The 123846-nt window shown below is 47.3% G+C and overlaps 15 protein-coding genes across 36 annotated transcripts; 4 read left to right on the top strand and 11 right to left on the bottom strand.

Moving 5' to 3' along the window:
- The first annotated feature begins 2206 nt into the window (after nucleotides 1–2206).
- Nucleotides 2207–5712, top strand: LOC129587350 (uncharacterized). Its single transcript, XM_055481060.1, has 3 exons — nucleotides 2207–2951; nucleotides 4800–4961; nucleotides 5032–5712. The coding sequence occupies exons 1-3, from the start codon at nucleotides 2870–2872 to the stop codon at nucleotides 5418–5420; spliced, it is 633 nt and encodes a 210-aa protein (XP_055337035.1). The 5' UTR covers nucleotides 2207–2869; the 3' UTR covers nucleotides 5421–5712.
- Nucleotides 5713–5916: 204 nt separating this feature from the next.
- Nucleotides 5917–9522, bottom strand: LOC129587282 (cyclin-Y-like protein 1). Of its 2 annotated transcripts, none has more exons than XM_055480947.1 (6): nucleotides 8687–9522; nucleotides 7464–8383; nucleotides 7070–7400; nucleotides 6863–7010; nucleotides 6680–6810; nucleotides 5917–6606 (listed from the first exon to the last, which is right to left on the bottom strand). In XM_055480947.1, exons 2-6 carry the CDS (start codon nucleotides 7960–7962, stop codon nucleotides 6378–6380), a joined length of 1338 nt encoding a protein of 445 aa, XP_055336922.1. In that variant the 5' UTR covers nucleotides 7963–8383; nucleotides 8687–9522; the 3' UTR covers nucleotides 5917–6377. The 2 variants fall into 2 exon arrangements, with proteins under 2 accessions (XP_055336922.1, XP_055336921.1); XM_055480946.1 differs by having other exon boundaries at nucleotides 8712–9522.
- A 531-nt stretch (nucleotides 9523–10053) lies between these two features.
- LOC129587281 (protein artichoke-like) lies at nucleotides 10054–15322 on the bottom strand. 2 transcript variants are annotated; one of them, XM_055480944.1, is made up of 4 exons: nucleotides 15189–15322; nucleotides 12448–13928; nucleotides 11942–12369; nucleotides 10054–11504 (listed from the first exon to the last, which is right to left on the bottom strand). In XM_055480944.1, the coding sequence occupies exons 1-4, from the start codon at nucleotides 15242–15244 to the stop codon at nucleotides 10311–10313; spliced, it is 3159 nt and encodes a 1052-aa protein (XP_055336919.1). In that variant the 5' UTR covers nucleotides 15245–15322; the 3' UTR covers nucleotides 10054–10310. The 2 variants fall into 2 exon arrangements, with proteins under 2 accessions (XP_055336919.1, XP_055336920.1); XM_055480945.1 differs by lacking the exon at nucleotides 15189–15322 and adding an exon at nucleotides 14691–14819.
- Nucleotides 15323–15610: 288 nt separating this feature from the next.
- LOC129587283 (serine/arginine-rich splicing factor 1-like) lies at nucleotides 15611–18210 on the bottom strand. Of its 2 annotated transcripts, XR_008690325.1 has the most exons (6): nucleotides 17977–18210; nucleotides 17804–17894; nucleotides 16782–17032; nucleotides 16530–16702; nucleotides 16066–16461; nucleotides 15611–15752 (listed from the first exon to the last, which is right to left on the bottom strand). XR_008690325.1 is itself a non-coding variant. In XM_055480948.1 (5 exons), exons 1-5 carry the CDS (start codon nucleotides 18041–18043, stop codon nucleotides 16162–16164), a joined length of 882 nt encoding a protein of 293 aa, XP_055336923.1. In that variant the 5' UTR covers nucleotides 18044–18210; the 3' UTR covers nucleotides 15764–16161. The 2 variants fall into 2 exon arrangements, 1 of the variants encoding a protein (XP_055336923.1); XM_055480948.1 differs by lacking the exon at nucleotides 15611–15752 and having other exon boundaries at nucleotides 15764–16461.
- Nucleotides 18211–19631: 1421 nt separating this feature from the next.
- On the top strand, nucleotides 19632–27541 carry LOC129587280 (mucin-4-like). The gene is made up of 7 exons (XM_055480943.1): nucleotides 19632–21373; nucleotides 21615–21733; nucleotides 21960–23412; nucleotides 23513–24366; nucleotides 25339–25392; nucleotides 25580–26277; nucleotides 26342–27541. Exons 3-7 carry the CDS (start codon nucleotides 22014–22016, stop codon nucleotides 27228–27230), a joined length of 3894 nt encoding a protein of 1297 aa, XP_055336918.1. The 5' UTR covers nucleotides 19632–21373; nucleotides 21615–21733; nucleotides 21960–22013; the 3' UTR covers nucleotides 27231–27541.
- A 125-nt stretch (nucleotides 27542–27666) lies between these two features.
- Nucleotides 27667–30576, bottom strand: LOC129587363 (uncharacterized). Its single transcript, XM_055481075.1, has 3 exons — nucleotides 29662–30576; nucleotides 28337–28492; nucleotides 27667–28279 (listed from the first exon to the last, which is right to left on the bottom strand). Exons 1-3 carry the CDS (start codon nucleotides 30414–30416, stop codon nucleotides 27826–27828), a joined length of 1365 nt encoding a protein of 454 aa, XP_055337050.1. The 5' UTR covers nucleotides 30417–30576; the 3' UTR covers nucleotides 27667–27825.
- A 780-nt stretch (nucleotides 30577–31356) lies between these two features.
- Nucleotides 31357–35064, bottom strand: LOC129587297 (S-crystallin SL11-like). Its single transcript, XM_055480975.1, has 11 exons — nucleotides 34769–35064; nucleotides 33862–33902; nucleotides 33475–33526; nucleotides 33302–33357; nucleotides 33115–33157; nucleotides 32767–32822; nucleotides 32578–32637; nucleotides 32345–32455; nucleotides 32223–32258; nucleotides 32091–32118; nucleotides 31357–31939 (listed from the first exon to the last, which is right to left on the bottom strand). The coding sequence occupies exons 1-11, from the start codon at nucleotides 34806–34808 to the stop codon at nucleotides 31830–31832; spliced, it is 633 nt and encodes a 210-aa protein (XP_055336950.1). The 5' UTR covers nucleotides 34809–35064; the 3' UTR covers nucleotides 31357–31829.
- Nucleotides 35065–36848: 1784 nt separating this feature from the next.
- LOC129587298 (glutathione S-transferase 1-like) lies at nucleotides 36849–40237 on the bottom strand. Its single transcript, XM_055480976.1, has 10 exons — nucleotides 40078–40237; nucleotides 39657–39762; nucleotides 39387–39488; nucleotides 39013–39035; nucleotides 38718–38787; nucleotides 38014–38085; nucleotides 37899–37942; nucleotides 37648–37758; nucleotides 37533–37565; nucleotides 36849–37451 (listed from the first exon to the last, which is right to left on the bottom strand). Exons 2-10 carry the CDS (start codon nucleotides 39688–39690, stop codon nucleotides 37311–37313), a joined length of 630 nt encoding a protein of 209 aa, XP_055336951.1. The 5' UTR covers nucleotides 39691–39762; nucleotides 40078–40237; the 3' UTR covers nucleotides 36849–37310.
- A 1380-nt stretch (nucleotides 40238–41617) lies between these two features.
- On the bottom strand, nucleotides 41618–48438 carry LOC129587321 (B-cell linker protein-like). 4 transcript variants are annotated; one of them, XM_055481012.1, is made up of 8 exons: nucleotides 47731–48438; nucleotides 47207–47422; nucleotides 44692–44742; nucleotides 44476–44620; nucleotides 43582–44327; nucleotides 42647–43439; nucleotides 42404–42584; nucleotides 41618–42105 (listed from the first exon to the last, which is right to left on the bottom strand). In XM_055481012.1, exons 3-8 carry the CDS (start codon nucleotides 44720–44722, stop codon nucleotides 41989–41991), a joined length of 2013 nt encoding a protein of 670 aa, XP_055336987.1. In that variant the 5' UTR covers nucleotides 44723–44742; nucleotides 47207–47422; nucleotides 47731–48438; the 3' UTR covers nucleotides 41618–41988. The 4 variants fall into 4 exon arrangements, with proteins under 4 accessions (XP_055336987.1, XP_055336988.1, XP_055336989.1 ...); XM_055481013.1 differs by lacking the exon at nucleotides 47731–48438 and adding an exon at nucleotides 47619–47712; XM_055481014.1 differs by lacking the exons at nucleotides 47207–47422; nucleotides 47731–48438 and adding an exon at nucleotides 44927–45108.
- A 1395-nt stretch (nucleotides 48439–49833) lies between these two features.
- On the bottom strand, nucleotides 49834–54032 carry LOC129587226 (nascent polypeptide-associated complex subunit alpha, muscle-specific form-like). Its single transcript, XM_055480855.1, has 5 exons — nucleotides 53156–54032; nucleotides 52112–52927; nucleotides 51895–52023; nucleotides 50911–51608; nucleotides 49834–50723 (listed from the first exon to the last, which is right to left on the bottom strand). The coding sequence occupies exons 1-5, from the start codon at nucleotides 53706–53708 to the stop codon at nucleotides 50118–50120; spliced, it is 2802 nt and encodes a 933-aa protein (XP_055336830.1). The 5' UTR covers nucleotides 53709–54032; the 3' UTR covers nucleotides 49834–50117.
- On the top strand, nucleotides 53835–62008 carry LOC129587225 (leucine-rich repeat and calponin homology domain-containing protein-like). 5 transcript variants are annotated; one of them, XM_055480854.1, is made up of 16 exons: nucleotides 53835–54444; nucleotides 54562–54780; nucleotides 55095–55313; nucleotides 55372–55458; nucleotides 55521–55665; nucleotides 56088–56323; nucleotides 56452–56588; nucleotides 56672–56811; nucleotides 56954–57159; nucleotides 57242–57560; nucleotides 57745–58045; nucleotides 58113–58376; nucleotides 58479–58535; nucleotides 58610–58804; nucleotides 61130–61582; nucleotides 61690–62008. In XM_055480854.1, the coding sequence occupies exons 2-15, from the start codon at nucleotides 54660–54662 to the stop codon at nucleotides 61547–61549; spliced, it is 2847 nt and encodes a 948-aa protein (XP_055336829.1). In that variant the 5' UTR covers nucleotides 53835–54444; nucleotides 54562–54659; the 3' UTR covers nucleotides 61550–61582; nucleotides 61690–62008. The 5 variants fall into 5 exon arrangements, with proteins under 5 accessions (XP_055336829.1, XP_055336828.1, XP_055336827.1 ...); XM_055480853.1 differs by having other exon boundaries at nucleotides 61130–62008; XM_055480852.1 differs by lacking the exons at nucleotides 61130–61582; nucleotides 61690–62008 and adding an exon at nucleotides 59504–61092 and having other exon boundaries at nucleotides 53835–54389.
- A 397-nt stretch (nucleotides 62009–62405) lies between these two features.
- LOC129587295 (roquin-1-like) lies at nucleotides 62406–68929 on the bottom strand. Of its 8 annotated transcripts, none has more exons than XM_055480971.1 (15): nucleotides 68576–68929; nucleotides 67511–68451; nucleotides 67348–67413; nucleotides 67224–67251; nucleotides 67068–67149; nucleotides 66876–66924; nucleotides 66657–66757; nucleotides 66510–66569; nucleotides 66242–66277; nucleotides 66035–66158; nucleotides 65918–65958; nucleotides 64666–65017; nucleotides 63968–64470; nucleotides 63348–63830; nucleotides 62406–63273 (listed from the first exon to the last, which is right to left on the bottom strand). In XM_055480971.1, the coding sequence occupies exons 2-15, from the start codon at nucleotides 68307–68309 to the stop codon at nucleotides 62893–62895; spliced, it is 3105 nt and encodes a 1034-aa protein (XP_055336946.1). In that variant the 5' UTR covers nucleotides 68310–68451; nucleotides 68576–68929; the 3' UTR covers nucleotides 62406–62892. The 8 variants fall into 8 exon arrangements, with proteins under 8 accessions (XP_055336946.1, XP_055336947.1, XP_055336949.1 ...); XM_055480972.1 differs by having other exon boundaries at nucleotides 67511–68376; XM_055480974.1 differs by having other exon boundaries at nucleotides 67511–68356.
- Nucleotides 68930–81683: 12754 nt separating this feature from the next.
- On the bottom strand, nucleotides 81684–91442 carry LOC129587263 (uncharacterized). 5 transcript variants are annotated; one of them, XR_008690302.1, is made up of 10 exons: nucleotides 90476–91442; nucleotides 89793–90035; nucleotides 89171–89423; nucleotides 88742–88907; nucleotides 88484–88680; nucleotides 87672–87816; nucleotides 86962–87329; nucleotides 84538–84836; nucleotides 84122–84276; nucleotides 81684–82037 (listed from the first exon to the last, which is right to left on the bottom strand). XR_008690302.1 is itself a non-coding variant. In XM_055480903.1 (7 exons), the coding sequence occupies exons 4-7, from the start codon at nucleotides 88825–88827 to the stop codon at nucleotides 87268–87270; spliced, it is 483 nt and encodes a 160-aa protein (XP_055336878.1). In that variant the 5' UTR covers nucleotides 88828–88907; nucleotides 89171–89423; nucleotides 89793–90035; nucleotides 90476–91435; the 3' UTR covers nucleotides 86806–87267. The 5 variants fall into 5 exon arrangements, 1 of the variants encoding a protein (XP_055336878.1); XR_008690301.1 differs by having other exon boundaries at nucleotides 87679–87816; XR_008690304.1 differs by having other exon boundaries at nucleotides 87679–87801.
- Nucleotides 91443–96926: 5484 nt separating this feature from the next.
- Nucleotides 96927–98507, top strand: LOC129587247 (uncharacterized). Its single transcript, XM_055480887.1, has 5 exons — nucleotides 96927–97419; nucleotides 97545–97698; nucleotides 97755–97958; nucleotides 98017–98096; nucleotides 98164–98507. The coding sequence occupies exons 1-5, from the start codon at nucleotides 96927–96929 to the stop codon at nucleotides 98505–98507; spliced, it is 1275 nt and encodes a 424-aa protein (XP_055336862.1).
- Nucleotides 98508–101273: 2766 nt separating this feature from the next.
- LOC129587246 (uncharacterized protein F54H12.2-like) lies at nucleotides 101274–102407 on the bottom strand. The gene has a single exon (XM_055480886.1). It carries the CDS (start codon nucleotides 102405–102407, stop codon nucleotides 101274–101276), a length of 1134 nt encoding a protein of 377 aa, XP_055336861.1.
- Between the last annotated feature and the right edge of the window lie 21439 nt (nucleotides 102408–123846).

The raw sequence follows: 123846 nt of genomic DNA, 5'->3' as shown, positions 1-123846 counted from the left end.
GAGCAGCGCATTAATCTGTCTAGTGTGTTGCCGGAGGAGCGTTTGTTTTAGGCCAGATGGCATACAAGTTGAAAACAGGCACTTAAATCGATTCCCTCCTCTGTCGGTCACAGTATCCACGGCTGTGTATATGTGCCAGTTTTACTGCGACCTGCAGCTATTCCGATCCATGAAGCCCGCAGCGAGCTGTTGCTGCTGCTGCAGTGCGGCCTCCATACATAAAATGCCGACGACGCCCTGGGTTGCAGGTCAACGCAGGCCTATCCTATCCGGCGATTTGGAATATCGATGAGGTCACAGTACACTGAGTACAGTGAGTGCAGCAGCCATAAATGCCGACCGGCACTGCAGTGACAATACGCTCCATAGTCAGTCATACTGTCACAACTTGCTGGATCAGCAGAAAGCATGTGTGCCCGTACGCATACATATACTGTACTGTATATCTCTACGTCCAGCCTAAGCCGGCGCTGAATTCAACAGTCAGCCCTTTCCGCTTCGCTGGACGTTGGGATGTTCTGCTAGTGTTTAGCGGCACGAGTGATGTGAGCGCGGCGCTGCCGTGCAGTGTCTAAGAATATGTCATAATTACTGCTTGTGAGGATTGTGCGTACATGTGGGTGTTGTCAGTGTGCGGTACGTGGATTGTGTTTGCAAATTGCAGCTAGGACATTCAGTTCACATCTTATTCCTCCACACGCAACCTGCACTCTCACTCTTCGGTCTTCACGGGAACGTATGTTGCTGTTGCGCAGGCATAGCAACATTACGCCGCTGCTGAAGGTGTCCGATCCGCTAAAATGCATGCCACACTCAAGGTCATCTCAGCTAGGACGTCTGCAACTTTTGGCAGAGGAAGGTCAGTACCGTTACCAACTGCACAAGTTCGCGGTCCTGCAGCTGCATTGATACACACTCACTTCCGCTGATTTCCCAGTCATTCCCACACTCAGTGCTGTTCTTGGGAAAACTCTTCGCCGCTGACTTCATCTCACCTCGAAAGGTTAACGTACAGCGCGGCTTCGCGGGCTTGAAGTGCACAAGCATAACAGTAGGCAGACTATGCAATATGTATTTTGGGATTTTGCTGGTTGTTTAAAGAAAACGCACTGACCATTGACCGTTAGGGAAAGTCTAGAATAGCTGTCCGGCAGAATGCGGCTAACTGATTGTACCCAGTAATTCGACGTGTGCCATCCGCACCCTGGCTACGCACTGTAAGCCGGCATCGAATAAGCGATTTATGTGTTGAGGCTAACTGCTTTTTAAAGCGATCAATGACTGCTGGCTGATTAATCGCATTACGGCACGGCCACCGCCGTCAGCTGTCTCCTGGCCAAAGAACAATCTATTCACCACCGAATGCGCCGTGATTGCGTTAAACAATTCAATATAATTCCAAGCGATATTCCCTGGTGTGCTGTCTCGGCGGACGGCCGTTGTGCCGCGTCGTCAGCATTAGGAAGGCCCAGCACGCTTAGTGGACTGTGTCCGGCTTCCTCCGATTTCAAATTATCGTACTTGAAATTAAATTTCATTTTTGCTGGCTCATCGTTTCCGGCGAGGTGGAGCGTGTGGTGAGTGTTGGCAGTTGGTTTGCCTGCCGAAATGAAGAGTATAAACAGCTCCGTCAACGCCGGCTATCCACTGCGGCAGTTGGATAGCCGGCGTCGCTGCCAACTCCTCGTTTGGCAGCGACGATTTCTTGCGGTTTCTTATCAAAACACCCGTCCCTCAAGTGCGATTGTGATTAGCCAGCAACACTGAAGTAAACCGACGGCAGCGCTGTTGAAAACAAACTCGAAGTCGGAGCGCCAAAAAGGGACGTAGCGGCGCAATGTTTATGTGAACTGGAAGGATGGAGTGCGTGTATATGAAACACTTGCACCGTTACACATATTGCGAGGCGAGCCGTGTTTATGCATGCACCGCCCGCTGTTACAGCGCGGCATATATACGGTGCATATGAAATAAGAACCATATATGCGCGGCGTAACGATCGGATTATCGGGCGATAGGTCTGAATGTTTTTCTTCTGCCAACAGCGCTGATGTACGGCGTTTTAATGTGATTGCAGTGCGGTCGTACAAGGCGCAACGTACGTTGTACTGGCCAGTTGGCGCTGTTAATGGGGATCCACTAGCCGGGCCGGTTAACTGCTCGCGTCGCAATCGGAATCGGCCGTCGCGGCTCCGTTAAGCGCCGTCGCGGGCAGCTATAACTAAACTGCACCAGGCCACCAGATAACTGCAGCGCAGAATGCGAAATTAGATCAGTGCGCGCAGCATCGGCACGTCGACGCATGGATATCATGGTGCGCCCAGCTGGCGACGCGCTGCACTATTCCACATGCATCCACCGTTAACAACGCGCGCTGTACATGTGCGTGCGCCATTTCTCTACGGCTCAACTGGCTTTTCCGGCACGCAGCGCATTCACATTGGCTTCGCCAGTTGATCGTATTGTATTGTGCAGCGATGAGATGAGTAGTTCAGTTAGTTGTGTGCCTGTCCCACCGTGGGAAGCAAGGTGACTGCGTTGTACTTGTAGCTGATCAGCGATAAGGGCGCTTACTAATTTGTTATGCGCGATATGATCGTCCGTCGTCGCTGACTGTTTTATATGTATGCGGATTAATTGTTGTGCGAAGCGGCGACGTGTTTTTGGCCACAGTGCTCACCGGAAGTGCGCGCTGGATGCGAAGGGTCTGATGATCGGGTCTGGATAGAGTTATTAGCCGCGTCTCCTATTACTGTGATTAGCCCGCAGCACTGCAGTGCATACTACAGATCCCGCAATTAGCCGCCACTTGTCGGATCCGGATGCCCATCTGCCGCAGCACCGGCAGAATATCTTAATCAGCCTCAACATGGCCAGATTCAACTGGAGTAAATGCCGGTGGTGTATACACAGGATGGCGCTGCTGCTCGTCCTGCTCCTGACAAACGAAGGTGAGAAGTCGCTGTAGCGATGACTATAGGGCTTTATGCCGACTGTTTATCCGGCGCTTGGTCACTTGGCTGGCTGTACCTGCGCGTAACCCAGTTAGGCCCACTCGAGTACACGCCCGCTCCGATCCGCTCCGGCCCGATCGAGGGCTTGTTTATTTATCCGCAGTGACTAATGGACGCCGGTTTATAGCGCTGCGTGGAAAATACACATCCCGTGCGGCTGAAGAGCGCGGCGATATGTTGATGTTACTACGGCGCGGTGGTGCCGGTTTGGGCCGTTACGGCCAGTCAGCTGAGTGCCGATGCATTCATTCATTCATGGGGTGATTATGATTGTCGGTAGCCCGTGTTCACATGTGTGAATTCGTTCTGTTCTGCGGTTGATCTAAATGTCCATTAGGCATGTTTGCGGTGGCGGTGTACACGCGCACTTGTGCCGTTTGCACTCTTCGGCAAACACAGTTCTGCTGTGTGCCACTGTGTGCGCCGTTGGCAGGAGTTTATTTACTCGGATGTGCTCCATTTGTTAATTGTCAAGTGCGCCAGTGAACTACTGCGGGAAAGAAACACTAACCGCCGTCAGCCGGCACATTTATATACGCCGCGGTATCCGATACATACGCTGCCCATTCATATCGTGCACATGCAACACCTTGGTCAGCGTTTTAAATTGCAACGACAAGCGCTAACACGGCCGCAACGCGCAATCAGCGCCGATCAGGTCGATGTTGGACAAGTGACATCCATCAAATTAATACCGCCGCGCTGACTACTTGAGCCGGCCCATCAAGTGCCCTACAAATTGCTCACACACTACGCGTGTACATGTGCTGGCCTACTCGAATTAAGGGTGCGCAATTAGCAGTATTAGATGAGCCAATCCGTCTGCTGCGTAAATGCAGCAACGCCAGTTAAAACAATTAGCGGGAACGGGACGCAATCGATGCCGGTCGGGGTTAACTGGTCCACAGTTAATCCGGGCTGTTTATGCCCGGACATTTGCATGGCGTTGAAAGGGCCGGACTGGCCGTTTATACGTACAAGATATATAGTACGCCGAGGAATTGCCTGAATTGTAAAATGCATCACGCACGATGATGTCGCAGCACATTAGGCGATGCGGGAGGGAGCGCGCGAGCGGGGCCAACTGGCTGTCCTATTTTCTGTCCCTGCATATGCACAGCGTAACACTGGCCGCCTCTTTCGCTGCCCGTCCAGTCCAGTGCAGCTCACTGGCGCTGGCACCGGCACGCAGCCGGAGCGCAGCGGCTTATCGCTCATCCTGCTCCACTTGAATAAATCATCTTTTCATGTGCGTCCAGCACGGCATATTGCGCTGCGCTTCCGCTTAATGCACTTGATTGCGGCCCATCGGGTTGCAACTTGCAGTTATCATTCTGTGAATGAAATACGGGCAAATTAAACGGCAGCAATGCGGTGTTAAAGGGCATCCTACCTGTCGTGTAATTGTCGTGCTGCACCGGATGTCCAGCTATGTTCACAGAGCGCAGTGTCAGTAATATATAGAGCAGTGCGTCCCACAAATTAGTAACTATGCGGGGACAGCATTACGTCGATATGTACACTATGAGCTATATATGTATATAAGTGTACATTGTACACTCGCTCGAATGTGTTCAGCCTAGGTTATACGCTGGGAACGTACACGTTCTGGACCTTTATAGTGTATACCCACTGTATGCGTGTAAATTGTGCTACGCTGACAATTAGCACCCAGATGTAAAATTGCCGATATCGTACAGCACTGTGAGCTGCGTTCAACAAAAACACAGGCAATTTGACCGTATTTTGCTGATATCCATTAACGCTTGTGCCGGTAATTTGCAGGAGTGCCCAGCGTGGACGCCATTCAGTGCTACGTGTGTGCGCCGGTGCCGGAAATCCTGGAAACCTGCGTGAACGTGGAGGACGCGGAACTGGAGGCCTGCTCCGTGGCGCACGAGGTGTGCCACCTCGTCGTGACGAAGCAGGTGCTGCCGCATGGAAAAGGTCAGCCTTTACTGCTAACTGATTTACTAAGGAAACCTCCATTCTAAGTCGTGACCTTTTGCATATGCAGAGGTGGTGACGGAAGTGTCCCGCGGCTGCGGCCGGGCGCCCAACACGCCGCCGGCCAGTGTTCCGGTGGACGGGCGGGGCTGCCAGAACCACGCCAACGGCAGTCTGCAGGTGTGCCACTGCGCCCGCGACAGCTGCAACGCGCAATTAGTGGAGGAGCCCGCCAGTAGCAGCGCCAGTGGCAGCCCCTCCACGGCCACCACCGCGCCCCTCACCCTGGGCACGGCCCGCTCCCCCACCGTGCAGGAAGGCCGGGAGGATCTGCCCAAGGTCACCAGTCCGCTGGTCACCACGCAGCAGTCCAGCAGCGCTTCCGCGACTGCCCGGACGCCCTTCCTAGGAGTTACGGCGGCGACAGTCCTTTTTCTGACCTGTCTCAGGAGGAGATAACCGGACGGGATCCTTTACATGCTGACCATGTTGTTGTTTGCAGCGCCTTGGAAGTTTCAGAGTAACTAACTGTTCAGCAGAGTTTGTCTACGCTCCTTTCACTTGTCGTCCCGGTGCGATGAAACGGAATTCGATAGCAGATTATTCATCTTTGCATATTTGATATAGTTTGGCTGCTGTTTATTTTGTTGCCTACTTTATACTGTTGAGTTGACTGTTGTCTGTTGATCGTCTAATGCCCGTGTAAGTGTGCGTTTAGTTCAATGGTTTTGTTATAAAATGTTGCTCATCAGGACATATGCCTTTTTATCCGTGGTTTGTCAGTTTCGCCACGTTGACGCTTACAGCGCAAACACCGCATTATGCGAACTAAATGGCTTCTGACCATGCAAACGTAGGGCTGCCGAGCACGAAAGGCGTTACTTGTATACTTCTATATAATTATATAGCCGGAAGCGATAGTATAGTAAGGCCGGAAACGAACGACCGCTTGTATGAGCTGGATTGGTTTGATTCATGACTGACATGCGTATCACAAAACGCAAACATCCCCACAAAGCACCGAATCACGATCAGAGCCCGGCAGTTGCGGACATCCGAGTGTGGAGCATCCCCAAAACAGTCCGCCCCGTGTCAACCAGCGCGAAACGTACAGTACACGAACAACATAACAGTAGAAACACAGAATGCTCAAGCTGCAATAGCAGGTCCGATACGGGCAACGGATACATAGAGTTTGTTTAAAAAAGGATAAAACCGAAATAGAAAACAAATTACCTACTGATTCCACTGGATTGGATCAGGTTAAAAGCTAAAAAACCCAACCGAACGCTGAAGCCGGCGGAAAGGGAAATCGAAGAAGAATCACCAGGCCGGGCCGCCCCGGGCATCTCACGGGTTTGGCGCTGTCGGCCCAAAGGATAAAGCGCTCTAATCGGCGCTCTCTGCTGTCACTCTTCAGGACAAGATGGCCACGCTGCGGCGCTGCGCGTTGGCCATGTTGTCGAGGCTGTTGGAGCGGCGCAGGGCGTTGCTGAAGAGGAAGCCGTCCGAGACCTTCTGCGCGCACAGCCGCGACAGCGCCTCCAGCTTCTGCGCCCGCTCAATGTTCAGCTGCTCCGCGGGGAAGCTCAGGTCGTTGGCGTCGGCCAGCGAGCGCAGGTCAAAGTAGTACTTGGCGTACACGCTGCAAGCGAGACAAGTATACCATACAGTCAGCCGACGAGAAGACTGATAAACAGACAGGCAGATGTCTGTACCTGGCCGGGACGTTGATGTTGAACTGCAGCTGCTCGAGGAAGTTGCGCTCCAGCTCGTTCATGTCCTCCACCTGGATGTCGCGCAGGATCTGGCAGTAGTCCACGTTCCACACCGCCTGGTCGTCCCACACCTACACCAGCCTTCAATGCACCAACGAACAGCGAAAGAGAGGCGCCACGCACCTTGCTGGCCAGGAGCACCGCGCCCAGCACCATCCGCTTCCAGTTGGACGGGCCGATGTCCATCTCGCCGTAGGTCAGCAGCCGCTCCAGGTACACCAGGGTGACGATGGCGCACTCGGCCGTCAGCTGCGCCGCGTTGAACAGCGTCCTGCACACGACAGCACCATGCTACGCACTGTATACTGACAAACCCACGAGGCGACGCACCTGAGGAAGCGGTAGACGTGGCGGTGGTCGGGGTCCACCTGGTCGTAGTCCGTGGCCAGCTCGTCCTTGCTGAGGGGGTGCAGGCGCTCCTCGAAGATGTCCAGCGTGCGCACCAGGCGGTTCTCGCGGTTCTTGATGTGGTAGTAGATGGCCAGCGAGACGCACTTGATGGTGCTGCGCAGGTTCGGCTGGCTCACCGTCGAGTCGTCCAGGAAGATGGTCGAGCAGGAGTTGAACTTGCGCTGCAGCGGCGTGCTGCCGGAATGCGACCCGTGCGAGTCGTCGCGCGGCGTCTCCTCGCGCTCTGTCGGGCTGCTGATCACCATCATGCCTAACCACACGTAACACCCTCAAAGACTGAAACAGTTAGTGACAGTTCGACGGGAAGACTGACCGTTTTTATCGAGGAAGACCCCCGCATTCGCCCCGGAGGGCAGGCACTGGCTGCGGCGCTTCCGCTCGCGCGACTCGCGCAGCTCGGACTTGCTGCGGACCATGAAGATGGGTCCGCGGCGCGGATTGATGGAGGGGTCGTTGAGGCCGTCCTCCGGCTCGCGCTCGCTGATGTGCTGGATGTTGGAGGAGCTCTCCGAGTGGAGGCGGGCGGCGGCGCCGGCGGGCAGGAGGTTGTGGCTGGCGCTGTTGGACAGCACCAGGCCCTGACTGGAGCCGCTGTGCTGCTGCTTGTTGCGCAGGACGACGCGTCCGCCGGCCGCCGCGTCGGCGGGGAGGTCGCCGCTGTGGGAGTAGTTGTGGTAGACGACCTTCTGGCTGGCCTTGCTGTGCCCCGCCGCGCCGTCCTGCCGCTTGAAGAGGCCGTTGTGGGCGGGCGCGGGGGCCGCCGTGGTGGGCGCCGAGCCGGCGGGGATGCAGCAGGAGACGCTGTTGCCCATGGCGGCGCTGGCCGGTGACTCCGCTGTCTCTCGGCGCGATCACTGTTTCAGTCCGCGGAAAGAGTGCTTCGTGTCTGCTATAAATAGCCCGCAGTCAACCAGCAGCTCACAGCCTGACGGCGCCCGTGAATCAGTCAGTGGAATGACAACGGCGATGGCTCAGTGGATGACGGCATATCTAACGGCTTCGCGCGGTAGGTAGGTAGGGGATGTGTGGCGCCAGGGAAGAGCAGACTGGGACACAATTCTTTGCCACAGATTTAATCAGCCAGGACGCGGACCAATCGCCTCCAGTCCGACTGCAGCGATGTAGCCAAACGTTGAGCTGCCTGTTGAAACCTCTTCGGCAAGAGCAAAGCGGACCACTGCAGCGGAAGCACGCAGCAACCGCCACGGATCACCGACAGACGCACCGCACCTCCTTAAAACAAGGACATTTGTTAGCGTAGCTAGGCGAAATGTTACTGGTTGCGGCGCTGTGGATCCTTCGAATAACGAAGAATTCACAGTTCACCAGCCGGCAAGTAAGTTGTACTGCTTCGCAACTGATGGTGCAACGGTCAACCCCCAGAAACACCATCCACTGGCATCCAGTAATCCAGCATCCGAGTCTTCAAGTGTGCACTTTGGTTTGTAAACTGCCCCTTGTTACACAGTAGGAGTACGTGCAGCGCCGTACCTGATCCACAGACTCACCACAACATCGCAATAGAGTATTACGTACTTGTTAAACTCTTCCCAGTTCTCACCTGGGAAAGAAGGCCTTCGCTCTTCGGCTGTATGTGCGGGCAGACGCTTAGACGCGCACTAGCAGAAGTAAAAAGCGGTGGGACTGTGCTGTGCAGGGCAGCGTGCGTCCTCCCAGACGCCACTGTGAGTCGCAGGCCCCTGATGCGGATGCAGGCCTTCAGGTTGATCCAGCTGCACAACCCATCCGACGCCAATCCAACTGCCAACTGGGTTGCAGCCTGGACTGAACAATCGCTTCTCACTCCGCAGCGACGTACGCACTCGCCCCAAGCCCAAGGCAAGGAACGAACACAGCACTCTTCTCGCAGCTGAAGGCCCCCCGATCGACCATCAACTGATTAACTCCACGACAAATAACTCGCCACAACCAATCTCAGCCCAGTTGCAACTTGCCACCACCACTGTTCCCCCGGACAACAGTCACAACACAGCCGATTTTCCCGGAATATACTTCCCTTCAAATGTCAAAGGGAATCGCTCTCCACAGCGCAGGATCAAAACAAACTCTCCCAGCTCATCCAGATATAGTACTGTTACAGTGAGTGTTACTATTGTATGATTGCATCCAGAAATTAGAATGATGCGACAACTACAGCATCAACTGTGCCAACTTCTTCAGGCTTAACTTTTAACCTAACACGAAATCACGCGATAATCGTCCCATCAGTTTGCGATGGAGCCTGGCTGGAGAAAGCACACGGTGACGGAACAGCTCAGATACATTAGTATCAAACTGCGAAAAATTATGTCTAATCATATCATCACTCACAAGAGTCAGACCAGTTGAACGCGGAAGGTTCAACAACTTCAACTCTGACTGTGAGAGTGGAGTGAGTGTGCAGTCTGTGCAAGGGCCACGGCAAGCGCGATGCTGGCTGGCATTGTAAAGGAGTCGCCGCCCCACGGTAAAAGCTCCTGTTAGCGTTATTGCTTCTCATTTCCGTTTCCGGTGTCGTCACATTCGGGCCTATCGAAATTACGCTAGTATGCATGTAGCTGCTGCCCCGCGGAGTAACAAACATCCCTGATCAGATACAGTACTTTCTTATGCTTTTATACAGCCAGTGCCGCTCTACATTCTGTAGCCTATAGTAAGTACTGTAGAGCGGCACTGATACAGCGCCAAAATCAATATCTGACAGTACTTTACATAAAGATATCATCAAATACAAACACTCGGATTGTGCATCGTAATCATCTTCGATTGATGAACCGTCGTCGATCATGCGCGCTTATGCACTCTTCCCGTCTTTCGCCAGTTAACCAGTTGACCGGTGAGGAGTATAATGAAAATTCGATAAGCAATTACTTAGTAAATGTATGATTGATGAAATAAATACATTTATATTAATTTTTAAGTTTATTTCCGTTCTCCACTTTGCGAGGATTCGCACATGACACCGAACAGTGTCGAAATAAGTGTCATTCAATTTTGCACCAGCATCGAGATCAGCAATAATCAAAACTGTGCTAATCCATTGGCCACAACAAAATGAAAATACCATGCCGAATCGCTTACCTATAATCAAGGAAAACTAATAAGGAGGTCCATAAAAGGCAAGCGTTCTAACAGCGCAGCCGACAACGCCCACCGGATGTCAACATACACTACGCATAAAGAAAGCAACAGTGAAGAGAGTCATTAACGAGAAAGCAGACAGCCGTGCGGCGTCCACACCAGCCGCCCCGCTGGCGGCGGCGGTGTCGAGGGAGGCCAGCTGCACCAGCTTGCAGGCCGGCGAGCCCACCGCCCGCCCCAGGGAGTCGAAGCTCTGGACGCAGGCCTTGTAGGTGGTGGAGAAGGAGAGGTCGGGCACGGCGTACTGGCTGGTGTGGTAGGGCAGGCGCGTCTTGGGCGCGTGCACCGACCGGTTGGCGTACTCCACGTTCAGGCCGAAGCTGAAGATGTCCCCGGCCACCAGCGTGTCCCACTGCAGCAGCACGGCGCGGCCCGCCCGCACCGCGCGCAGGTCCAGCACCGTCTTGGCGTCCAGCAGCTTGTCGATGGCCTGCCGCGACGCCTCGCAGTCCGCGCCCAGGGCGGCGTCCACGATGGGCGTGGCCGTGCCGGCACACACCGCGTCGACCACCACCGGGTCCCGCCGCCGCCGCAGGTGCTCCTGCAGGCCCACGGCGCGGCAGTCGCAGAAGATGCTGACGTTGCGGAAGGACAGCGAGCTGTTGTCCTGGTCCAGGGACAGCAGCAGCGAGAAGGGCACCGAGTGCAGCAGCGTGTAGTCCAGGTTCAGCTGCTTCAGGTCGCAGTTCAGCCCGGCGTCGGAGAGGATCTCCAGGGGGTTGCGGTCCAGCAGGAGGCGCTGCAGGCGCGGCATCTTGCTGAAGGCGTGCACGCTCAGCTGCTTGAGGGCGTTGCGCGACAGGTCCAGCGCGGTCAGCCAGGGGAGGGCCGGGGCGCCCAGGATCTCCTGCAGGAAGTTGCGCGAGACGTTGAGGACGGCCAGGCGGTTGACCGCCTCCTCGAGGTAGGTGGGGAGGACGCGCAGGCGGTTGCCGCTGAGGTCGACGCTCTCCAGGAAGGCGTTGCGGTCGAAGAGGCGGCGCGGGAGGGTGCCCAGGGCGTTGTCGGCCAGGGACACGCGCCGCACCGAGTACAGGTCGTTGAACACGTCACCGGCCACGTCCGTCAAGGCGTTCCCGCTTAAATCCACCGACGTCAGCGACTGCAGACCGCGGAGCAGCTGTGAGTCCAACGCCGGCAGCCGGTTGCCGTCCAGACGCAGTTCCGACAGCTCGGCCAGACCGTTCAGCGCCGTCTCGTTAAACCGGACAATCTACAACGAGATACGCGTAAAGCAATAAGTACTGTAATTAAAATCAAACAAAAAACTATTTAAAACATTCAAAAAACAGTTCAAAACGTTATTTAAGAAGTAGCGAAAAAGCTACTTATTTATTACTTACTTAATAAATTATAAAGGCTTTATTTATGTTTACCCAGCGACATAACAGTCAATCAATCCACTACGGCCAATACTGCATAATTAAGAATTGAAAAAACACAATTACTTAACAAATACTATATTTATTATATAATAGTGACATACACCTGCGAAATATTTTTAAATTAATGATAAATGTAGATTTCAAAAAATCAGATTTATAAGAAAATAAAAAATTAAAATATAAGAAAATAAAATTACAACAATATGAAAATGCTAAATAAAATGTAATATGAATGAGTAATAATATTCGATATGAGAATGCGTACTTGATTGGTGTCCAAATAGAGCTTGCGCAGTTTGAGCCCCGCAAAGGCGTCGTAATCGACGCCGGCGATGCTGTTCTGGCCCAGATCGAGGTGCTGCAGCGTGACGCGGTTCTGCAGCTCCTTCTTGGGCACCGCCCTCAGGGCGTTGCCGCGCAGCTTCACCGTCTCGATGATGCCGAGGTGGGCGAAGGCGCCCAGCTCCAGCTCGCTGACGTTGTTGAAGGACAAGTCCAGCGTCGTCAGGGGGATGCCCACGGGGAAGCTGGAGCCCTTGATGCTGCTAATGGAATTGTTGCGGGCGGAAATGATCGCCAGACTGCCCGGCGCCTGGAACAGCTCAGTGACGAAGTTGTCGTCCACTTTGATCAGGCGCAGACTGCGCAGTTTGCTCACAGCGAACCGCTGGAAATTGGAGATGTTGTTCTTACCTACAAAACAAAATAAAAATAACAGTAACTTATAATACATAAATGAAATAAAAGTACAAAATAATATTATCCACATACTGAGGTCCGCCTCGAGGAGGCTGTTCATGCTGCCGAAGGTGGAGGCGTCGACCGCCCTTAGGAGGTTGCTGTGCAGGTACAGCCGCTGCAGCGACAGGTAGTCCTTGAAGCTGCCGGGCATGACCTCTTGCAGCCCGTTGAAACTGAGGTCCAGCGTCATCAACATGGGCAGCCGGGGCATCTCGCCCGGCGACACCGTGCGGATGAAGTTGTGCGACAGGTTGAGCGTCATGACGCCCAGCAGTCCCGAGATCTCCATCAGCTTCAGCTTCGAGATGTTGTTGTGGCTGAGCTGCAGCTGCTGCACGGCCGGCAGGAAGCCCAGAGCGGCCGCCTTCATCTGCGATAAATTGTTGTTGTTCAGGTACAGCGCCGTCACGCCCTGCAGGTCGCCCAGGCCGCCGGCCTCGATGCTTGTCAGGTTGCAGAAGGCCAGCGAGATGCTGCTCAAGTTCTTCAGCCCGTCCAGCGCCTGCCCACGGACGACGCTCAACGCCGGGTTGAAGGAGAAGTCGACGGTGGCGATGTGGAAGCTGTTGGTGACGAGACGCGAAGGCACCTCCGTCAGGGCGTTGTGGCTGAGGAAGAGGCCGACGAGGTTGAAGAGGCCGGCGAGGGTGTCGGAGGGGAAGGCGGTCAGGCGGTTGTAGGATAAGGTCAGGTTCTGCACGGCCATGCCCATGGGGAAGAGGCCGGCGGGGAGGCCGGTCAGCTGGTTGTGGTCCAGGAAGAGGTAGACGATTTTTAAATTGGCGCGGAAGGCCCCGCCGTCCACGTCGTCCAGGCGGTTGAAGGCCAGGTCCAGCGTGTAGAGGTTCGTCAGGTTCTGCAGATCGGTGGCGGAGACCGTGGAGATGTTGTTGGCGCTGACGTTGAGGACCTGCAGGCCGTGCTGGTAGCCGAAGCCCAGGGCGGGCATGTGCTGCAGGAGGTTGGCGCCCAGGTTCAGCTGCGTCAGGGCCGACAGCCCGGCGAAGGCGCCGGCCTCGACGCTGCGCAGGAGGTTGCCGGCTAGATTGAGCTCCTGGAGGGACACCAGGCCGCGCAGGAGGTCCCGCGGGACGCTGGCGATGCGGTTGTAGGACAGGTCGAGGACGCGGAGCGCCGGGAAGGTGCCGACGACGGGCGGGACCTCCTCCAGGAGGTTGCCAGGGAGGGCCAGGCGGGTGAGGTGGGCGGCGGAGGCGTCGAGGATGCGCGTGCCGACATTGCGCAGTTGGCTGTTGAAGAGGGTGACCTCGAGGAGGGTGATGTTGCCCACCAGGTTGGCGTCCCACACCGGGATGACGCCGGCGCGCAGCTCGAAGATGGCGATGCGCGTGCCCTGCAGCAGCTGCAGGCGTTTGGCCAGCTGCGGCAGGTTGACGCCGGGGCAGGCGATGCGCAGACCGCGGATGATGGGGGTGCCGCAGAGACAGGGCTTCAGGGCGTCCAGATCCAGGGGGCAGCGCGGCAGGCTGGGGATCTCGCTGAAACACATCCTGACACACAGACACACCACGATCAACCAGGACAAGAACCCTCTTGACGGCGGCATTTTTGCACGCTACCACGTGAAACACTTGGGATATATGCCGCAAAGCGTCTTAATTAAATGGACGGCGCATCGCTATCCGGTTGTGTAATAAAAGACTACCGCCTAAATCCATTATATGACTCATTCCGAAGCCGCTGTACAGCGGACAGTAAGCGAAATCCAGTATGATTGTTACTAAAGATATAATATTATGAGGAAGAGAAAAGAATCCACTATAATCATAAGGAAATACGGAAGCGGACTGGAGACGAAAATCACGTTGTTATCATGGCCATAATTTCTGCCACACATGAGAACTGAGAAGCTCGCGAAATGAATTTGGCCTAGTAAGCGGCGTGAGCGGCTGCACGCGGTCGCCGTTCGGCAAGCACGCCAACAGTCCACCCACGGAGCCCGCGGCTAATATCTGGCGCAACGAGAACAACCACCGGTTGCTTATCATCTTCTGTATTGCGCAGGTACCAACTTACTACTGTATCTAGTATCGCCGTAATATAACCACACTCGCAGTGAATCCAACACAGCCCAGAACGCTTATGACTGTGTTATGAAACGGTTGCCAATTTTTTTGCTCTGCATACCGCCATACCGGCAATAAAGGCAGCGCAGTAGCAGTCTGTAACTGTCTGTTCATGGACGAGCGCATCCGTGCGTCTAATTAGCGTATTACTATAAGTAAGTATTACAGCACTCTCACGAGTCTCACCTGCCAAGTCATCTGGGCCAGTACACATTACACATGACATGCATTCTGCAGCAATTTCTGCCGACGATGCTGCACTCCAGTCCGCGTTCCACCACAAATAATCTCTGCCTTCCTTTACGATGGTCCAGTGGCCGGCACGTAAATAGCTACTGGATGCGGTTGACTACATAATTAATTTCATCAGTAATGAGGAAATCCATTCGCCGAAATTCCATAGTAACCTCTTACTAGCACCGTGGCACAGTGCCACTCTAATCCGAGTGCCGGTAATACTACTGTAATTAAGTAATGCCGGCAGTCAATCTAAATTCTAAACGGCTGCACATAAACTGCCCGATACGTAGCAGTTGCGTGCCTGGCCTGTACGCTGCCAAAATGTCTCAACACGCTGTATCTGGCTGCTACTAGTTACTACCGGACACCGGTTCTCACGTTCCCTTAGGAGAACGTCTTAAGGGTACTGTGCATAACACGCCTATTCCATTCCTCCAGCGCTACCTGCTGAGCATCCCTAATTCCGGCGACGAAAGCACTTCCGCCAGCGGCCAGCCCATCCACTGGACCAACAAACAAATCCCCGCACGGCGCAACGAGCCACACTCGTTGCCAGCTAGCACAACAATTTAATTCCTGACCATCTCTCAGTCCCATTCCCAATTTCCCATCCGGCCACAATTAAGGCCACTGCCAGTGCCGATCAACAGCCCTCCACAACCCAAATAATACAGAATAAGCCGGCAAAATATAAGTGCAGTCCCTTCGGTGACGGTAATTAACACCACAACACCCATCCGGACCGGGGCAGCCAATCTACACAAGGCTTCCTCCCAACACTCCACTATTCAACATCCAGCAACATTTACACCCCCACTCCATCATAATAACCGTGCCTGTCCTAGTCGCTCCTAGCGCAGAGCAGAGCCACACAGCAGCCACGAGATAGGCAGCCAAACAGAGAACGATAGATAGATTGACAGCACGACAAGAGCGCTCCTTAATAAATAACAGGCCAACAACAAGGCGGATCCTTAACAATCCGTCCTCCATCCCGTTAACGTTATTCTGGCAAAAAGCCAAAGGCATATATATTTAACAGCAATTACAGATTACAGTTACAGCGGCTAGAGGAAAACAAATGAATCATGCATGCAGCTCAAGAATTATTCCAATACAGTTATCCCCACATCGGGAACAGGAAGAGTCAAGAGGAGGTATGGTAGGTCGGATCGGCGCGTACGGCTCCACAAAAATTAATGCCAAATAACGACTACACCACTCACGTTGCGCATCTCAGAAACGAGTTAAAAACGAATAGGGTAACCAATCGAAATGAATACACTGTACCACGAAAACACGCTACGTACAAACTACGTACGCTGTCGCTGCGAAATGAAACTAACAAGTGCGGCCTGTGTGCTGGATGCTGCTTCCCTTCCCTTCCGCTCCGCTCCGTTGCGGGTGTGGCCAGCCTCTAGTCGCGTTCCGCCGAGGCACTGCGGCTGCGTGAGGCGGAGCGGCTCTTGGAGCGCGACTTGGAACGCGAGGCCCGCGGCGACGCGGAAGCGCTGCGCTCGCGGCGCCCTTCGCCGCGCTCCTTCCCGTTGCCGTTCCCGTTGGCCTCCGGCGAGGCGCTGCGCTCCCGGCGCTCGCCCGAGCGACTGCGCCGACGCGAGCCCGACCGCGAACGACTGCGCGAGCGCCCGCGGCCCGACCCGCCGCCGCCGCCCCCGTTGCGCTCGTCGGCGCGCACGCGGATGTACGCCGTCTCGCCCTGCAAGGGAGAATAACAGCTGCTGCAACAACATGGCCAGCAGTGTTAAACAAGTGAATCACAGTTACCTCGTGCGAGCGGAACTTGGTGTCGTCCAGCTTGCGGATGGCGTAGTCCATGTCCTCCTTGCGCAGGTACTCCACGTGCCCCGTCCCGTCCTTGTTCACGTCGGCGTAGCACACGTCGCCCGCCTCGCGCATGTGGTCCTTCAGGTCCTGCCAGCTGCCGGACGACGGCAATCCTGCAAATGCACCGCAGAAAATGCGCCTTCGTTAGAATGACCCATGACGCTAATGCGACGACGCTGTGCAAGCACGTACCGGACACCAGGACGCGGTACTGCGAGCGGCGCATGGTGCTGTCGTAGCGGTTGCGCGTCGTCCCGTAGCCGCCGCCGCCGCCGCCACCGCCTCCACCACTGCGGTAACCACCGCCGCCTCCCCCGCCGCCCCCGTCCCGCCCCCGACTGAAGCCGCCGCGTTCGTCGCGGAAGGAGCGCGGGTACTCCACGCGCATGCGGTAGCCGTCGAAGTCGTAGCCGTCGCGACCGCGGATGGCGTCCTCCGCGTCCCTACAGTCAAGGCAACATGCAAACGATGCACTGCAGTTTACAAGTACGGCTACTTAAGAACTCTACGACCACATCGACGCTCAACTGGCGAAAGATTAAATCATCCAAATACTTCATCGACAAGTTGACTAGTAGAAACTAAACTTGTTCTATAAGGTTCTGCACAAACAGGTAAATTCTATCGCACAATTTTGAGTACATCATACATTCAGCACGTTGAAAAAATAATGTCCCATTAAAAACAACAACCGCGGTACCTGGGCGAGAGAGTAAATACTCGTATTGAGCAGCTCAATACAAAACAAAATAATATCTGTATTTATACTTTATAGGAACACGTCGCTGCTGAGTGCTGTACGACAGTACGAGTATTTGTGCTGTAAAGTGTCAACATAAAATTCATCATAACATTACTGATAATGATATTTATAATTTATTCAAGGTTAAATTACTGCTATTTTTTCCTCCAACTGCATTGAAATAAACTAGAATAATTCTCATTATCGCAGTGAAAAGCAACACGATCGCCATGCAAAAGGTAAAGACGCCAGTGTAAGAAACGAAGTCAGCGAAAGTCGCCGTATCGTGATCCAAAACTAAAATACTGAAACCCCTTCCTAATGATTCTAATTTCTATGAGCAGATTTGCAAAGACTCTGTCCTTCGGTCATCAGTCTGTGTAAATGTTTGAAGAAAACGAGCAGCAAAAAGCCAGCAACAGCAGTCTGCAGCGCAGGCAAAGCGAAGAACCAGCAGGAGTTCGCTGCTTACCGTGTGTCGCCGAAGTCGAGGAAAGCGAAGGGCGGTCCCTTATTTGTGCGCAGGTCCAGGTGCTCGATGCGGCCGTACTTGCGGAAGATGTCTGTGGCAGCCAACAAGCACACAGTGTCAGCAAAGGCTGCCATCTTGACTAAGCTGCGTCAGCGTGGCATGTCAATGCTTACCTTCCAGGTCCTTCTCTCTGACATCGGGAGGCAGATTGCCCACGTACAAACGAGTCCGGCTGCCCATTCTGGTCACTTCTTTTCACCTTCAACGACAGTCTCCACAATCGACCCAGTTAAGTACTGTATTCAAGTAGTCAGCAGCGTACCGTACACAACTTGCTGCAAAATACTGCGGGAAACGAAATTAATAGTTCTGATAAGCAGGATATCCACATTCCACGCCACTCTCGTATCTGAGACTGAGAGCGGTGCACGACGCTGCTGAACTGAATCGATCTGATGGCGATGCACGCTCAAGTGGCAGCCACCTCGGAGTAACGGACATCCGACACAATGCAGGATAGCGTGGCGCCGTGGTTACGCCTACTTCCGGTGGACTGGCATTGGCAGGTAAACCTGGCAAATTCCCGTTATTTACCTCGCATCTTACTATCCTCAGTGCCTCACTCCTCAGTATCACTATGCTGTATGAATACTTACTATTAAAATAATTTATCATTATCAGCAGGCTATAATTCTGTGCGGTTTGCAAGATTTGTGAATTGTCAAATATGCCGACTATGTAACATGTATCAATACTGTAATAATTATTATAATATAATATAGAACTATCAATAATTATTATTATCCATACGCGAAACTGTACAGCGGCATTTTTGACCGCTTTTTGCTGTGACTGTAGCAACTCACAGCAATACTTAATCAATAAAAGTTAATCGGTGCTGATTTAATTTTATTATTACAGATGCAGGTGAGTAGTGGGTTAGTGGCAGCTACTGGCACAATGTGTCAGTACGACTGTACGACCACGCACCCGTACTTGTAGTTGTTTATGTTATATTATTATTATCACAGAAACAACCAAAATTATGTAAAACGCGATGATTCCATTAAAGTGCGTCAGTGCACAAACATGCGATTCCGTTCTCAATTATTGTTAAGAGGCGTTAATTCACACGTCCACGCTACCGGCTGCACTACATTGTACACGGTACTGCAAAGTGCAAAGTGTGTACAGTAGGCATTAGACCACACTGTACTGCGCAATGCCCTGCACTTCCGGTTCCTTACACACTAAGTCACACTGGCCTGTGTAATCTTTCCCGAGGACTTGTTATTTTACGGGATTTACTTGACGCGTGCATCGTTAGTGACGTGTGAGACAAAACAGCAGCTCGTCTCTAGCGCCGCTCATCAGCTCATCTAGCGCTGCTAGTGTGCACCTGTCTTCTGCAGGCCTTTGATTACATGGCTGCAGATCGACTCAGTACGGTGGAGATTCTCTGGCTGACAATCATGATATAATGGTGATTTGTAATAACTGAAGACTATAAGTGGCTAAGGCTGTGTATCGAGTAGGCAGCGATTTAAAGTGTGGAAGCCGGCATATGCATGTGCAGATATCTGCAAGGACAACAATCACTTTGTCCCGTCATCGCTGCCGTTACGTTGCGTTCATCGCCCTGTCAGCGTCCCTGTAGCTACCATCAGTTCCAATGCCGCGAATCGAATGGCCATCCTCTCCGCATCGCATCGCCCGAGTCGCTGCTGACGTCAAGTGCGCGTGTGCCTTGCCGTCTTCCCTGTACAACACTCTGGCCCCGCATACAAGTTTGCTTCCGGAGCGATGATGGTGCCGTCACTGCCGCGCAGGCTGCGGGGGATGGCAATCATGGCAGGCAACGACAGGCACTTGTTCGCGACCGATCGACAAACTACAATCACGGCCAGCAGAGCGTGCTGCCGCAGCTGCGGGCCAGACTGCAGCGCCAGAGCCAGCGCATGCAAAATGCATGCTGCGGCAGCGTTATTCCGCTTAAGTAAGCGGGCCCAGCCAGAGCTGCGGCAGTGTTTTTTATTGCCATAACTTTAGCTTAGCCCAGCTGCTGGCAATTGCCAGCGCGCTCTCCGCTCCTTGTGCCGTTGTGCCGTTGTGCCAGCCCTGCTCGCTGCACAGTCTTGTGGCAGCGCCGGCCTTTCTCCTCCTGGATCGGATCGGTCGGATCCGAGCCAGCTGAATATCTACATATCTGCACGGCACGCCATCCCTCCCCATCACTCACCACTCTCCAGCCCGATCATTCGAACGCGATCATTCAGAGTCAGCGCCTTGCTTGCACTGCCTTCCTGCGCCGAGACGCGTGTACTGCTGGCACTGCCGAGCCATAGTCACTATACAGTACAAGCAGTGATACTGACATGTGCGTGCGGCCGCAGCCTGATCACCTGCTACAATATCCATTGCCATACGAATACGAGTGGATGTATATTTATTGCGGTTGCTTTTGTCAAGTTATCGAGTGATGGCAATTGCAATTGGATGCAGGATATAGTTTATCGATATTCTCTTGTTGCTCTTGCCATGAATATGAATATGATAGCCAGCCGGGCCCGGCCGCTTCCGCAGGACTGAATTGATGCAGCATCACGCGGCCGTTGACTAAAGTAAAGCCCAGCAAGTAATGCGCTACAACTACTTGCCCGCGACGTGCACATGTGGGCAGAATGAGCCAGCGCAGTGCACTGCGGCGCAGTGCGGTGCATTGAGCCATTGACGCGGCTGCAATCGACCTTCAAGGAACTGAACGGCTGCGATTGACAGGCCTGCTCTGCTCGCGTATGGAGATTCGGGAGCACTAGCAGGCTGGGCACGGTATAATTGGGAAGAGACAGTCGACTCACTCGCGGCTGCGCAATGCAATGCAACGCCTGATGCACGTACAGCAGCAGCGCCGAGCGTTGCCTTTGTGTACCATCTATCGCATTAAGCAGCTTACACTTAATTGAAGGGATCAGCATTACTTAAGCCCGCGCAGCTTCGTGCCTTCTTTACATGTATACAGTGTGTGGCACCGGCGCAGATAATATCTCGCGCAGGCAGCGCCGTCAACGTGAATGAATGCCGATGATGGCAATCTTCCCTGACAATGTCAACTCAACCTTTGATACAAATGTCAGCGCGGCCCTTGACTGGCCGAGCCAGCATCCTCAGTAAGTGCCTCATTAATCCCTCCTAATCATCCCTTTCAAGCCGGGTCGGGCACAACGGACCGGGACGGAACGCAGCGGAACGGGACGCCGGCGCGCTAAGCCTCCAACAATTGGCTTGTTCAGCGGCCATTGTTCAGCGGCCGCGAATTGCGTATTGCTTCGCGCGCTTCCCAGCCGCAAACAATCTTATTATAGGCTGCGCGTGCTGGCAATTGGCTGTCTTTATGGCGCTGTTTGAGCCTCGTCGAGAGCGATTAATGACGCCAATTATTCGGCTATGATCAACATGTATTTCTCCTGTCGGCACATGTACACGCCTGCATTTTCACATCTCTTCCCGAGCAAGGATAACATCCATCGCCAATTTATAAATTAGCATCCAGTGTTAGCCAAATATGCGCAGGTATGTCAATTAGCGCACTGACTGTTGCAACCGGCCGCTAATTATCCTAACTTAACGCGTTCAGCGACAACATTGTACTTCCGGTGTCGCACATAACTTTTACCGAAACGCAGCAGTGCTGCAAACGGCGGATTTAGCCGGCGCTTTGGCTACAACGTACTGTATTTAATACCGAGCACTACTCTGTTGACTTAGCATATCGAGCGATGTAAAGAATCTCACTTTTTGATCCATTATTCAGTCCATTATTGGATGTCGCCACATCTACAAGCCCGGACGCCGTTCATCATTTTCAAAATATCTTTATGCGGCCATACTCGTTGTGCGCTCTGAGAAATCGCCCACCGCGACGTTGAGCGGGTGAGTTGCCGAACTGCAATAAGAAGCTTATTGACAGAATAATTACATGAACATATTGCAGACTTTGTACATCCGCGAAGCTTTTTATAAGAAGCTATAATTATACTATAATGAGCAGTTTGCGGCGGAATGATTTATGGGCCCAGTTGTTTCCTGCGCGATTTTTAGTACCGCGGCTGCCGCATACCGGCATAATTACCAATTTACAGAAAACTCTAATCTGTAGGGAACGCACTGCACTTGCAGTACGTGGACAGCAGCGTCACCTCCCTTGCGGCTGATGACAACTCGCACCTGGCCAGAGCAAGAGCAGCATGCAGCGGCGCCCGCCTCTCTCCTCACCGCGACGCCACTTATATACGGGAAACGCCAACGCACCGCTCCAGCGGAATCGTCCAGCGGGCAGCGTGTTCGCCGGCTCTCAGTGAAAGCCTTCAGTGTCGACAAGCACAGATCTAGAGAAGCGGCGATTACGGGTTCCGCACACCGTAAGCGGCACGAGCCGCAGCTGGCGCTGACCAGCTCCGTCCATGCAGCCGCCAACGACCGCCACGCATTCAGCCTGCCGGAAACCATCCGTCCGCGATGGCAGTGGCGGCGCGGTGCAAAGGTCAATAATAATCCTGTTGCTGCAACCGGATCCCTGCCGGCTGATGATGAAAACCTGCGTGCCAACAGCAACGTAACTAGACATGCCCCGCATTTCCGGCGGGCGCGGCTCTTGCGCGTTCGCATCCGGCGGGGTCAACAGCTGCAGAGCACCGCTGCTACCCGCGCTGCACCGTGGGAATACATGTCGACAGTGCCGGCTAACGCTGCAACTACCGCCTCATCTCTCCACCGTCCGGCGTCCAGCTCTGCCGGCAACAGCGACCGACCCGCTCTTTCCGCTCGAGCCGGTCGCGACAATCATCCACGCCGGCTCCTGCGCAACCGCTCCACCAATCATTCCTCAACCCCCATGCCTGTGCCTCTGGCGCCACCTCCGTTGGCACCTCCCACACCACCGCTGCCCGCGTTCCCGCTGAGCTCCGACACCGCGACGTCCGCGCAGACGGCGCTAATCATCGTGGGCACTGGCATCGTGTTGGCCCTGCTAGTGGTGCTGCTGGTGTGGTTGGCGTGCCACGTGACTAACAAGCGCTATCAGCGCCGAATGCAGGCCAAGGAACAGAAGCGGCTGCTGCCCGTTAGCACCACCGTCGTGCCGGTGGCCGTGGCCCGACAAAATGCCACCGTCGAGTCCGCGCGGCGGGACGATACGCGACATCCGCCAGCCGGATGTTCTCGGGAGGACCGCCAGCAGGCCACCTCTTCCCGGCGGCCATCGGCGCGAGTCCTGGCCGTGGCCAGTTCGTCCGGGTCGTACGATGACGGCGCTTACACGGGACCCAAACCGGCCGTCACAGTGACGTCCCCGTCGCCGACTCCCGTCAAATCCATCCTTCGCAATCAGCAATCGCCGCCCGCCGGTCGGCAGGCGAAACTCGAAGACGAAAGCCCCGATTCAGACGAGGCCGATCTCCTTCGGCAGCCCTTGCTAGCCGATGCCGGTAGTGAACAAGCTGCCCACACGCCCGATATTGTCGCGCGAATGGCAGATATTTCCACTGCTCAAGTGATTCACCATCCCCAACCGGAAGTATCGGATAACGATGCCGAAATGCAGGATGACTCAGGTAAGCGCTTAATTCGGTTGCACATCGAGAATTATTCTAGTTAGAAGAGCAACGGATTTCCGCAGAGGCGTGTGTTAATGATTTCTGATCAATTTTGTAGTTGGTGCCTTTTTCTCCGTTTCCCCGAAAATCGAGGGAGAAGGACGGTACGCGTACAGCCAGTCGGCCGTCTTCTGCAAAGGTCAATCACACCCGCTGCTGCATCCGCATTTCCACTCGCAGTCCAGCGAAGACTTCCCCATCACCATCAACTTCCCGGTATCGGTTTCCACCGACACGCCGATGGCGCCGGATGCCGGCACACGGCTGAGCATGGAGAATGCGGCCGCTCAGATCGAAATGCTGCAGCAGGAAGTCAGCGGTGTGCATTCAGCAACGCACGAGACACCCGGCGGGGCGTCGATGCAGCGAGACATTTCCGGTTTGAGCGACACGATTCTGCCCACTCCCTGGCCCCCTCCCGGCCTGCAATCCAGAAATGCTCCGGCAAGCACGCAGGCACCTGCTTCAACCGATACACCGGCCTCGGCGCCGATTCAGCAGCCGACAGTCGTCTGCCGCGAAACAGTCACCGATCCCTGCATCGCGCTGTGGGAACTGCGCAGCGCCCTGGAGAACAGCCCGTCGCCGGTGTCGGGGGATGACCGTGTGGCGCAGACGCCCATGGCCATCCGCCTCTTCCCCCTGGTTCCCCCCGCGGAAGCGGGTGCTGCGATGGAGTGGGAGGAGGCCGGCAGCAGCGGCCAGCGCCAGCGGCAGCTGCTGGTCAAGCGGCTGTCCTCCTGCACCACCACCGACGAGTGCTACGCCAGCACGACGACGCCGGTCAGCGACGACGCCCTGGCCACCGCCGTCGCTCTGCAGCTGCAGCGGTCAGTGGCCACGGCGCCGCGCCACCACTACGCCGAGATCTGCACGGCCTCTGAGAGCGTTTCCGCCTGCAGCACTGTGCCGGTAAGTAAATCCTGTAGCAGCCTACGCAAATAGCATTATGACTCGAAAAATACTTTTCAAGTACTTCAGCTTAAAAGCACATCCACACTAGCACCAGTCTGGCTGCCTCAAAGCACACAGGCTCGCTTCGAGTCGCATAGCTCCTAAGGCAAATGTGCAGTTTCCTTCAGAAGTCTTTTTGCAGTAAATCTCCTTTGTTATAGTACTCAGTTTGTACATACCTGTGATATTTATTAAAGGTCAGTATATGTTTTCTTCAAAAGCAAAGGTAACCGGTATTTCTTTGTAAAAATCACATTCCTGTGAATCCTGTATATGATTACTGATTTAAAAGCACTGAGCTGACAATTTTAAATCAAGGAAATGCAGGATGCCTGCGACATTTGAAGCAAATGCTGCCGCTCAGTGTGGCAGCGTAATGCCAATGCACCTAGAAAGTTTTTGAGAGTTTCCGTTCCCGATTTCCGCCACAACAACTTACAGTTTGTCGATTGGAAGCGGACCGATGCAAAAGCACTGATCTGCCTCCATGAATCAGAGGAAAATGCCACTTACATCGAGCGTGAGACAGTGCGAGTGTTAAACAGGCAGTAACGAAACAGGAGAATGTGGTTGCTTATTAGCCGTGGTACAGATAATTCGCATCCCTTGTTCGTCTATGGCACATATGGGAATTAAATGCTATGGGGTGAATTGCACTGTTTGGATCAAGTAGTTATATAAATACGCTCCGTTCCCAACGCATGTCGCTTTCAAGGTCAAATTCAAATGGTACTGATTGACTAGCGATTAATTGGAAAGGTCATCAATTCACCCGTATGCATTTAAGGAGCGGCAGATGTCGCATGCTCTTTTCTTAGTGACCTTTGGATCGTGTGATGCGAACTGAAGCGGCATTAACGGGTCCATTCAAAGCGAATTAAATCAATAAATTTAATGATAATAACTGATTGAATGATAATATTTTCTTAGGTCAGCCTGCTGACGTCTCTGACTTCCTTTGAATCCAACACGCCTTCCGAAGAGGTAATGTGCGCATGCAGTCCGCTTTTTATCTGCCTTGAATACGCGTTAGACGCATTAGCGAGTGAACGGCGAAATGCAGTTAATCACCGGTTAGATAGAATGCTTTCCGCGTAAGCGACACATACAGACGCGGCGAAGCGTGCCGGTGTGCGGGAGAGCGTTGTTAATCGGGGCTTTGTTTCGGCAGTCATTCGACGCGTCCAGCTGTGCCCGCGCCATTGAAGCCATCTTCGACGAACCGAGCGATCTGCCGGTGGGCGAGCAGAAGCCGAAGCCGCCCGCGGCGACGCACCTGACTCCGCCGGTGAACACGGGCGGCCGCCAGAAGGTGCGCACCATCACGCGGCTGACCTCGCAGCAGAAGCGCCAGAGCTTCAAGAAGGCCCACCGCTCCGCCGTGCAGCCCTACCGCACGCCGGCGCCGGCTAGCGAGGTCCGCGTGGCAGCCTCCACCTCGGCTGCGGCGGGCGGTCCGATGAACTACCGCGCGGTGGACCCCGTCGACGCGCTGCTGCTGGAGAACACGCGGCTGGCGCTGGCGGCGATGGCCACGAGCGAGGTGACCCAGGCCGTGACGACCATGTCTCTGGAGTTGACCTCGATGCCGGTGGGAGATGCCGCAGCCAGCAGCACCGGCGACAGAGCCGGCGCCACGTCGCCCAGTCGGCTGCAGCTGCAGCACATGAAGAGCGACTCGGGATACAAGTCGCAGTCCTTCGATGCCACCTGCTCGGCCGGGCACGCCGCGCAGCCACCGGCCTTCATGCACTCCTTCAAGAGCGTCCCGGTCTTGCCCCTGGCCGACCCACAAGTCCTGGAATCGGTCAAACTGCAGTCCTCGCTATTGGAGCAAAAGTTCGTCCCGAATCCGGCACCCAGAGACAGGTAAATGTCATCGGCATGATAAAGGTCACACTGCTTTTATTCAAACGAGCGTCTGTTTCTCTAGCCATTTGCAACCGGTGAGCGTGGTGGCAACCGCCACCCAAATGCTGCTGACCTCGTCAGAGTACGACGAGCCCATCACCGACTGCAGCTTCGAGCTGAGCGACGCCCTGCTGTCCCTGACGTCCTCCACCGACCAGGAGCGCAGTATCTCGCCCCGCCTCCCGCCCTTCCCGCCCGCCGCGCACCCCAGCCAGCCCATCCCGCTGCTCCTCCACCCGGCCACGCCCACCTCCCCCTCGGCCCCCAAGAGCCGCGACTGGTCCATCGACGCGCAGTCCGACCGGCTCTTCCGCGAGTTCTCCGGCCCCGCGTTGGCCGCCTCGTCGCGCTATACCCTGACGGTGGCTTCACGCAGCGGCATCAGCAAGCGCCGCGGCCGTGACCCGCTGTCCACCCGCAACCGGGACCTCCGGGCCGCCCTCAAGCACGCTGCGGCCGGGGGCGCCGTCGTCGGTCTCCTGTCGGCGTCCGGCGTCGGCAGCGGTCGGCGCCTGAAGCGCTCGCCCTTCTCGGCGTCGTCTTCGCACAGCGGCACGCCGGCGCAGCAGAGCATCGAGGAGACGGAGGAGGAGGGGCAGGAGCAGGAGCAGGACAGCCAGTCCACTTCCGCCTCGGCCTCCAGCAGCCACACCACCGCCTCGCACAGCACCGTCATCTACGTCCCCGGTGACCTCGCGGGTCCGGCAGCGGCCAGCGCCGAAGCAGGCGCCAGCAGCCGGAAGTCGCGCTCAGCCGGGCAGCCCCGCGCGGCGGAGGACCAAATGCCGGACTTCATCATCTGCTCCACGAAGGAGCAGCTGACCACGCAGATCAGTCTGCGCTCGCGGTCGCCGCAGCTGCGCCACGTGCCCATCATCAAGCTGCCGGACCAGGAGAGCGAGGAAGTCTGATGCCCGCAGTCGCGCTCAGCATCCTCGCTCGGTATTCTCAACAGCGAATAATGTGCCTCAACAGTATTACAATCAAACGTTTCCTTGTTTTCTTCGCCGACCACTAACTAGGACCGCTAATCTTTTGACTAATGCATCTTTTTCAAACCAAATCAAAATTTAGCGATTTTTGCACATAGTGAAGCGTATGCAGAGACGAGAGTGATTCGCTTCCGTTTTGCTGCTGCAAACCGTTGTAGAACCGGGCTGACTCAGTGCCTACCTGCAGATATATTGGTGTGTACTTCTGCATAGCGTTCCTAATTATTAAAGCCGAATGACTGACTACTGTGGCCGAATGCAACGTAATCGTTGACTTTTAGTAATTTGATTATAGATAATTTATTTCAACACATAACTCGCTCGACATAACCAGACTGCACAATTTTTTCCGGAGTCAAACTCTTGACACTTTATTGCCTTTTCCGAGGCGGTGAAAGGTTGCCGGCATATTTAACATGGACGCCGCAGCTAATATATTATGTAAATAGGCGGAATATTTTCTATGCTGCAAGCGAGACGGGACTGTAGCGATGTGCAACGCGGTTGATGACCTTTAGGGAACGGCTACCCTGTCGCTCTCCTTCATCCAGTCAAGGGCAGCACGGGCCGACAGTCGGTGCTGTGGATTGTACACAAGCAGCTGTTCCAGCAGTACCACCACCTTTTCCGGCCCGGTCGACCGGATGTGAGTCCTTCCAGGCGTTTCGCCGGGGGGCGCAGTGGCGGCACGAAATCGGGCGGCGATGGTCTGCGCTGGCTTCCGCTGCGGAAAGGCCACCTTCCCGTAGTCGGGGAGCCGCGTCATCTCCGGCCAACCGCGCCCACTGCTCAGCGGGTCACCTAACACGCTGATGATCAGCGCCAGCTGCGCAATGTCCGAGTCCAGTTGGCAGTCGAATAGCAGCCGGCCGGCGGTGAAGACTTCAAAGGTCACGCAGCCGGCGGCCCACATGTCCACTTGGCAGTCGTAGCTGCAGCTGCCGAAGAGCATTTCCGGTGCGCGGTACCTGTGTGGGTCAGGAACAGTCACAACTCGAAATGGACTGAAACTGGTTAAGCCTTACTGGCGTGTCCCGGCGGAACTGGAGAGCTCCGCCGCCGGCAGTGCCCGCGCCAAACCGAAGTCGGCAATTTGCAGTACTCCGTCCGCGTTGATGAGCAGGTTGTCCGGTTTGATGTCGCGGTGCACGATGTGCAATTGATGCAGATAGGCCAGCCCCCTGCAACAACGGCTTTAGAAAGGTCATGAGCTCATGGGATGTGCAGTTAAGGTTCCGTTAACGCGAAGTGGCTAGCAACTCGGTCCTTCTGCGGAAACGGGCATACCGTCGACGCGTTACACTTTTAGGCAAAACCGTAGCATATGACACATACAGAAATGATTTTTGTACTTTAAAATGGGTTCAGTAATAGTACCGCATTTGTTGTTACTGAGAAATCAGCTCTTAAAGTGAAAAATTTGAAGTCGATTTTTACAGAGTAGAGATGTGAAAAAAAATATTCTGAAACGGCAATTTTGTAGAGTGAAGTATTAGAAGCTTATTATACGGACAGAATTTTGATTGATAAAAAACAGAAAAAGAAAAAAAATCGGGGGTGCCAAAGAAGTGCTTGGGGCACCCTACCCCTGGATATTTCTGACCATATCTGCCGAACAAAACCCTAAACAGAGATTCTGTCCGTATAATAAGCTCAGGCTGCGGTACTTTATTTATTGCGATTTTATTCGTAATTTTTGGCAAACAAATGTATTCACAGCTGATTTTCAAAGTTTTTTTACGTTTTGTTCACTGTTAGCTTGCAAAAGTATACCTCTTTCACGGCTTTGGTGCCGGTACCGAGAGGTGCTGGCTGCCGCACACAAAAGCACATGCACATGTGGAGCAACGCAGAACAGGCAGGCAGCCATATAACATTCATGCAGACTGATGCAGTCATAGACACTAAAACAAAAGACCGCAATCAGACGGCAGATTTGCTTTTATGGCGTCTTTTGTTTCTCTTTCTTGTCAACAAGCTCAACAAAGCTGGATGGGGCAGTTGCAGATTTTGATCGCACCTGATTGCGATTACTTCAGTGCCAACCAGTGATGTCGGTGGCGATTGAAGGAATATGCCATCACTCACAATAAGCGCGGCGCAACCCATTATTTTGCGGTTCACCTTATGTGCCCCCCTCTACCACTCGTACAACTTTAATTTTTTGCTTGTTAACGAAAAAAGGTATACTCACTCCAATTATCGCTTTATGTAGTATAAAAAGCGCTCTGTAAGATGAGCAAAGGTAATTTTTGAGAATTATTTTGAAAATTCGCTAGCCACTTCGCGTTAAATTAATACGGGAAGGTCTTGATCGACACAAAAGTAAAACACATAAGTATATATGTACCCCATGAGCATTTCTACGCAGCGCCACCTTCCCGCCACGGTACGGAGGGCCTCCTGTTGGGCCACGGGGAGGAGTTCAGGCGTGGAAGAGGCGCGCCTAGTGTTGTCAGCATAATATCCGGGGCGTCGTGCCGGCGAAGCGTCGCCCTGCTTCCGGCAGCGGAGAATGTCGGCGAGGGACGCCGGCAGCCAGGGGAAGAGCATGTGCAGGCAGACTGGACCGCTGCTGCCGGGGCTGGCCTGCCACCAGTAGGCCAGCAAGGGGCGGATGTTGGTCGGCAGTGCACGCTTTTCGTCCCCACAGTTGGCGGCCAGCAACTCGTACACCGATAACTCGTTCCGCCAGTCGGGCTTCCGCCGGCAGTCGGACCTCCGCCTGGCCGCTGGTGACACGGCCGCGCGCATATCCCTGTCGGAGTCGTCGATGCCCGTTGGGACATCACTGGCGGCAGAGAATGATGCCATTGCTGCCGCAGCCGCCGCGTCCCGGGATGGCCGCCCTGGAGGATCCAGGTCTGTCGCGGGACGGGGCTCCTCCGCGGTCCCTCTGGGTGCCGGTTTGTCTGGAGGAAGTGGGGCTGTCGCGATCGCGCAGGGAAGGATTTTCAGCGCCATATCCTGTTGTCGGCTGTCGCAGTGTGCCCGGTACACCGTGGAGAAGGGGCCGGTGCAGTGCGGGCAGGATCCCACCTGCAAACTGCGCACTGCTTCCGGCCGCACGTCGCTATCAAGCGCGTGAAAGCTCAGTACGTTCATTACCGCCACTTTAACGTTAGAACTGGCGCCTCGTGTATCTGTATACCGGCTCAAAGATGCAATCCTTCGCAGGGGCCAGTTGTTGCGTAAAGCGGAGCCCTTTTACAAAAAAAGACCAGTCATGTTGTAAAGACAAAATTGAATCTGCCAGCCATCACCGCAATCTCTTATGTGACTGCTACCGCGTGTAAGTAGGGCACGGTGCACTTGCTGTACTGTATATATAGACGTGTATCATATACGGAAAAATGTACAGCGTAAGCAACAGAAACGCGCTGCATGTGGTGGCCTATCGATCCACCCAAATTTAACCGGCACGTTGCTGCTATAATATAATATTTATCGGCTGCTTCCGGTTGCCGTGCCCCGTTGAGCATCCCCTATCTCCTGTCTCCTTCTACATATTATAATATTATCTAGAAGGAGTGCTCAAAAGGTTATAACAAGTACACACGTACGACACAGTCATGATTATAATATCTACTCCGAATTTGCTCATATTGTGGCTACAATCTGTGCATAAGTTTTCCTACATTGGTCACCCATGTATTCTCAGTTTATTTCTAAATACGATAAACTTCTCAGAAAGTGATCGTCAAGGGTAAGATTTGGCTATGAAAAGGTAAGATGGAAAAGACACGGTGCGTTTAAGGTGTGATAAGAAAAATGCCAGCGGCTTTGGCAGTTGCACAGAGAGCTTGCAGAATTCAGCGCACTTCCGGTCGAGCAACTGCAAACTCTGCACTAAAGCGACCCCCAACACAAAACACCGATCTGATACCGATATCGGCATGCAGTTCTACATCGCTGACTGAGAATTCCATTGGCGGCTATTGTGACTGGGGTTTGTTAATCTTTTGTCGCGAGCGGGAAAAACCGCTGCTGTTTCCATGCGCGTAACGTGAATTTGTGCAGAGTCAGCGGAAGCACATGCACATAAGCACACGAGGTAGGTAAAGGATCTTTATTGATGGTACTTATGTATAACATAACGCTAACATGTAGGTACGTCAAGCTTCATCGCTTCATGAGCAAGAATGGAACAAGCTAGCCAGGGAAATGGATTGCCGTCAAACAGTCAGAACGCTACACTACTTAAATGCATTGTCGCGTGAAGTTAAATGCACGTCCAAATAACGATAAACACTGTAGATAAACTGTGCTGAGAATAACAATAACGAGAACACGGCGTCGCCTGCAGCTGCTGGAGCGGACACGGGACACAGACAGTAATGCTTAAAAGACGAATGTGGACAGAAGAGGAAGCGCAGTGACACTAAACGACTCGGTGACCTTGACGCGTCCGGCTCGTCAGTGGAACGCTGTGGTGTGTGGCTGTTTCGTGATTGCGGATGCGGCATCTTTGCGATCCCGGTGTCGCAGCTAATTAATTGTGACCCGTCCGGCTCTTGTTTAGAAGGCGGCCGGCGGGCGGCTCTTCAGGTAGCCGGCGAAGCGCGGCGTCTCCTCGATGCGGCGCACGATGGTGTGGATGTTGGGATAGCGCTCCAGATCTTTCCAGCCTAGAACAGTCGACAGTAACATTAGCACGGCTGCAACGTTAACGCCGACTACGACACGGTGCTGTTAATCGACATATGATAGCCGAGATAAAGGTCATCCACTTATTGTAAAACGCACTGGCGTCTAATCACTTGTATATACTGCACTTACCGCCCACGCCGGCCAGCACCATTTGATCCTAAATTAGAATAAATTTGAATTAACATTACCCAACATACGGATGTTCCAATTCCGCATATATATATTCTGGTTGCGCGAGTCAATCACAAGCTAAGAACTCACCGCGGTGTTATAGATGCACAGATCGGCGTACGTCAGCTGCAAAGATGCCAAAATCAATTGTTAATATTATTAGCCCCTCATGCAGTTATCGTGGTCAGTATCGGCTGTGCAGGTTTACGTACATTCTGACCGACCGCGTATCCGGAGCCCTTCCCGTAGCGACCGACGAAGCGATCGAGGAATTCCATGGTTTCCGGCAGGGCGCGTTCGTGGAAGCGACGAATGCGCTCTTTCTGCAATGACGGAACATATCACCTGGCTGATATTGCGCTCGCCAGTAGAATGATGTACGAGTAGAAAAGCCCTCGCATATTTAAATATGCACAGGCGCTGCGCTGCATTTACTGTACTGTACCTTGCGCCGGGCATCATCCTCAAAGGTCACTTCCACAATGTCCCCCAAAAGGTCATTCATCTACACAGGCAGAAGGCGCAAATCAGTCTCACCGTCATCGCTGTGCAATGTGCATGCCTGCATGGGTATCGCTGAATTCGAAGAAGGACGGATGCGGGCTCGGTTAAATAAACGTCACATAGTTCTCACCGTGTCTGCCACGGAGTCCACCAGCGCCATTTCGTACGCGTCACTTCCCGCCAGCCCTGCACAATGCGCACCAATTACGGCATAATTCTATCACTTGCCGAAGATTAAGACTAGCAACTAGTTATTTTTCCAAACAATAAAACTAATGTCAGAGATTATCAGTCCGTTAGCGCTTTTTTTAAAGCGCACTCTCTTGTCGCTACTTATTAGCGATCCAGAATTGCGATACGCGTCCGGAAATTAACCAGCGCTTGTTCATAGTACGGTGTATAGTGCCAGTTGTGATCTTGTATTATTCAAAATCAACGCTATTTCGGATGTAAAGCAACATTAATTGTATGAGCCCACCTAATTCCCGTGCAATGTAGCGCGCAATGGACATGCTTTGCACCTGCAATGCAGACCAGCATCAGCAACTGATCCATCGGCTGAATACTATTAATTATATTCATTTGATGGAATTTGTTACGAGCGCTTTTGCTGTACAAATTCTCTTCCGCAAACAGGAAACTGTTGCGTACTTCGCGGTACGTACCAGCTGCTCGTTGGTTTCGTTATTGATCAGCATTGGCAGTGATCCAGTTGGACTGGCTGGAAAGAAGACGAAAGCCCAAATATTTTGATGCTGCTCTAATGTTCTCTACTTTATTGTTTAGAATTGTGCAGACAAGATATATTTCCATCATTCTGTATCTATACTATACTGACTTGTTTTGATTTGTTGCCACGACTGGTCGTCCAGCTGGACATCCTCGAATTCCTGTAGAAAATATAATAATGAATTAGAACATAGCAGCACTGTCATTACGTATACATCGCATCTGTACGTTACACTTTTTCATACTGTATTGAATAACCGTTTTACGGTACGCATGTCATGTCTGCTGTAAAAAAATATATACAGATACGAGTATATAATAATTGTACGTTCCCGGGGCAGCGAACATTACTGAAATCGAATAATGCTAATATTACTATCGGGGTTTGGTCAGCAAGCAACTGCATTCAGAAAATTCAAGATAAATGTATAATAAGCTTGTTAATTAGAAAACTGCTAATCTATTAATCAAAGCGGAAGTGGTTCACTGCACTGACCTCGCCTGCCGCATGGAAGATCAGCCTGGTCAGCTCCGCTCCTACAAACCACAAGGTCTCACCGAATCGCTTACGGGCACAAGTATGCTTAGAGAGTGAAAGTGACTACAAAGCACAAACATGTACTGCACATTGCAATACTGCATCCATGTAATGTGCAGTAGCGATCACGCAAAACGGCAAAAGTAGTGATCTTTTCTTTTCGTGTGCTGGCACTCTGCAATACTGCATCCATGTAGAGTGCCAGCACACGAAAAGAAAAGACCACTACTTTTGCCGTTTTGCGTGATCGCTAGCAACGATCCAGCGAGCACGTCTGATATTTCCGGTAGGAGCAAAGGATTACGAGCGACATCGTGGGTTTCGTGGGTTTCCCATGTGTATATACAGTATATTGTAGACCAACACCATGTTCGATCCAAAGGAAGCGAGGCAAGTCAGACAGTAGTCGATGACAGACTTACAGTGCCGCGCTCAAACGGGATTACAATAGATTAACACTGCACAATTTGCCCAGGAGAATGCACTGCACACACATGTACATGATAAGTTACAATGCAAAGACCCCATCTTCAGAGATCTAGAACATCCAACATGACTACAACACAACGTCCCGGGAAAGAGGCAATGCTTACAAAAATTATATTACCACATACGCGTATTATTACTATGTATAAGTACAGCAGTTATAATAATTATATGAAAGTGAAAGACTATAAAATTTAATATACGAAGCATAATTAGACACTGCATATATATGCCGCATGGTGAATACAAGTGCAAGTAAGACACAGTAATGATAGTTTTTCTATGCAGGTATATGTACAAGTATGTCCCACACTGATTACGTTATAACACTGAGAATTAAGGCGCGCAATTAGTGAATACATTGATCAATGCGACTTACGAGCACGTCCCCGGAAGTAGACGAGTCGGTATTTGGCCATGGTGAAAGGATGTCGCAGCCAGCAAGATGGGAACGCGGATCCGCAGGAGACGGGAGCGTTTACGGGCGGAAGAGGGATACGGCAAACGAGCGACTCGGCAGACCCTGGCCAACGTTAACAACGCTGATCCGGAAACAGGATAGATGGATAGTGCGAGTCGCGCGAGACCGACCGGCCCAGCTGCAGATCGACGACGCGGAATGCAGCTGCCTGCAGTTGGCACTGCTCAACACACCGAAGCGCCGGCGCGCTCTTTCGTCCAATCAGGCACCGCAACCGCTTCACAGAAATGCTGTAGAGTGTTATTTTATCATACGGTGTGGTAGTAGCGGTACGTATGCACAATGCACCGCGCGTTCGGTAGACCGACTGGTACGTATTACATGCACCACAATTACGGGCTGCTACCGTACTATCGTACTACGCGCAGTACGATGGAAGTGTGAACGTACTAATAGTCAAGTTAAATGGAATCGTTTTAATCGGTATAGCGGTTAAACCAACCGCAGCGGTGCATGACTCTGAATAACACGAAAGTGATTATTAATTTTTTGGAGTTTAGTGGGTACGAACGTTTTTGTACTGTACCTTGCGAGTACGTTTTGTACTGGTCTGCACGACTCGAGCCAGCCCTCTCTGCGACTTGCAGAGTTAAAAGGAACCAAAAATAATAATTTTTGTTACAGCGCAATAAATTCCGGTGAACATACAATACACATTGTGTATTTGTATTTTGTATACACCGTCACCGTGTATGTCGCAGTGGAGAAGTCACCGGTTCTGTACGAGAAATGCCTACGACTCTTATGGTTACATTAATTCTGTAGTAGGCGTTCGTATGAGTATCGAATGCGTAATGCTTATTAAAGCTAACACCGCTCATAGACAACTGTCGGCGAATCGGCCGCATACTCGTATCAGCAGAATTTCTTTATGTAAACAGGTTTCATTTGCAAATGCCTCACCTGAACAATACTGCATCGTCAACAAGAGTACTTTGAGTCGGAAAACCAGTTTCCCAACAGTCAACACTACATTAAAGCGTCAACTCTACAGTCTCTACTCGCACTTGTGACAGGCTGACACTAGCCGGCATGAAGCATGCATCCAGGCCTGGTCGCTGGTGGAATTGCTACTAAAATGGTTTGATGTGAGAAACAGAACTACCGATGCAATAATACAACGACTATATATACATGTACAATATCTATATAATGGATTATACAACTGTGTAACGACGCACCCACACAGGTTTACACAGATAAATTACAGCATTGCCACATTACTAGTATCAGCGCTCATGTTAACGCGCTGTAACATCAAGTGATTTTTTACTACATCACTCGCAATCATAGGTGCGCCACGAATTGTATGGCCAAACCTCCATGCAACTCCTGCACGACAATAAACCGAACGTTACGTCCGGTAAGCGCGGTTTAATCAAAACTTCGTAATTACTGAAATTCAAATGCCATTATGCCGGTATGCTGTACGCATTACGCTGTACGCATTACGCATGCGCAGCTTGATCTTTCACGAATATCTAAATCTGAATAAACATAAATTCACAGCGTTTTGTGCTATCTATGTATACTCATTACTCGTGAGACGTATATTTTCACCGTACAACGTGGAAGTTATCTTGTCAACGGACGTATTGTATTAATAATTGGTGGTACAGTATTGCTTTTCTACAGTGTGTCCTAGGCTCCTAGCCACAATACAAGGTTGCCGGCCTGTACCCAGTGTACAATACACTACAGCTTGAAGGTACAGATAGGAGCAGCAAAAGCCTTTTTGTCAGGGTGGCACAGGAATGCGGTAGGATTTCCCTGGGGCATCTTCGCTGTTTCGCATTTTCCGCAACTGGCCTTCTTAGAGATTTACTTGTTGGTAAAGACAGTAATTATTACGGCTGCTCTGCAGACTGCACCTTGCAATGTTCGCAGTGGAAAATAGGCTCTGCATATAATTGTGAGATCGATAAAGGAGCCCCTTTACAGCTGGCAGTCGTAAATTGTCGGTGGTGAAGATTGTTAGCCATCAGAAATAATAAGTAATTTTATTTGATCAACTTGGCAACACGAGCAGTGTCTATCGGGAAGAGCGAATATTGCAATTAAATTACTAGCGAAGCAGAAGGAAATTAAAGAACGCAGCTGCCCATATTTCTATCAATATCAATCAATGTCCCGGGAAGACACTATAACTATAGACTTTCTACTAAAACACTAAAACAGCAAAGAACTAACATCAACTGGGAATGATAAATGCCATCGGGTGTACACGTAGCTCGCTACAGTCTACAGACTGGATAGCTGCAACGCCACCGAACTGGAATCAACGATCACGGCGATGGAGGCGAATGGTCAGTTAATAAAGAATCAGTGTTAAACTCGAGGGAATCCACAGAGGAGGAGAAACACGAACGGGTTAAAGCATAGTGCGAATGTCCGCTGAATGGAGCAGCCCTGTGTCCGCTGCAGTCACTGGTTGCACTGGTTAGTAGGGCGTGTGCGGGCGCGTCTTGAGGTAGCCGGCGATGCGCGGCGTCTCCTCCAGGCGGCGCAGCAGGCCGCTGATGTGCTTGTAGCGGTCGAAGAACTGCCACTGCACCAGGCCGGCCTGCACGGCTTGGTCCAGCTGCAGCGCCGCATTCGCGGTATTATTTATTATCACCAATAACAGCAAAATGAGCAAATACAATACTGCTTCTTATCTTACCGCGTTGAAGACAGCCAGATCCGCGTAAGTCAGCTGCAAAGTCACACCGTTCATTTGTATTTTGTGCCACACACGTGGACAGATGCAGCGCTGAGAGCGGCGTGGTCGCACTTACGTCGGGCCCGATGATGTATCCGGATCCCTTGCCGTGCTTGGCGAACATGTTCTCCAGGCTCTGCAGCGTGAAGGGCAGGATGTTCTCCACGAACTTCTTCTGGTTTTCCCGCTAAACAACACCGAGAACGCTGAGAGTCGCTGCGACGTAATATTAATACACGAGGCCCAATGCAAAACTAATTATGCTAATACTCCTCGCTAGTTTATCCCGCACCGGCTAGGCGTGCACAGTGCGCGTGCGTACCGTACCTTCAGTTTGTCGTCCTCGTTGAAAATGATTTTGACGATGTCACCTGCAGCAGTGCCGGCAATCTGTCATATGAAGCGCCGCGTATGCAAAATGAACATTGTGCACTGCTCCTACCGAGGATGTCGTTGGAGGTGTCCACGACGGAATCCACCAACGCTTCGTCGAAGCGCGCCTTCCCCGCCAGACCTACACAAACAATTCTTCTGTATATCCTCACGCGTCAGTGAAATCCATTTTTTAAAGACATCTAAACCTTTGACAAATCTGCGCAGTACAGGGATTATTCATTTCTAAACTTCAGAACACTGTAAAATATAAAATGCCCGTCATCACCACTTCCGCCATCGCTGCCTGCATTTTTCGCCAATGCGAGAAAGCAAGGAGAGCACAATCACTACGCCGCATACTGTATCTTTACCATGAATCATAATGCGACTCACGCTGTTAATACCACAGCAACTGCGAAGATCTGAAGTACCTGATGATGAATGAATTTAAGGTGCTCGAGTGACTTGGCGTACCGTGTGAGGCATGTACACAACGAAGTTTACTGTTCAGCCACAGTATAACTTATTAGCATATCCATAATTAGGTACTTCTATGTATCATGCAATAACTGTCCAGTCAACATAACACAGATAACCAAAATCGATGATATGTAACTATTACGACATTTTACTCGCCTTTTCTAGACGAATGAATTGTGAGTACTATCACTGTTAGCAGATACACTATCTCCCAAGTGATAAGAAGAAAACCCTAGAGTATGAAACGGTACAGTGCGTTGGTGCCTGGAAGATGCACAGTGCAGTACGTACCGAATTCGCGGGCCAGGAAGCGGGCGATCGCCAGTGACTGCGCCAAAACCAGTCCGTCAAACTCCAGAATCTGCACAAATGCCCACAATTAGTACTGCGTGGATATTTACAGATTACACGGTGCATTCCTGGCACAAGTCCTTTTCCTATACGGTAATCAATTCAAAATGCGCGCCGAAAATTTTTTTAAGAAAGAACATAATTATATCATGGTAGTATTAACTATTACTCTGTTATAGAACTAAATATTAAGTGCAGCTGTTCATAACTTCATACATATACTGTACATACATACCGGCAGTGCTCCGAACGGTGTATCTGCAAGAAAAAATCAGGCAGTGAATCGGCAAGGAATTCCGAGTGACTCAATCGCTTCTCAATCTCGCACAAGAGCGGTTATTATAACTGTATTTATAATTTATTCTGTCGAGTTGCGGCGAGAGGCATGACTGCGTATAATATTCCACACGGCGCTCGTTATCTAATCGACTGTTAAAGTTTAAACTATGTCGGCAAACCAGGAAAATACTGCAAAGTAAAGTGCCGACTGCCGAGTTTGAATGGAAATGAATGCCATGTCAACAGGAATACGATGGCATGCGCTGAGTAATAATTAGAACAGTACAGAATGATCAACTGGGCGTCGGGCACTGTACACTTATGACTTACTGGGCTTGAGCTGCTGCCAGGAGCCCGTGTCGATGCGGTTGTCCTCGAACTCCTCGCCAGCCGCGTGGAAGATGAGCCGAATCAGCTCGGCGCGGGCACGGCCTACCACAGCTGAGATTAACTTGATTGAAGCCACCAAGTCAAAATACTAATCCACTGCCCAGTCAACACGACAATATAAAGCAAGCAGCACGAGTACTCGTACAAAAGATGTAACCAAGACGACTTTCCCGTTTGCTCTCGGGGGCGAAATCGTAGTTTACTACTCACCGTTAAAGTACGTCAAGCGGTAACGAGCAGGCATGATGATGGTGCAGGATTAATTCGTTGCACTGACAGTGACGGCGGCCAAGGATGCTCTGTCACACTGGGTTCCCTGTGATATAACGCCAGCGATGGATGAATACAAGTACTGAAGGCCCCAGCAAAACCAGAAAGGAGGCTATTCAGACAATACAGTCACTACGCCCAGTGCGGCCCATGTCCGTAAATACTGCTGCAGACTGCAGCAGTCAAAATGGACTGGTGCCATATCATTCAACACTGCACGATAGTGACGATACAAATTCAAATCACGTCCGAAGTTGACGACTATCTGCAATCGGTCTCCACAACAGCGCCAACCGTCAGGCTGCATTCCGCATCCCGGAAAAAACTACCCAGTAGCCAGTACAAAAGCAGGCGCACCTACCGGTTGAGTTGCAGCAGGAGCGGGGATTCCTCGCCTTTCCTCCAGGAACGAATAAATTACTGCGGATGATGGATCGCACTCGCAGATGAAAACCCGTTTATGCGCTGGCCCAGCTTGCACTTGCAGTGACTGCGCAGAACAGAACAGACAGCACTGGCTTGGCTGGCAGAAAGCCCGCATCTGCTGCAACCAGTGCAGTTCTGATGATACGAGTGATTAGTCATTCCATTGTACAGTACAGTAAGTACTCCCACGGCACTTCACGGCTGCTGTACTGTATTTAAAAACGCGCCCGCCTCTGTACACGCGCCGGTAGACTAGTAGGCTGCACTGAAAGCACGTACGTACCAGGTTGTGCAAAGAAGGTATCGTACGTACAGAAGTACGTACTAGTATTAAACCTGCTTCTACCAACAGCTGTTCATGATACGTACAAAACATCGGAATTTGGACACATTAATTTTACAGAAAGTTTATGGATTACTAATACACTGCGCACTCGCAAAAATTACTCAATATAATGTATATATAATAATATGTGTATATATATGTATATATAATGTATATATAATTACTCAGTATAATAATATAATGCATATATGTACATATTATTAGTATTCAATATAATGTATTTGCGCATCAAAATTAATAAGCCTGACAACAGTTTCGTCGATAATCAATAATTTAAGTGTGCACTGTGCAAGTGCCATGCGTTTACAGTACTTACTTATAAGTAATAATTTATTAATGTATGTAGTCATCAATAATTTTATTGCGCACTTGTTGTCGTACTTTAATCTGCAAGTACAGTACTTTACTTAACCTCGATCTCTTTTCACACAAAATTAATTAATAATAGTTACTTTGAAGTATTATAGAGTACTTATCGATCGTAGTCGTACGTACTGCGGCATAAAATGATTGCTAGACTATGCGAAGTCTGCTGAATGGTGCTGAACGGGGCGCACGAAGTGTTACAGTATTAAAGTAATGCCGCGAAGCTGTGTGTTTGTTTAACGTAACAACAACCGGTTTCGCTCTTCACAACACCGAGTCATAAATGTTGATCCGCCGAACAAAACATGCAAAGCCGGTTTTCGTTTGATGGATGACGGCTGCGCCTGCAGGCAATTCGGCGATGGAATTCTGCGCACCACAGCGATGTGTCGTTTCGCATTTTTCATGAATTGTGCGCCGCGTACCGAGTAAGTACCTTTTTAACACGTATGGGTTGTCCTGCAGCAAAAATTGTCGAAACAGAAATTTTTATGCTAGAAAACTGATGCGATGGAGTAGGCCCATAATATTATAGCATTAAAAATGTGCATAACTTGCTTGTACCTAAGCATAAAAAAGAAAGATTGTGTACAGTATTTATAATAAGTAATACAAGCCGACACTAAAATTCATGTGGCATACAAACGATAAAATGTTTATTCTAAATAAAAACCGAACATATCACAAACATAGATTCTTTGAATTGGTGCTTGAAAATTTATTTGGAAACTGAGATTATTTCGTAGGCAAGTATGAAACGAGAAAAAGATGATAATTTTTGTTAGCAGCGCCAGTGCTACTAGTACTCCCACAATGCCATATATACTTTGTTCAATAGAAAAAATTTAAATTTAAAAGCAGGAATTCAAGTAAACACAATTTATTTTTTAACAAACTCTAAATGTCGTTTTACTGCCGGAATAATAATCATTTCTGCGGACACCGTTGCCGAATAACGCATGAATAACAGCACATGTACAGCATTGTATCGTCGGTGAGCACAGAGGAAATGCTCATGAAACACAGAAAATGTATGCAATAATTTTGCTGCGTATTATGTATCGTAAACACAGTGTGAGTTGCGCGTGATGCAGAATCAAGGGATTTGCAGTAGCTGGGACTGGGATGGAGCGGTCAGCAGACAACGGTTTTTGTCAAAACCATCACCAAAACGACCGCCTTATCGCATTCCGCAAGGCACACGGGATTCCGCAAATGGTGTTCGATCATGGCGTCCACGCCAGCGAAGACCTGGAAAAACGCCAAGAAGCTCTTAATAGCGCACTTGTCCCGAATCCGGAACACTTACAAATTTGCATTTACTTCTATGGATAAATAAGTAATAACGTTGTCAAAAAACAAAGTAGCATCTCGTTATCAAGCCTGTAGGTCATATAAGCTGACCTTTCGCTTACAAAAATCATTTTTGTGCGGGATTCGAAAACTAAGCTTGTGTCACAGTGACTTATATAAGGTCATTACAATCTATAATAGGCCAACTGAGATGTGCGTGTATATCTGTCATTGTCATGCAAGAAAGTCAACGTGCCTGTTCACCGGTCTTCTCGAATCCCAGCGCGAAGCCGCCGTCAGCACGCCGCCTGATGGTCAGGTGGAAGACCCGGCCGGCGCAGTTGAGAGACAAGGAATAGGGGTTGGCGAAGCGCTTGCCGCCCTTACAGCTGCGCCGCACCAAGAAGGCGCCGTCAATGGGGACGCGGAGCAGCCGCCTAAAGAAAACAGCCACCACGTGGTCAACCGTTGTCATCCCTCTGGTCATGGCCTTTTTTACCGGCAAGTCTCGGCGCGGTCAATGCTGCCGTGGTACCAGGGAAAGACGTCGAGCGGGTCCTCCGAGGGCGCCGCCAGCAGCCGGCCCATCGTCGGCTTGGCCGGCACGGCCGGGCGTTGGCGCGTGTCCGTGTAGGTGCTGTCGGGATCGCTGTTCTCTGCCACACCGCCGGCTGATTCGGCCGCCACCGGAAGGGGGCCACCGGCCCCTGTGTTTATACTGCCGGCGCGAAAGGCCACGTTGTAGTGTCCGGAAGGACTCCTGGCGTTGGCTGGCGGAGGGGCGCCGTACAGGCTGGAGGTGGGCAGTGAGGCTTTGCGCAGCGGCAGCGAGTGCGGACTGGCAGTGCTCGGCTCCGGCACGCTCAACCGGGCGGCCAGCAACTGGTTCAGCCGGGCCGCCACTTGCAGTCCCGGAGCCAGCCCGCTGCAGAGCGCGGACATGTCACCGACACTGCGTGTCCTTTGCCCGCTATGGGCAATACCGGCACTCGCCCCATTCGGCCTACACGCCTCATCAGGGGTGGGGAATGCGGGCTTGGGCGGGCAGAATTCTGACCTTTCGACGTCCACGTTAGGACCCGCCGGGATGTTTTCGCCGGTCTGCACCGGCCATGCCCGAGCGTTTCCTGCAGCCGCGCGGACCGTGTTAAGCTGTCCCGGCTGAATGGCCGCGAGAGGCAGGGAGGGATGGCACGGTGGGACAAAGTCCAGCTCGGAGTCTCCAAGGGGAAACGCTGCGTCGCTGGTGCGCCATCCATGGACGATGGAGGCCACCAGTGCCGCTTTCTGCTCTGCAATTTCCATACAACTAATGAAATTCTTTAAACTTATGAAAAACGATCTGCATTGCGCTCTGTTGGTGACCTTTCGCTGTATTAACTTTGCCACTGCGAATCCAAAATGAGAGTAAGTCATGTATTGTTAATCACTCACCGTCCGGTAATTCGTAGATATTTTCTTCAAGTTGTTGGGGATCGGCGTCCTGCGCATCCATGGCCTCGGGACAGGCGTAGGTCGCTAGCTCATCCTGCAGCCATTCCGCGTGCTCTTCAGTGCGCATCGGCGTGCGCTCTGGCGGCTTCGCATTTGACATATCGCGGTCGGTGGGAATGTGGCGCTGCAGAGCGTTGCCGTCTGCCGGCGATGAGCCGGCGTACAGTTGTGAACCAAGATGATGCTTCCGCCGGATGTGGGTGTCGGAGAACGACAGCGGGCGGACTCCGTCAGCGCTGTCGACGCTATCGGAGTCGCTGAATTCCGAACCCCAGTCGCAAGTGTCCCCGGCAGCCGGCTTCGTGGAGGGGCGCTGGTCGGGCGGATTGGAAATCGTCCGACTTATTTCCGGTGGGCTCCGCTGCACCTTCCGGTGGGGTTGCTGGCCGGCGGCGTGCGCAGAGATGGCAGCGGGGTCGGGCAAAATGTGCTCGTCGGCGAACACGCAGATCGTGTTGCACGGAGCGCTGGCTGGAGCGCGGTAGCCGGAAGTGGCGACCGGCGGTGTCGTGGCGGACAGGAACGCTGCACTGGCACTGCAGTGGTCGGAGCTGTAGTCCACCGGCACCGGGACCGGCGTCGCGCCGGTCAGGTCCCATCGGTCGCTGAGCGTGGCGGAAGTGTCTGCCGAACTGGACAGCATTCGGCTCAGGCGGCCCCGGCGACGCGAGAGGGTTTCAAAAATCCTGCAAACCCCTTTTTTTAGATATTTCTGGTGGTAGCTTCAATAAAATGAAGCGGCGCTTGTTCGCTTTTCTTCGTCAAAGAGTACACCGAACTAGTTTCGCATGCTGATGCAGCTGTTAAACACGGCATTAGGCTGCAAGTACTTGCCCTTTGAGGCCGGCCTTATCCCGATCGCGACGGGCGGGAGGGCGGCCCTCCTCCGTGCTGGTCACGTGATCGGCTTGCATGCTTGCCGACGTTGACCAAGGCCAGTAGTCTGCAGCCGCTCGCGGTCTGGCAGCAATGTCCCACGCTACAGCCAAATGCAGCAGTGCTCCAGACTCAAGGGTGCCGTGCCGGATATATGGTGTCAGTACTCCTTACCAGCCCGGTACTCCTTGTCGTTGCTGAACATCCGGCATCCGCTGCTGAATTCTGTGCACAAGAAAACAGATTTCAAAACATGCGAAGGCCTTATATTCGACTTATACATGGGCACTAGAGACTACGTGTAGACTTCGCGTTGTCATTCCTAATTAACGTAGCAAGCAAAGGTCGATCCCAGACTACACTCGCAGCAGTTACATTATGGAGGTTCCCATATGCATGCGGCTTTTACATTCTTAGTCCTCGTGGTCAGCGTGGCAGCCAAATGGCAGCAAAACTGCACTATTCACAGGAAAAGTTGAATTTCTATTCAAATCGCAACCACAGGTGCGTACGCCTAATTAGTAAAACAAGTAACTACTACAGTACAGTACATACGCCTAATTAGTAAAACTACTACAGTACACAATTAGAAACCCACAATTAATACGCAACTACTGCATCGATAACAGAATCTCTCGTTAAGGTTTTGATTGTCGGTGCAGCGCGATGTCTCGCATCGTTGACTGACAGACACAGAAGTGATCTTTCTATGTCGCAAATCACCAGCAAACTGAAGCATAAGTGGTTTGCGGAAAGTTCGGACAGTCGCCACTAGAGCGACTCTAGCTGTCAGTCATATAAACAATGTAACAGAAAACGCGTGCTTTTTGGTGGTTATTAGTGGTATGTTGGGGTACATAAATTTCAGGATATTCATGTACAATAAGTAAATTAATCGCATAATTGCATCGAGACTCGAGGTAGTGAAGCAAGGCCCGCGGCGTTCGTGCAGCTACTTAACCAAACTATTCAGTACACTTACAATGCCCCTGACGAATTGTCTGGTACGAGCTCCAGATATTATGATATATTATATGATTGTAGTCGTCTTCAAACAGAGCGCATTTCCTAATAATACACATGTTAATTTACAGCTGTACTGCAACATTTAACCCAGTTGCAGTCCTGAAATGCTGGACTTACTACCAGTAGGACCACTATACTGCTGCCTGCTTATATGCATTATAAGTATTTTACAGGAAGAATTACGGTATAACTTTTGCAAAAATACTTGCACGATGCGTTACCGAAAAGGCCCTTTATATCTACTGTACAATGCTACAGTACGGCACTTATTGAATTGAGGAACATTATGCAGAAACTGTCAAGACTACGACGAGTAGGTTGGGAATAATTATGTCTAGTAAAATAGCGTACAGTACTTCTACTGAAATAAAGTGCTGTATCGTGTATGTGATTTTGAATGAAGTGTCGCAAGATTTTTATACTGCTTTGCAGTGAGCGTGAAATGCCTGGCGAAACTGAATATATACTATCTGGCATGGTCAGCATCACGTTGATCACCGCAATAAAATAAAACCGGCACAAGACGAGTGTCATGTTAAATTATTACAATCATACAGTACGATTATTGGCACGTATACGGCTCAGATGGGCAGCCTGGCGGAAATAAGTCGCTTGGGCAGGGTCCGATCGACCCGGTCGCGGCATTCACACTCGAGCGAACCAGATGGCGGTACAACGGTGTATCTGCATTCCCCCGCCAGAGCCGGTTTAATTGGTGAATGCCGCGGCTGCGGTGTTTCTGCGCAGTACCCTAACATTTACTGGTAAGCACTAAGCAGGCCAACCTCCGTAACTGTATACAGCCCTTCTTCAACTACGCGCCAGACTGCAGCCGGCCTCAAGTTACTGCGGGTAGTTTCCAGCGGCAGCGCAGGTTCCTGCAATCGGACCTGCTGGGCCGTGCTCCCCAGGCTCACGGTCGCCGGCACACGTGCTATTCGGTGCCGTCGCGCAGCTCCAACTGACACTTGCAAATGACTTCGCTCGGAATATTGCAATATGATGCGTCTAGCGTTTTCGCTCGTAATCATAGCCTATAGCCTGTAGGCTGTAGGTAAAGCGTTTAATGACTAATGAGCAATCTGACCTGCTTACGAAGAATGAATATATATGCTGACTGAAGGCGTGCGTTCGAATTCGCATCTAGTCAACTATTAATTAGATGGTAATAATTGCTGATAAATAGGCTATCTATGACAGTTGCCGGGATAATCAACAGCTGGCGCGCTATCCAGGTTTCTTTACTTGGACAGGCGTGGGAGAAAACGGAAGAGACACATCGCCACAGCTTTCAAAATTCCGATAACATAAAGCATTATTAATCTACTAATCCAAAACAAAACCAGTGGATAAGATCTCGATCGACAGCGCAACATAACGAACATATATGTGCTGTACAAAAAAATTGTCGGATGTAAAATAAGAAAACTTGTCTTGGGAATACTACTCCGCAGTCCACACACATTATAAATCTAGAAAATGTATCTGTTAATATGCATTACATTATCAATCTGCTAAAACAGTAAGTATTATTGTGTACGTCGCAACCCTTGGTCTGTGACCGTCTGTAGGATCCCGTCCCACTTAGCAAACAACGACCATGTACATGTCCAATACAGGACGCAGCCATTTTCTGCAGTTGTAGAGCTGCAGATCGACTCACCTGCGCTGTCAGTGTCGTGGCTGCATAAAACGACCGGATGCTGTTGCCGTGTTGCAAATTGCGGGGTTACTGGTTAGCGTCCAACTGAATGACGATGATGATAGCGCGTCCTTAAACAGATCTGCATCGATTGTATATATATATGTGTCCGAGTCCAGGTCCGGGTCAGGCTAACTGCGTTCCCCTTCCCAGTAGCGATTTCAATGAAATCGGAATCTGTCAGCACAACGTTTTTATCGTTTGGCGAAGCGTTACGTTTATAGGGCGCTGTGTTAACTGTTATCAAGTCCGTATTAAATATTATATAATAATAAGAACAGCGTAAGCTACGACATCAGTACAGCACGCACTGGCACAGAGATGAGAGATGCCATTCTATTTCAATACAAAACACATAACAAACTACTTGTACCTGTACAACACACAAACAATCAGGTAAAGGTTGATATGTCAAATAGACTCTGCCGCCACATATTCCGCATAATAATTATTAGGCTATAATTCTGTTATCAAGATGTACGCACCGCTTGATTTTTTGTGAACTGGCACGTTGCTGCGCTAAATGTGTCCACGGTTGCGTTGAAAGGTAGAAGTGATGGCGATTATGCGACTACTGCTAGCAAGATCCTTGTAGTCTGAGCGAGTGTTTGGACGTAATTAATTAATTAGCTGACACTCTCCAGAGTTACAGTACAAATGCCATTATGCAGCTGATTGGCTTCCGGACCGGAGCCAATTCGACAGATTGGCGATCCCTCGCGGAGACTCATATTAGGCTGAATTTTCAGCTGGAAGTGAAAAGGGCACGGCCGTTGGGAGTGTTCACGACATCCAGTTCATCCTGTTCATGGGATGTGAACAACGTGTCCCCGATATGTAGTAGCTGCAGAACAAATGTATCCGTACAACAAAAACAATGCAAATGGTCAGCGTTGAACGGCGCTGTGTGCACGTATACTAGTACTGAGCCGGCAGTTCGAAGCTGCGACAGGGTTACATAATTAAATTCAATAAGAATTGCACAATCTGGCAAGTATATACATCCACAGCTGACAGTGAGAGGATGCATAAGCACATGCACGACGGCCAGTGCATGTTTGGTTTGCAGCTACGACTAGCAGTACTTTTACGCTTCTAACAATAAATAAATAACGCTGATGCTGAAGAGCGTTACAGTCGCTGCCATTGCGGAGGCCACCCACATCACATGTACTCATGTACACTTGACGATTTCTGCGCCACTGTACTAGTTAGAATGGAATTATGAGTCTGTCGAAGCGCAAGGAATAATTTGCAGCGATGCTGACTGCTGAATGCTGCACGTCAACAAGTAGCCAATGGCAGTGCGCGAATGCTGCAGACTTGCAGCTACATACATACCCTAGATCTGTTGTTGCCGTAATGATTTGCGTCGTACACAGCTCGCCGGCGATGGCGATCCGTATACAATACTATACATGTATTCACCGACGCCATGTTGATGTGATGCTGTGAAGCGAGCAGCTGGCCTGCACTTGCAGGTCAAGAACGTTGTTTTACGAGCCATGCTCTGCTCTGCTCCGCTTCCGTTCACGTCAACCGGCAACCTTAACGAAAGCTGCTGCACTGCCGCGGCCACTTGTTGCCACCTCCATCGTAGTATCGCAGTATCGCAGAATCGCAGAGCGGACCCAACGCCGAACGCTCTTCGCCGCCAGACAAACTGCAGGCATTTCGCGGCAGCTGCTTAACGTTAACGCTGGTTGACCACTTTGCACGATTAGTCGTATAGAATAAAAGTACGCGATGTAGCTCTGCGCCTGCCTGACTGCCGGTGTGGTCGCGCTCTCGGGCGGGAATACCGCTGCTCCGGCTAGCAGCTTCCAAACTGGGAATTAATATCAAGTAGCCAGTGCGAGTACTTGTTCTTTTAGTCGGACTTGTTGCCGGCTGTGGCGCATTTAGCACTATGTATTCAAATATTATAATGCAGAATTATAATCTACAGGCAGCAGGTACAGTTCCGCTGGTCAGTACGTACAGTAATGTGTACGATACAGAAGAATATTCACAGCTTTGAGCGGACTAACAACACCACTGTAAAATGTACCTACAATAACCTACAGTACGTCGTGTACCGGTGTTGCCCTGTAAATTCTGAAAGGGTAATAGAACAATTTCATAGTTTAATTACATTTTATGCATATCGACTATCGAGAATAATTGTCGTGTGCATTTGTGTCGCACAAACTCAAAGTACAACAGGCGTCGTCACCAATATTTATCCCATCCATAATTGTGTAAGTATTCATTATGGTACTATCCGTACAAGTACTGTATCGAAATATATATAAATATGCGTATGCCTTAATGAAATACTGATGTTCCCGTCAGAGCAACGACTGTCGAATCGTCGATGTCGATAAACTGATCAACTGGCTTCTCCTCTGACGGTTACGTCGTACGAGTACTTAAGTTAGCGTAATTTCCCTCTCGAAAAACATGCTCCGCCTTCCGTAGACCGTAGGTATCCGCATAATTATACTTTCTTTCGGTCGTGTTCGCTGTTACGAGTATACTGCTAGTCAATTAAATATTAGCGCCCGTTTTTCGCAGAGCAACGGAATCTGATCGTGAAAGCCGAAAGGAAAAGGAATGTCCAGCTCTTGATCACTTCGTCAGATTGACAAACAAATTTCTAATAAAAACAACAACTGGCTCTTGGTGAAAGCAAAATCCTCATCACACGCCGCACAGTGGAAAACATTAGAAGCACTGAGCAATTCAAAGCGAACACAGATGTCGACAATCAATTCTGCCTACAGAAATGATAGAATCAACGTGTTCTCTAAACGTCAAGCTTTATGCCTTTATCACACGTTTCGGGAGACCAAGAGGAAGCAGGCACAGGTCACAGACAGTATCATATTCATCAGTTGGCACTGTCGCGGCGTCCCTTGAAGAACAGCGAACCCTGCAGTCCCGACAGCCGCGGATCGGACGGATGCGGCGAGTCCGGGCAGCCCGATTCCCCGACCAAGGCCGAGCCCGTGGCAGCGACGGTCCCCGCCCAGGGTACCGGCTGCATGGTCTTATGGCCCTCGGCGGCACGGGCAATGGCCGCCAGCGCCTCGCGGGCCCAGGGCACCGGCTGCAGTCCGGGGCCCCGGGGGCGCGGCGCGTCCGGGTCCGGGCCGAAGGGGATCAGGCGGAACGGCACCTCTCCGTCCGTTGAGCGCGCCGCGTCAGGGCGCGCTCCGCCGCGGGGGTCGACTGCCGCGGTGACGGGCAGCGTGGCAGGAGGCTGCACGCCGCCTGAAGCAGCAACGGGGCGGGGACGTGCAGCAACGGAGCTGGCTGCACCAGCGCCAGCGACGCGTCGGGAGTCCCGCGCAACATGCACCGCGCCCGGCGTCGGGCCATTCTTTGCTATGGCTACGGATGATTTCTTTAAGAGGCCAAGGCCAGCTTTTTCCTTAGTCGGGGCCAGTTGAATGAGACTGCTGGGTTGGCGAGATTCAGCACCGATCATCGGATCCTGCCGTTGAAAATACACTTCAAATCATCATTTCCAACCTCACTAACTATCACCATTTCATTTACAACAGAAAGAAACGCTTGAAATCATATTTTAAAAAATCTGTTTCCGAATATAAAATTTCACTCCCTTTTAATTCAACTCATTTACAAACGACCCATGTGTAAAGTGTAAACCCATTACTCACACTCTGCAACGTAGTTGTTGTAGCCGGAAGTTGCGGACCACCAACACAACTTGCAGATCGAGTAGTGTCCGTGGAATCACGCTTATCGTTCGGGTTATTTCTGTCGGTACAAAACGGCTCGCTAAGCGTTGCAGGAGACAAGGGGCTTTCCGGCGTTAGCGTATTCGTCGTTCCCTTGTCCTTATCGGGCTTATCCCCTCGCCGGACACTGACGAAGGACGGAGTGTGGGCGATGCGCGTGGGCGGGTCCAGGGGGTTCTTGTGCTGCACCGTGTCGAGGTTGGGGGGCGCCAGGTGCTTGGCCGGCAGCGGCGCGATCCGCGGCTTGGCCGGCGCGGGGGCCACGCGCTTCTTGGCCGGGACTGCCGTTGCCGTTGCCGTTGTGCCGTTGCTGGGAGCGCCCTTGACCAAACGCCAGTCCTGGTGGTTCCTGGAGATTTTGGCAATCACCGCCTGCAGCTGGTCCTCGTGTGGGCGTCCTGCCGACTGGGTTCCCTGGTTGAGATTCGGCACAGTCGGTTCGGCACTCATTTGGCGTGCTGTCGATTGGGGCGCGGATGACGTAGACGGCACGGAGAGACTGCCGGAAAGGGGCTTCCGCGCGTCGGAAGGGACGGAAACATTTGGGCCTTCCAAGGAGCCCGTACGCTGCCGTTTACTAAGGGCCGTCAAGCGATCATCGGCTCCACTTGGAAAGCCTGCAAAAGACAAGCTAATACAGATACGAACAGTACTCGTACAGCACCACTTTCTATGCAACTCTCCAGCACCACTTTCTACAGCAACTCATTTAACTAAAATGTTATTAAATATTTATTTTAACTAAGTCTATTGTTTATTTCTAATTCAGTCATCTAATTTTATGTTGGATTTGTACTCCTAAATGAATCTTAAGTGATCTTTTAATTGTTTAGGATTAACTTTGTCTTTCTGGTAGGTATCACTGTAAGCTGCGTTACTGCCGGGTAATTAATGGTTACTGACGTTTCTCCTGCTGCGTTGTACACTCAGAACGCTTAGGTTCCGCTGGGCTAGGCGCAATTCCTCTTCGCGCAGGGAATTCCGCGGTGGTTGTTCCCACAGGCCTTCTCTCCCTCTCCACGGCAGCTGGGACTGTACAATGATACAATGACCGAGTTATCTACTGCAATTTGCACGTGTCAAATCCATCGGGACTCGGGAGAGATCCGACAGAACCTACCTGATCCCGATGCAGCGGCACGATCACCCAGGAGCGTGCGACGGACGTGCTCGGGTGCGGAGACGATGTCCATGGTGGCGATGGGGATGGAGGGATCAATGGGCGTGTCCGAGACCAGCTTGCACATGAACAACATTTCCCCCGCCTTCCCCGGCGCACTGACTGGAGCCTGGGGGAGGGGCGGCGCGGGCGCGCTCTCGGAGTCGGTGGAGGAGATGGAGCTGGTGCTGATGCTGCGGCGAAGAGGGAGTGGAGGGTCGGCAGGCAGCAGAGGGAGCTGGACTGGACGCACGGACAGCATGGAGCCCGGCTGGTTCGACCCGGGCGGTGTCACAAGCAACGACGTGATGCTGCCGTCGCTCAAACATGTCTGGATGGCTGCACTGGACGCCCTCGTCAGATCCACGACGGAGTCCTTTTTCGGGAGGAAGCGCGAGCGACTAATCGTTGCGGAATTTCTGGCGTTGCGTGAGACACTGACAGACGATGAAGACACGCGGTGAACTGGTCGAGCAGGCGGCCGCGATGAATTGAACAGCGGTTGTTGCGGAGTTCGACTGGGATTGGGCCCCGTGAACTTTTTATCCGCGTCGCAAATGCGGACCATGTCTTCCTCCACGTCCGACACGCTGCGTGGCGAAGGCGCACCGCCGTCACTGGAGCTGGATTCGGTCATCAGCGAATCCACATCGCAGAAGACAGCCTCATCGAGCGCACTCCGCTGGGGCACAGCAGCGGGCGCCACACTGACAGCTGCCTGGCTGGCTCGACCAGCGTCTGCCGAGTTGGATTTTGCGACCCGCTGATGCATTTCACCTGCAATAACAAGAAAGACAAGTCAAAATTTAGCAGAGTCGCAGAGATATCTATATTAAAACTGGTTCTTCCAACAATGGCAAGAAACATACATAAGTCTGAGCTGTTTCCCCCCAGACTCATTCACATGCCCTACCGTGCCGTAGTAAGATTATAAGAGATACGTTAAAAGCTTAAAACCAACATTGATGCAGGGGGAACTGAAATTGGCAGCGAAACATTGCCTACCAGAGTAGCGTTTATCTGCCTTCACAGTGGAGTCAGTGCTCGGAGAAGTTGCACCCGCGATGGAGGACACCGAACTGGATCGCTCTTCCTGCCTGGGCAAAGAGTCTTTCCTGCGCAGTAAGCTCTGCATGCCCGATGCAAACAGATCGCGCCACTTGGATGCCTGCCAGAAGGAGAAGGGCTCTTGGCGTCGGGCCACAACACTCGGGACGCCTGCAGGGGGTCCTGCTGCCTGATGATCCTTCTCGCCACCCGTCATCGCCCCATTCTGCAAAGGGCTGACGGAAGGAAGGACGATCGCGGGCGACGGCTGCCCTTGCGTTGGTGGCGCTGGCTGGCAGCTGGAAGTGCAGTCGCGATCCGTCGCTCCCTTCCCCAGCAGCACCGAGCGCAGACTCCGCGCGCTCTGCTCGTCCACAATGTTAATCCGGGGGTTGCAGACGTGAACGACGACTGGCGGAGTGAAATCCACGGGCAGTTTAATCGGCTGTTGACGATCAGCTTCTTCGTGCACAAACGGAGCCTTCGTGCTGCCACTGCTGCGCGATGTCATGATAATGATAAGAATCTGATATCAGATAGAGAAGTCACTCACTCGGTTCACAATCTTCACATGCATCGGGCAAGCTGCAAGCGCTTTGCAGCCTGCTGAACTACCATCCGGGATATTAATTTCGCACCAGCATATACTAGACCAAAATAATAAAGTACCGTATATTTTATCGCAAGAAATGGAACAAAAACTGTAATTCTGGGTATTGGCTCTCTTAATAATAGCGATGATATTGTATTAAATTATTAATCAAAATTCAATCTAGAATCAAAGAATCTAGATCGATTCCAGACCCAGTCGATTCCATGACGAAGAAGTCTCGAAAATCTATCCAAACATTCGAGCCTGCAAGTTCTTCGACCTGCGATGAGTCGATGAGCGCGGCGCAGTGCGTGAGGCCTGAGCACTGAACACCCGGAGCAGCCACGCTTGACAATCGACCCGTATCGTACTGATGTCTGATTCGTTGTGCTAGCGGCTAGGCATGAGTCGTACACTCAGCGCACTGCTGAACTCAAAGTCTCACCAAGTTCAACGAAAAACAGGAAAGTGAAATTATTGACATTCTTAATTCTTCTGCTGCTCTGATCTTGGAATGTTTTGGGAAACGATAAGTTGTAATTTAATCAAACGTTTTTGTGATCGAAGGCCCGCAAGTAGTAGAACAATCGGCGGAACCAGGTAGGGAGAAACTGGTAGCCGCCGTAATACTGCAACGGAGACAGCACAAGTTGAAGTGCGTATGTATCACTGATATCAGATCTTGATTCTTGCCTCGGGAAATGTGCGTTTGTTTTGCATCGTGGATATCCGTTACATACTTACATGATCTCATTGAACTGGGGTTTTGTAGAGGCCTTTCTAACGCAATGGGTGCGGCGGCAGTGGAGGGAAATACAGTGAAGAGGAACTAAAGGCATACGCAGTTCTCAGAAGGGGCACGATGACGCGATGATCTCCACTGTTCACGAGCACTCCACTTGCAGGCTGGCCATGGTGCAGAATCTCTATCCTGGGACGGTGCCCCCTCGCCACAGCCTAACCGAGCTCGTGTCTAGTTCATCGGGAACAGGTGAGATGTCAGATGTGCAGCGGGGGAAGGGCCTTGCAAGGCCAGCATTGCGCGCACTTGTAACTGATGAAGAGATCCGACTCCGAGTCTGTGCTTTTTCTTTCTCTGTGATCACTGCTAGTGAATAGTCGTGCGGTTGAACCAGAGGTACCTGTAGCTCGTGCTTCTTGCTAAGATGCTGCAACGACTAAAGGTGTCGAAACTGGGAATCTGAGCAACAGAAAAGCTTGGGGTCTGAGTACTGGATAAAATCATAACAGATTAGAATGATTCAGCTATGCAGTGCAGTTGTTTGAGGGGGTTGTACGGTGCAGGAAATCCTGTGGCGGCCCCCACCAGCAGCCAGGCGCACCAGCTGCAGCCGCTGCCCTCCTCCCATCCGCATCCGCAGCCCGGCAGCATGTCCACAGCAGCGCGCCAGCGACCCGCGCGTCCCCTGTCCAACTCGCGGCTGTCCAGCGCCGCGGCCCTGGCCAACTCCCTCTCCATCGGGCGCAACATCGAGCGCGTGCTGGAGGACTGCGCCCACACAGGTGACAGGCTGACTGATCTTCTCCGGCCTCTTGCCTGCGTCTAGCACTTCCTTTGCAGGCCGACTGAACCTCAGCGGACGCGGCATGAAGGAGCTGAGTTGCCCCTCGCCCAGCAAGTACAATCTCATCGACACCGTCACTGCAGGTGCGTGTGCGTCGTCCGTTTACTGTGAACTCTCACTGACGATGCATGCGCTGCTTCGCCAGATGTTTCGCGCAACCGCTTGAGCGAGCTGCCTGACAGTCTGCTGGAGCTGGTCTTTCTCGAGTTCCTGGACTGCCGGGAGAATCTCTTGAAGAGTCTGCCTAACGACATCATGCGTTTGCGATGCCTGGTTCACCTGGACCTCAGGTATACATGTATAGTACCTGCATTGCTTTTGCCATGTAGAGGCTTCTTTAGAAAGTCGCATTAAAGTAAACCGCTGCTGGCTGGCAGCCTGGCACTGACACACCGAAGCAAAGCCGTAAATTTAGCAGTTTGTATTTATTTTGTAGTTTGTTTTTTTATTTCCTTCTCCCTTCTAGGTTATTATTTCATTATTCAGTATTATGTAATAATATTCTGTAAAAATTGCTTCCATAATTATTTGTAAAGATATAATGTCCGTGACCGACCTTAAACGCCACAATAAGTCCCGTTTTCCTGAACACAGGGGACCGTAGTCGATAATTTAATTTATCGACACCGCCGTAGTCGATAAATTAAGAAAACTGACTGAAGCTACCAGTAGAATTGCCAGTCAGTCATGTTGTCATTCTCTTCCGTTGCAGTCGCAACTTGCTGTCTTCCTTGCCCGCGGTCATCTGCAAGCTGCCCGCACTGGAAATCCTCCTAGTCAGCCACAACCGACTGCAGTCACTGCCGGAAGAAATGGGATCTCTCCAGTCGCTGATGGACTTGAACGTCAGCTGCAATCAATTGACGCACTTGCCCGCTTCGCTCTCCCGCTTGTCGGCGCTGCGCTCGCTGGATGTCCGCAAGAATCTCCTGCAAGCGCTGCCCAATGGTAAGCCTATCACAGACAGCTTCCTTTCTGGTGTTTTCAACTCTTATCATTTAATTTCCGGTGGCTTTTTGACTGTGCTGATTGAAATTTCACCACAAGAACAGTAAGCGTCACAATGCGTTTTACAGACGTGGCCAAATTACGGCTGATTCGTTTGGATGTATCGCAGAATCTGTTGACGTCACTTCCGAGTAGTTTGCGGTCGATGACTACGCTGGAGTACCTGCATGTGCTGGACAACCCGTTGGACTGTCCATCTATGCAGGTAGGATTGCGGAGCAGTGTACTGTATCTGTACGGTGTGTGGCACCGATGTGCTCTGACCGTTGTCGTCCTGCCCCCCTTTAGGTCTGCAGCCGGGGACAGATCCACATTTTTAAATGCCTGGAGACCGCCACGCACAAGGGCGGGCCTTATCTCAATGGTGAACTGCGCAGATCCAGCCGCAGTGAAAACGCCAGTCGCGACCGGAAAGAACTGGCTAACCGGTGAGCCCGATCGCATGCATGTGGTCATTTTGGTTGTTGGCTGAAATTGCTAGCAGTTGCCTCTGTTTTATTTGTAATAATGTTTGCTTATTTGCTATATTCTGTCTGTAAGACATTTATTTGTTTTGCACTTGACGTACAGAAGTGTGGATCGCGAGATGAGCGAGTACGCGTGCCCCTCGTCGCTGATCCCGGTGGCGGTGCCCATCAACAAGCACGTGCTGGCGGCCGATGTCCGCAGCAGCAGTATGGGTGGGCCGAAGCCCAGTCGGCCGGTGGCTAACGGTGTCAGCGCTCCTCCTCCCCCGCGAAGCTTCAGTCTGGAGTTGCCCAGTGTGGAATCTCGTGGTCAGTGTGCTTCCTGCAAGGAATTATAATAGCGTGGTGTCACTCCGAAATCAGTTTCAATGTGCCGCTGGTATCTTTGCAGAAGACGTAGCCGCAAACGGGAAAGAACATCCGGAAAACTCGGTTGGACACGCGACTGCCACCCGGGTGGCGTGCGTCGACGAGCCGGAAGCGGCGCATCTGGATGGAGTAACCGCGGCAGTGGCCAATGGGAAATTGAGCGAAGAGGCGTCCAGTCTGGTTATGGTGGACGCCAGTCCGGAGAATGGGCTTCCGCCGGCGCAAGTGGCTGCTGAGGACGCCGGGGCTGCTGTGAATGGCGGCGTGTTGCCGCTGGCTGCTAGCGGGGATGATCATGCCGTGTTCAAGAAGCCGGCAGCAGTTTCGCAGATTCCCAGAAAGTATGTACCCTAGTGTGTACTATAGAAGTACTTTAACTGACTTGTGATTACTTGTGTGAACTGCAGCCGTGTTCACATGTTTCCTGGACGAATATTTATAGTGTTTTGAGGGTGTTACTAAACGTTTAACCGACGTGTTTCGTGTGCCTCTCGATTGTGTACTGATCGGTTAATAATCGTGTAGAATCTCACCCGGACAAACCAGCAGCGGGCGCAACATTGGAAAAGGCGGACCGAAGAGCGTCGTGGCCAGTGGGCGACCGCGCACCGGCTCCGGTTCGGGGACCGTCTCTAGCAGCAATAGTTCGCAGGGGAATGGCAGTGCGAGGGAGGCAGCGCATCCGGATCACAAGGGACTGCGCAGCAAAGAGGCCAGCCTGGACGACAAGAGCTCCAGCGCGGTGTCGACGCCGCAGACCTACCCCAGTCCGGTCCCGGAGAAGGAGGCCGCGGCCGGCAAGACCGACCAGATTTCTCCCAAAGGGGTACGCCGTTCTCGCTGCTTGATGCTTTTCCAGACAGTGTGCAACGGAAAGCGTTGTGTGTTGGCAGAAAGCCCCAGCTGCCCCTTCGAAGAGTGCCCGAACGATGACGAAGCAGAAATCGGCTGGCTCCGCTGCGGTGAACGGTGCGGGCGATGCGTCCGCCGTGTCCAGCGCTCGCAAAGCGTCCTTGCCTTCCGGCAGCAGTTCGACTGTTGCTGTGGCGGCTGCCAAGTCCGCAGTCACTGCGCCCGAATATAATTCTAACTTCACCATTCGCCGTCAGCAGGAACAAATGAGGGAGGAGAACGAAAAAGTGCAAGTACTGCGCAAGGTCAGCTTGCTTGTTGATTTCCGCTACTCTAGCCTTGCGCAGGAGATTCGGATTGCTTATTTTCATCGGCATTGAGCTTGAGAGGTATTGGGTTTGTTGCAGTATTTGGAGAGCCGGCTGAAATTGCGCTTACCGGACGACTTGTTGGGCGCGTTGCAAGTAAGAGCGTTTGTTGTGTTGTGTGGACTGTGATTGTGACATTGGTGGGGTTGTGTAACCTGCTTGCTGCGTAGGACGGGGTGATCCTGTGCCACCTGGTCAACCACATCCGGCCCCGCAGCGTCATCAGCATCCACGTGCCCACGCAGACGCAGTCGGCCTCCTCCTCCCTGTCCGCCAGTGCCACGCCGCCCAAACTGACGCCCGCCAAGTGTCGCCGCAACGTGGACAACTTCCTCGATGCCTGCCGCCGTCTCGGTCTTTCCGAAGTAAGTGCCAGCATGCCAGCAGTTATTATTATGGCCTCGAGGGTGGCTGGCAGTGCTCGCTGCTCACAGAGCTTCTACTAGGTGACAGGGGTAGGGACGGTTCGCTTTGCACTGCGCTCACTGCAGCTGTGCGGTACAAGTTGCGGTACAAGTTGCGCTTTGTGGGATGAAGAATAGTATTAGCAGATGCTGCCAGTCCTTGGGATAAACTAGGACACGATAATTAGGCGGTTCAATAATGTTAGCGGGCGATGACCAGAATGCAGATATCTACCACTCTATACGGAGGATACTTGGGAAGGCGTAGTGGATTAGACCAGCCAGTCACTCATTTCCTTTCTATCATCACAACGAGTTTTTAATAATAAGTTTTATGATGGTATTGGTGTACAATGCAGAGCTTTAACGAGCACTGATTAAATGTGTGTCATGTTGGAACTTGGGACTGACAGTTGAAGCGTATAATGCTTCTCAGATGCTACTACGAACACTTGTATTTATACGAATATTTACAAACGAATATTTATATTTGTATTTTTACTTGTATTGATACGAATACTTGAATTTATATTTGGCAGCTTTCGTTTGGTGTGTATCTGTGTACATGTCTGTTGGCTGGTGTTTATGGCTGCTGGTTGCCTAGTAAGACGGGCTACTCTGACTGACTCGTGCATGAAGACGCTGCATTGACTGTTGCAGAACGCTGTGTGCTCCTCTGACGCTATCCTTTCACCTAACCGCTACTACCTTAACGCTTTTCCCTCTGCTGCTCCCGCTGCTTCCTGTTCGCATGCATCTGCGCTGCCGCTCTCAGACGGCGTCCCGGGCCTCGCTGACGAAACTCCGCCCGAGGCAGGCGGCGCTGATGGGTGCGGTCACTGCGGTGCTGGTGCCCTGGGGGAGATGTTGTTGTCGCTCATGCGCCTGGATCTGCAGCTGCAGCTGGACGGGTCCAGTTCGAATCGACCGGCCGCATCGACTGATTCGACTCATGCCGCTACCGGCGCAGTGGCAACTGGTCAGCCTCGGCAGCGGAACAGGGATAGTCTGTACGCTGGCTTGCTGCTTGTGATGTACGTTGTGGCGGCGCTTTCCTACCTTCTCTACGTCTCTGGCTACTCCTTCTCATTGTGATGCCGTCGCGCTGTCCTTTCATGTTCATGTGATCTGCTGTGCAGTGTGCATGCTGCTGCTTTCCGCGAGTGTTCCTCTTTGCTGATAATATGATCGGCGTGCGTCATCCGCGTATAGAATAGAAGTACGGCTTTTTCGCCACATTCGAATGCTGCGTTCAGAGGCAGTTGTACTCGTGATATGGGCAGCGGATAGTAGTCTTTTTTTGTTAGTTGTGACTTGTGAGTGACCGGTCGCTGGTGGCAGCTTGTTTTGGCTGGGAGTGGGAATAATATTGTATTCACTTTTACTGCTACATGTACACCAGTGACCAGACTATATAAAAAAATGAAATACAGTAGTCTGAAAATGCTCTATATATATATAAAATCATATACAGTAGTCTGAAAATGCAACTACCATTAATTAAGGCTTCGAAAACTTCGTACAAACAACAAAATTGATGGGCAGTAGAAAAAGGTTTATTCTGGAAATGTCGAGCAGGAGGATGTATAGTTGAGGCAGTGACATTTAATAAGTAAAGGAAGTGGCGTTGGATGCTGCATTAGCACTAAAAGTACTCGTACAAGTGTCTATATTTCACGTTTGATTTAAGTGATCTATGTGGCGTTTTTCTAAACATTGTGGAAGCTTGTCTCTTGGTTTCTAACTTGCATCGGTCTGGTTCCAAGCGACGCATTTACACTTAAATTAATTCTTAATTCTCCAGTAGACGTAATGCAGAGAAAGTCGGTTTTCATGATGAAAATCCATAAGGAAAAATTGAGAATTTTTGACAACTTTCAAGGTAAATTGGCATTATGCACTGTATGCTGGTGCACCGACCGGTTGCGATTGCTCTGAGCACCGGAAGTCCCTGAATTTTTTTCATTTGAAGTGTTCAGTTGAGAGATTTTTAAGCATAAATTATGTTAGGCAGGATAGTGATTTCCAAGGAAATACGTCCGAAATCGTTCGTATGCGCTGAGAGTGTGTCTAGACAGTCTAGTTGCAGCGACTCTACACGGCTGTCAGAAAGTCAGAATAGTGCGGCTTTACCTTCTAGTAACATAAATGCACTTCATCTGCTGAAGCTGCAAACAAGCACAAGTTTGTACGTATAGAGTTGACCAGGGCCAGCGATGTGGCGGTGCGGCGGTGACCGGCCAGCAGCGCTCCGTGTTGATCTTTGATTAATTATGAATTGCCTAGGTGATTCTGTGCTCCCCGGCGGACATCCTGGAAGGGAAGAACGTCAGCCGCATCGTGGACTGCGTGCAGGGCGTCAGTCTGATGGAGAGCAGCGGCGGTAGTGCGGTCGGTGGGAAGCGCAGCGCCAGCGTGCAGGTGGCCTCCTCCTTCAGTCTGGTCTACTCGTCCTCCGCGCTCCCGCCGGCGGCCACGGCCGCTCCTTCGTCGGCCGTTGCAGGCAGGCGCATGGCGCCTGCCGTCGCCAGCTGTGCTGCTGCACCCAAGAGCCTGCCTGCTAACGCGGAAACGGGCCCCAGCACGACCCTGCCCGGCGCCGCTGGCCGTGCTGCAGCGGCGTCCAATGTCCACAGAAAGGTCACGGGCGCGACGCCCGCCGCCACCGGCAGTGGCAACGCGTCGGCGGCTTTTAGTGTCGTCTGAATGCGCTCAGGTCGCCGTGACTTTGAGGCTGATGTGAGTACAGCCGCAGTTGGACGAGTACCGTTTTCTTTTGTTAATTGCCGCACTGTAGTGACTGTACACGCTGAGAGCCTACTTCTGCTGTTTCGATATTACCGTAGATATGCTGCATCTGTGAATACGTAACGCGTGCCCAGCTGACAGGGAGTCGCCGAATACAGATCCTAGTTAGTGAGACAGCCATGAATATGATAGTCCGATGGTTCCTTATTTTTTATCTCTTCTTGTTGTCTTGTTAATGCGCTCTTTTTTGTTTCCTGCTGCACTTTCAAGTTGTACGTCTGAATTTTTATGCAAAGTTTAACGCTAGTGTGAGCGCTGAGCACCGTCTCAATTATGTTGTTTTTGTTACGACTTTTAACTGTGGTCCACTGCAGCTGTAATGGGCGACCATTCTTCTGTTAATAAAACTGCTTCTGTACAAAACCGATCTGTATGTACCGAGCAATGTCGTCATCATCATCTGGACGAGTGAAAAATTCTGCCGAAATCTGGCCAGTGGCTACCGTAAAAAGGGCGTACCGCCCAGTAAGAAACGTAAAATAACAGCCCGAGGTAATCTCTACCCAGTAGCCCTTGTGCAGGATGATGACGACCCTACAAGTGCTTATTATGTACGTTTGTACTGCGTACCGAACCCTGTGAACGCCATCTGGTACTGGACAATAAAACCAACTCTTGAAAGCACAAAATTAATCACAATCACGTTTCTATCGATGCGTACTGCGTACCAAGTGTAGCGAAAGTTAGCTGCCGATGCCAGGAGCAACGGGAGGCTAATAAATACTGTAATGCTATGGTACTGCAGTAACGATACCCATGCACTGTATTTATTCAGATAAAATGCTAAAATCCACTTAGACTGTTTAGCTGCCAAAGCATAAAGCAATTACATTCGATAAAATTATAAAAACCTTCTCATGGAGAAAATACGACAATGCTCCTAATATAAGAAAATAAACTCACATAATATAAGCAACATGCTAACATTTCAACATGAAACCTAACGGTAAAAAACTTACTAAATACCCTGTAGGGATTATGTAAAATCATTAGAAGGATAAAACGAATGTTAAGACGGGATGGCCAGCGTGTAAATCATTAAGACCGATAAAAGCGCGACTAGAACCGCTGCAACGCAGCGATTCCACTGGTTGCAGCGGCACGCAGACACCTGGCGAGGTACGGACGGACGGACAAACTGCGGCGTATCGGTTCGACTGCGGGTCATAAGAAAATGAACTACAGCGCGCTGGAATGCCGGCAAGAGACGGTGTAGCTGTATCTGTAGCGGCGCCTGACATCTAACTGCTGGGCTCTTCGTCCGACAGCGAGAAGAGGCAGGCCGCCGCCCACTTCTCGCGGTGGTGCTGCTGGTCGGCGAAGTCGGCGCCGACGACGTCCGGCAGCGGCTCACCCAGTGCGTCACTGCACAGCCGCATCGTCAGCACGTCCTCGTGGTCGCGGTCGCTCAGCTGCTCCAGATCCAGGCCCGCGGCGCGGCCGGACGGGGACGTCGTCGACTGCATGAGGCGCGAGAGCGGCTTGCAGGGCGGACTGCCGAAGTAGCCGTCCAGTCCGCCGCCGCCGGCGTAGTCCGCGTGGAACACGGCCGAGCGACTGGCGCGCATGTGGCCGCCGCCCACGCCGGCCAGCTCGCTGGACAGCGACGATATGCGGTGGATCTGCAAGTCACGCATGGTTATCGATGCCACCATGTCGAATGCTGTGGTCAACAAAGAACAAGAGAAAGACTGACCCCTTGCGCCGTACTGGCGTCGTCCCGCCAGCGAGCGTACTCGTCCAGCAAGTTGCCGGAGGAGGAGGGCAGACGGCGGCTGTGCGACAGGGACTGGTTGAAGGTGGACAGCTCGGCGTGCGGCCGGTGCAGCTGCGGCATCCCCAGCGCCAGGCCGTCCTGCTCGTCCTCCAGATCGTCCAGCGGCAGCGGACTGATGGCCGTCCTCATGCCCGCCCTCGACCAGCCGGCATGGGCACGGGCGGCCTCGTAAGCCCCGTAGTCACGCGGCATCCGCCCGCTGCCGTGCTCCTCCGACAGGCTGCCACCCTGCTCCAGATCGCTGTGGCTGCCTACGCGGAACCCCGTCGCGAGCTGCGGGCGCCCCCCGTGGCCGAACACGTAGTTGTACTGGCCTCCGTGGCTGCTGCCGGGCGAAGGGAACGGGACGCCGTCCATGCCGTTGCCGCCCTCCAGAGTCCGCATGGTGGCCGGCACCGAGGCCTGCAATAAAGTGACCACAACATGTACGGTCAGGAAAAACAGCAACTGTTATTACTTTGTCTTGACTGAGGGATTAGCGAGAGAGCAGGCTAATGAACAATTCACTGCCTGCCATCAACCACCTCGAGCGCACATACCTGGCGACTGATGGGCCGATACATCCGGCTGTCCAGGGGAGATGCCATATTGCTGGCGAATCCTGCCGACGACAGGTTGACCGACGCGCTGTGACTGAGCGACATGCTCAGCGCCGAGCGAGGCGGGCCCCCGCCCCCGCCCCCAGCGGCAGGAGGGGCCGGACGGGACGCGGCGCCGACGAGATGCTGCTGCGGCGGCAGTGGCGCAAAGACCCCGCTGGCCGGCCGGCGGTTCATCAGCAGGGGATTCAGCGCCGGATAGTAGACGGAATGCAGGCCATTGCCGTTGCCGGCGTCGCTCGTTGGTTCGCGTATCGACGGGAAGAGGCCGTGCTGCGCCTGCGCTGCCGTGAAACTGGTGAAACTCGGCTGGGAGTAGGACTGCGGCAAGCTGCGACTGAGCGAGAGCGCGCGATGCGCCGCCTGCTGCTGCTGTTGCTGCTGCGGATATGCGTGCTTGACGCGTCCTGCCGCAATTCCTCCATTCGCCGAGGTGTGTCCATCTGTAAAACAGATTTTCGCCTAGAGTAGTCTAGCTACCAGCGGCTGCCATTTTTCACACACCCAAGAAAACCGGAAACTGCCTGCATTTAAATTAGACCAAATTAAAATCGAATAATATTAAATTATGTTAAATTAAGTAAATAAAAGTTCAAGTGCAGCAGCAGGACGAATGAGCACAGTGACGTAGCGCGCACCTGCGCCAGCAAAGGAGCGAACGCGGCTGCTGGGCGGCATATCCTTCTTGGCGAGATTGTTGGCCATGAAGAAGAGGAAGCCGGAGACGACGTGCAGGAGGTTCTGCAGGGACACCGCCACCAGCTCCATGCTGGCACACGCGGCGGCCACTTCGCTGGCCGAGCCGGGAGAGGTCGCGGGCGGCGCCGCGTTGCCGCCGTGTCCCGCGGCGCCCGTGGTGTCCTCCAGGGTCAGACCGGCCAGCTGGTCCAGGGCCGGCCGCAGCTGCAGCAAGCCCTGCGGATCGCCGGATCGCTGGACGGCGATGATGAGCTCCTGCACGCTGCTGGCCAGGTACTGCGTGCTCTGCAGCTGCAATCGAAGACAGTGCACTTGCACAGTAGTCACCACAGCACAGACACTGAGACACACCAGAATGCAAGTGAAAGGTAGCGCTTCCGCATGCCTATGTTATACAACTGCACAAAGCTTTCCAATCGTTTACTTGAGCTTGATTGCCAATACTAATAGCCACTTCATGCTGCGAAAAGCCTGCGCGGGTAGAAAAAAATTACTGTAACATACTAACATACGATTATTACGTTACTTCTTTCACGAGTGTTATGAAGGCCCATCAGTTGGTTTTGCGCCAGTCGGTTTCCAACGACACATTTTCAGCTTAAAATGATTTCTCACAACTATTCTTAACGTTTTGATAAAAAAGGGGCAGAAAAGAAAAAAACAGCTGGCGCAAGAACAACCAAAATGGAAAAGCTTGGGAATATTCAGAAACTTGCAACACAGAAAACTGTATCACGCTGCCACACCGAGCGGCTGAGATTGCGTTAAGCGCCGGAAGTGCTTTGGATTCCCTTCGTTCAAATTTAAAGTGCAGCCAACAATCAAGTAATTTCGTAAAATCTGAATAAACTTGGATAAAAAATCACTATTTTCACAGGAATACAAGTCATCATTCAAGAGGAAAGCACTCATGTGCGTTACGGGCTAGCGACTAGACTCTAAGACTAGTGGCTCGAAGCGCCTAAAGGCTGTAAAAACTGGACGAACGCCCATTAGAATGAATTGAAATTGTTGCCGCTGACTTTTGCATTACAAATACATGATTATAATTTATTGATGTCAGGGAAGTACGACCTGTAAATCCGTAGAGCTGCGTAGATATGCGCTAAACGACAACGCAAAGCGAAAAGTGTACTCGTACAGTATACTGAGTCTGTGGTTGAGGAAGACATAGTAAAGAGAAGCACTAACCTTGTCAATGATGGACTGCATGTGGGATTTATGGAGGTGATCTGCAAGCAACAAGCATCCCTAACACCGGAGAACGGCTAGAATGATCCGCTTATGGGTCATGACTGCGCGCCGTACCGCCGTAGAGCAGCGCCGACCACTGCTCGGGAGCGATGCGCAGACCGGCCTCCTGGGCGATCTGGATGATCTGCGCGTCGTGCTCCTTGCGCAGCGCGTCGTACACGCGGAACTCCTCCTTCAGCTGCAAAGCCAGAGCAAACCACTCAGCCCCTGTCACCCGCCCCCTCCAGGCATCGTCCGCAGCCGAGTGACTGACTGCCTTACCTCCATTAGGCTGGAATCACCGTCCCGTTTGGATACCTACAGTACAGTACAATGCTAATTATGCTATTATATCTACACATATATCTGTACAGCAGTGCTCATGCATTTCGCATCCCTCGTTAGTCGTTACAAAACTAGATGGATCGATCAGCCCCTGGAAACGCTGCATCTTCACATATTTTTATGATTAACCAATACCGTGTGATCCCACTCTGCGGACTCTACCATGATCGCAGGTAAACATGAATACGCGCTAGGTAGTGCAAACCTTAAAGCACGAAGCCCGGTAAAGCAGCTGCACGACATGTCCGACGCTGGTTTTTGACGCCTGTAAAGCAAGCGGATCAGCGTAGGCTGGAAATGCTCCCATCAGAGGATGCACATAATTATACAGGACTGTGCCAGTGAGCTGTACCTGCGAGTACTGCGGCTTGAGCTTCTGCACGATGAACATGACCAAGACCTTCCGGCTCAGCGCCGAGCCCGTTTCCAGGGCCAGCAACACCAGCTTCAGCACTGCAATTATTATGGAGATTTCAATTTGCAGCAACCAGTGCAGACAGGCCCAGCGCCCCGCCCCGCCCCGGGGCCATGCTGAGGAGTGAGCACAAGGCGAGTGGCAGACACCACCCACCTTCCTCTTGCATCGCCGGTCCCAAGAACTGACATCCGCGCGCCCGCACCTAACAACAGTCAACAGCAACATTACCCTCTAAGCGGCGGAGCATTCATTCTGCTGAACAACGATGTCAAGTACAAAGTTCGCGACAAAAAGCATCGTATAGTATTTCATCGATAAATATGCACACCACGCGAAGCTACCTACCGCCGACCATAGATGCGAAGTCAACTGCTGCGTGTTCTGATGCATGACGATCAATTCCGTAACAATTCTCTCACAGATAGACCTGCAAAATCCTCAGAATATTCACTGCATCACGTCTGCAGGGTCCAAGGGCACTACCACGAGTAACTAACACACCTTGCTGCTCGCTGGCACTTTGTACGTCCTGCAAAATTACGTGCAACCATTAACGTATCCAACGTAGAATTGTGCGATAGGCTGCTGTTCAAAAGTAATGTTTGAACAGCAGGAGCAAGCGTACCTTCCGGCAGCAGCAGCTGGCACTGCATCAGCGTCAAGATCTTCCTCTGGAGGGCTTTGTTGACAACTGTTCCCAAAGGCAACCCTTTCAACTCTCATCCAACACAGAGAACAGGCACAACGCTGCAGTGCTGCACTGCATCGCTGTGCCAGCGCTGGCTTACCTGGATAAACGGGCGTTCGCAGGGGTATTGCTCCCGCGATCGCTCCCGCGGCCGCCCCGCTACTCGCTGCCCCACCCGACACCAACAGAGCCAGGGAGTCCAGCGCGCTCAGCGCCCCTTGATACAGTTCGCTAAAGCTGCTGGCACTGGGGGATTCGTGCAGGTCCGGCTCGGTGCAGGGGGAGTCCGATGCTTTCCTGTCCGCTTCGGCGCCCTCAGGAATATCGCGGCTGTAAGCGCTGCCAGGATCAGGCGGCGACACGGCTTCTGGCAAGCGCTGCTGCTGGCGCATCAGCTGTGGGGGCACGCGCAGGCCCAGCAGGTGGGCCAGCGCCACGTTGACGGGCAGTTGCGTGAGGGGGATGGCGTGCACGGTGTGGTCCAGGGGACAGGCATGGCGCCTGTCCAGGGGCAGGCGCTGCTGCTGCTGCTGGGACAGCACGCCGTTGCACGGCTGCTTCGACTTGTTATTGATATTGACATTATTATCGGCCGCAGTATCGTCTGGCAACGCGTGCGTCGGCGTACACGTCGCCGCCTTGCCCCGGGGGGAGCCCGTGTGCGGCTGCTGCGCAGTGCCGTGGCCGTGCACAGTCAGCGTCTGGCCCGAGGGGGTCCGCAGTCCGGGCACCTTGTGCAGCGTCGCAGGCTGGCTGCTGCTCGTGCAGGTAGTCAGGCAGCCGCGGCAGATGGTGTGCCCGCACACCAGACTGACGGGCAGGCGCAGGCCCTCGTCCGTCTCGCACTCCTCGAAAGCCCGCAGACACACGGCGCAGTGCAGCAGATCCCTCCACTCCATGGCCCTGTAGCGTTATTACATGTCCGCTGCAGTGTCCACAATCGGCCCTGTCTTCGGCCAACACTGCCTAATTAACCCAAGTTCCCGTGCCGTACAACGAACAATTCCAGAGACTTCAAGTTGCGGTATTATGCTGTGGCTGCTACAAGCTGTGGTGGCTTAGAACCAGATGTGATGACGCCACAGAGACCAACAAACTGTTTCTCTCTGATCTTGTTAGCAGCAGCAGCTCTACTTTTTTTCTGCTTCATTAGCGACAAACTCACCGCTCACCTAAAAGCCAAGAACGCTTCCTTCGGTGTTAGGCTCCCAAAATTTCATCTCATGTTCCACAGTTCCCGTCAACACAAGAACACCAAGGTAAGTACTGGAGATCGGATGAGAAGTCTCAGCCATGCAGACACATTCCCATCGCTCCCCCATCCAGTGCCAGACAAGTTACGAAAGTCACTCTCACTGCCGACCCTAGTATCCACTATTCAGAAAAGCAACAAAAATGAATTACAATCAATTTCTAGTTTTTACTGATCCTACAGTTCCTACTGTATGGAGCGTCCCGTGTAAATTAAAAGAGGAAATAGTAAATATTTAATACTGAGAGAATTATACAAGTACCAGGCTGTATTCAGGCTAGTGTAATACTGTGTACATGTAATCTCTCTGATTAGGGACCATTCTTAAATTACGTAACGCAAAAAGGGCGAGGACCTTTTCGAAGCCACCTAGAGCAAAGCAAAATTGCACCAAACATTCGTATCGATCATGAGGAGATAGCCGAAATTTGGACTGCAATAATACATGTGATTGCACCAAAAAGAATGTTCCGAGAAAATTTAACCTGGATTTTTAAACGAAATTTACCAGCTTATCAATTAATAATTTGGAATTAAATTCAGTAAGAAGTTTTTCTGATGAAACTAAAACTAATGTAAATTTAAAAATATGTGTTACCAGTATAAACCGGTAACGGTTGAAACGAACTACGTATTCTGATTTGAATAAAAAATTAGAAACTGTTTTGAAATTGAATATTATCTTAAATTTCGAAGAGCCAGTTTTGATACGACAGATATTTTTCGAATGTTGCTTTTTACGGGAATAGTTCTGGAACTAACAATAAAAAATATTCTAGAAGTATTTGAGAAATAATGAATAAGATTAAAAATAATTCTGGAATATCTGTGTGATGTGAGAGAAAGCCGATAATTTGTTCGATGTAAACATTGAAATGATAATGATGAGTGCATTTCCGGTTGTCCCTTTAATAATTAAATAAAGAGCACACGGCACTGAATGTGGCCTGCAGCCTGTAATGAGCGACGTTCGCTTCTTCTGTCTAATTTATTGGGAAATTAACTCGTGCTTGATAGAAAGAAACTCTGAAAATAATCTATGTAAATTTTATAAAGCATCCGTAGCTGATTATGGATTTTAAATATTTAAAAAATTTAACCGGTGAAATTCTGTGAACTCTGTCCATACTTTAGCTGCGTTCTTGCATTGTATGCTCTGCGAATTCCCGGTGATTACAGAATCATTCGCGGCTGGTAACAGTTTACAGAATTATACACGAATTTTAGGGATTTGCAGAATTTTTCGCGACTGGTTAATAATTTACAGAATTAGGTACCTGGGAATTTTTATAATTTACAGATTTATTTGCCGACTGGTTTAAAATTTCCAGAGTTATTCGCGAATTTTGATAATTCACAGCATTGTTCGCGACTGGGTAACGATTACAGAACCATTCGCAAATTTTAATAATTACGAAATTATTTCTGACTGGTTAACAATTTACAGAATTGAGTAACTGGGAATTTTTACAGAATTATTCGCAGACTAGTTGAAAATTAACAGACTTATTCGCGAATGTTTCAAATTATTATTAACATTCCATGAGTAATGTACGCCTTTTTTATGTACTTAGCTGGTACAGTACATGTTTGCTTCTTCCGTTTGAGCTTACTAATTGGGTTGTTGGCACACCCCGTATTATGACGTCGGCGGTGTTTTCTGTTTCTGAACTTTTTCATGTTAAAGCAGAGAAATGGTCATCTGTTTTTGATAGCGAGAGTCAGTCTTGACTAAAGTGTGGTGAGAATTGCAATTCTTAATAAGAACTTATGTTATGAGAGCTCTCGGGTCTTCTGTAGCGAAAACATTTGTGTGCGTACTTACCGGAAGTCACAATTAATCTGGATAATTACATCATCCAGATCGTATTCGTGCACGTAGTTGGATAGCTGGTAAAGTGTTTTATTAGTTACCCGAGGATTTAGGCATAAGAAATAGTTCGTGGTGTTTATCTGTTTATCTACTGAGTTTGGATGGTCATCTGGTACGGTAGATGTAGTGCATCTTCCATATACAGCCTGGCTACGCTAAGTTCGGACAGTTGTGTAAATAAATTAGGAAATATTTCCGTGCGTCGTTTTATTTTTAGCTTTACACTTTTCTAGTGTAACTTTCTCTTGCGAATTCAGCACTACCAAAATATTTATATTTTGGTACGTCAGTAGCGAGCTGAGCTACGATTTATGGAATAGGGTAGTGATCATTTTTGGGAGGCTTATAACTAGCTCCCTCAGAAATCCACCAGAAGAGATTTTTTTGTGGACTTTTGTGAAAAGTATTAAGTGATCCAAAAGGTATTCGTTTCGGGTTGGCATAGAAGTCTTGGGCGACTGAGACCCACGGTGACCTCGAAAGATAATTTTTCTCCCATAGACGTGTATGCTAAACAACGCCTGCCAAAGATTACGGTTGCTTAGCGGCCCAGACCTATCAACTTTGAAATGGGAGTTTCCATGGATGACACATTGACCCCACCATACGATTTTAATGTTTTGACTCATATCTTCTACATAGAGGGGAAGCTAATAGTGCCGAACAAAATGGCAGAAAAACCCGATAAAGTTGTAACAAATAAAAGTTATGGCTATAGTTTGAAGTCCTCGTAACGAGACGTATCGAGCTTATTCTGGGAACGAAAAAGCTCAGAATGACGATAAATGCTCCCTGAACGAGATCTTACTAAAAGTAGCCATTTCCGACACATCGTGGCTGTGCGGCGAATGGGCAAAAGAAAGCAGCCCTCTGACTCGACAGCATCGCATTCGCGCTGCAAAGGTCACGTAGGCTTGATCGAAATCGGTAAGCCACTGGAATATTCCTCACGGGTTTTAAATGGCCAACGTCATCTAGTGATTGCTTCTGGACTACAGCACCAACAGAATTTTTAAACAAATTTTAAATGAGCAAAAGACTACCGCGATAGATGGGTCGGGCCGCTTTTTTTAGACCGGTCTGGTTTGGATCTTCGTAGTATCCGCATCCAACCTGACGCGTTTTTTTTATCCGGGGGGTCTAAATTTTTGGACCTAGGGCATTATTTACGGGTCTAAATGTTTGGACCTAGGGCATTATTTACGGGTCTAAATGTTTGGACCTAGGGCATTATTTACGGATCTATTTTTTTGGACCTAGGTTATAATTTACTAGAGCGTGTGGGCGTGCATGTACCGTCATGGCGGAGCCACGACGGTGCATGTGCGGGGCGCATACGTGAAATAGTACAATCCCGTACTGGAAGAACATTTGTTTTTTACTAAGGTTTCTAAACTTAGTTCGTGCACAGGTGGAAACTTTAGTTGTTCTACACTAAGGTATGGGAAGCCTTAGTTGATCTACTGCCGCAAACGAGATTGTTTTTGTTAATTTGGTTATTCAGGTTTTTGTCATTAAGATGATTAGTTTTTAGTGGGTACCTGACACACCTTGTACTAAAATTCTGTTCCGTACGAAACGTAAATGGTAAAGTTATATAAAGGTAAACAAATACTGCGTCACTTTCAATAATTACCGTATAACGATCAATAATTACCGCGATAACGAAAGAATGTTACTAACTTACTAGGTATATTCGATTCTTAGGATTGTACGACTAAGTTTTGCAGTTGCATAACTTGGTTCTTTACTTAGCCTACCGTTAATTAATTTTGCGTAAATCTTGTTGGAATACCGACTGACTGACGAGTGATTGCCGAAGGAAAAATCCGGTAGCTTCATAATACGTGTGAGTTTGGAATTGCATGGCAGGTTTTTTTATTACAAAAAAATACGCCATATGGTGGCGCACAAGCATTTTAAAGGAATAATAGCAGTTCCGCAGGTATTTAAGGGGCAAGGTATCTTCTGAATGGCGGCGGCCACCACACTTTATTGAACCGTAACGGCATCGCCACACATTGATGTACAAATCCTTTATGGAGGAACTGCTGACCGGCATCATCCGACACCATGGGCTTATTAAACTGGAATTCACAGGAGAGTTGCAAATGGCGCGTTTGGTTTCCAATCGCATGGTGCTTTTGGAACCGATGTGGAATCCAACTGTAGATCGTCAGGTCAACGAGTTGGAGACGGCTTTGGCTCGACGATGCCCATGTATTATGAACAGTCCGGGACCGATTGCTACGACTTCGAGTGCTTGTTTTGTTGAAATCATCATCGTTATCCCCAACGTTGCTCGACGATGCCAATGTATAATGAACAGTCCAGGACCGATTGCTACGACTTCGAGTGCTTGTTTTTGTTGAATCATCATCCTTATCCTCGACGTAGCTCGACGATGCCGATGTACAATGGAATTAACCTGACTGGAGCCAATCGCGTGGCATTTCTGGAACCGATGGGGAATCCAACTGTAGATCGTCAGGATGTTCGGCTCTTTCCGGTGGCCATGTACAATTTGTTCCGCGATCGGTGATTTGGCTTTCTTCGGTTGCTTGCGATGCTTTCAATCACAACTGGCAACTGAAAGCACGACCAGCGATAAAAGATTTTTGCAAGGGAATAACCGACTGGCCGTTTCTACCTAGCTGCCACTGGGGTGAGTGATGTTCCTTAAAGTGCTGTTCCAGTAGTTGGTTTGCAGCATTTTCCCCACCGCTTCCGTCACGACGAATATCGCAAAAACAATAAAGAAGATGACGTAAAGAAGCGTTAATAAAATTGTTTCACATCTGCGACCCATAGGGGTCGCATTCGGAAACAAAAGCCTTGGGTCGGCCATAGCACGACAATGTGAAACGTTCATGCTTAAATACTTGCTGTTTGCAGGTCATTGCCTTAAATAACTGCAAACAGGAACATTTAAGGCGCGAAATAAATCCAACTATTCAAGGTGACAAAATGTATGGGACGTTGTCCTCTTTTCCGCGCTTTTGCGCACCCTTTAGAATGTGCATTTGCGGACCGACAATGTCTGGAAAAACCCATTTTGTGTTTTCCTTAATCAATTGCAGTGAAATACTGATTGATCAGCCGCCAACTAAAATAATTTACTGCTACGGTGAATGGCAGAATGCTTTCCATAATTTGAAGAATGTAGAGTTTGTCAAAGGTTTGGATAATTTGTTTCCGCTGATGGATAATGTTGTATCCGGCGAGCAAACGTTGATAATTATTGACGACCTGGCTTCTGATTTTTGTAAAGACGTAAAGACGACCGTTGCTCCAATTTGTTCACGCGTGGAATACATCACAACAACGTTTCAGTCATTCTTCTGCTGCAAAACTTATATAAGCAAGGAAAATCGATGCGGGACATCACCCTCAATTCCCAGTACTTGATACTATTTAAGAACGTGAGGGATGTCCAACAAATCAACTTACTAGCCCGTCAAACAGGATTGAAACATTTAGTGGAAGCGTACAAAAAAGTGACTGCTCAACCTTACCAGCCTCTGATTATTGACATGCGACCCGTATGTCCGGATTATTTAAGGATCCGCTCTCATGTGTTGCCACATGAGCAGATGAGAATTTACACCAATCGTTGCCAAAATGTCGGAACGCGTTAAAGCATTAGCCCCTTTCCTGATCACTTTGCAGAATCTGAAACCCAAACAGCGCAAAGTTCTATTGGGTTATATGAACAAATCGCAGATGAAAGCTCTAGAAGAGATTGCGGTTAATATTGTCAAGAACACTGTGGCCCTCAGCCCTACCGAACTGGACAAGTGCAAACGCCATCGGAAAGCATTAAAGTTGATTGCCCTCCGGCGGTACCCAAACAAGGAAAAGCGGAAAATTCTACAGCAAGGAGGATTCATTGGAGCCATATTACCCGTTATAGCCGGAGTGTTGACGTCACTGATCGGAAATGGATGAATACTACATTGTACCGCGCCGTGACATGGAAGCGCGCCTACATGAGCAGAAAAAAGATAAAAAAGGAACCTCCCGAAGCTAGAGCGGTGCTGTCATTGGATGCCTTGTTTGCCGAAACCTTGCATCGTACCGATATAAATGAGTATGAAAAAGCCAGCCAGTTATCAAGCATACTGGAGCGTTTCTTGGCTTTGAAACAGAAAGCCTTGCCCGACGAAAATGTACTGGAAATACCGAATGTTGCCACCATTCAACCGTCAGCGTTGACCTTTGAATCTTCGAAACCTCCTCCAACTGGTTCCAAAAGGAAACAAACCGATTACGATACTGAAAGATCTTCAAAACAACCACGTGTTCCGTTATTCCCTGACACCTTACCGACCAAAGGGCGCAAGCGCGAACGGGAGGGTGAGGATTTTCACGATACCAAAAGTTCCTCAAAACAACCACGTGTTCCATTATTTCCGGAGATCTTACCAACCAAAGGGCGCAAACGTGATCGCGAAAACGAAGAGGATTTTTTACCGGTGAAAATTCCACGACGCCCGTTATTTCCGCCTACTCTGCCCACCAAAGGCTCCAAAAGAAAGGTGGTTGTGGAGGTGGAAACTCCTGTCCAAAAGAAAAGACAAGTGGGAAGCGGCAGCCGACGTTTACCGTGGATTACTTTGCCATAATGGCGAGTTGGCTACCCAGTGTTTTGCGATTATGTCGCATATTTAAGATCAACTGTGTGTCGACTTGCTGCAACAATGGAGAAGCTGATGAAAAAGTACTTAAACCCAAGAAATCCCGGAGGCCTTGGCGGCATCGCAAGATTCCAAAGGAGTTTAAAGACCAGAGCCAACAGACGGAAAGCATTGGAGATTCTGCAAGGGATCGATGCGTACACGGTGACGAAGGAGAACCGCAAACGGTTCCCACGCAACCGAGTGGTAGTGACGACATTGCAGCAGCAATATCAAGCTGATCTGGCTGACCTGTCCAAATATGCCAAAGAAAACGATGGATACAAGTACTTGCTGTTTGTCATTGACTGCTTTTCCAAAAAACTGAGCGTAATTCCTTTGAGAAGAAAGACCGGTAAAGAATCCAAAACAGCTTTAGAGCAAGCATTCAAGGAACTGGGAGAACCGGAAAAGCTCCAATACGATAAAGGAACAGAAATGTTGAACAAGACGGTGAAAGACTTCCTCAACGGCAAAAGGATCGCCATGTTCACTTCAGAAAACGAAGACATCAAATGCGCCATGGCCGAACGAGTCATACGGACCATCAAGTCGCGAATATTCCGACTTTTCCGCGCACGTGTTTCAACACGTTATGTGGACAAGCTGCAGGACTTGGTGTATTCGTACAACCATTCAAAGCATCGGTCGCATGGAATGCGCCCCGTGGATGTTAAGCACAGCAATTCCTTATCGGTCTACCACCGTTTGTATCCACCAAAGATTGCGTACCAACCGCGGTACAGTGTGGGGGACGCTGTGCGGATTGCTATCAACAAAGGCAAGATGGAAAAAGGCTACGCGTATCGATTTAAGGAGGAGATTTTTTACGTTGTGCAAGTCATTCCGCATTACGTTCCCGTTTACCGGTTGAAAGACTATCAGGAAAATCTCATTAAAGGAACATTCTACGAACACGAACTTTCTAAAGTTTCTGAACCAGACCAGTATACCATCGACCACATTGTGAAACGTCAAGGGAACAAAGTACTGGTACGTTGGTTAGGATACGGACCGGAACACGATTCGTGGATCGAAGCATCATGTATGAAGGGGCTCCTTTCTACGTGACGTTGCCTAGCGACGTGGCAACAGAAGCAACCAGCCGATCCCGTTTCGAGCGTAAACCCACGCTAGCCTGTAAAGTCGTTGCTGCGGCCGGTCTGGCCAACGAAGCAGAAAGCATTGCGCTAGTAGACGGCTGCCTTGTTGTGACGTAGCAGTGGAAGTAGCCCTAATTCTGGTTTCCATCTACTTGCTGTTTATTAATTGATGTGTAAATAATTTGAACATATGCAAAATTAATTTGTATATATGCAAGTAGTGGAACCATGCGTGTTTAAATGAACAATACATTTGTAATAACTAAATATGTAGTGTATGCGGCAGCGATGAATGGCTTGTGTTTGCATGGCTGCAGCGAGGCAATATTTCCGCGGCCCTAAGAAAGCGGTAGTTACTAATGATCCTTTTGCAGCTGTAGCGACGGTGACACTGAGTACTGTGCGGTGTTGAACGCCATTAGCGCCGTTCTGTAGAAGGTGTTGTTTCGTGGACATATCGTCTTTTTTGTTGTCACGGTTCGATTTTCTTGAGCGATATTCGCCTGCGCTAGCCTTCCACGGATCATAAGGGCGCTATGCCCATGAATGTTATTATCTGATAGACCGTTCCATTTGTTGCTCTCATATACCCCTGTTTTTGCGCTTTTCTGACACAGCTACCGCCATGCAATCTGATTTCCCTAAATAACAATCCCTGACTAGCATTTGCCGTATCGTTCGTTGCCATTTATGCGTATTTCCCTAAACACTGCATATTATACTACAAAACCGGCCGGAACTATACCGCCGTGACCTTTCGCTTATTTCGCTCTGCCACTAATTAACGTGACAAATGGTCCTCACTGACTGAGAAAATACATGTCGGTTACTACAGTCGTCTTTCAGTTTTATCATTCTGTCTTGCCTGGTATCCTGTTCTATGCTGTGTTAACCGGTATTTCCGGCATCGCCGTGCCATTACCTGGCCATCCGGCATTTCCTTTGCGCATTGCTACAGCATGGACCGGACCCAAACAAAATACGTGAGTCGTAATATTTAATAATCCATAATGTAACGTGCGCCGCCTCTCAGCCGTTCGACAGTGCACGTGCATTATATTACTGCATCGCTCTGTAGTGTCGTATATGCCGCAGTACGATTATGTGATTTTAACTTATGTTAAAGATCGTTGTTTTCAAATCATTTTTTTTAAAATCATTCATTTTCTGTGATAAAATTCAAATATAGTATACGAATTATCACTTGTTCAGCGAATTAATAATCAGGTGTATATACATCAATTGTCGGAGACTTATTTTTTCCAAAATAACAACGAATTTGCTGCCTTTTGCAATAATCTGTTTACTCGATATTCGATATTACATGTCAAGTGGAAAAATCGGAATACTGAAGATACAGGGATTTTCTTTAATCATGGCACCACCCCACTTCCTGTTTTGCTGCTTTCTCATAACGGCCCGTCGTTCCGTGTGATAACTTCTGATTAATTAGATTTATTCAATCTGGATTCGGGGTATAGCTTCGATTCCATGGTCGATAAATTCTGGCGTTAGCACCGTAATAGAAAGCCTGAACCGAACCTTCCAGGGTACGTCGTGGAGTTATGATCGGACTCCGACCCTTCCAATATAAATCAGTCGGACTTACATAATACGGCGTTCTATGAACCACATAATGTGAGCATTAATCCCGTCTTGCCCTTTGATCAGACAATTGAGTCACTATCGCCCTCACTCACGGGGTACCTTCTTCGTCCTGCTGTGACTCAGATCCTGAGCTGGACAGAGGTGAAAGGTCGCCTTTTTTTACGCAAGCAGAATCGCAAGCCTCGAAGAGTCGTTAAAAGGCCTGAACACATCATGGCACTAAGTGATAGTATAATGATGACGTTAACCAAGCAGCTGAGAAAGGTTTCCAGCTTCATGCTCCCAATATCAGGGACTTGCCTAAGTTTACGGGAACTTTTTGGAAGACGTGGGTAATTTCATACTCGAATACGAGTCTCAAGGGACACTGTACGGTTGAAAATCAGGACAGTTGCTTAGCTGCCTGAGAGCCTGTCTCACGGGCGACGCCCTTCACTGGTTTGCCAATCGTCCCGGTGACAACAATTGAGATGACTTTAAAAGAAGGCTCTTAAGGAGAGTTTCGGGAAAAATCCCATAGATTTTGACCTGCAGGGCATGAGTCTGAAAATGCTTTCATCTGACGATCCTCTGGCCTGTGTTTCATGGATTACGCACATCGTGACGACGCGTAATCCTAACGCCTCTCCGGATGACCTAATCCTACATTTATTCCAAGGCTTACCTGACGGCTTAAAAGCCGAAATCGATGAGATCGAAGACCCAACGGAGTTCCTGGAAAGGTTGAAAAAAATATTTCGCGCTTACAAATACCGTCAACGCATAGCTTTTCCTGAAGTCGATGCCGGTCCTTAACGAAAGCCTCCCCGCGTGGAAACTGAGACGGTTAAACGGACAACACAGTCCTACCGGAAACCTTCCGCCCCCAACCGATACACAGGCAAAAGTCGTTCGCGTCGATGTTGCTGTCCCTGACCCAGCTAAGATGGAAGCCATTCGCGCTAGGCTTAGCCAACTGGAAGCAGGTGGCCAGCGCCGTGATAGCCGACAACGCGAGTCTCGTAAATGTCACTGCTGTGGGAAGGCTGGTCACCTTAAGGGCGGTTGTTGGCAGAACCCACAAAGTCGAAGTTACAGAGGATCGACCAGTCGCGGTTGAGGTCGAGGCACTTACGCTAACGCATTAGCTCGCGATACCTACGGACCGCCACCTCCTAGTAATAATTACCCTACCGATGATTGGTTTTTTGAAGCGGTAGTTCATTCCTGTTCGTTAGAAGTTTTATGAGCACGATCGTGAGTTAGTTGTTTCTCAGGATCTGGCTTCTCGGTATTATAAACTGCAAAAAGAGAGCTTCGATGATTATTATCAGGCAGTAATGGACCTGATCGCATATTGCGGGTGTGTGTTTACACCGGTAATACAAGTTAATTATCTGGTTAATGGTTTGCGTACGCTTCCCGAATTGTACACGTTAGTGGCAACTAAACAAGCCATTAACACCGGCGAACTTCCTCCTGCAAGCACGTAACTATAACTGCATTCTTGTGCAGAAAACCAGCGATGCTGCAGTGGGAATTCAGTCACAGCTGCATGCTAGTGATCATTTCAATAGGAATCGTCATAATCGTAGTTCGTTTTCAGAACGGGCGATAGGTGACCTGATCTCGTTTTCCGAGACCGAGCAGCAAACTAGTAGGCCAACTGAATCTAGCGCTAGTCAAATGACAAATCGACCGTCCACCCCCAGCAACATAATTTGCTGGACATGTGGAGAGAAAGGCCATGTAAGCCCCAACTGCAAGTGGTACCACGTCGATCCGGCCAAACTTCCGCCGGCTGTGCGAGAGTACCAGGTGCAGCGTCGGCAGCGCCGCGAGTCTCTGCGCGATAACGCAGATAACGCGGGCAGCCGCCCACCAAGCGCGGGGTCGCCGAAAAACGGGAGCCGACAGTAGTGGGAGGTGTAGTTGTCGGTGCGCTTACCTCTTCGTGAAAAGGACGCTAGCTATAATGTAGTGCCGGGAGGTACAGGTTACACGGACCTTCAGGACTTCAATGATTCAGCTAATGCTGCTACTGCTAGCACGGAACTTTCGGCGACAGTGAGTGCGGTTGAGGAGGACATTTATCGATTTCGGAGATTACCGCGTTGTGCGGTGGTATATCGGCCCGCCCACTCTGTTGGAACATCAGTATAACGGCTATCCGTTCCACTACAGCGACAGCCGCTTGTTTCCGGCCGACTCCACCCTCCGCGAGTGGGTTCGCATTCATCATGCGCTTATCACCGGCAATGCCGATAAGTACCTAGCCCAGGCTCGCCGTATCAAGATGGACGCGCGATTTGCACCGTTGTTGGCACGCATGATCTTTCAACCGCCTGTGCCTGCCGACAGCCATACCGCAGTGGAGATAGCCGCAGAGCAACACTTCCCCATGCCGAGTAACATCAAGGGGCAGCCGGCTCCTGTATATTACCAGCCCTGGGACGGATTTGGATTTTTCTACGCTGTTCCCAATCCGACTACGCCGGAAGAAGGTGGCCCCGTGTATGTCAATGTTGACTACGAGAATTGCATTCCGCTAATCGTGCGTAACCTTCCGCTGCGGGACATCCGGCTTTAAGCCGCAGAGCACCGGCGAAAGGCCGAAGAGCAGCCAGGCGAGTCTGTGTCAGAAGAAATGTCGGTCGACGCGCAGGGTGAAGAAGCCCGAAAACAGTGGCGACGGGGAGATGTCGGGAACACCGGAAGCGGCAGATAAAGAGAACCTTGGCGCGGAGGATCCGAAATAGGTGTCATTGTGTCTCACTGAAGACTTTATTTTTAAGTACGCGATGCTTAGTTATTTTTTTCGAAATTTTCGCAACATGAATGCCATTATGTTCGTATCATTATAGTCTTGTTATTCTATTACTTTTCTTTGTGCGGCTGGGGTCCGGGCGGACGTGTAACATGGGACGCGCCTTTAGCGTTGTTTAGCGATGATTGGTTCTTTGAAGCGGTAGTGCATTCCTGTTCGTTAGCGCTGTATTTGCGGGTTATGCGGCTTCGCCGAAACGGAGACATTTCTCAGTCTTGTTTTGTCGCTTTTTTAAAGGACTGCTTTATTTAGAAAGTCGGGACCTGGAACTTTTCGAGTGTTTTTCAGTGATTTCCGTGTCGATTCATTTAGATTAGGATGGTATTTGTTAATGATTACGATTTGGCAGTCAGATTTGCCGTCAGTTTCCGTTTTATCATTTGCCTCTGTGACAATATATTAAATAAATATAAACAACCATAAAATTACTGCACGATAAACAAGTATACCACATACAAGTAAAAATAATGTAAAAATAAAGAGGTATATATTTTAATACGTATAATAACATTACTGAAATATTCTATCAATATAAATGTCAAGAAGCCGACACACCCTTGTCAAGAAGCCGACACACCCTACACCTCACTCGGAAGCGAACCTTGCAGAGAGATAACCGCGTCGTTGTTGCTCGGAGACGTGAGCACCTGCAGCCTCTCCTCGGACACGACAGCAGCCGTAGTCGACGCGCGCTCCTTTCTGGTGCGAATACCGAAGTCCCGAGTTCGAGCTCGCCGACCTTGCAGTTAACCATGTTTCGTGCCATAAGAAGAAATATTTTTGTTACAGTTATATGCGATTTACTGAATTTTATGCACATTTTACCGGTTTTGATCAATACATAATTGTCAATTTACAGACATAACAGACGTACTACCCGGTAAAAAACTGATTAACGTCAGTTTATGCAGTTTTGCCGCGCCATTTACCTTTTTTCCAAGCAACAGGTCATTCAGCAGGGGCATCAGCTGCACCGCCCACTGCTGCTCAAAGAAGAGAATGGCGGAGTTCTGCAAAACATCCAGCCGTGTTCCATGGTCCCACGGGTGTTCGCTTGCCATCGCCCCGGACATGGATTGCAGCAAAGCCACCCGGTTCTTGAGAGCAAACGCTATGCCGGATTCGCCACCCACGAAAACATTGCCGATGACCTTGAGCGACAGCTCCACTAGCCGCGGGTTCACTGGCTGGATGGCTTACACCAGCTGCTCCAGGAATACTTCGCCGCCCTTCCCAGCGGTTAAATATTCACAAAAAGCCGGCTGGCGGACTGCGAGACGCACCGCGTCGAGTGAGTGGTTGAGTTCATCTAACCAGTACAAAAATTAACAAGTGAGTGTGTTTTTGTTAAACAGTGTCTTCTACTAATAATAACAATAATATAGGCATGACAGTGTGTCTATTAATAATATTAAGACAAGCAATTTTTAACACCACATTTACCGGGGCTGAACAAAATGTCGGTCTCCTCTTTCACTTGTTATTTACGAACCATTTTTTCAACCGTGAACTAGAGCCCTGCACGAGCCGAGCAGCTCGGCTCGGCTCACGAGCGCTCGCTGCTCGCGAGCGCTTCGAGCGAGCACGCGCCGTTTTGCGTTTTTGCGAACGAGCTGAGGATCAGGAAAAAAATAACGAGCGAGCCGAGCGAGCGGGATAGCCGGATGCGAGCGATCCCGAGCCCGCCTTCTGCTGTGCGAATTGAAAAACTGTTATGAGAAACTGCATAAAAAAAGCTGTTAAGGCCCTTTATCCATCGTCAGCGTCGCGCTTCGCGCGACAAAGTTTTCATTGTGTTTTCAGGCTAGCAGCAGCCTTGTAGCTAACACAGAAACATAACTTCGCCCTAATGCTTCCTAAACAAGGGTTGGAGATGCTGAGTTTTCGAAAGTGCAGCAAGTAAAAAGTAAAAATATGGAATCTGATTTCAAATTTAGGAAAACACGAAACTGCCATAAAATAGCGGAACAGTGTGGAGGTGAAACAGAAAAAGCGCAGATCGTCCACAAAAGTGCTCTTAGCGGCAAAATAAATTTTGTGAAATGCTAGTCGCGCACAAAAAATTTTATTTTCCGTGTATAATTAATTTTTCATTGCCGATCTTGCGAGCGAGCCGATCTGGGACCATAATAAGCACGAGCGAGTTGAGCGAGCAGGAAAAAAGAAAAGCTGAAAAATGAGCGAGCCGAGCGAGCAGAGGTAGGAGCGCGACCGAGCTGAGCGAGCAGGAAATTTTGAAAAGCTCAAACGAGCGAGTCGAGCAGCACTTTTGCTGCTCGTGCAGGGCTCTACCGTGAACAGATTTCTTCAATAATAATTTCATAATTGACTCGTTCAACAAATAACTTTATTATCTACAAAAAATAATAAAACGTATCCTGAAAAAATAAGCCGTAATCGCTAATTTGTTAGTAATGCCATCACTTGATTCATGGTAAAATTACTGCATTCTATCCCAGCTTCCAAGAGAAAAATCTCATGTCACTTTTTTTCGTGCAAAATATTTCAATTTTTTTACAGTTTCATGTAGAAAAGGAACACTATCTTTAGTAGAAAAGTCAGGGATTGGCCTTGTGCATGAGCTAGATCACTATACATTCGACGCACTTTGTGACTTATAAAAAATGCTTGTTTTTATCTGATCTTTTGAAATAATTAAAATCACTGTTTTTCAAAAACGCAAGTTAAATTAAAGTAAAATAAGTTAAAATATAACAAAATTAGTAAATGTAGCGAAAGATTGCCCTTCCATGAATAACATGAATAATACGTACCTGATTTTGCAGCACCATTACAAAAATTATTTTCAAAAAACCTGCTAACGACTTCACGGGAATTAAATGCGCCGGGCACAAGAAACGTTCTCCAGGGAAAGTGGAGTTTTACCGTCCCTTTTCCAAAAGTATGTCACAGCTCCTTTCTGAAGAATAACAAGAAACACCCTCCCACGTAAAATTATAGTGTAGCGTACATAATAATAGATGTTTTTAGAAAAGTTCTTTTTTCAATTCAAAAATGGGATATCCAATTTGTTTTCCAGTACAGTCTCCATCCATTTTAAAAAAATTCAGAGAAAAGCCAGATTTTGTACAGTGTCAATTTACTTTATTTTTCGCATCCTGTAAACATAGTTCTTTCGAATGAAACTGATGTGATGTCAGCTAAGCAGTTGGAACCAGTACGTCTAAATAAAAGACTGACACTTTGCTGAGCAACCCGGCATTTTTGCTAAATGTTCTTATCGTATTACTCTAGTTTCTTTTATTGTCGTTGCTCTGTTTAATATTAATTTATGTACTTTTTCATTCGCAGTTGCTTCTATGTCACTGAGCTTTTTATGGATTTGCTAATCCAAGGTCTCTCCCAAGAGAGCTGCTAGCAGCAGGTTGATACCTTGAGGAAACTCCGCCAAGACTGTGTAGAGCAAGACCACCAACTTGTCGGAAAACGGATCGGGGGACACCGCTGTATCCAGGTACGGAGCTAAAAAGGCGACAGAGTCTTCTTCCCACAGAATGCCCAGTGTCTGGCAGGCCTTCTTTAGCTCCCTAGAGAAACACAAAAAAAATAAAATTTGATTTATTATTCAATAAAGAAATTAAAACGAAGTTTTTATTTAGATGATGTGAACGCAGGGCGTTCGCCGTAACCTTTTGGTAAACGTACTGATTGAATGTAAATTATTCAATTAAGCACTGGTTTTTTCTTTCGAAAATAATATGAAATTTCTTCACAATTTCTTCTTTTTTTTTGTTCATTGAATCAACTACTTTATTAACCGATCAAATGGCACAAATATTGGCAATTACCCAACAGTTCGTCCACGTCGCCATCGTTAAAACTGGCAAAACTATAGTTCCGCTCATCGGTGTCCAGGAAGAATCCAAGGCCATCCAGATCTCGCTTGCCGGGAGTGCTCGCAGCGGCCTCTGCTCGTCGAGGGTGTTTCCGGATGCAGGAAACCATTTTGCCTAGGCCGGTGGCTGGCAGTTCGATATCATCCAGCAATTTCTGCGCTAACCGTCACAGGATCATCCGTTACGTTGCACGGTAGTTTCAACTGTCTCTTATCGTTACCCGACTTTAGGGAAAAGACAAAATCAAACTCCTGCAACAGTACCGGCAAATTAATTTTAATTCATTTAACCCGTTCCCGTCCATCCCTGTCAAATGGCAGGGTGGGGAACTCTTTTTCTTCAAGAGCCCGTAACCCAGATAGCTCATATTCTTTAGTATTATTTCACAGTAGAGATGTTGAGCGTCATTTTAAAAAATCGGACTGTCAAATACAATGTGGCCTGGACATGCACCAAGTGACCAAAGGTGCCCAAAATCCGGAATTTTTGGTTCGCGAAGGTCTTGGTTGCCCCTGGAGCCTTCCAGCATTAGATAATTCCAAGATAAATTATTCGGGCCAACCTAGCGGCCCTTATTGCGAAATCATCAAATGACACGAAAAATAACTGGACAGCGGACAACCACAGTGATTCTAAAATTACCTGCCAAGTTTGACAGGGATGGGCATGGTGCTACTTTAACAATAAAATTATAAATTCGATATAAAATTTCAAAAGTTTAGTGGAAAGCCACACATGGAACCAGAAAATCGAGCAAAACTAGTGCTATAAATGCTGTTATTTCGATGGTCATAGAAATGACCAGTGGTCAGTAAGCACGAAAATTTTCAAAAACCGCTTTTTGGTGGGAAAATTTGAAAGATTATTTACGAATAAAGTGCAAAAAACAAGAACTAACGCGAATTATGGACCAAAAAGTGTTTCCGTTTGTCGGCACCAAAGCTTTTTCAGAGTGCAATGTTAAAATTTAGATTTAGATTCGAGAAACGAATGCGTAGTCCAGGGTTAGAGGAAATGATAAGATTTGAACAGATGTATAACGTATTTCATGGATATTATTCAGATACCTAGCCAGTTTTGAAACTGTACAGCATTTCTGCATTCCGTCACGAATAGGCTTCATTGAGTTACCGAGCTATAACGGATAACTGCGGAAATGACCATGCGGGTATAGATTTTCAGTGCCGGTGCGGCATACACCGTATACTATAGGACGTAGGTGATGCGGTGCGGGTAGTTGTCGCTGTGGCTACCGGCTTATGAACTGCCTAGTGATGGTTGAGACAGTTTGTAGAGTACCCTCTGTAACCTCTATTCACTAAAAATTTACCAACAATCGGCTAAAAACAGTCAGCGGCAACAGCGAAGCTTGGTCTACATGCAGTATAACGCGGACATAAGCGACAAACACCGCATATGCGCTTGTAAGGATGCATTTGTTGTATTTATCTTAGAGCCCCCAAACAGCAGCAAATTTTTGTACGGCTACGTAGGGTTTCCGCTTACGGCTCCTGCGGCTACGGTACGGTTACGGCAGAAATAACTGGATTGACCGTACGGTATACCGTATACGGCAGTACCGTATACGGCAAGCCCATTGTAAAACCGTGTTTTGGCTTACGGTTACGTACGGCACTTTCGTTACAGTACCAATTTTCACTACGGTTACGTACTGTTGTGCCGTACAGTATGCCGTATACGGCAGTACAGTATACTGTTTGGGGGCTCTAAATTTTATCTAACTGAGGATCGTTTTATATCGTTTTTTTTTATGGAAGAGCGTGGACACTGAATATGTTTTAACGTGTGGAGGCCCAAAAATGCAGTTTTTAACAATTTTTATTACTAATGACCACTGGTCAACTCGATGACCCCAACACTGTTTGCGAATTGAAGAGTTTTTCGAGGCCTTTCGTTGAGGTGTCTGCCTGCGCCAGTGCGACCCTCCCATAATTATTTATAAATTTCGGCGTGTATCCTGCCAAATGGCAGGATGCCCATCCCTGTCAGTTGGTCAGGCTATCGCCCTGCTTGACCTATGGTCACGAAAATTCTAAAAAAATCAGTTTTTCTTGATTGAATTATTTGGTTCAGAAGTGCCAGTTTTCAAGTTGATATTCGCACTCCTTCTGGTAGCCGACTTTGATGGGTTAAAGATTAGTTAATCAGTCCAATTATTCAACAAATTCTTTAAATTTATTTTATAAATTTTTTTATTATTTATTAATTACAGAGTATTTTTCCCTGTGTGATTCTTTTATTGATTCTAACTATTTTGATTTTCAGTCAGTTTTTAGTCTGATTTAGTTATTTATTTTTTCTATTTTTACTGATAGGCGTCTCGTCGAGCGTACAACACCACCAGCATCAACGTACACGGCCTTTATTAATGGTCTTTCTTGGCTTGTTGACCTTTTCTCCGGCTGTTTCGGTGACATCCCCGACTTTCTGCCACTGCTGCTGAATGGCGTTCCATACATGGACTTCTAAAGCCGCGCCGCGACGGATTATTTTGCTTTCTTCGTGGTTGTCGCCAGGCGCCAGCAGTGCCTGTTTTGCCGGAAAATTCAGCAGTGCCTGTTCTGCCGGATTTTCCGGTAGCGCCTGTTCTACCGTAACAGCCGTACCGCGGCTTGTCATCGAAGGCCAAGGCAGCTTCCGCGAGGTCGCCCCCGTACGCTGCTACCAGGTCGGCGTTGGCGTAACGGTTGGAGTTCTGGGTAAAAATGTGAACAAATCCCCGCCTGCAAAATTGAAAGATGTACAAAATTCATGTAAAAACTAAATAAAAAAATAAAATATGTATATGTTTTAAAATTTATTGTACTTCGCACGAATACATGGGGGAGATACTATGTTTTGTTTCAGAGCGAATCTTCGCCGTTCTGTTAGCTTATAGTCTGCTGCCATGTTAAATTTACTATAACACTGTAATCACTAATTATTTGTTATTTATTACTGTATCAAATGTACATGTTTACATTCAGATCTATTTAGTTATATTTCGTTATCTATTTATGATAATTTTTATGGTATAATTTTAAATTCATTTTAAATTTATTTCTAGCATTTATTGTGATCATTACTATCCACCGTCAACGATATTGCCGTTGGTGAGAATCGTCACCGCCCATTTAGAGGCAGCCGGAAGAGGGATGGTTTGCAGCGCCTCCGGGTCCTCCGTATGCCACACCCGCAGCGACACGTCCTCGCCAACTGTGACGAAATATTCTGCAAATTAATGAAAAAACGCTTCCAGGCAAGTTTTAGAAAACTATAATTGAAGAATATTTTCCGATCAATAGTGCAAATAATACATAGAATACACTTAAGGCTGTCCACGTCAAACTATCATTATGTACGAACTTAAACAGGATATTTGCAAAAATTTACCAAACAAATTTCCAAGCGAAAATATTTAATGATTAATATGTGATGATAACAAAATAATAATTAACAGTAGTTACAAAACTACATAATACAAAATCCTTAACAGGAGATTTTTTCCCAAATAACTATCAATAAAATTTCAAACTTAATTAATAATTATTCTACAATTATAGAAATATTTCCGTAATTCACCCATTAAACCATTACTGAAGCAACTAAAAGGATAAAATCAACAGTAAAATACCTAATTTTTTAACTTAAAACTTTTAACAAAATTTTTCGCCTTTTCAAAATTAAAAAAAATAAGGTAATATTTTCAAAATTAAACAAAAACTCTTAATTAGAAATTTAAAAAACGAGGAATACTTCTAAAATTAAATATTCAATAGTTACATATTCAACTCAAGAATATTTCGAAACAAATCAAAAAGTATTTCGAGGCAAGAAATAAACAATTCCAAGACCAATCGTTCGGTATATATATTTTTTCAAGCTAGTACTCACTTACCTGCATTAGCATGTCCCCTCAGCGCGTATTTTGCCTGCATAGGATTGTCGTCCACTAGATCGAAGACGTACACGTTTATATCGTGGGTCCCTACGAAGAGGCGCCCGTGAACGTACGTGGGGGACGGAGGAAGCCCCGAAATGCACAATATCGCGTCCTCCGCAGGACCCAATACATTAAACATTGTGTATTCAAACCTGCATGATAAAAAACAGTCAGGCTTAAGCAGGTAGCGATAAGGGAAAGGAATGCATTCACTGTTTTCCGAACACTCGCAGGCAGTATTGACCGGTCCGCTTGACACAAACGCTGTGTCGTCTGGACGCCCGAGGAGGGCTGTACATAAAGCCAGCACGTCGCCAGCATGCACAGGCAGCGTGGCGCGTAGCTTAAAGCCCGGATTCAATCTGGGTGGAACGGCGGTCTAACAAGAATGTTCTAATAAACACCAAGAAATACTTTCCATCCGCTTTCAGCGGAAACCGAAAGATCATTCATTTTGATACAAGGACAGTGCTAACATCTTCATGCGCGTATGCGAGACTCTTCGAACACTCGGTGAACGTAGAAACAGCTTAACGGTTAACCGCGGAAGGTTGCAAATCCACGATACAATTAGCCGGCAATCGTGGATGAGTGCGCTAACTGACACCGGCCAGTCCTGCAAAACCCGGCGCCGGACCGTACCTGATTTATCCGTCTCTTCGCTCTCCAGCACGCTCTCCATGGGCGCTTCCAGACCGCATTCGGCGGGCGCCGGTTTGGCCGGCAGCGGCGGATGCTTGCGTGCACTGGCCTCCGGCTTGGGGGCGCGCGGACTCGGGTGACGCCCCGCTGCTTCCGCCGCCGGTGTCGCGGAGAACGAGATGCTGCTCGTGCTGGCCCGCCCTAGATCCTTGATGATCTAAATCTCCTGCAGACGCGGATCCACTTTCCGATCCTAAAATGCCCCATTCTTTCATCACTCTTATCAACATATTTCCAACCACAGTTGTTACAAGGACAAATATACAAAGAAACAAGAAAAGCTGAAAACACCGCAACAGTTTGGTTTTCTAAACAAATTATACCAAAAAATGTAACAAATCACAGCATTTATGTTTTCGGGTTTTATAGTCGCCCCTTTATCTATGCACATGATTTGAGCTTTTGCTGGGGTAAAATCTCTTTGTAAAAATCTTCAGTTTTATCCACTAATTTGTTTATAAAAAATCTCTAATGTTATTCACTAAAGAAAACTGTACACGTTAATATCATTGCATTTCTTATTATCAAATTGAGCTGCAAAAAACGAGCCAACTGCGTTGACCTGTCTTTTGTCGTCCATGACGACGACGGTGCCGTCCGTGTTGTTGAAGTCCTTTAAACAACCGGTGTACCAGCGCTCCTTGTCGCCGTCCTTCCAGTACACGTTTACGCTCCGGCCGATCAGCTGGCGGTCGTGTTCCACGCACAGCCACGACTGGTTGCGCCGCGCGTCGAACAAGGCGTTGATGGCCGTCTTCTCTGGTGCCGGCACCGGCCGTCTCTTGCCGTTCACATTCAGCGACTTCTATGCACACAGCAACCAAACAAATATAGAAAAACCACGGAAAAATTGAAAAACAAACTGACGCGGAATTTTCTGTATCAGATGGCGCTGGCTAGGCGCGCATCCTCCATCGACAGCGAAACAAACGCAAACCCGGATGAAGGCTTTAATGCCGAAATCTAACACACACCGCGCCTTGCGCGCCAGCCAAAAACCAACTGGTCTCTGTAGGCAGCGCAGCTGCCTTACAGAGCCATCAAAACGCATGAAAATGCCCAGACAGGAAAAAACCCAAAACCAACCATGACAGAAGGGCTGAATTATAAGCCCGCCCTGACATCCCTGTACGGTCTAACACTGAGCTCCTGCGAAGTGCAGGTAAATGGCGTGATGCGCCGTAAAACAACAGTGGATACAGGGACCGGTACGGTCCCTGTACTATGTCTAATAGACTGTACTACCGGGTGGCTCGGTTCCAGTTCGGTCGGCTCACGTGGTCCGGTATGGGATCTGGTTCAGTCAGGTTTGGTCCGGCTCGGTCCAGGTTTGGTCGGCTCGGATCAGGTTCGGTTTAGGAGTGGTTCTCGGTCGGTTTGGCTCGGGTTCGGTCGGTCTGGTTCGGCTTCACGCGGTCCAGTGCCTAGGTCAACGCACTGTCGCGACAGAATCCAGGGTCGGATGCGGAAATCGGTAGATTCCGCATTTTATCCCGTCTGGAGAAAGGTCACCGTCTGGGGAAAATCGCGCTGGGGTTTGGGGCACAGGTACGGCCTTGACCCTGCAAACACAAAATTACGCTGCTCCGGTGGGGCAATTCCACTGCTCCGCCAGGGGAAAGGTCGCTGTCCCAGGTAAGGCGGGCAGGGTTTTGGTGGGGTGAATTTCTCGGCGTGGTGATGGTGGTCGATCCGGCCGTGGGGATCGGGGTTGGCATGGCTGTTGGTGGTGGTGAAGGTCCGCAGGTTTCCTGCTGGTCCGGGTTGCGTCCACCGTCGGCATCCGACATCGGTACGGTGTGGCTGTGGGTTTGTCCGTCCATCGCTGCACTTCTGGCTTGGCGACATCTCCATCCCCTTCTGGGAGAGGCAGTTTCCTCCGCGTTCTGCGGGAGTGACGGCACAACTCCGGCGACTGACGGGAAATCCGGAGGAGCGGGTGAGCTCGGTACCCGGGGGTGGCACAGGGCGCGATCACGCGATCTGATCCACAACTCAGAGGTGGCCCGTGAGCGGGGCAAGCCCGCTGTGCAACACACGAACGTCTCCGTGAGCTGCTACCATATCAGATGGCGCTGGCTAGGCGCGCATCCTCCATCGACAGCGGAACAAACGCAAACCCGGATGAAGGCTTTAATGCCGAAATCTAACACACACCGCGCCTTGCGCGCCAGCCAAAAACCAACTGGTCTCTGTAGGCAGCGCAGCTGCCTTACAAAGCCATCAAAACGCATGAAAATGCCCAGACAGGAAAAAACCCAAAACCAACCAATGACAGAAGGGCTGAATCATAAGCCCGCCCTGACATCTGCGAATTTATTATACATCCAGCAGAACAGATACGCTCAGAGCTTTCCGTAGAGCTCAAAATATACTCATTAATTATTATGAATTAATCATTTTTTTATCAGAACTGAAATCTTCTTAAAAAAGCAAATCAAAATAAAACCACGTGGCCTAATACCACTCCAATTTCATTTTTTTCCTGGAAGGAGTTAATCTTTACTTAACGGAAAAATAAATATTTATATTTGTAGAAATTAATTGTCATTTATTTGCACAACAAAGTCAGAATGCCCAAACAAATTTAACGGCGAGCTTATGCACAGTATCGCGCACTTACAAGTTATGCATTTTCTTCCAGACTAGTCCACTGTTCTACCACTTTACTCAAAATTAAAATAATCCAACTCCACAATAGAAAAAAACTTTAAACGCAGCAAACAAGTTTCAAGCTACACATCCAAGCTTCTTTTTACGCTTTTCCAGTAAATTTTTTTTTGCCGTAAAAACTAATAACGATAGAAATGTTCGTGTTTGGCAGTTGTAGAGAATACATTGAACATTATATTACCATTTTCAAATATGACACAGATAACAGTTAACAATGAACTTCATTTCCACTTTGAATGAACTTAACTGACCCCCAAAAGAGGTGGAATTACCTGGTTCTCCTGCACGGGAATCACACCATTTTGGTCTTTGCCAACGAAGGCAAGAGTGTGACCAACTAGCAGCTCTACCGACATGCGTCCGCCCTCCATAATCTTCGATTTGTCTACCCAAACTTTAAATGTCTAAAAAATCGAGAAGTGTGTATTCATTTCAGGTACTACAAATGGAACCAAAACAATTCTACCAAAAGATAACAAATTATTTACAATCGAATTAAAATAATTTTTGAATATCGTACAACGTACAAAATTAAAAATTACTACAAATTACGTACGAAAATGTTAATAACAAATAGAAACTTACCGCCACTGGCCGAAACGATAATTTCTTGATGGCATCGTGACCTTCCTAAAAGGCAATTAAATTCTTGGTGTCGTACCACATGAGTTTATCCTCCACGAGGAAGCACGAATAGCTACCGCCGTCCACATCTTCGTGCCTGTCGCAGGTAAGCAGAAAAATATTATACAAGACTACATAGGGCCCCTCAAACGCTGGCACGGAGACCAATTAATTCACCCGTCGTCTTCCGGTGTCTCGTGTAAGAAGATCCATTCGTGTTTCTTATTCGCAGGATCCTTCGAATAACATTACACACAGAACTACAACAATACACATCCATATTCCATTATAGTGCCCGGCTTTTGCAGCAACACGAAAAAAACGCACACACTTCGGTTAAATTCAGTTTTTTACGGAGTATTTCGGAAAAAATTCAGAAATTTACCACTGAACAGATAATAATAAACAGTCTAAAATATGATAATTATTACCACAAGTTCACAACTATAATCACATTATTTCGGGTTTATAGCTACGACAACTCCCCAATTACAGTACAAGGCGAGCGGCATCTCTTTCCCCTCCCTTTAGTACCGTTTATCTCTTTCTCCGGCTGCATCGCTGACGTGTGTGAGCGCACACGTGACACACTGCATTCAGCCATTTCAGATCTAAACCGGTTTCTCGGCTGCAGCAGATAACGCAACTGATGCTACTGATCTAGTGTACAGATAAGAGCGCTGTGCCGCCTGTGAAAAGGCTGAATCAAAAGCCTCACGTGTGCGTTCACACACGGCAGCGATGCAGCCGGAGAAAGAGATAAACGGTACTAAAGGGAGGGGAAAGAGATGCCGCTTGCCTTGTACTGTAGATGTTAGCGGAATGGTCAAAAATGTTAAAAGTCAATTTGTAATTTAGATTTCACTTGCTTTTTCTGTTTATTGTGCCGATGCCGCTGATTTAATATTACCTGACGAAATGACAATTTAGAAGTAAAAAATAATCAAATCATTCCCATTGCAAATGATAACGACATGCTACAGCCTGGCCACGACAAGTTCGGACAGTTTCTTCAAAAAATTAGTGCAAGTCATCCGTCAACATATATGAGCAAATTTAATGTTTTCCTGGTTCCCTGAAGTGTCCCGCATCTTTTGCAGTCCAACTTTTTAGAAAAAGATCGCGCTTTGAATTACAGTGAGAGAAGATCAGTAGTATCCGCATCCAACCTGACGCGTTTTTTTTATCCGGGGGTCTAAATTTTTGGACCTAGGGCATTATTTACGGGTCTAAATGTTTGGACCTAGGGCATTATTTACGGGTGTAATTGTTTGGACCTAGGGCATTATTTACGGATCTATTTTTTTGGACCTAGGTTATAATTTACTAGAGCGTGTGGGCGTGCATGTATCGTCGTGGCGGAGCCACGACGGTGCATGTGCGGGGCGCGTACGTGAAATAGTACAATCCCGTACTGGAAGAACATTTGTTTTTTACTAAGGTTTCAAAACTTAGTTCGTGCACAGGTGGAAACTTTAGTTGTTCTACACTAAGGTATGGGAAGCCTTAGTTGATCTACTGCTGCAAACGAGATTGTTTTTTTTAATTTCATCTTTTATCATTAAGATGGTTTTCAGTGGTTACCTGACAAACCTTGCACTAAAATTGTATTCCGTACGAAACGTAAATGGAAAAGTTATATAAAGGTGAATAAATACTGCGTCACTTTCAATAATTACCGTATAACTATCAATAATTACCGCGGTAATAGAAGAGTGTTATCAGGTATATTCGATTTTTGTCAAATTGGAGAGGTATAAAAGCACCTATTTCATGTATGGCTTGCTTCATTCAAGTTTTTCAGGTTAGCCTAAATTATTATGCAATAAGGTTTTTGGTATTTTGCTAGAGTGTATTACGATTTTAAATATGGAGAATTCGAAAAAATTAAGAATTAAACGTCGTAGCGAAGAAGCCTGTCCAAGTTCGTTCAAAAGGTCAAGGGATGAGGAGACTGGTAAGTTACAGTATTAAAATCATTTTTTTGAAGATTTAGTTTAAATTTTGCAGATTCAGTATTTCCCGGTGATATTACTGAGCACATTCACATCAACGAAGCCGGTTCCAGAATTTGGAAAAAGTTTCGGCTGCATTCGAAGTGTTATTCAGTAAAGGCAAGCACGTTAAGGTCACCTCAAAAGCTGAGTGATAGATAAATTTATCATGCAGGTCACTGATCTGGAAAGAATTCCTTTTTCCGGTGTGCCTACGGCCATTATGGAAATTCTTTAGTACGTCCTAGATCACGTGTTGGACACCATTAATGCCAAATAAATGGTCCGCATTCGACTGGACTCCAAAAGCTTGAATTATCCCATCTGGACGCCGCCCATTCAAAAATCTCAACTCACGGTCAACCGGTGGATGTCAGAAGTTGAGCGTGTGCTCAATTCATACGAGGAATTCCTGATCGATAAACATTTTGAAGTTTTTGTACAGCATACGGAAATACCTCAAGGCAGTTGTGTCGAAGTTCCCGTTCTACTGAAAAAAAGACTACAAAGGATGCAATCAGTTATCTTAATTACCAACTCAGACAAGATCTGCATGGCCAGAGCATTGGTGGTGGGAAAGGCGTATGCTGATGGTGATAAGCTGCAGTGCCGTCGCATAAAAGAAAGAAAGAAACTGCAGACAAAGGAAGCCCAAGAACTCATTCAGAAAGCTGGACTGGAGGAAAGAGAATACACACTAGCGGACGCAAAAAGTTTCCAAGCGGCACTTCCAACCTACCAGATTATAATCGTCAGTGCAGACCACGTTAATCGTATTGTATTCAGTGGACCAAAGCAAGACAAGCATATTATTCTGCTGCATCACGATCATCATTTTGATCTTCTGAAGTCTTTGCTCGCGTTTTTCCAAAGGAACTACTGGTGTCACGATTGCGAAAAAGGGTATGACCACAAGTCCGACCACCGATGCGAATCTACATGCCAGTTATGCTTGCGCTCCAATTGCGAATCGGACAAAGATAATATTATCGAATGTCCAGACTGTCACCAAAAATTTTATGGCCAAGGGTGTTTTGCGGAGCACAAGATCGGTCCCACGGCTCAGCAGAAAAAACGAAAAAGTATTTGCCAGTCGTTGTTTATCTGCCAAGATTGTTACCGGTTGGTTTCGCTAAATAACCGCAAAGGTTCCACCCAACATCAATGCGGAAAAGTTTACTGTCAAAACTGCAAATGTCATGATTTGCCTGATTCCCATGAATGCTTCATGAAGCCCCGGAAAGTGACGGAAGAAGAGCTGGAAGAACACAAAAATGCCAAGTTTTTATACTTTGACCTGGAGACCTATGTGGCCGAAAATAAGGAGCTGGTGCCTAACCTTGCGGTAAGTAACATTCCGATATACGGGTTATAAATTATGATGACTATGAAAAATCGCAGGTTGTCCAGGACGATGATGGACGGGAATGGGTCTTTCCTGACGACGATGTACCGTTAGGCAGTGACATCATGGATTCTTTGTGCACGTTTCTATTCAGCGAGCGACACCGGGACTATTATATTATTGCTCACAATTTCAAGGTAGAGCAAAAACATCATCCAAAACCGCACATATAATAATCTGGTATTTTCAGGCTTTTGATGGATACTTTATTCTGCACTGGCTGTTAGAAAACGGGATTGTTCCGAAAGTTACCTTCAATGGTGGAAAGTTAATACGATTGGACGTGATGGAGTTTAACATTCGGTTCCGCAACTATAATCCGCAAAGCTTGGCGAAATGGCCGGCGACCTTTGGTATCCCGGATATTGGAAAAGGCACTTTCCCGCATCGGTTCAACCGAGAAGAAAATTGGGATACAGTCTCCCCTTTTCCTGACCCAGAAGAGTACGGTTTTTCCAGCATGAGCAAGAAATCCAAGGCATCTTTCTTGCAGTGGTACGAGACGGAAGCCAGAGAAAAGAACAACGTTTTTGACTTTCGAAAAGAAATTGTGGATTACTGCCGGATGGATGTGACGGTTCTGCGACTGTGCTGTCAGCAATTTCGCCGTCTCTTCCAAGAAATCAGCAATGGATTGTGCCCCTTTGTATCGGCAACAACTATTGCGGGAGTGTGCAGCCAATTCTGGAGATCCTTCATCCTGAAGCCTGACCAAATCGGTTTGCCTCCACAACGTATTCATGCCAAGAACCGCAATCAGTCCGATGTTGCAAAGAAATGGCTGACGTGGATGGAAAATCAAGAAAACTGCGAAATACAGTCTGTATTAACCGGAGCCGAGCATCAAATTGGACCATACTTTGTTGACGGATACCGCCAGGATGTTAACCACGTCTACGAATTCTACGGGTGTTGGTAGCATGGATGCCCTCGGTGCCATGCTAAGGATACAATACATCCGCTGCGCAATCTGCCAATGTCGGAAATATACAACGAAACAATGGAGCGAGAAAAGTACATCCGCAGCCAGGGGTATGGATTAACCGTCATCTGGGAACACGAGTACTACGACCACGTCAAGGCAGATTCCAAAATGAAGGCACTCGTCCAAGAACTATCATTTATTTCCCCCTTGAACCCCCGCGATGCCTTCTACGGCGGTCGGACCAATGCTGTCAAGCTTTATCATCAAGTCAGCGATGACGAGAAGATAAGTTATTTCGACGTCAACAGCGAGTATCCGTACGTCAACAAAAACAAGCGATACCCAGTTGGCACTCCAACCATTATAACCAAAGACTTTGAAGACATTCGGAAATACTTTGGATTAGTACAATGTCAAGTCCTACCGCCCGGGAATCTGCAGCTTCCCGTGCTTCCCTACCGCTCCGGTGGCAAGTTAACATTCCCTTTGTGTCGCACCTGTGTGGACAACCATCAGAATGCTAGATGCGAGCACACGGACGATGAGCGCATTTTAACCGGAACATGGTGTACGCCAGAAATTATGGCTGCTTTGGACCTTGGCTACGCGGTCACAAAAATTTACGAAGTGTAGCATTTCGACCAATACGAAGGCCTTTTCGAAGAATACATCAACAAGTTTTTGAAAATCAAGACGGAATCCAGTGGATGGCCACCCCATGTTCAAACCGAAGAGCAAAAGAGCAACACATAGCGAATTTCAAGGAGCATGAAAAAGTTAACTTGGAATATGAGAAGATCAGCACAAATCTGGGATTACGATCCTTATCCAAGCTCTGCCTGAACAGGTAAACGAATTACTTTATGTTGCGACATGATCCGCACCTCGTCGTTGTTTTTACAGTTTTTGGGGACGTTTGGGAATGCAAGATAACAAGCCCAACACTGAGTACGTTGACGAACCAGGCAAATTCTACGACATGCTGCTGTCCGGAAAGTACCACGTACAATCCTGGGAATTGTTTACGGAAGACGTTGTGCAGCTCTCGTACACCAAAGAAAGCGGATTTGTGGAGCGCAATCCCAATACCAACGTGATTTTGGCGGCGTAAGTACAGAAAAAAATGTTCTTTTGTAATTGTCAATGAGCTTGGTTTGCTTTGCAGATTTACAATATGTTGGGCACGACTACATTTGTACAATTTTATGGATATGGTAAAAGACCGGTTGCTGTACTTTGATACAGGTAAACGAAATTGTTCCGAGAAGATTTTTCTTTGAAATTCACTACCACCATTTGAAATTTTTTGCAGACTCAATTTTTTTCGTGACCAAGCCGGGACTAATTGACCCACCCACCGGAATTTTTCTGGGCGACCTGACCAACGAACTAAAGCCAGGACAATACATCACGCAGTTTGTTAGCTTGGGTGCAAAAACGTATGCCTACGTCACCAATGATGGAGATGCTGTCGTCAAAGTGAAAGGTTTTACGTTCAATGGACAAACGAGTGAGCAGATTAACTTTAGCACCATGTTAGAGATGCTGGAAAACCGCACTTCTGTTAATATTCAATATCCGGGTATTCTTAAGCGAGTTAAAGAAGATCTGACTATATGTACCACTAGTATGGAAAAACGCCTGCAAGTGACATAACAAACGTCGCATTGTTGATGCGGAATACAACATTTTGCCTTATGGCTGCAAGTTGAAATAAATTTATTTGAACTGATCAAGCATGGTTTCGACGCGTTCCACCGCTTTCGGTAAATCAGTAGCGGATTTCAGACCAAGAAAATTACATTTGCCAGAAGGAAACAGAACAGCACGGCCAACGCTACACTTGATGGCTAGACCACTAAACAATTCAGGTGTATACTTTGAACGGAAAAGCTTGCTGAATTTTTCAATTTGCACATGTTGAGGAAAAGTATGATTAGCCACAATATTCACAATACGAAATTTAGAAATGGTACATTGATATCCAATAGCGGTTAACATGTTAGTAAAATGTTGCAGCAATTCGTGGGCTGCTTCTTCTGAGCGGGCTCCGTTGACGGTGATTTTGCCATTGCGGTAAAGTTGACAGTGCGCTTTGTATGGTTCCAAGATGCGCAAAAGCAATCCAGAAAATCGATGGGGTATATACTGAGCCATTGGCAGCGCCTTTTCAATTTTCTTCAGGTCCAGGGTAGTGTTTAAATCCGCAACGGCAACGACATTGGTGATTTTTGGCATCGCAATAGTACCACAGCGTGAAACGCACGGCTTTGCGCAAGGTGGACACGGGGAGGGTGGTCAGCTTATGATACGGCGGGCATCCAAAGTTTTCCAGGTTGGCGACTTCTAATAAGTACTGCTCCAGGAGGCGGCACTTTTCCAGTCCCTTGGCGAAGAAACGGATTTGATTCAGTCGGCCAATTTTGTTGAACATATCCTCCAGGACGCAGGTCACTTGGTTATGACGATATTCTCCTTCGGTATTCCACAACAATCCGTGGGAGTGGCAAGCTTGGGTGCGCAATAATGAACCGTATTTGGCAGCAACGCGCGGGAGTGTAAAAGTGTACAACTCCTGCTGTTCTTTTTCCGGGCAGTAAAAAGCAAGCTGCTTAATGTATTTCTTCCCGGCAATAACAAACCAGTCAGCATCTAGAATACAAGGAGTGCCCATTTTGGATCAGAATGAATGACCACTGCTGCGTCACACGGCTATTTATAGCTGTGGAAGGTATCACTTTTGAATGTTACAGGTGTCATTAAGAAACATTACACCGGTAACTTTTCAGAGTTACTAGTACCCATTCGAGTGTTACAGGTCGGTAACAATCAATAATTACCAGTATCACTATCCATTGTTACTACGTTCCGTATGCCAATTATAAAAAGCTGACAAGTTTCTTCAGAAAGCTCAGTTCTTTTTTCTAAAATGGAGTTTCTGGATTTGCCCCCACCGTCGAACAAGCGACCTCGGAAGCCTAAAGTGGATGACGTCAAGAAGCCAAAGTTGGAGGATGCAAAACCTCACCAGCGATTTGCCTTTACCCAGCAAGGCCGCCCCGTCTACCGTCTAGGCAACGACAAATTCGTTTACGTTGCCCGCAGCACGACCGACCAGCATGTTGTCCGCGTGGTTTTTGGTGAGTGGAAAGAGCAACCGGATCATTCGTGGAAGCCGACTTGGGGCAAAAGCATTGCCCTCAACAAACCTGGATTTTTACGTTTGGTTGCTCTGATGCTGACGGGTACTACGGATATGGATGAAGCGACGCGGGCCTCTTCAGCCGAAACGGGCAAGTTAACCCCATTATACCGTTTGTATGGTGGAATGTATTTTGGATGGAACCGCTTCAACAGTGCCAATGTGGCAACAATCCGTCGCTATCATCAAAAACCAGCTGGCGATATATACCCTACGCGCTATGGCATTTCCTTTGGAGAGCGGTGCTATGATGCCTTGAAGGAACTGTTGCAAGACATGCAGCTGTTTAAAGACATGGCAGCCATTCAGAAAGAACTGGGAAAACCGGACCCTGTCAAGGAAGGACTAATGTACAAAGATTTGCTGAGCGAAGTAGCGGAAGCAATGGTAGGACTGGTCAAGCTGACCGATGACGGAACGGGTGGAACGGGTAAGGAGCGCCCAACCGACGGCGAATGGAATGCTGCTATGGAGCGCCTGACTGAATTGCGGATGGTGTATGGCATTTTATTTGGCAAAGACAAACTGGGCGTGGAACAAGCACTGGAGCTAAACGTTGCTGGATTTTTAGCCAGCAACGGAAAGGAATTGCGTGACCGTGTAGGTCGTATGCTAACTGACGAATGTTAAGTGGGTTCTTGTATTATATTATCTTTGTATCCTATAATCTGTCACATTTACTGTTCAATAGCGCTGCCCATTTTTTGCTGATCATTTTATTAATCGTTTGCAAATCTGCCGGATGAGATTTCCATCAACCATGGTTGTTTTTAAATTGAAAAAACAGTTAACGTACTGGCAAACCATCTTGTCGTTGCTCGCCTTATTATCAGTAAACAAATGCACAATATTCGTAAATGACTCACCACTACATCGTCGTAAAATGAAAAACAGACAATATTGGCCACAGACGGTACTGAGTTCTGATTGAAACTGCTCGGATTGCAAGACAATTTCATTCTCTTTAGTTAAACTAACAAAGTCTGACGAGTAAGATTCCAGCCTCTTGCCATACGAGTCGAACACTTCCATATTTCCATCCATTTCTTGATACAAAGCAATCCAATGCTCTCCTTCTCGGTCAGCCGGATCAGTATTTACCACACACGCTGCGGGATAGGGTTGTAGTGACGGGGGTACTTCATTACTGGCAAAAACACCACGAAAAGTCTGGTTGGTGATGGGATGGCCCTGCAAGGCCTCGTTGATTTGCTGGCTGTTCATGTTGAAAAGTCCGCAATCAGCTGACGGTGTTGGTTGATCTCAATAACGCTGTCGTACACCAGCATGCACACCATCATGATGGTTTTTTCCAATGGTTTTCCAAAGGAAACGGACACGCTTAAATTGCCCTGTTTGATCAGAGTTAACGGTCCGCGTCCAGTATGTCCGGGCGTGAGGTCAAACCCATATAGCGTATATCCTTGGTTGTACTGCGTGCGCGTGAACGGGAGACTTCCTTGTAGACTCGGTCGATTGCCCAACGTATCTAGTAGTCCATCATAGCATTCCAAAGATAGGCTCCGTTCAAAATCAGCCATGTACGGTTTGTTGGGAAAACTTTGCCCGTCCACTTCCACACTGATTTGCGTCAAGTTAAAATGTTGAAAGTTGAACGGACTGCGTTTACTTGATCCATGAAAATCTTCACTGTCCACAAATCCAATGAAGACCACTTTGGGAATTTGTCCAATTTGCAGATTACTGACCACTGTGCTCTGTGTTTTTTGAGCAATATCGGACACACGCATTATCACACGTTCAATGTGGTACTTTACGGTTTTTTTCAACAATTCTCCCGTCACAGCCGTTAGAAAATCAGGGGATGGTATATATCGTCGAATTGATAGTCGCGCGTTGCGGATGAATGGTTTGAAGGACTTTGTAGCATCCTGATCCCAAACGCGCAAAGAAAATTCCGGTTGGCTGACTACTAATCGGATATTGACTGGCACACCCGTGCACAACGGTTTGCTCTGGTCACACAGATCCGCAAAGAGCTTGCCCGAAAGTTGCACATAATTTCCACCATCAAACAAAGCTTTGCGGTTTTTTTCGCCCTTGCTAAGCGTTTCATCGTTGAAGCGCAGTGCGGTATCGTGGTAGAAAGCTGCCGATGTCAGTTGACTATTCTGCGCATCGGTCGCATAAGATAGCAATGATTCCAGATAAGCACGGTATGGATAAAATGTCGCCGCATCCGAGATGAGCCGATTAGCCACCGTCACGTGACACGAGGAAAACAGAGAATGCAAGAAATTGTTGACGGGCGCAACACCATCGGCTGCCGTCATCGCTTCCCATTCTCCACTGCCCTTGCGCACTTTGATGCCCACTTCCAACTCCAGTATCATGTCAGCCAAACTAAGTAAACTGTTCAGTGGCGCCACCGGATGTATATCGCGTGCTTGCAAATGATGTGTATTGTTTGTGGCCAGCTAGGCCAGCACGAAACAGCTCAATTTTTGATGACGGAATGTTCTAGAACTGACCAGCTAATATCCATGGAAATATATGACCGTTATTGTATGATATCATATTCAAGCCCGCTTATCTACGGTCGTAGATTGAATTGCTTACTTTTGTTACTTAAATTAAGCCAATTAAATTTTCAGTCATTTCATTCGATTTAATTTTTCGGCCTTTTTAACAGATTTTTAAAGGATATAGTCAGGTTTTTTTTCAAAAAAAAGGACTTTTTTAAAAGTTTTTCAAATGACCACTATGTTACTGAGTGAGTAAAATCTCGAAAGATTGAAGCGAGTTCTTTATATTTTTGAATCGACGGCAGTGGCAAAATTGTTTGTCCAAAGATTAGCTACGTTAATATAGCTTTCAGCTTATGATAACAGACAGAACTGTTTGTATGCCAGTCACGGTATGTACCGTGAGGTTGCTAATAGTGTGAATCTTTTGTAGCTGCCTCGAGCAACGTGGAATTACACCAAACGGTCGTAAGGATGATAACGGTGTAGTAAAAAATCGGAATACGTTCATACATGGGATTAGAAGGACGTATCGTTTTGCACGTCAACGGTAATTATCGTGAGATCGTAAACAGTTTGAACCGCTTTTAACTACCTAGAGCAACGTAGAATTGCACCGCACAATCATACGGAAGAGGATGGTATAGCACAAAACCGGGTTTTGTTCAAACATGTGATTGCGAAAAAGAATTGTTCAGTGGCGCCAACGGATGTATATCGCGTGCTTGCAAATGATGTGTCCTGTTTGTGGCCAGCTAGGCCAGCACGAAACAGCTCCATTTTTGATGATGGAATGTTCTAGAACTGACCAGCTAATATCCATGGAAATATATGACCGTGATTGTATGATATCATATTCAAGCCCGCTTATCTACGGTCGTAGATTGAATTGCTTACTTTTGTTTCTTAAATTAAGCCAAATAAATTTTCAGTCATTTCATTCGATTTAATTTTTCGGCCTTTTTAACAGATTTTTAAAGGATATAGTCAGGTTTTTTTTCAAAAAAAGGACTTTTTTAAAAGTTTTTCAAATGACCACTATGTTACTGAGTGAGTAAAATCTCGAAAGATTGAAGCGAGTTCTTTATATTTTTGAATCGACGGCAGTGGCAAAATTGTTTGTCCAAAGATTAGCTACGTTAATATAGCTTTCAGCTTATGATAACAGACAGAACTGTTTGTATGCCAGTCACGGTATGTACCGTGAGGTTGCTAATAGTGTGAATCTTTTGTAGCTGCCTCGAGCAACGTGGAATTACACCAAACGGTCGTAAGGATGATAACGGTGTAGTAAAAAATCGGAATACGTTCATACATGGGATTAGAAGGACGTATCGTTTTGCACGTCAACGGTAATTATCGTGAGATCGTAAACAGTTTGAACCGCTTTTAACTACCTAGAGCAACGTAGAATTGCACCGCACAATCATACGGAAGAGGATGGTATAGCACAAAACCGGGTTTTGTTCAAACATGTGATTGCGAAAAAGAATTGTTCAGTGGCGCCAACGGATGTATATCGCGTGCTTGCAAATGATGTGTCCTGTTTGTGGCCAGCTAGGCCAGCACGAAACAGCTCCATTTTTGATGATGGAATGTTCTAGAACTGACCAGCTAATATCCATGGAAATATATGACCGTGATTGTATGATATCATATTCAAGCCCGCTTATCTACGGTCGTAGATTGAATTGCTTACTTTTGTTACTTAAATTAAGCCAAATAAATTTTCAGTCATTTCATTCGATTTAATTTTTCGGCCTTTTTACCAGATTTTTAAAGGCTATATATAGTCAGGTTTTTTTTCAAAAAAAAGGACTTTTTTAAAAGTTGTTCAAATGACCACTATTTTACTGAGCGAGTAAAATCTCGAAAGATTGAACCGAGTTCTTTATATTTTTGAGTCGACGGCAGTGGCAAAATTGTTTGTCCAAAGATTAGCTACGTTAATATAGATTTCAGCTTATGATAACAGACAGAACTGTTTGTATGCCAGTCACGGTATGTACCGTGAGGTTGCTAATAGTGTGAATCTTTTGTAGCTGCCTCGAGCAACGTGGAATTACACCAAACGGTCGTAAGGATGATAACGGTGTAGTAAAAAATCGGAATACGTTCATACATGGGATTAGAAGGACGTATCGTTTTGCACGTCAACGGTAATTATCGTGAGATCGTAAACAGTTTGAACCGCTTTTAACTACCTAGAGCAACGTAGAATTGCACCGCACAATCATACGGAAGAGGATGGTATAGCACAAAACCGGATTTTGTTCAAACATGTGATTGCGAAAAAGAATTGTTCAGTGGCGCCAACGGATGTATATCGCGTGCTTGCAAATGATGTGTCCTGTTTGTGGCCAGCTAGGCCAGCACGAAACAGCTCCATTTTGATGATGGAATGTTCTAGAACTGACCAGCTAATATCCATGGAAATATATGACCGTGATTGTATGATATCATATTCAAGCCCGCTTATCTACGGTCGTAGATTGAATTGCTTACTTTTGTTACTTAAATTAAGCCAAATAAATTTTCAGTCATTTCATTCGATTTAATTTTTCGGCCTTTTTACCAGATTTTTAAAGGCTATATATAGTCAGGTTTTTTTTCAAAAAAAAGGACTTTTTTAAAAGTTGTTCAAATGACCACTATTTTACTGAGCGAGTAAAATCTCGAAAGATTGAACCGAGTTCTTTATATTTTTGAGTCGACGGCAGTGGCAAAATTGTTTGTCCAAAGATTAGCTACGTTAATATAGATTTCAGCTTATGATAACAGACAGAACTGTTTGTATGCCAGTCACGGTATGTACCGTGAGGTTGCTAATAGTGTGAATCTTTTGTAGCTGCCTCGAGCAACGTGGAATTATACCAAACGGTCGTATGGATGATAACGGTGTAGTAAAAAATCGGAATACGTTCATACATGGGATTAGAAGGACGGATTGTTTTGCACGTCAACGGTAATTATCAAGAGATCGTAAACAGTTTGAACCGCTTTTAACTACCTAAAGCAACGTAGAATTGCACCGAACAATCAAAGGGAAGAGGATGGTATAGCACAAAACCGGATTTTGTTCAAACATGTGATTGCGAAAAAGAATTGTTCAGTGGCGCCAACGGATGTATATCGCGTGCTTGCAAATGATGTGTCCTGTTTGTGGCCAGCTAGGCCAGCACGAAACAGCTCCATTTTTGATGATGGAATGTTCTAGAACTGACCAGCTAATATCCATGGAAATATATGACCGTGATTGTATGATATCATATTCAAGCCCGCTTATCTACGGTCGTAGATTGAATTGCTTACTTTTGTTACTTAAATTAAGCCAAATAAATTTTCAGTCATTTCATTCGATTTAATTTTTCGGCCTTTTTACCAGATTTTAAAGGCTATAGTCAGGTTTTTTTCAAAAAAAAGGACTTTTTTAAAAGTTGTTCAAATGACCACTATTTTACTGAGCGAGTAAAATCTCGAAAGATTGAACCGAGTTCTTTATATTTTTGAATCGACGGCAGTGGCAAAATTGTTTGTCCAAAGATTAGTTACGTTAATATAGATTTCAGCTTATGATAACAGACAGAACTGTTTGTATGCCAGTCACGGTATGTACCGTGAGGTTGCTAATAGTGTGAATCTTTTGTAGCTGCCTCGAGCAACGTGGAATTATACCAAACGGTCGTATGGATGATAACGGTGTAGTAAAAAATCGGAATACGTTCATACATGGGATTAGAAGGACGTATCTGTTTTGCACGTCAACGGTAATTATCAAGAGATCGTAAACAGTTTGAACCGCTTTTAACTACCTAAAGCAACGTAGAATTGCACCGAACAATCAAAGGGAAGAGGACGGTATAGCACAAAACCGGATTTTGTTCAAACATGTGATTGCGAAAAGAATTGTTCAGTGGCGCCAACAGATGTTTATCGCGTGCTCGCAAATGATGTGTCCTGTTTGCGGCCACCTAGGCCAGCACGAAACAGCTCCATTTTTGATGATGAAATGTTCTAGAACTGACCAGCTAATATCATTGAAAAATATGACCGTTATTGTATGATATCATATTCAAGCCCGCTTATCTACGGTCGTAGATTGAATTGCTTACTTTTGTTACTTAAATTAAGCCAAATAAATTTTCAGTCATTTCATTCGATTTAATTTTTCGGCCTTTTTACCAGATTTTTAAAGGCTATAGTCAGGTTTTTTTCAAAAAAATGACTTTTTTTAAAAGTTGTTCAAATGACCACTATTTTACTGAGCGAGTAAAATCTCGAAAGATTGAACCGAGTTTTTTATATTTTTGAATCGACGGCAGTGGCAAAATTGTTTGTCCAAAGATTAGTTACGTTAATATAGATTTCAGCTTATGATAACAGACAGAACTGTTTGTATGCCAGTCACGGTATGTACCGTGAGGTTGCTTATAGTGTGAATCTTTTGTAGCTGCCTCGAGCAACGTGGAATTATACCAAACGGTCGTATGGATGATAACGGTGTAGTAAAAAATCGGAATACGTTCATACATGGGATTAGAAGGACGGATTGTTTTGCACGTCAACGGTAATTATCGGGAGATCGTAAACAGTTTGAACCGCTTTTAACTACCTAAAGCAACGTAGAATTGCACCGAACAATCAAAGGGAAGAGGACGGTATAGCACAAAACCGGATTTTGTTCAAACATGTGATTGCGAAAAAGAATTGTTCAGTGGCGCCAACGGATGTATATCGCGTGCTTGCAAATGATGTGTCCTGTTTGTGGCCAGCTAGGCCAGCACGAAACAGCTCCATTCTTCATGATGGAATGTTCTAGAACTGACCAGCTAATATCCATGGAAATATATGACCGTTATTGTATGATATCATATTCAAGCCCGCTTATCTACGGTCGTAGATTGAATTGCTTACTTTTGTTACTCAAATTAAGCCAAATAAATTTTCAGTCATTTCATTCGATTTAACTTTTCAGCCTTTTTACCAGATTTTTAAAGGCTATAGTCAGGTTTTTTTCAAAAAAAATGACTTTTTTTAAAAGTTGTTCAAATGACCACTATTTTACTGAGCGAGTAAAATCTCGAAAGATTGAACCGGGTTTTTTATATTTTTGAATCGACGGCAGTGGCAAAATTGTTTGTCCAAAGATTAGTTACGTTAATATAGGATTTCAGCTTATGATAACAGACAGAACTGTTTGTAAGCCAGTCACGGTATGTACCGTGAGGTTGCTAATAGTGTGAATCTTTTGTAGCTGCCTCGAGCAACGTGGAATTACACCAAACGGTCGTATGGATGATAACGGTGTAGCAAAAAATCGGAATACGTTCATACATGGGATTAGAAGGACGGATTGTTTTGCACGTCAACGGTAATTATCAAGAGATCGTAAACAGTTTGAACCGCTTTTAACTACCTAAAGCAACGTAGAATTGCACCGAACAATCAAAGGGAAGAGGATGGTATAGCACAAAACCGGATTTTGTTCAAACATGTGATTGCGAAAAAGAATTGTTCAGTGGCGCCAACGGATGTATATCGCGTGCTTGCAAATGATGTGTCCTAGTTTGTGGCCAGCTAGGCCAGCACGAAACAGCTCCATTCTTCATGATGGAATGTTCTAGAACTGACCAGCTAATATCCATGGAAATATATGACCGTTATTGTATGATATCATATTCAAGCCCGCTTATCTACGGTCGTAGATTGAATTGCTTACTTTTGTTACTCAAATTAAGCCAAATAAATTTTAAGTCATTTCATTCGATTTAATTTTTCGGCCTTTTTACCAGATTTTAAAGGCTATAGTCAGGTTTTTTTCAAAAAATGACTTTTTTTAAAAGTTGTTCAAATGACCACTATTTTACTGAGCGAGTAAAATCTCGAAAGATTGAACCGAGTTTTTTATATTTTTGAATCGACGGCAGTGGCAAAATTGTTTGTCCAAAGATTAGTTACGTTAATATAGATTTCAGCTTATGATAACAGACAGAACTGTTTGTAAGCCAGTCACGGTATGTACCGTGAGGTTGCTAATAGTGTGAATCTTTTGTAGCTGCCTCGAGCAACGTGGAATTACACCAAACGGTCGTATGGATGATAACGGTGTAGCAAAAAATCGGATTACGTTCATACATGGGATTAGAAGGACGGATTGTTTTGCACGTCAACGGTAATTATCGTGAGATCGTAAACAGTTTGAACCGCTTTTAACTACCTAGAGCAACGTAGAATCGCACCGAACAATCATAGGGAAGAGGATGGTATAGCACAAAACCGGATTTTGTTCAAACATGTGATTGCGAAAAAGAATTGTTCAGTGGCGCCAACGGATGTATATCGCGTGCTTGCAAATGATGTGTCCAGTTTGTGGCCAGCTAGGCCAGCACGAAACAGCTCCATTCTTCATGATGGAATGTTCTAGAACTGACCAGCTAATATCCATGGAAATATATGACCGTTATTGTATGATATCATATTCAAGCCCGCTTATCTACGGTCGTAGATTGAATTGCTTACTTTTGTTACTCAAATTAAGCCAAATAAATTTTAAGTCATTTCATTCGATTTAACTTTTCAGCCTTTTTACCAGATTTTTAAAGGCTATAGTCAGGTTTTTTTCAAAAAAATGACTTTTTTTAAAAGTTGTTCAAATGACCACTATTTTACTGAGCGAGTAAAATCTCGAAAGATTGAACCGAGTTTTTTATATTTTTGAATCGACGGCAGTGGCAAAATTGTTTGTCCAAAGATTAGTTACGTTAATATAGATTTCAGCTTATGATAACAGACAGAACTGTTTGTATGCCAGTCACGGTATGTACCGTGAGGTTGCTTATAGTGTGAATCTTTTGTAGCTGCCTCGAGCAACGTGGAATTATACCAAACGGTCGTATGGATGATAACGGTGTAGTAAAAAATCGGAATACGTTCATACATGGGATTAGAAGGACGGATTGTTTTGCACGTCAACGGTAATTATCGGGAGATCGTAAACAGTTTGAACCGCTTTTAACTACCTAAAGCAACGTAGAATCGCACCGAACAATCATACGGAAGAGGATGGTATAGCACAAAACCGGATTTTGTTCAAACATGTGATTGCGAAAAGAATTGTTCAGTGGCGCCAACGGATGTATATCGCGTGCTTGCAAATGATGTGTCCAGTTTGTGGCCAGCTAGGCCAGCACGAAACAGCTCCATTCTTCATGATGGAATGTTCTAGAACTGACCAGCTAATATCCATGGAAATATATGACCGTTATTGTATGATATCATATTCAAGCCCGCTTATCTACGGTCGTAGATTGAATTGCTTACTTTTGTTACTCAAATTAAGCCAAATAAATTTTAAGTCATTTCATTCGATTTAACTTTTCAGCCTTTTTACCAGATTTTTAAAGGCTATAGTCAGGTTTTTTTCAAAAAATGACTTTTTTTAAAAGTTGTTCAAATGACCACTATTTTACTGAGCGAGTAAAATCTCGAAAGATTGAACCGAGTTCTTTTATATTTTTGAATCGACGGCAGTGGCAAAATTGTTTGTCCAAAGATTAGTTACGTTAATATAGGATTTCAGCTTATGATAACAGACAGAACTGTTTGTAAGCCAGTCACGGTATGTACCGTGAGGTTGCTAATAGTGTGAATCTTTTGTAGCTGCCTCAGAGCAACGTGGAATTATACCAAACGGTCGTATGGATGATAACGGTGTAGTAAAAAATCGGAATACGTTCATACATGGGATTAGAAGGACGGATTGTTTTGCACGTCAACGGTAATTATCGGGAGATCGTAAACAGTTTGAACCGCTTTTAACTACCTAAAGCAACGTAGAATCGCACCGAACAATCAAAGGGAAGAGGACGGTATAGCACAAAACCGGATTTTGTTCAAACATGTGATTGCGAAAAAGAATTGTTCAGTGGCGCCAACGGATGTATATCGCGTGCTTGCAAATGATGTGTCCAGTTTGTGGCCAGCTAGGCCAGCACGAAACAGCTCCATTCTTCATGATGGAATGTTCTAGAACTGACCAGCTAATATCCATGGAAATATATGACCGTTATTGTATGATATCATATTCAAGCCCGCTTATCTACGGTCGTAGATTGAATTGCTTACTTTTGTTACTCAAATTAAGCCAAATAAATTTTAAGTCATTTCATTCGATTTAACTTTTCAGCCTTTTTACCAGATTTTTAAAGGCTATAGTCAGGTTTTTTTCAAAAAATGACTTTTTTTAAAAGTTGTTCAAATGACCACTATTTTACTGAGCGAGTAAAATCTCGAAAGATTGAACCGAGTTTTTTATATTTTTGAATCGACGGCAGTGGCAAAATTGTTTGTCCAAAGATTAGTTACGTTAATATAGGATTTCAGCTTATGATAACAGACAGAACTGTTTGTAAGCCAGTCACGGTATGTACCGTGAGGTTGCTAATAGTGTGAATCTTTTGTAGCTGCCTAGAGCAACGTGGAATTACACCAAACGGTCGTATGGATGATAACGGTGTAGCAAAAAATCGGATTACGTTCATACATGGGATTAGAAGGACGGATTGTTTTGCACGTCAACGGTAATTATCGGGAGATCGTAAACAGTTTGAACCGCTTTTAACTACCTAAAGCAACGTAGAATTGCACCGAACAATCAAAGGGAAGAGGACGGTATAGCACAAAACCGGATTTTGTTCAAACATGTGATTGCGAAAAAGAATTGTTCAGTGGCGCCAACGGATGTATATCGCGTGCTTGCAAATGATGTGTCCAGTTTGTGGCCAGCTAGGCCAGCACGAAACAGCTCCATTCTTCATGATGGAATGTTCTAGAACTGACCAGCTAATATCCATGGAAATATATGACCGTTATTGTATGATATCATATTCAAGCCCGCTTATCTACGGTCGTAGATTGAATTGCTTACTTTTGTTACTCAAATTAAGCCAAATAAATTTTAAGTCATTTCATTCGATTTAACTTTTCAGCCTTTTTACCAGATTTTTAAAGGCTATAGTCAGGTTTTTTTCAAAAAAATGACTTTTTTTAAAAGTTGTTCAAATGACCACTATTTTACTGAGCGAGTAAAATCTCGAAAGATTGAACCGAGTTTTTTATATTTTTGAATCGACGGCAGTGGCAAAATTGTTTGTCCAAAGATTAGTTACGTTAATATAGATTTCAGCTTATGATAACAGACAGAACTGTTTGTAAGCCAGTCACGGTATGTACCGTGAGGTTGCTAATAGTGTGAATCTTTTGTAGCTGCCTAGAGCAACGTGGAATTACACCAAACGGTCGTATGGATGATAACGATGTAGCAAAAAATCGGATTACGTTCATACATGGGATTAGAAGGACGAATTGTTTTGCACGTCAACGGTAATTATCGGGAGATCGTAAACAGTTTGAACCGCTTTTAACTACCTAAAGCAACGTAGAATTGCACCGAACAATCAAAGGGAAGAGGACGGTATAGCACAAAACCGGATTTTGTTCAAACATGTGATTGCGAAAAAGAATTGTTCAGTGGCGCCAACGGATGTATATCGCGTGCTTGCAAATGATGTGTCCAGTTTGTGGCCAGCTAGGCCAGCACGAAACAGCTCCATTCTTCATGATGGAATGTTCTAGAACTGACCAGCTAATATCCATGGAAATATATGACCGTTATTGTATGATATCATATTCAAGCCCGCTTATCTACGGTCGTAGATTGAATTGCTTACTTTTGTTACTCAAATTAAGCCAAATAAATTTTAAGTCATTTCATTCGATTTAACTTTTCAGCCTTTTTACCAGATTTTTAAAGGCTATAGTCAGGTTTTTTTCAAAAAAATGACTTTTTTTAAAAGTTGTTCAAATGACCACTATTTTACTGAGCGAGTAAAATCTCGAAAGATTGAACCGAGTTTTTTATATTTTTGAATCGACGGCAGTGGCAAAATTGTTTGTCCAAAGATTAGTTACGTTAATATAGATTTCAGCTTATGATAACAGACAGAACTGTTTGTATGCCAGTCACGGTATGTACCGTGAGGTTGCTTATAGTGTGAATCTTTTGTAGCTGCCTCGAGCAACGTGGAATTACACCAAACGGTCGTATGGATGATAACGGTGTAGCAAAAAATCGGAATACGTTCATACATGGGATTAGAAGGACGAATTGTTTTGCACGTCAACGGTAATTATCGTGAGATCGTAAACAGTTTGAACCGCTTTTAACTACCTAGAGCAACGTAGAATTGCACCGAACAATCATACGGAAAAGGATGGTATAGCACAAAACCGGATTTTGTTCAAACATGTGATTGCGAAAAAGAATTGTTCAGTGGCGCCAACAGATGTTTATCGCGTGCTCGCAAATGATGTGTCCTGTTTGCGGCCAGCTAGGCCAGCACGAAACAGCTCCATTTTTGATGATGAAATGTTCTAGAACTGACCAGCTAATATCATTGAAAAATATGACCGTTATTGTATGATATCATATTCAAGCCCGCTTATCTACGGTCGTAGATTGAATTGCTTACTTTTGTTACTCAAATTAAGCCAAATAAATTTTCAGTCATTTCATTCGATTTAATTTTTCAGCCTTTTTACCAGATTTTTAAAGGCTATAGTCAGGTTTTTTTCAAAAAAATGACTTTTTTTAAAAGTTGTTCAAATGACCACTATTTTACTGAGCGAGTAAAATCTCGAAAGATTGAACCGAGTTTTTTATATTTTTGAATCGACGGCAGTGGCAAAATTGTTTGTCCAAAGATTAGTTACGTTAATATAGGATTTCAGCTTATGATAACAGACAGAACTGTTTGTAAGCCAGTCACGGTATGTACCGTGAGGTTGCTAATAGTGTGAATCTTTTGTAGCTGCCTCGAGCAACGTGGAATTTCACCAAACGGTCGTATGGATGATAACGGTGTAGCAAAAAATCGGATTACGTTCATACATGGGATTAGAAGGACGAATTGTTTTGCACGTCAACGGTTATTATCGTGAGATCGTAAACAGTTTGAACCGCTTTTAACTACCTAGAGCAACGTAGAATCGCACCGAACAATCATACGGAAGAGGATGGTATAGCACAAAACCGGATTTTGTTCAAACATGTGATTGCGAAAAAGAATTGTTTAGTGGCGCCAACGGATGTATATCGCGGGCTTGCAAATGATGTGTCCTGTTTGTGGCCAGCTAGGCCAGCACGAAACAGCTCCATTTTTGATGATGGAATGTTCTAGAACTGACCAGCTAATATCCATGGAAATATATGACCGTTATTGTATGATATCATATTCAAGCCCGCTTATCTACGGTCGTAGATTGAATTGCTTACTTTTGTTACTCAAATTAAGCCAAATAAATTTTCAAGTCATTTCATTCGATTTAACTTTTCAGCCTTTTTACCAGATTTTTAAAGGCTATAGTCAGGTTTTTTCAAAAAAATGACTTTTTTTAAAAGTTGTTCAAATGACCACTATTTTACTGAGCGAGTAAAATCTCGAAAGATTGAACCGAGTTCTTTTATATTTTTGAATCGACGGCAGTGGCAAAATTGTTTGTCCAAAGATTAGTTACGTTAATATAGGATTTCAGCTTATGATAACAGACAGAACTGTTTGTAAGCCAGTCACGGTATGTACCGTGAGGTTGCTAATAGTGTGAATCTTTTGTAGCTGCCTCGAGCAACGTGGAATTTCACCAAACGGTCGTATGGATGATAACGGTGTAGCAAAAAATCGGATTACGTTCATACATGGGATTAGAAGGACGAATTGTTTTGCACGTCAACGGTAATTATCGTGAGATCGTAAACAGTTTGAACCGCTTTTAACTACCTAGAGCAACGTAGAATCGCACCGAACAATCATACGGAAGAGGATGGTATAGCACAAAACCGGATTTTGTTCAAACATGTGATTGCGAAAAGAATTGTTCAGTGGCGCCAACGGATGTATATCGCGTGCTTGCAAATGATGTGTCCTGTTTGTGGCCAGCTAGGCCAGCACGAAACAGCTCCATTCTTTTGATGATGGAATGTTCTAGAACTGACCAGCTAATATCCATGGAAATATATGACCGTTATTGTATGATATCATATTCAAGCCCGCTTATCTACGGTCGTAGATTGAATTGCTTACTTTTGTTACTTAAATTAAGCCAAATAAATTTTCAAGTCATTTCATTCGATTTAACTTTTCAGCCTTTTTACCAGATTTTTAAAGGCTATAGTCAGGTTTTTTTCAAAAAAATGACTTTTTTTAAAAGTTGTTCAAATGACCACTATTTTGCTGAGCGAGTAAAATCTCGAAAGATTGAACCGAGTTCTTTTATATTTTTGAATCGACGGCAGTGGCAAAATTGTTTGTCCAAAGATTAGTTACGTTAATATAGATTTCAGCTTATGATAACTGACAGAACTGTTTGTAAGCCAGTCACGGTATGTACCGTGAGGTTGCTAATAGTGTGAATCTTTTGTAGCTGCCTCGAGCAACGTGGAATTACACCAAACGGTCGTATGGATGATAACGGTGTAGCAAAAAATCGGAATACGTTCATACATGGGATTAGAAGGACGAATTGTTTTGCACGTCAACGGTAATTATCGTGAGATCGTAAACAGTTTGATCCGCTTTTAACTACCTAAAGCAACGTAGAATTGCACCGAACAATCATACGGAAAAGGATGGTATAGCACAAAACCGGATTTTGTTCAAACATGTGATTGCGAAAAAGAATTGTTCAGTGGCGCCAACGGATGTATATCGCGTGCTTGCAAATGATGTGTCCAGTTTGTGGCCAGCTAGGCCAGCACGAAACAGCTCCATTCTTTGATGATGGAATGTTCTAGAACTGACCAGCTAATATCCATGGAAATATATGACCGTTATTGTATGATATCATATTCAAGCCCGCTTATCTACGGTCGTAGATTGAATTGCTTACTTTTGTTACTTAAATTAAGCCAAATAAATTTTAAGTCATTTCATTCGATTTAACTTTTCAGCCTTTTTACCAGATTTTTAAAGGCTATAGTCAGGTTTTTTTCAAAAAAATGACTTTTTTTAAAAGTTGTTCAAATGACCACTATTTTACTGAGCGAGTAAAATCTCGAAAGATTGAACCGAGTTTTTTATATTTTTGAATCGACGGCAGTGGCAAAATTGTTTGTCCAAAGATTAGTTACGTTAATATAGATTTCAGCTTATGATAACAGACAGAACTGTTTGTATGCCAGTCACGGTATGTACCGTGAGGTTGCTTATAGTGTGAATCTTTTGTAGCTGCCTAGAGCAACGTGGAATTACACCAAACGGTCGTATGGATGATAACGATGTAGCAAAAAATCGGAATACGTTCATACATGGGATTAGAAGGACGAATTGTTTTGCACGTCAACGGTAATTATCGTGAGATCGTAAACAGTTTGAACCGCTTTTAACTACCTAGAGCAACGTAGAATTGCACCGAACAATCATACGGAAAAGGATGGTATAGCACAAAACCGGATTTTGTTCAAACATGTGATTGCGAAAAGAATTGTTCAGTGGCGCCAACGGATGTATATCGCGTGCTTGCAAATGATGTGTCCTGTTTGTGGCCAGCTAGGCCAGCACGAAACAGCTCCATTCTTTGATGATGGAATGTTCCAGAACTGACCAGCTAATATCCATGGAAATATATGACCGTTATTGTATGATATCATATTCAAGCCCGCTTATCTACGGTCGTAGATTGAATTGCTTACTTTTGTTACTTAAATTAAGCCAAATAAATTTGCAGTCATTTCATTCGATTTAATTTTTCAGCCTTTTTACCAGATTTTTAAAGGCTATAGTCAGGTTTTTTTCAAAAAAATGACTTTTTTTAAAGGTTGTTCAGATGACCACTATTTTGCTGAGCGAGTAAAATCTCGAAAGATTGAACCGAGTTCTTTATATTTTTGAATCGATGGCAGTGGCAAAATTGTTTGTCCAAAGATTAGTTACGTTAATATAGATTTCAGCTTATGATAACAGACAGAACTGTTTGTAAGCCAGTCACGGTATGTACCGTGAGGTTGCTAATAGTGTGAATCTTTTGTAGCTGCCTCAGAGCAACGTGGAATTACACCAAACGGTCGTATGGATGATAACGGTGTAGCAAAAAATCGGATTACGTTCATACATGGGATTAGAAGGACGAATTGTTTTGCACGTCAACGGTAATTATCGTGAGATCGTAAACAGTTTGAACCGCTTTTAACTACCTAGAGCAACGTAGAATCGCACCGAACAATCATACGGAAGAGGATGGTATAGCACAAAACCGGATTTTGTTCAAACATGTGATTGCGAAAAGAATTGTTCAGTGGCGCCAACGGATGTATATCGCGTGCTTGCAAATGATGTGTCCTGTTTGTGGCCAGCTAGGCCAGCACGAAACAGCTCCATTCTTCATGATGGAATGTTCTAAAACTGACCAGCTAATATCCATGGAAATATATGACCGTTATTGTATGATATCATATTCAAGCCCGCTTATCTACGGTCGTAGATTGAATTGCTTACTTTTGTTACTTAAATTAAGCCAAATAAATTTTCAGTCATTTCATTCGATTTAATTTTTCAGCCTTTTTACCAGATTTTTAAAGGCTATAGTCAGGTTTTTTTCAAAAAAATGACTTTTTTTAAAGGTTGTTCAGATGACCACTATTTTGCTGAGCGAGTAAAATCTCGAAAGATTGAACCGAGTTCTTTTATATTTTTGAATCGACGGCAGTGGCAAAATTGTTTGTCCAAAGATTAGTTACGTTAATATAGGATTTCAGCTTATTATAACAGACAGAACTGTTTGTAAGCCAGTCACGGTATGTACCGTGAGGTTGCTAATAGTGTGAATCTTTTGTAGCTGCCTAGAGCAACGTGGAATTACACCAAACGGTCGTATGGATGATAACGGTGTAGCAAAAAATCGGATTACGTTCATACATGGGATTAGAAGGACGAATTGTTTTGCACGTCAACGGTTATTATCGTGAGATCGTAAACAGTTTGAACCGCTTTTAACTACCTAGAGCAACGTAGAATCGCACCGAACAATCATACGGAAGAGGATGGTATAGCACAAAACCGGATTTTGTTCAAACATGTGATTGCGAAAAAGAATTGTTCAGTGGCGCCAACGGATGTATATCGCGTGCTTGCAAATGATGTGTCCTGTTTGTGGCCAGCTAGGCCAGCACGAAACAGCTCCATTCTTCATGATGGAATGTTCTAGAACTGACCAGCTAATATCCATGGAAATATATGACCGTTATTGTATGATATCATATTCAAGCCCGCTTATCTACGGTCGTAGATTGAATTGCTTACTTTTGTTACTTAAATTAAGCCAAATAAATTTTCAAGTCATTTCATTCGATTTAACTTTTCAGCCTTTTTACCAGATTTTTAAAGGCTATAGTCAGGTTTTTTTCAAAAAAATGACTTTTTTTAAAAGTTGTTCAGATGACCACTATTTTGCTGAGCGAGTAAAATCTCGAAAGATTGAACCGAGTTCTTTATATTTTTGAATCGACGGCAGTGGCAAAATTGTTTGTCCAAAGATTAGTTACGTTAATATAGATTTCAGCTTATGATAACAGACAGAACTGTTTGTAAGCCAGTCACGGTATGTACCGTGAGGTTGCTAATAGTGTGAATCTTTTGTAGCTGCCTCGAGCAACGTGGAATTTCACCAAACGGTCGTATGGATGATAACGGTGTAGCAAAAAATCGGATTACGTTCATACATGGGATTAGAAGGACGAATTGTTTTGCACGTCAACGGTTATTATCGTGAGATCGTAAACAGTTTGAACCGCTTTTAACTACCTAGAGCAACGTAGAATCGCACCGAACAATCATACGGAAGAGGATGGTATAGCACAAAACCGGATTTTGTTCAAACATGTGATTGCGAAAAGAATTGTTCAGTGGCGCCAACGGATGTATATCGCGTGCTTGCAAATGATGTGTCCTGTTTGTGGCCAGCTAGGCCAGCACGAAACAGCTCCATTCTTTTGATGATGGAATGTTCTAGAACTGACCAGCTAATATCCATGGAAATATATGACCGTTATTGTATGATATCATATTCGAGCCCGCTTATCTACGGTCGTAGATTGAATTGCTTACTTTTGTTACTCAAATTAAGCCAAATAAATTTTCAGTCATTTCATTCGATTTAACTTTTCAGCCTTTTTACCAGATTTTTAAAGGCTATAGTCAGGTTTTTTTCAAAAAAATGACTTTTTTTAAAAGTTGTTCAGATGACCACTATTTTGCTGAGCGAGTGAAATCTCGAAAGACTGAACCGAGTTCTTTATATTTTTGAATCGACGGCAGTGGCAAAATTGTTTGTCCAAAGATTAGTTACGTTAATATAGATTTCAGCTTATGATAACAGACAGAACTGTTTGTATGCCAGTCACGGTATGTACCGTGAGGTTGCTAATAGTGTGAATCTTTTGTAGCTGCCTCGAGCAACGTGGAATTATACCAAACGGTCGTATGGATGATAACGGTGTAGTAAAAAATCGGATTACGTTCATACATGGGATTAGAAGGACGAATTGTTTTGCACGTCAACGGTAATTATCGTGAGATCGTAAACAGTTTGAACCGCTTTTAACTACCTAGAGCAACGTAGAATCGCACCGAACAATCATACGGAAGAGGATGGTATAGCACAAAACCGGATTTTGTTCAAACATGTGATTGCGAAAAGAATTGTTCAGTGGCGCCAACGGATGTATATCGCGTGCTTGCAAATGATGTGTCCTGTTTGTGGCCAGCTAGGCCAGCACGAAACAGCTCCATTCTTCATGATGGAATGTTCTAGAACTGACCAGCTAATATCCATGGAAATATATGACCGTTATTGTATGATATCATATTCAAGCCCGCTTATCTACGGTCGTAGATTGAATTGCTTACTTTTGTTACTTAAATTAAGCCAAATAAATTTTCAGTCATTTCATTCGATTTAACTTTTCAGCCTTTTTACCAGATTTTTAAAGGCTATAGTCAGGTTTTTTCAAAAAATGACTTTTTTTAAAAGTTGTTCAGATGACCACTATTTTGCTGAGCGAGTAAAATCTCGAAAGATTGAACCGAGTTCTTTTATATTTTTGAATCGACGGCAGTGGCAAAATTGTTTGTCCAAAGATTAGTTACGTTAATATAGATTTCAGCTTATGATAACAGACAGAACTGTTTGTATGCCAGTCACGGTATGTACCGTGAGGTTGCTTATAGTGTGAATCTTTTGTAGCTGCCTCGAGCAACGTGGAATTATACCAAACGGTCGTATGGATGATAACGGTGTAGTAAAAAATCGGAATACGTTCATACATGGGATTAGAAGGACGGATTGTTTTGCACGTCAACGGTAATTATCGGGAGATCGTAAACAGTTTGAACCGCTTTTAACTACCTAAAGCAACGTAGAATCGCACCGAACAATCGTATGGAAGAGGATGGTATAGCACAAAACCGGATTTTGTTCAAACATGTGATTGCGAAAAAGAATTGTTCAGTGGCGCCAACGGATGTATATCGCGTGCTTGCAAATGATGTGTCCAGTTTGTGGCCAGCTAGGCCAGCACGAAACAGCTCCATTCTTCATGATGGAATGTTCTAGAACTGACCAGCTAATATCCATGGAAATATATGACCGTTATTGTATGATATCATATTCAAGCCCGCTTATCTACGGTCGTAGATTGAATTGCTTACTTTTGTTACTTAAATTAAGCCAAATAAATTTTCAGTCATTTCATTCGATTTAACTTTTCGGCCTTTTTACCAGATTTTTAAAGGCTATAGTCAGGTTTTTTCAAAAAAATGACTTTTTTTAAAAGTTGTTCAGATGACCACTATTTTGCTGAGCGAGTAAAATCTCGAAAGATTGAACCGAGTTCTTTATATTTTTGAATCGACGGCAGTGGCAAAATTGTTTGTCCAAAGATTAGTTACGTTAATACGGATTTCAGCTTATGATAACAGACAGAACTGTTTGTAAGCCAGTCACGGTATGTACCGTGAGGTTGCTAATAGTGTGAATCTTTTGTAGCTGCCTAGAGCAACGTGGAATTACACCAAACGGTCGTATGGATGATAACGGTGTAGCAAAAAATCGGATTACGTTCATACATGGGATTAGAAGGACGAATTGTTTTGCACGTCAACGGTAATTATCGTGAGATCAGAAACAGTTTGAACCGCTTTTAACTACCTAGAGCAACGTAGAATCGCACCGAACAATCGTATGGAAGAGGATGGTATAGCACAAAACCGGATTTTGTTCAAACATGTGATTGCGAAAAGAATTGTTCAGTGGCGCCAACGGATGTATATCGCGTGCTTGCAAATGATGTGTCCTGTTTGTGGCCAGCTAGGCCAGCACGAAACAGCTCCATTCTTCATGATGGAATGTTCTAGAACTGACCAGCTAATATCCATGGAAATATATGACCGTTATTGTATGATATCATATTCAAGCCCGCTTATCTACGGTCGTAGATTGAATTGCTTACTTTTGTTACTTAAATTAAGCCAAATAAATTTTAAGTCATTTCATTCGATTTAACTTTTCAGCCTTTTTACCAGATTTTTAAAGGCTATAGTCAGGTTTTTTCAAAAAAATGACTTTTTTTAAAAGTTGTTCAGATGACCACTATTTTGCTGAGCGAGTAAAATCTCGAAAGATTGAACCGAGTTTTTTATATTTTTGAATCGACGGCAGTGGCAAAATTGTTTGTCCAAAGATTAGTTACGTTAATACGGATTTCAGCTTATGATAACAGACAGAAATGTTTGTAAGCCAGTCACGGTATGTACCGTGAGGTTGCTAATAGTGTGAATCTTTTGTAGCTGCCTCGAGCAACGTGGAATTACACCAAACGGTCGTATGGATGATAACGATGTAGCAAAAAATCGGATTACGTTCATACATGGGATTAGAAGGACGAATTGTTTTGCACGTCAACGGTAATTATCGGGAGATCGTAAACAGTTTGAACCGCTTTTAACTACCTAAAGCAACGTAGAATCGCACCGAACAATCGTATGGAAGAGGATGGTATAGCACAAAACCGGATTTTGTTCAAACATGTGATTGCGAAAAGAATTGTTCAGTGGCGCCAACGGATGTATATCGCGTGCTTGCAAATGATGTGTCCTGTTTGTGGCCAGCTAGGCCAGCACGAAACAGCTCCATTCTTCATGATGGAATGTTCTAGAACTGACCAGCTAATATCCATGGAAATATATGACCGTTATTGTATGATATCATATTCAAGCCCGCTTATCTACGGTCGTAGATTGAATTGCTTACTTTTGTTACTTAAATTAAGCCAAATAAATTTTAAGTCATTTCATTCGATTTAACTTTTTCAGCCTTTTTACCAGATTTTTAAAGGCTATTATAGTCAGGTTTTTTTCAAAAAAATGACTTTTTTTAAAAGTTGTTCAGATGACCACTATTTTGCTGAGCGAGTAAAATCTCGAAAGATTGAACCGAGTTCTTTTATATTTTTGAATCGACGGCAGTGGCAAAATTGTTTGTCCAAAGATTAGTTACGTTAATATGGATTTCAGCTTATGATAACAGACAGAACTGTTTGTAAGCCAGTCACGGTATGTACCGTGAGGTTGCTAATAGTGTGAATCTTTTGTAGCTGCCTCAGAGCAACGTGGAATTACACCAAACGGTCGTATGGATGATAACGGTGTAGCAAAAAATCGGATTACGTTCATACATGGGATTAGAAGGACGAATTGTTTTGCACGTCAACGGTAATTATCGTGAGATCAGAAACAGTTTGAACCGCTTTTAACTACCTAGAGCAACGTAGAATCGCACCGAACAATCGTATGGAAGAGGATGGTATAGCACAAAACCGGATTTTGTTCAAACATGTGATTGCGAAAAGAATTGTTCAGTGGCGCCAACGGATGTATATCGCGTGCTTGCAAATGATGTGTCCTGTTTGTGGCCAGCTAGGCCAGCACGAAACAGCTCCATTCTTCATGATGGAATGTTCTAGTACTGACCAGCTAATATCCATGGAAATATATGACCGTTATTGTATGATATCATATTCAAGCCCGCTTATCTACGGTCGTAGATTGAATTGCTTACTTTTGTTACTTAAATTAAGCCAAATAAATTTTCAGTCATTTCATTCGATTTAACTTTTCAGCCTTTTTACCAGATTTTTAAAGGCTATAGTCAGGTTTTTTCAAAAAAATGACTTTTTTTAAAAGTTGTTCAGATGACCACTATTTTGCTGAGCGAGTAAAATCTCGAAAGATTGAACCGAGTTCTTTATATTTTTGAATCGACGGCAGTGGCAAAATTGTTTGTCCAAAGATTAGTTACGTTAATACGGATTTCAGCTTATGATAACAGACAGAACTGTTTGTAAGCCAGTCACGGTATGTACCGTGAGGTTGCTAATAGTGTGAATCTTTTGTAGCTGCCTCTAGAGCAACGTGGAATTACACCAAACGGTCGTATGGATGATAACGGTGTAGCAAAAAATCGGATTACGTTCATACATGGGATTAGAAGGACGAATTGTTTTGCACGTCAACGGTAATTATCGTGAGATCAGAAACAGTTTGAACCGCTTTTAACTACCTAGAGCAACGTAGAATCGCACCGAACAATCGTATGGAAGAGGATGGTATAGCACAAAACCGGATTTTGTTCAAACATGTGATTGCGAAAAGAATTGTTCAGTGGCGCCAACGGATGTATATCGCGTGCTTGCAAATGATGTGTCCTGTTTGTGGCCAGCTAGGCCAGCACGAAACAGCTCCATTCTTCATGATGGAATGTTCTAGAACTGACCAGCTAATATCCATGGAAATATATGACCGTTATTGTATGATATCATATTCAAGCCCGCTTATCTACGGTCGTAGATTGAATTGCTTACTTTTGTTACTTAAATTAAGCCAAATAAATTTTCAGTCATTTCATTCGATTTAACTTTTCAGCCTTTTTACCAGATTTTTAAAGGCTATATATAGTCAGGTTTTTTTCAAAAAAATGACTTTTTTTAAAAGTTGTTCAGATGACCACTATTTTGCTGAGCGAGTAAAATCTCGAAAGATTGAACCGAGTTCTTTATATTTTTGAATCGACGGCAGTGGCAAAATTGTTTGTCCAAAGATTAGTTACGTTAATATAGATTTCAGCTTATGATAACAGACAGAACTGTTTGTAAGCCAGTCACGGTATGTACCGTGAGGTTGCTAATAGTGTGAATCTTTTGTAG

This window comes from Paramacrobiotus metropolitanus, unplaced genomic scaffold (genome assembly GCF_019649055.1).
Source record: "Paramacrobiotus metropolitanus isolate TYO unplaced genomic scaffold, Prichtersi_v1.0 Parri_scaffold0000024, whole genome shotgun sequence".
NCBI lineage: Eukaryota > Metazoa > Tardigrada > Eutardigrada > Parachela > Macrobiotidae > Paramacrobiotus > Paramacrobiotus metropolitanus.
This window is presented reverse-complemented; position numbering and strand designations above follow the sequence as displayed.

Excerpts from the sequence above, each read along its gene's own strand:
- LOC129587350 (XM_055481060.1), top strand. The coding sequence starts at position 2,870 with ATGGCCAGATTCAACTGGAGTAAATGCCGGTGGTGTATACACAGGATG. Across the intron at positions 2,952-4,799 it reads CCTGCTCCTGACAAACGAAG|GAGTGCCCAGCGTGGACGCC; the intron begins GTGAGAAGTCGC and ends GGTAATTTGCAG. Across the intron at positions 4,962-5,031 it reads GGTGCTGCCGCATGGAAAAG|AGGTGGTGACGGAAGTGTCC; the intron begins GTCAGCCTTTAC and ends TTGCATATGCAG.
- LOC129587282 (XM_055480947.1), bottom strand. The coding sequence starts at position 7,962 with ATGGGCAACAGCGTCTCCTGCTGCATCCCCGCCGGCTCGGCGCCCACC. Across the intron at positions 6,811-6,862 it reads CGGTGCTCCTGGCCAGCAAG|GTGTGGGACGACCAGGCGGT; the intron begins GTGCGTGGCGCC and ends AGGCTGGTGTAG. Across the intron at positions 6,607-6,679 it reads AACATCAACGTCCCGGCCAG|CGTGTACGCCAAGTACTACT; the intron begins GTACAGACATCT and ends TCTCGCTTGCAG.
- LOC129587281 (XM_055480944.1), bottom strand. The coding sequence starts at position 15,244 with ATGGGCTGGCCGCTGGCGGAAGTGCTTTCGTCGCCGGAATTAGGGATG. Across the intron at positions 13,929-15,188 it reads GAATTAGGGATGCTCAGCAG|GATGTGTTTCAGCGAGATCC; the intron begins GTAGCGCTGGAG and ends TCTGTGTGTCAG. Across the intron at positions 12,370-12,447 it reads CCTCCTCGAGGCGGACCTCA|GTAAGAACAACATCTCCAAT; the intron begins GTATGTGGATAA and ends TTTGTTTTGTAG.
- LOC129587283 (XM_055480948.1), bottom strand. The coding sequence starts at position 18,043 with ATGGGCAGCCGGACTCGTTTGTACGTGGGCAATCTGCCTCCCGATGTC. Across the intron at positions 17,895-17,976 it reads CAGAGAGAAGGACCTGGAAG|ACATCTTCCGCAAGTACGGC; the intron begins GTAAGCATTGAC and ends TGGCTGCCACAG. Across the intron at positions 16,703-16,781 it reads GTACCGCGTCCTGGTGTCCG|GATTGCCGTCGTCCGGCAGC; the intron begins GTACGTGCTTGC and ends GTGCATTTGCAG.
- LOC129587280 (XM_055480943.1), top strand. The coding sequence starts at position 22,014 with ATGACAACTCGCACCTGGCCAGAGCAAGAGCAGCATGCAGCGGCGCCC. Across the intron at positions 25,393-25,579 it reads CCAACACGCCTTCCGAAGAG|TCATTCGACGCGTCCAGCTG; the intron begins GTAATGTGCGCA and ends TTGTTTCGGCAG. Across the intron at positions 26,278-26,341 it reads AATCCGGCACCCAGAGACAG|CCATTTGCAACCGGTGAGCG; the intron begins GTAAATGTCATC and ends CTGTTTCTCTAG.
- LOC129587363 (XM_055481075.1), bottom strand. The coding sequence starts at position 30,416 with ATGAACGTACTGAGCTTTCACGCGCTTGATAGCGACGTGCGGCCGGAA. Across the intron at positions 28,493-29,661 it reads TGCGTAGAAATGCTCATGGG|GGGGCTGGCCTATCTGCATC; the intron begins GTACATATATAC and ends CCGTTGTTGCAG. Across the intron at positions 28,280-28,336 it reads AGTTCCGCCGGGACACGCCA|GTACCGCGCACCGGAAATGC; the intron begins GTAAGGCTTAAC and ends TGACCCACACAG.
- LOC129587297 (XM_055480975.1), bottom strand. The coding sequence starts at position 34,808 with ATGGCCAAATACCGACTCGTCTACTTCCGGGGACGTGCTC. Across the intron at positions 33,158-33,301 it reads ACGAAACCAACGAGCAGCTG|GTGCAAAGCATGTCCATTGC; the intron begins GTACGTACCGCG and ends TCTGCATTGCAG. Across the intron at positions 32,456-32,577 it reads AGGATGATGCCCGGCGCAAG|AAAGAGCGCATTCGTCGCTT; the intron begins GTACAGTACAGT and ends CCGTCATTGCAG.
- LOC129587298 (XM_055480976.1), bottom strand. The coding sequence starts at position 39,690 with ATGCCTGCTCGTTACCGCTTGACGTACTTTAACG. Across the intron at positions 39,489-39,656 it reads CCGCTTGACGTACTTTAACG|GCCGTGCCCGCGCCGAGCTG; the intron begins GTGAGTAGTAAA and ends CAGCTGTGGTAG. Across the intron at positions 38,788-39,012 it reads CACCGTTCGGAGCACTGCCG|ATTCTGGAGTTTGACGGACT; the intron begins GTATGTATGTAC and ends GCATTTGTGCAG.
- LOC129587321 (XM_055481012.1), bottom strand. The coding sequence starts at position 44,722 with ATGTTCAGCAACGACAAGGAGTACCGGGCTG. Across the intron at positions 44,328-44,475 it reads GATAAGGCCGGCCTCAAAGG|GATTTTTGAAACCCTCTCGC; the intron begins GCAAGTACTTGC and ends AGGGGTTTGCAG. Across the intron at positions 42,585-42,646 it reads GACCGCGCCGAGACTTGCCG|GCGGCTGCTCCGCGTCCCCA; the intron begins GTAAAAAAGGCC and ends TGTTTTCTTTAG.
- LOC129587226 (XM_055480855.1), bottom strand. The coding sequence starts at position 53,708 with ATGACATCGCGCAGCAGTGGCAGCACGAAGGCTCCGTTTGTGCACGAA. Across the intron at positions 52,024-52,111 it reads TGCCGCTGCATCGGGATCAG|TCCCAGCTGCCGTGGAGAGG; the intron begins GTAGGTTCTGTC and ends ATCATTGTACAG. Across the intron at positions 51,609-51,894 it reads TACAACGCAGCAGGAGAAAC|GCTTTCCAAGTGGAGCCGAT; the intron begins GTCAGTAACCAT and ends TGTCTTTTGCAG.
- LOC129587225 (XM_055480852.1), top strand. The coding sequence starts at position 54,660 with ATGATCTCCACTGTTCACGAGCACTCCACTTGCAGGCTGGCCATGGTG. Across the intron at positions 54,781-55,094 it reads GTCTAGTTCATCGGGAACAG|GAAATCCTGTGGCGGCCCCC; the intron begins GTGAGATGTCAG and ends TGTACGGTGCAG. Across the intron at positions 57,160-57,241 it reads GCCCAGTGTGGAATCTCGTG|AAGACGTAGCCGCAAACGGG; the intron begins GTCAGTGTGCTT and ends GTATCTTTGCAG.
- LOC129587295 (XM_055480971.1), bottom strand. The coding sequence starts at position 68,309 with ATGGAGTGGAGGGATCTGCTGCACTGCGCCGTGTGTCTGCGGGCTTTC. Across the intron at positions 66,278-66,509 it reads ACCGGGCTTCGTGCTTTAAG|GTATCCAAACGGGACGGTGA; the intron begins GTTTGCACTACC and ends ACTGTACTGTAG. Across the intron at positions 63,274-63,347 it reads ACGCCAGTACGGCGCAAGGG|ATCCACCGCATATCGTCGCT; the intron begins GTCAGTCTTTCT and ends CGTGACTTGCAG.
- LOC129587263 (XM_055480903.1), bottom strand. The coding sequence starts at position 88,827 with ATGTACAGCCCTCCTCGGGCGTCCAGACGACACAGCGTTTGTGTCAAG. Across the intron at positions 87,817-88,483 it reads GAGGGGACATGCTAATGCAG|AATATTTCGTCACAGTTGGC; the intron begins GTAAGTGAGTAC and ends ATTAATTTGCAG. Across the intron at positions 87,330-87,678 it reads CAACGGCAATATCGTTGACG|GCGGGGATTTGTTCACATTT; the intron begins GTGGATAGTAAT and ends TCAATTTTGCAG.
- LOC129587247 (XM_055480887.1), top strand. The coding sequence starts at position 96,927 with ATGGAGCGAGAAAAGTACATCCGCAGCCAGGGGTATGGATTAACCGTC. Across the intron at positions 97,959-98,016 it reads ACCAACGTGATTTTGGCGGC|ATTTACAATATGTTGGGCAC; the intron begins GTAAGTACAGAA and ends TTTGCTTTGCAG. Across the intron at positions 98,097-98,163 it reads GTTGCTGTACTTTGATACAG|ACTCAATTTTTTTCGTGACC; the intron begins GTAAACGAAATT and ends AATTTTTTGCAG.
- LOC129587246 (XM_055480886.1), bottom strand. The coding sequence starts at position 102,407 with ATGATACTGGAGTTGGAAGTGGGCATCAAAGTGCGCAAGGGCAGTGGA.